General features: G+C 41.6%; 1 protein-coding gene across 4 annotated transcripts; it reads right to left on the reverse strand.

Moving 5' to 3' along the window:
• Window positions 1-8987: 8987 nt before the first annotated feature.
• On the reverse strand, window positions 8988-120076 carry LOC109889690 (PHD finger protein 21A-like). 4 transcript variants are annotated; one of them, XM_031823214.1, is made up of 18 exons: window positions 119730-120076; window positions 116037-116128; window positions 110119-110171; window positions 104425-104523; window positions 99988-100020; window positions 90738-90803; window positions 57991-58149; window positions 56929-57186; window positions 31768-32049; window positions 31457-31555; window positions 25923-25974; window positions 25733-25812; window positions 25369-25429; window positions 14201-14373; window positions 13370-13525; window positions 12885-12960; window positions 12612-12715; window positions 8988-11418 (listed from the first exon to the last, which is right to left on the reverse strand). In XM_031823214.1, exons 3-18 carry the CDS (start codon window positions 110158-110160, stop codon window positions 10663-10665), a joined length of 2496 nt encoding a protein of 831 aa, XP_031679074.1. In that variant the 5' UTR covers window positions 110161-110171; window positions 116037-116128; window positions 119730-120076; the 3' UTR covers window positions 8988-10662. The 4 variants fall into 4 exon arrangements, with proteins under 4 accessions (XP_031679074.1, XP_020336893.1, XP_031679075.1 ...); XM_020481304.2 differs by lacking the exon at window positions 116037-116128 and having other exon boundaries at window positions 119730-120073; XM_031823215.1 differs by lacking the exons at window positions 110119-110171; window positions 116037-116128.
• Between the last annotated feature and the right edge of the window lie 24103 nt (window positions 120077-144179).

Raw genomic sequence — 144179 nt, forward strand, 5'->3', positions numbered from 1 at the left:
TGGGGGAGGAGTGTAGTATCTGGGATCTACATCTGTTTATATTAGTTACTATGCTGTTACTAAGCAGTAATGTATTACGGCAGTGTTACGTTACTACAACTAACAGGAAATGCACATGCGCACTAGGGTGCCGCGAACTGTAGAGCACGAGGGGTTTTGACTAAACGAAAACTAACTGTACTCCCGTCTCCTGCCTGGTCATTTCTCCACAACACAAATATTACAAGGGCTATGGCCACAAATCCCGAATTCCAAAATATTGCGGCAGTGCTAATTTGGTCGTCAAGGCTGCCGCTTTCGGAGGACGCTCGTGTACAAATAATGATACTCAAATAACAAACTTACATTTATCGGCGAAGTTTGCTGTTCCTACACAACAAGGAAAAGCACAGCAGCATAGTCATAATATGTGATAGATTCCAGATAAGTCGTGCACTGCGCTATTTCCAGATATTTCCTAGATTCTCGTTTGCAGGCAATTGGCAATTTGCCTAACGCTTTCGGAAGCCATTTTCATTGGCTAGTAATACGACTCCCCACCATAGAATATGCAGGGCTCCAGAGGGTCTGCGTTGAGCACTTTATCTACCGACCCAAGACTCCGTGATCCCCGTCGTTGACGCACCGCCACTCTTTGATTTCACTAGTCCACGGAAATGCAAAGTTGTTCCTATTAGAAGTAATTACTATGAGCCAGCCGAATCTCTCGGCTTTGACCATCGTTTTATTCCAGGAAATGACATGAAAAACGGAAGAAAGCTACTTTAGTCCAGAGATAAAAGACGCAGTACAAAAATGTGATTTAAATTGTCACCTTTCGTCCAACGCGCATTACTAGATGTGCTGTGTGGGCGCGAGAGAAACAACCTTGAGACAGAATGCTCAGAAACGCACCTATGGAATTTTTACACGCAAAAAGTAAAAAAAGGTTTTACATTTAGGCAGGGTAGATTGAGAAACTGTCCTCAATTATGTCCTCCAAAAATATTGCTGAAATCAATTTATGGCTGAAATAATTAGAAAATGGTACACAATCAAAACAGACCTCATCAGTTATCATGGACAATGGCATTATATAAGCATGAAAGTAAATTAAAGTTATATTTAAACTATTTAAAGTAAATAGTTAAATGATAGAACAAAATTTAAATGCAATTCTAAAGAAAATATTATTTTGACTACTCCCCCTCCCACCAAACTTAAACACACACTTCAATGACAAGGCAGGTTGCTTTAGACAATTTATTAACAAAATGATAAAATAAATAAATGCAAATTGATCAAATTTTCCTAATATCAACTTCTTCCCATATTCCTTACAGTATTTTCTAAACAATGCATACAAATAACTAATCACAGAAGAGGCTCAATACAGGAGAGAGGTAAGAAACACACCGGATCACTCACAATGTCAGGTGAACAAACAAATGAGAGATCTGTAACAGAAGAGATGTCAAAAAAATAAACACTCCTTTTAAAATTATGAAAAATACAAACATTTTACAAATATTTTGTTTTGTGTAATTAACAATTTACACAATTCAGCACACCAGGTGAACCTTTTATTCGTATCGCTACAATGCATCATCTTTCACCAAATGTCATTTTTTTAATTATAAGAAGAAGAAACTCCTCCAAATGAATTTACAGTGGATGAGGTAAGACTCTCAAGGTGTTACAACAATAGGGAAGTCACAACATATGAATTATAAGTATTATGGATGATGAAATGCATCAACAATACTAGAAGGCCACAATCATGACTTGGTATACCATAAGAACAAAAAATCTAGACTATATTAAAAAGCCATTGACAGAATATATAATGCACTGGTGAGAATGTATAAGTGAGCTACTCTAGATTCACTCTGGAATTAACTGGAAATGCCATTGTTATGCATAAAATATACTACTTCCACTGTAAAACCCACAAGCCCAATAACATACATCTGAGTGAGTCTCAGCTGCCAACTGCTTTTTCTTTCACACCTGTGAACTTATACATTGTACTGAAGCAGAAATTAACAGTTTTTGAGGCAGATATTTATTAAATGCATAAGGGCTTCCAAATATAAATGCACATTTGCTTTTGGTATATTGGTTTTTAGAGCTTAGTACTTTAAATTAATGTGTTAATTATTATTTATATATTTTTTTACAGGACAATGTACTGAATTTTGCACTCACTGTCCCAAAGTAACAATAACATTAGGCATGGTGCATTAGGGAAGGCAGAAATTGAATCAAAAGAATGGTCCAATTGCACAGAGACTTCGTAGTTCACGGCATTAAAATCCTCTGCCATTAGATAATTCCAATTATGAACTGGGTGGTTTGAGCCCTGAATGCTGATTGTCTGAAAGCCGTAGTATATCAGACTGTATACCACAGGTATGACAAAACATGTATTTTTTACTGTTCTAATTACGTTGGTTACTAGTTTATACAGTTGAAGTAGGAAGTTTACATACACCTTAGCCAAATACATTTCAACTCAGTTTCACAATTCCTGTCATTCATCAGACTCCATTGTGAGACGCCTCACAGAGGATATTCAACCATAATTGCAAATCCAAGATCTCAATATCTTTACAGTAGAAGCTAACAAAACACACAACCTGACAAGGTGCACACTGATCAGTAAAGAGAAGAGAGGCTACCATTCTAGAATGCTCCCTTCTTTCTGCAAGGTTCTCACAGTGACAAACAATAGGATTACAAGAGTGTTCTACACTTTCTTCATTTGATCCAATTCAAAGTTGCCAATTATTTTATGGGATGAGAATTAAGTGGAGTGACTAATCTTAGCTGGTCTGAGAAAACTGATGAGACTTATCTCCTTTATGTATACATTGGGCCATTTAAAAAGACACCAATCTGTAGAATATCTGATGAATGATTTATTTAAACTTTTATCACATTCCCAGTGGGTCAGAAGTGTACATACACACAATTAGTTTTTGGTAGCATTGCCTTTAAATTGTTTAGCTTGGGTCAAATGTTTTGGGTTGCCTTCCACAAGCTTCCCACAATAAATTGGGTGAATTTTGCCTCATTCCTCCTGACAGAGCTGGTGTAACTGAGTCAGGTTTGTAGGCCACCTTGCTCACACACACTTTTTCAGTTCTGCCCACAAAACTTCTATGGATTAGGGTCAGGGCTTTGTTGTCCTTAAGCCATTTTACCACAACTTTGGAAGTATGCTTGGGGTCATTGTCCATTTGGAAGACCCATTTGTGACCAAGCTTGAACTTCCTGACTAATGTCTTAAGATGTTGCTTCAATATATCCACATCATTTTCCTACCTCTTGATTCCATCTATTTTGTGAAGTCCACCAGTCCCTCCTGCAACAAAAGCACCCCCACAACATGGTGCTGCCACCCCAGTGCTTCACGGTTGGAATGGTGTTCTTTGGCTTGTAAGCCACCCTCCTTTTCCCTCCAAACATAATGATGGTCATTATGGCCAAACAGTTCTATTTTTGTTTCATCAGACCAGAGGACATTTCTCCAAAAAGTACAATCCTTGTCCCCATGTGCAGTTGCAAACTGTAGTCTGGCTTTTTCATGGCAGTTTTGGAGCAGTGGCTTCTTCCTTGCTGAGCAGCCTTTCAGGTTCTGTCGATATAGGACTCGTTTTACTGTGGCTATAGATACTTTTGCACCCGTTTCCCCCAGCATGTTCACAAGGTCCTTTGCTGTTGTTCTGGGATTAATTTGCACTTTTCGTACACCAAAGTATGTTCATCTCTAGGGGACAGAACACATCTCCTTCCAGAGCGGTGTGATGGCTGCATGGTCCCATGGTGTTTATACTTGCATTCTATTGTTTGTACAGATGAACATGGTACCTCCAGGCGTTTGGAAATTCTCCCAAGGATGAACCAGACTTGTGGAGGTCTACAATTTTTTTCTGAGGTCTTGGCTGATTTCTTTTGATTTTCCCATAATGTCAAGCAGAGAGGCACTAAGTTGAAAGGTAGGCCATGAAATACATCCATCAGAAGCTTCTAAAGCCATGACATCATTTTCTAGAATTTTCCAAGCTGTTTAAAGTCACAGTCAACTTAGTGTATGTAAACTTCTGACCCACTGGAATTGTGATACAGTGAATGATACGTGAAATAATCTGTCTGTAAACAATTGTTGGAAAAATTGTTAGGACAAAGTAATGTCCTAACCGACTTGCCAAAACTATATTTTGTAAACAAGAAATTTGTGGAGTGGTTGAAAAACGAGTTTGAATGACTCCAACCTAAGTGTATGTAAACTTCAGACTTCAACTGTTATAGCAATAAGTTACCTCAGGGGTTTATGGTATATGGCCAATATACCATGGCTAAGGGCTGTATATCCAGGCACTCTGCGTTGTGTCATGAACAAGAACAGTCCTTAGACGTGGTATATTGCCCATATAGCACACCCCCCTGGGCCTTATATTTAAGCAATAACATTATTGCCAGAGATGCCATACAAAATGGTGTTTATTTGTAAGAAAAGCTTCAATTTTCTTATACTGAGACATCCATCCACTGTATACTATAGTTATGGAATCATGTTGCCAGAATGGAAAAAGAAAAGTGACTAATTTCACATAAAAACCGAAGGTAATGTGTATTAAAAAAGTTTGACAAACATTTGTATAAAAAAACTTGCATAAGATGGCATAATTTCTGTTGGAATGATTGGAAAGCTGCTGCTAAGGGGGTTTAAATGGGCAATCAGAAGTTGCTACATCCATTTTTGGACTTATAAATTAATGATATGTACCCGTTGATTCTTGAAGAATATAACTTAGAAAGTAAATGCCTCATGAGCTTATTAGTTCAACTGTCGTTCTCCATCAGAACCCAAAATAAACTTGTTTTACTCCAATGTTTGTAAACAAAGTAAAATAAACACTGTAAAGCCTCAAAACATTAAAACTACAATTTTGATATGGATGGTCAGTCCTGGCATCCATAGCTCTGTCTATTCATTTTAGAGTGGTTACTTTTTCCAGCTCCATCCCTCTGCTTTTTACCAAAACAGTGGCTGGAAAACGCTTTGTTATTGTTTCAACTGCTGATTTGCCCTTAAAAAAAAAAATCCAATGCAGCAGTTGTCTCAATATCAAACCATTTCAAGGTAACAATTAAGTACCTTACTGTGATTGTTTTCAATTAAAATGCTCAGCAATAAATAAAATAGTTTCTTAGCAAAGAGCAATTTCTTATGCAAGACTTTTGGTAGGACTGTCTGGGAGTGGTCTGAGTCGGACAGGGAAAACTAGCTATTATTGGCAGAGGTTTGAAACTTCCTTATTGTCTATTAACTTTACCGACTAGTGATGTCACCAGGCAGGATGACATTTCAGGCTGTCTTTTCAAACAGCTCTTACACTAAAATGTCACTATCATTTTCATAGTATTATTCCAACATCATAATGGAAATATTTATAAAACACAGGAAAATCACATTTTTGACTGCACTAGGCCTTCAAGAAGTCTATCCAATCAGGGTATGTTTGATTTGTTCAAACGCACACAGGCCAAGGCTCAATTCATATGACCTGATATTATCAAGCTTATGGCAAGACAGAGACAAAAGAATGGGTGAGAAAATAAAAAAAGGTGCACAAGTAGGGGACAAATAATGATCACTGGCGCTGTCCTGACTGAGTTTTAATGCTGAGGAGACTAGACTACCACAACATGCCTATGTAGAATCTCAACAATAGAGAGGTAAATTCAGGGTAAAAGGATATAATCCAGATTTCTATTTCATATTATATACACACATCACATATTTTAGTCTGGGAATTCAACCAAAAGTGCATCACAAAAAAAACATTCTAAAAGTCACACCTGTTTAAGAGTTTTTGAATAATCCTTCACAAATATCGTACCAGTTCCTGTGACATTTGAACAAACTACTGAGTGGTGTACATCTATGAAGAAACCACAGAGATTTGCCCATTCATTTTACAGGTGTTCCCCAATACAGATCATTCAAAATAAATTGAATTCACCTTTTAAGGACAAAAAATACATTACAAAAATACATTTAAGGCAGCTGCTATACAGACTACTTGTAGAAAAAACAAACATATCCAATAGCCTGAAACAAAGTTAACTCCACGTACTTAACTTAAAGCCCAAAGTTATTTTCCATATGCTGATTCAATTGTGCTCTATATTTCAGATACATATATTTGCTGAAGATTCTTGAGTTTTGTGGGTGGATATAAAATCACATGGGAATAACATAGGACAAGAAATAGACCAGTGTGTTTGTGTAGTAAGGTAATAATACAAGTCACAGTGCAAGTCAAGAGACAAAATATGCTGTTGGAAGAAAGGCACTCGAGGTACCTAAAAAGGGGAATGATCAAGTTGCTCTGTAACATACGTTCAGGCTTTACAGACAATGTCTGAATATTTTGTTGTATTCAAGGGACACAGTATGAAAAACATGGGACACCCAGGAAATCAATTCTGTACGGTCTTGATGTAGATATGTCCTTACGAGTAACGTGTAAGACTCACAAGGCAAAGAACCCCTTTCATTCAATCTATGAGGAAGTACAAGACAGTATAGCCATTGCAGTTGATTGCATATCTTTGTCAAACTATCCCTTTTCCTTGGACGTTAAGATGGGTTAAAAGAAATAGAAAAAATGAATCTCTATAACAACTTAGAGAGGAGAAAATATAGATGCTATTTATTATATAGCTAACTATAAAAAAAACATTGCAATGTTAAGATGTTGTCCCTTGAATGTCATATATTTGTTAAATTATTTCAAGTCCCTGTTATTTAAACAGCAAACATTCTCCAAAGATATGTCGATTGGTCATGGATTGAAGTAAACATGATGAACAGTGGGGTCTGAAATGATTGACACCCTTGATAAAGATGAGCAAAAATGACTGTATAAAATAAATAATTCAAATACTGAGCTATATTGTATGCTCAAAAAATTAAGGAAATTACATTATTTCATACGAATACAAATTGCTCAGTGACAGAGATTTTGTTTAACAAGTAATATTTTTTTCACTCAAAGGTAGGGATCAAAATTATTGACACCCCTGCTTTCAATACCTCATCTTGTTAGGATAACGGCACTGAGCCTTTTTTCTACAATGTTATATTAGTTGGAGAACACATTGGGAGGGATATTAGACCATTCTCCCATACAGTATCCTTCCAGATCCTTGATATCCTTTGACTGCGCTTATGGACTGCTCTCTTCAATTCATATAAAGGTTTTCAATGGGTTTCAAGTCCGGAAACTGAGATGGCCATTTCAAAATGTTGATTTTGTGGTCAATAAATTCGAGTGTGCTTGGGGTTATTGTCTTGCTGAAAGATCCACTTGCGGCCAAGTTTCAACCTCCTGGCAGAGGCAACCAGGTTTTGGCTAAAATGTCCTGGTACTGGGTAAAGACATGAAAATATAACTCTTTGGCTGCACACAGTGGTGGGTTTGGTGTTGAAATTAGAATGCATGAGCAGAAAAGACTATTATAAAATATGGTAGGGAATATTTTATGTTATGCAGCTATTTTGCTTCCACAGGTCCTGGGGCGCTTGTTAAGGTCAACGGCATCATGAACTTTACCCAGTATCAGGACATTTGAGCCAAAACCTGGTTTCCTCTGCCAGGAGGATTTGGAAGGACTCTGAATGGACGAATGGTTTTAGATCCCTCCAAGTGTGTTCTCCAACTCATAAAACATTTTATAAAAAGGCTCAGTGACATTATCCTCACAAGTTGACGTATTAAAATGCTATTGACAATAGGGGTGTCAATAATTTTGACCCCTACCTTTGAGAAAAAAAGATTACTTGCTAAAACAAAATCTTTCTGAGCAATTGTATTAGCAATTGTATAAAATAATATAATTTCCCCATTTTGTTGAGTGTACAATATAGCTAAGTATTTTAATTATTTATTTTACAGTCATTTTTGCTAATCTTTATCAAGGGTGTAAATAATTTAAGACCTAACTCCATGTTGCCCTCTTTGCACTTTATATAATGCAACAGTATAGCATAAACATTATTATTTTTTTTTTTCAATTGAGAAGACCTGAGGCTCGCTCAAAAAAGATCCTTCACAGATCTTCTGAATGGTCCCAACCCCAAAGGTTTATGAACAGTCTGGTGAAATTCATGATCGACTTGGTCAAAAAATGTTAAAAACCTGGGTATTGGCCCAACAAATTATAAAACAGACAAATAAACTCAGCAAAAAAACAAACGTCCCTTTTTCAGGACCCTGTCTTTCAAAGACAATTAGTAAAAATCCAGGGTCCCTGCTCATCTGCGTGAACGTGCCTTAGGCATGCTGCAAGGAGGCATGAGGACTGCAGATGTGGCCAGGGCAATACATTGCAATGTCCGTACTGTGAGACGCCTAAATTTGGAGGTGGAGGGTCCATCATGATCTGGGGCGGTGTGTCACAGCATCATCAGACTGAGCTTGTTGTCATTGCAGGCAATCTCAACGCATTACAGGGAAGACAACCTCCTCCTTCATGTGGTACCCTTCCTGCAGGCTCATCCTGACATAACCCTCCAGCATGACAATGCCACCAGCCATACTGCTCGTTCTGTGCGTGATTTCCTGCAAGACAGGAATGTCAGTGTTCTGCCATGGCCAGCAAAGAGCCCTGATCTCAATCCGATTGAGCATGTCTGGGACCTGTTGGATCGGAGGGTGAGGGCTAGGGCCATTCCCTCCAGAATTGTCTGGGAACTTGCAGGTGCCTTGGTGGGGTAACATCTCACAGCAAGAACGGGCAAATCTGGTGCAGTCCATGAGGAGGAGATGCACTGTAGTACTGAATGCAGCTGGTACTGACTGTTACTTTTGATTTTGACCCCCCCTTTGTTCAGGGACACATTATGTAGGTGGAACTTGTGCAGTTTATGTCTCAGTTGTTGAATCTTGTTATGTTCATACAAATATTTACACATGTTAAGTTTGCTAAAAATAAACGCAGTTGACAGTGAGAGGATGTTTCTTTTTTTGCTGACTATGTTGATGGAGCATTACAAAAGAAAATACCAGAGGAAGCGCAAATCTATTGAGTTTTTGGGGATAGGGTTGTTGGTCAATTCTCTTATCCAAGCATGTTCCAGCGGTAGGAGAGAGGGAACATTTCTCCTGGACAAGGCCTAAGACTCACTCTCAAAGATCAGTTGGGTCATACAAAAATATTTTGTTGGGACTAAATTACATGACAACAAACAAAATGCATAATCTGTTTTGTTCCATACGTAACATACAAAAAAGCTTTTCAGCACTTATTTGTTATACAGCAAGCTTGTGCTTTAATCACCAAAATGGACTGAAACAACAAACCCTCCAGTTTCCAGAAAAGAAAGATATTTTGATGAGATTGTTGAATAAGCACTTATTTACCAGGGATTGCCAATTCCCAAGATGGTATTGAATAATACATTTAGTTCTTTATCTTTCCATACAGTTAGTGGACATGTCCCTGCTATATTTGGATACAACAGCATTTTGGCAGTTCAGAATTAAACAAAAACGTACATTTCATAATATGCAAAGGTCACCTCTTTTAAAAGATAATTAAATGCATAAACTATGCCAGTTAAAAACATTTATTAACAAACAACTGTTTTATGCAACAGAAATGCACTTACTTTTGAAGACTAGGAAGACCTGAATGAATATCTTATCCTATAAAAGAAACACACACAGATATATTTTTGCGTGTTTGTTTTTGACAATGCAATATTATTGCAATTTCACATTTAGTGCTCACAGTTGACACTGACTCACAAATTTAACTCAATTACTGCACTGGATCTACATCATTTTAAAACATTAAGATACCATGATACCGTGATCTGACTCCACTCTATCTTGAGATGACCGTCTTTGTTACCTGGGTCTTCCTCAGCAAGGCCCTAACCAGCCAGCTCTATAAGCAGTTTGCCTCATACTTCCAAAGCACGTGGATGCTGCTTTACTTTCTTCTTTTTTTGCCTGAGGTTTTGTGTAAATGGGTCCATAGTTATCGGTCATATAAGAGTGAGAATGGGGAAAGGGGAGGAAGGTATTGGGATAACTGAAGGCTCTCCTGTTTTACCTATTTGATTTTCAATGACGATCAAACACCTCAATGTTTCCCCACTGTTAACAAATACTGACACTTTTTCAAAGCTCTGTCCCTCAGCTGTTTCGCTTATCTTTTGGTTTTATTTTGTTCTCAGTTAATGCCGTAGAAACATGGTCTCTGTTCAGCACGCAGTCTTTAGACATCTCTAACCTGCATCCCCAGGAACAGAAGATAACCTAAGATACAACCCCTATGAGCGTTCTGAGGGGAACTGTTGCAGGCACACACTGGTGTGATGTTATAAATTATCTTACTTTTACCATTACTACTGTTCTTTTCTATCCTTAAATTGGCATGACACTGGTACACAAGCCACCCTTTCACCCATGTTTGCGGTATAATAACCTACAGCATCCAATAGCAATCTCAGACTTGGGCTGTAGATCTACTATTTACACAGTCTGAATATACATTGGAATCAAGTATGTATATAGATTGGCAATTTCAGTTACCTTTCAAAAGTGAAAGCTAAAGTCTTCTTTTTTTATGTTGGGGGTTTTCAATCCAAGAGATGGAGTGTTAGTCTTTATTGTCCAAACTGTCGAGAAGAGCTTGCAAAGATTGCTGGGAAGGTTCTGAGGTTTTGCTGTTGTTGGTGCTGCTGTTGTCAATGTTTGTGTTCTCTTCCTGTTCCTCTTCTATCACCTCCTCTGTGCTGCTCGTGGTGGTGACCTTGTTCTCAGTTATGGTGTTAGTGTTGTTAGTACAGCTCTCATCCATGCTCATGCCAGTACACACAAGGTCAGTGGTAGCATTGTTTGTGGCCACTGTAAAGTTCACTGCACCGACTACTGCAGTGGCTTCCGTCACTTCCTCAGCGTTATTAAACTCAGCCACAGGTTCAACACTGCTGCCCACTGCAGTCTCAGTGTAGACCTCGGCAGCAGGCTCAACGCAGATGTCTACAGCAGCCTCAGCACTGACTCCTGCTACCTTGTCTGTGGCAACATGAGCTACAACAACCCTCGTCCCGGCTTCAACATTGGTGCTGTTCAGTGCTGTGACCTCGGCCTTTACCCCATCCACAGACTGGATATGGACTTCTGCTACAGCATGGGTGTTGATGGCGTCTACTGCATTTTCAGCTGGGACAATTGCATCCTTGGCCCTGATGTCTTCTGTGATGTCTTCTGTGAAGGCACCTGTACCCTCGGTCTCCACAGTTTGACTGAAATGGAAAGCCTGAATGAGGCGGACCAAGTGTTTGACCTTCTCCAACGAAACTTGCATTTCGTTCTGTCGAGACATGATGGTGTTTTTGGTCTCCATGCATTCCTATTTAGAGGGGAGGAAACAGGGTTGGGCATTTCAGAATAATGGACATAATAAATTAAGTCACTTAAATTAATCCAATAAATTAAGTGACTTAAAGGTAGACTCAGTGATATGACAGATGCAGAAAGTAATTTTGGGTAAATTGGGTAAATTTTCGCAACAACTAAGAGCGTTGAAGCGCGAGGTTCAACTTCTCCACTGTTTTGGTCCCGTGGCTACCACGCAGTAACAGCGTGAAGCGAACCTGTGCACATGCACAGATACTGTGACTGTGTGAGAGCAAAGTCTTGCATCTCGCTTATCGAAATATCTGCGGTACTGCTCATGGCAACGTTATTTCGCAGAGTATAGAACAGTTTCAAAATACAATAATGGCTTGTGGAGTCCCACAAGGCTCTATTTTTAAACTGTTATTTTTAATATTTTACATCACTGCACCTCATCTGGTGTCAAATGTCTCCATTTGGTTTCAGTCAGGTTAAGACTCCCAGGAACTAGTCTAAGCTATATGTTCGATTCCCAGTGAACCCACGTAAAATGTATGCACGCATGACTAAGTCGCTTTGGATAAAAGAGTCTGCTAAACTACATTTATTATGTTGGTTCCTGACAGATCCACATTTGCTTCCTAACAGGCCAGATAGCAAGCTAGATGTCTCCATCTCTGGCAATTTTTTGAACTCTCTCTAATTATAGCACTACCAGTGATATTTGTATAAATGTATCGTTTTTATAAATGAGCTAAAGTATTAGTATAACAAGGTAACCGCAAACTAAGACTTTATCCGATTAGCAAGCATTTTGCTATGTAACTAGATTTGTTATCAGTGTGCAAATGTATCTTTGGATGTGTTTCTATGACATTTAAAAATTTTATTTAGCCTTTATTTCACTAGGCAAGTCAGTTAAGAACAAATTCTTATTTACAATGACAGTCTACACCGGCCAAACCCAGACGACGCTGGGCCAATTGTGTGCCTCCCTATGGGACTCCCAATCACAGCCGGTTGTGATAAAAGCCTGGATATAACATGACATAAGCTAAGAGTAAGCCTGGTAAGCAATAGGGGTAGTTGCGTAAATTACCTAAGCCACACTATTATTCAAGATCTCAAATACTTCCATCTATTTCAGTACATCCATCTGAAAACAACTCGCTTATGAAGGTGGTTTGCGGTTACTATGGAGCTTACCGTTATGGAGTTACTGAGTTGGTTGACCCCTTGTTCCATCTGTTCTCGCTCCAGTTTCAGCTCAGCACTCCACTTCATTAGTTTTTGTTTCTCCTCTTCTTTAGCTTTTAGGAAACAGAAACAACACACAGACAACGGTGAGACTTAAAATAAAATCTGGTTGTTTGAGATTCCAGTGAAGGAACTCTCATCTACCACCGCTTCAGCTGACTGAAACGGAGCCACACATTTGATGTTTGTCAAGGCACAAGGTCTTTAGTGTGCTATTCCTACCTTCTTTATAGGCGATATAGGAATGAACAATAGCCAATGTTCCTGGCCATTGAATTGAATCTTCTTTTTTCAAAATCTGGAGAGAAGAGCACAGCTTTGTTGTAATTGTGATTGCAAAGTCACGACATTACCTAGACGTGGAAGAGAACAATGCTGTGGTCATCCTTTGGAGATGTCACAAAGAACAAACAAAATGAATCAGATGGGAGTGTAAGATGCCATCCTCCACTAACAAAATGAATGGGAAAGAATTACTTAAAACAATACTGAATCATGTTGAAGCTTTCAAAGGAAGGAACAGTCATATCGTTGTAATGTTTTCGCCTAGAAATAAGGATTAGCTGATGAAAGCCTGAGGGGAAAACTATGTCTCTGCCAATGTCAATAGATTATCCACTTTGAAAGAGTAGCCAAATTCTCAGATCTATACTACTGAACCACTGGACTGCTGGGCCAAGCCCCTCGATTGTGGGTGCTGCGTTTACCTGCTCTTGACATTTGGGACAGATCCACATGCCTTTAGGAATGGTTTTCAGGGGTGGGTCCAGGCAGTCCAGGTGATAGACACGTGAGCATGTGTCACACATGAGCAACTGGCCACTGCGTCTGCACACAGTGCAGAAATCCTCATGGATGTCTCCCTGTCAGGATGAATTGCACCAATCAGTTTCTCTGCCTGTCTAGGCCTGACCAATCACGTGTGCAGAGGCAGGGCAGAGGGGCCGTGTGTTGATTTGAGGATCATCCAATCATATTACGGTTTCTGTGTTGTTTTAAAAGGTAACACTTAAATAAATAATGTGTGTAATTCCAACACTGAAATGGAAAAGCTCATTCTAAAAGCCATTGTGAATACCATTCTGCATTTCCTATTTGAAAAATATAGTTTAAAGTATGTAATAAACTACTTTAATACTGCAGTATGATTTTAATGGCATTTAAAAGATCTAATCTAACTGATCCTACTTAAAAATAATATAGGTAAAGTAACAATTTCACTCAGGCTGTATCACTTGTTCCTTTTTGAGATTCGGGGGAGTACTGAATTTGAGGCGAGGAGAACTGTTCACTTTGTAAGATTGCATCAAAAATGAAGGTTCAGACAGTAGGGTGTAAATCCATAAAAACATGTCTGTACTTGTCTAGGTCTTTAGACGTGAGGTACTGGGACATTTCAACTCCACTAAAGTATTTGTAACAGCCTGTGGACAATACCACCAATATAAAAAGGGAGGGACAAGAGTAGGTGAAGTCAGTATGTTAGGATAGAGCCCCAGAAAGTCCAGACTGCTGTGCTCTCTCCAGCTGCAACTTACATCCCCAGAGCTGGGGCTGGGCAGGGGGAGAGTGTGGTGGGGATGGACATGGAAGGGGAAGCTCCCCCCTGTGTTGGGCCACTCGGGTGCCGGGGAGGCAGTGAGACAGCTGGAGGGGGAGGTCGGGGTGTGGCTGCCCAGCTTCGGATCGCTGCTGTATTTGGGAGGGCGACCTGGGTGAAATGAGACAGACGAAAAACAAAAAGTGGGAAGGAAACAAACAAATAAACCGTCTGTCCGACATACCTTTGACAGGGGGTCCTCGTTGGCTTATGTGAAAAGGGGAGGGTGTTGAGTTGAGGGTGGAAGAGTAGGAGAAGCACAGAGAGCGGAGTTAGTGCACTAAAATGTACTACAAGCTCTACGCAGACGAAAGATTCTGAGTGTTGCCATGTCCTTTTTCGTCACAAAAGGGGCGGCTCCTTGTAATATGCTCCGGCATTCAACAATATTTTTTACTACATGGAAATTGAGACACTCCATATCATTCCTTTCGCAATCGTAGGGGCAGTGTTCTCGCTTGGTTCATTGATCTTATCTATAGGCTATTCATCAAAGGATACTATTTTTCATTGATAACCAAATATAATTTCAGCGACTGTTCAAACAGTAAACAAAAAAATAATCCACTCAAAAAGGTATTTTGTTTAGAAGCAATAACTAGTGATTACAGGCTATTGTGAAATAGTAGAACCTGCTGTAGCTAACTAGCTAGCCATGTGCTTTTTCTCCCAGAACAAAACCTGATGACGTTCTATTTTTAAATGATAAGGGAATGAATACACAAGTAGCATGTCAAACTGGGACAATGTTTAGGTTACACCAAGTACGAATATTTGCCAGGGCATATTTTTATATTATAAATCGGATTATTTCACATGGGGATGTGGGAAGCTAAAAAAGTTAGCTAGCCTGCTATGTTTTTAGCCAGCTAGACATGCTGCCAGCTAACTTACTCTAGCAAGGTATACATTCCTTGCGTTCAGAACATTTAAAGACAAAAGGCTAAAACTTTGCTATAGCCCCCTTGAATGGAAGTGAGACCGGCAAGGATTTTATTTTACCAAAAGCTGTCCTCTACTCCAAAAATCCCATTCCACTAAGGCTGTTGCTGTGACTGTATTACTGCCCTTATGAAAAAAGATTGCAATCAGAGTGCAGTATAACTGCAGTACAATAACTGCAGTATGTTGCAAATACTGCATCCAAAATAACACTTTTTTTTTTTTACTACAGTAATTTTGCAGTGTAATTGCAGTTACAGTGCAGTACACTGCAGTTATTCTGCAATTACTGCCTCCAAAATACCAGTCGACTGGAGTTAATGTACTTTAAAAACTGCAATCTTTTTTTGTAAGGGTGCCACACTGGCAGTCATGAGTCATGACCGCAGTAAAATTCCACGTGATCGTTGAGTCACGGAAATCTCCTCTTATGCACTCTGGACATGCTTGGTAGTGCCCAACTTGCTAATGACCATCAGGTCGCTAATGGCCTGATATTCAGAGCTCTATTATCCCTTTAACCCAACTCACTGTGATTGATCAATTTGAAGAAAGAAGTTCAACAGCAGGTTGAAACTTAGTGGAAAATATGGTCGTCATGGATGTTGTTTTAAAGCCCAAGCACGAAAAATAAAACCTGAATTAAAATAATGGGGGGGGTTTCCAGCAGGTCAATCACGAGCTACCAGTAGTTCGCAGCCCACCTATGAGTAGCTCGTCAAAAACAAATCTCACAAGTCTCAGACACCGCAAGCTCCCAGCTAATCAACGCAACATTATCCCACCCCTGGTTAGCCACTATTGGTAAAAAAAGAAAAGAAAATTAAGACAATATCTGCCAATTATTTTCAGGCAAAATTGCTTGTGTCGGGTCTGTGTGGTGCGCCCGTTTGTCTATCACTCCGTGTATAGCCAGTTGATGTTTTAACCGTCTTGTGGGTTGACAGAAATACTTTCCCCAAAACCTTCTCAAATAAATATTAACCGCAAAGTAGGCTTACCTGGCAGAAGTATATCATGAGTAAGCATAATTTGTATCTATTATTTGCTATTTGCAAACTTTACCATGAAATGAGAAGCAGCTGTACAGAACCATCGCTAGACCAGCACAATAGATGGGCATGTAGCGAGTGAGGAAATGTGCCAATTAAAGGGCCAGATGAGCAATTAAAGGGGAATAACACTCATCAAAAATGTGTCTTCAAATCAAAGTTTATTTGTCACGTGCGCCGAATACAACAGGTGTAGGTAGACCTTACAGTGAAATGCATACTTACAGGCACGAAGCTGTTTACTTTTTAAGTAAAAAAATAGTTATTAGGTGAACAATAGATAAGGAAATAAAAAACAACAGTAAAAAGACAGTGAATAATAACAGTAGTGAGGCAATATACAGTAGCAAGGCTATAACAGTAGCGAGGCTATATACAGGCACCGGTTATCAAGGCGAGACCCAGATGCAGACACAGGAGGCAGATGGTTGGAGTCTTACTGTTAAATAATCCAAAGGGGTAAGCAAGAGAATTGTCGAGGACAGGCAAAAAGGGACAGGCTCGTGGTCAAGGCAGGCAGAAATGGTCAGGCAGGCGGGTACAGAGTCCAGAAACAGGCAAGGGTCAAAACCGGGAGGACTAGAAAAAGGAGAATAGGAAAAGGAGTACGGGAAAAACACGCTGGTTGATTTGACTAAACATACAAGCCGAACTGGCACAGAGAGATCGGAAACACAGGGATAAATACACTGGGAAAAATAAGCAACACCTGGAGGGGGTGGAGACAATAACAGGAACAGGTGAAAAAGATCAGGGCGTGACACCAGTTAGTCCGGCTAATTGAGGTAGTATGTACATGTGGGTATGGTTAAAGTGACTGCATATATGGTAAACATAGAGTAGCAGCAGTGTAAAGAGGGGTTGGGACACACACACACACACACACACAGCAAATAGTCTGGGTAGCCATTTGATTACCTGTTCAGGAGTCTTATGGCTTGGGGGTAAAAGCTGTTGAGGAGCCTTTTGGTCCTAGACTTGGCGCTCCAGTACCACTTGCCACTTGCCATGTAGTAGAGAGAACAGTCTGACTGGGGAGGGTGGGATCTTTGACAATTTTTAAGGCTTTCCTCTGAGGTCCTGGATGGAAGGTAGCTTAGCCCCAGTGATGTACTGGGCTGTACGCACTACCCTCTGTAGTGCCTTGCGGTCGGAGGCCGAGCAGTTGCAGTACCAGGCAGATGTTACATCTGTAAAACATTTTGAGGATCTGAGCACCCATGCCAAATCTTTATAGTTTCCTGAGGGGGAATAGGCTTTGTTGTGCCCTCTTTATGACTATCCTGGTGTGTTTGGACCATTCTAGTTTGTTGGTGATATGGACACCAAGGAACTTGAAGCTCTCAACCTGCTCCACTACAGCCCCGTTGATGAGAATGAGGGCATGCTCATTCCTCCTTTTCCTGTAGTCCACAATCATCTCCTTAGTCTTGGTTATGTTGCGGGATAGGTTGTTCTTCTGGCACAACCCGGCCAGGTCTCTGACCTCCTCCGTATAGGCTGGCCCTGAGGGGACCACGTGTTGAGGATCAGCGTGGCAGATGTGTTGCCACCTACCCCCACCACCTGGGGGCGGCCCGTCAGGAAGTCCAGGATCCAGTTGCAGAGGGAGGTGTTTAGTAACAGGATCCTTAGCTTAATGATGAGCTTTGAGGGTACTATGGTCTTGAACGCTGAGTTGTAGTCAATGAATAGCATTCTCAAGTAGGTGTTCCTTTTGTCCAGGTGGGAAAGGGCAGTGTGGAGTGCAATAGAGATTGCATCATCTGTGGATCTGTTTGGGTGGTATGCAAATTGGAGTGGGTCTAGGTTTTCTGGGATAATGGTGTTGATGTGAGCCATTACCAGCCTTTCAAGGCACTTCATGGCTACGGACTTGAGTGCTACGGGTCTGTAGTCATTTAGGCAGGTTGTCTTTGTGTTCTTGGGCACAGCGACTATGGTGGTCTGCTTGAAACGTGTTGATATTACAGACTCATTCAGGGACAAGTTGAAAATGTCAGTGAAGACACCTGCCAGTTGGTCAGCACATGCCCTGAGACAAGACTTGGTAATCCGCCTGGCCCCGCGGCCTTGTGAATGTTGACCTGTTTAAAGGTCTTACTCATGTCGGCTACGGAGAGCGTGATCACACAGTCGTCCGCAACAGCTGATTCTCTCATGCATGCCTCGGTGTTGCTTGCCTCGAAGAGAGCATAAAAGTGATTTAGCTGGTCTGGTAGGCTCGTGTTACTGGGCAGCTCACGGCTGTGCTTCCCTTTGTAGTCTGTAATAGTTTGCAAGCCCTGCCACATAAGACGAGCATTGGAGCCGGTGTAGTACGATTCAATCTTAGCCCTGTATTGGAGCTTTGCCTGTTTGATGGTTCGTCAGAGGGCATAGCAGGATTTCTTATAAGCTTCTGGGTTAGAGTCCCGCACCTTGAAAGCGGCAGCTCTACCTTTTAGCTCAGTGCGAATGTTGCCTGTAATCCATGGCTTCTGGTTGCGGTATGTACGCACAATCACTTTGGGGATGACGTCCTCGATGCACTTATTGATAAAGCCAGTGAAGAATCCCGGAACATATTCCAGTCTGTGATAGCAAAACAGTCCTGTAGTTTAGCATCTGCTTCATTTGACCACTTTTTTATAGACAGAGTCACTGGTGCTTCTTGCTTTAATGTTTGCTTGTAAGCAGGAATCAGGAGAATAGAATTGTGGTCAGATTTACCAAATGGAGGGTGAGGAGGGTTTGTATGCGTCTCTGTGTGTGGAGTATAGGTGATCTAGATTTCTTTCCCCTATGTTGATAGAAATGAGGTAAAATGGATTTAAGTTTCCCTGCATTAAAGTTCCCGGACACTAGGAGCGCCACCTCTGGGTGAGTGGTTTCCTGTTTGCTTATTACCTTATACAGCTGACTGAGTGCGGTCTTAGTGCCAGTGTCCATCTGCGATGGTAAATAAACAGCTACGAAAAGTATAGATGAAAACTCTCTTTGCAAATAGTGTGGTCTACAGTTTATCGTAAGAAACTCTACTTCAGGCGAGCAAAATCTAGACACTTCCTTAGATTTTGTGCACCAGCTGTTGTTTACAAATATGCACAGACCATATGCCCCTCCCTCGTCTTACCGGAGAGTGCTGTTCTATCTAGCCGGTGCAGCGTATATCCTTCTAGCTGAATGTCCATGTCATCATTCAGCCACGATTCCATGTGACATAAGATGCTACAGTTTTTGATGTCCCGTTGGTAGGATATTCGTGATCGTACCTCGTCTAATGAATTTTCCAATGATTGTACTTTGGCGAGTAATATTGACGGTAACGGAAGCTTTCCCACTCGCCTTCTCCGGATCCTTACAAGGCACCCCACTCTGTTTCCTTTGTACCTGCGTCTCTCTTTCCAATAACGGGGATGACGGCCTTGTTGGGTGTTCGCAGTATATCCTGTGCTTCCTGCTTGTTGAAGAAAAAAATCTAATCCGAGGAGTGATCGCTGTCCTAATATCCAGAAATATTTTTTTTTTGCCGTAAAATATGGTGGCAGAAACATTATGTACAAAATAAGTTACAAATAAAGCAAAAAAAAGCTGGGCAATTCCAGTCTGAGTGCCTGATTGGTGTCACAGTTTTGCCCCAGTTCCAGCTAACACACCCGACTCCAATAATTACCTAATCATGATCTTCAGTTTAGAATTCAATTTGATTAATCAGCTGTGTTTGCTAGGGATGGAGAAAAAGTGACACCAATCAGGCCCTCAAGGACTGGAGTTGCCCACCCATGGTCTAGAATTAAAAATACAAATGATAGTATCGCCTTTAAGTGTGGACTGTATTATTATACCAGTCCACCGTAACTTCTTGCGAATTATTTCGACACCTTCCGGTGAAATTGCAGAGCGCCAAATTCAAATAAATTACTATAAATATTAAACTTTCATCAAATCACAAGTGCAATACATCAAAATAAAGCTTAACTTGTTGTTAACCTGTTGAGTGTAGGGGGCAGTATTTTGATGTTTGGATGAAAAATGTACCCAAATGAAACTGCCTATTTCTCAGGCCCAGAAGCTAGAATATGCATAGAAAACACTCTAAAGTTTCCAAAACTGTCAAAATATTGTCTATGAGTATAACAGAACTGATATTGCAGGCGAAAACCTGAGGAAAATCCAACCCGGAAGTGCCTCTTATTTTGAAAACTCCCTGTTCCATTGCATGCCTTCCCTCCATTTAAAGGGATATCAACCAGATTCCTTTCCCTATGGCTTCCACATGGTGTGAACAGTCTTTAGATATAGTTTCAGACTTTTATTCTGAAAAATGAGCGCGAACGATCACATCGCGTCAGTGGATGGCTTGGTGTCACCAGAGTTTTGCATGCGCAACAGCTTGGAGCAGACATTTTCTCTCTCTCTCCTATTGAAAAAGCTACGGTCCAGTTGAAATATTATCGTAAAAACAACCTGAGGATTGATTATAAAAAAACGTTTGACATGTTTCTACGAACTTTACGGATACTATTTGGAATTTTCGTCTGCCCGTCATGACCTGCACGAGCCTGTGGATTACTAAACAATACGCGCCAACCAAATGGAGGTTTTTGGATATAAAAATAATCTTTATCGAACAAACGGAAGATTTATTGTGTAACTGGGAGTGTAACTGAGTGCAAACATCCGAAGATCCTCAAAGGTAAGCGATTCATTTGATTGGTCACGAAAGTCAGAAAAGCAATCTACTTTGCTGCTAGCTGTTGGTAATGGTTTGTCTGCTGAGAGAGATGTCCTCACATAAACACTTTTTTATGAGACATTGTAAGGTTTGTATCATTCCCAACTAAAGTTGCCAAAAAACTCAAAATCTAGCATATAGGACCCGTTTCAAAAGCTCACGTTTACGCTCAACTTAGACATTTCATATGCTTACTCGCTCCTTAATGGGGATAATATATTTTATTTTATTCAGCTAAGTTCAATTACATTATTTTTAATAGGGATGCACAATATATCGGTGAACATATTGGAATCGGCCGATATTAGCTAAAAATGCCAACATCAGTATCGGCCCGATGTCTAGTGTAACGCTAATGTGCAAAATCGATGTCAAAGCTGACGTGCATACCTATATAACGTAATGACGCCACATAAAATTTTGCGCTAAAAGTGCAACACAGAATTCCTAACCTATGACAATGTCTGACAATTTCTGCTGTGTGGATCGAACAGTCAACAAATCGAGCAGTCATTTGAAAGAGTAAGAACATTTCAGCGAGACAGCTCAAAGGCAAAATCCATTAAGGCCAAGATAATGGAATACAATGTCCTTGACAATCAACCGTTCTCGACCGACTGGTTGAGCACCGGTACACACTACCAAGTGCGGTATTTTTCAGATGTTGCCCTACCGGAGTTACACAGATAGCGTCACTGTTATTAGCTTCACGACATACTATGGAACGCCGTTTGGGTCTTTGCATGTCAAAAAAGATACACGTAAAATAACACTATTTGACAATAACACTATTTAACGTGTTAAATAAGCTTTTGACACGTCAAATAACACAGTTCTTTTTATAGAATGTTGTGTGTTCTGAATTTGCACATGCAAGCCAAGCGCCACCACTACTATCAGTAGCACTGTCAAAGCAGTAGCAATGTCTGCAAACAAGCAAACACCGGCCTCGAATGATGTATTACAATACCACGTTGGTAATAAAGCATTATATGTTTGAACACAACCTCTGGGGTAGCTAACTAGCTTTAGCTTGGTACCTAGCTAGCACCAATACAACCAGCCTGAAAACAATGACCAGTAGAAACTGCAGTCATTTTCATTATTCTTAGCAATGATTAAGGGATCCTTGTGATTAAGTATTAGCTAGGTAGCCACTTGTTGTTCTCCTATTGAAATTAAACTTCAGATCATGAAAATAAATAGCTAGCCAGCTACTTAACCCTGTTGCCCAAAGTTAACGTAATAAACTGCCTGCTAGCTTCATCTGACTAGTGAGGCTCGACCGGACTGGGTTATGTGTTGTGAAGCTAGCCACAATGAGGATCAGGCAACTTTTTTTTAATTCAACTTTTTCACTCCCGACGCTTTATCTGGACATGGTTCGTCAGGACCTCCAACAGCCGAAGCTAAGTAGTAACATTAACATGATGCCTTCTAATTGCAGTCGCTATACTCATAATATACAGGAGAACGATCGCCTTACGGCGAGGATAGCTGTGCTGCAAGCCCAGCTTCAGACACAATCATTAGGCAAGGGTAATTTCAGTGTAGGAAAGGATGAAACAGCGTCTGTGCCACCAGTAAGTACAGATAGTAACGTTAGTATAAATCCCCTCGCACGGTCCCCGCAGCCGGACAACTTTCTCACGGTTTCTGGAGGGAAATGCTGTAAGAATACTCAACCGGTGTCGCTCATTCAGCCTGACAGAAACTTTCAACCGGTTTTCCCCATTAAGCAACGAGTCGGAGTCAGAGGCCGAGCCTTCTCTTGTCTCTACTCCTCCCGTTACGGGGTCTGAGACGCCGAAGCTTCCCATCATTAGCTCTGACAAATTGAAAACTCTAGTCATTGGTGACTCCATTACCCGCAGTATTAGACTTAAAACGAATCATCCAGCGATCATACACTGTTTACCAGGGGGCAGGGCTACCAACGTTAAGGCTAATCTGAAGATGGTGCTGGCTAAAGCTAAAACTGGTGAGTGTAGAGAGTATAGAGATATTGTTATCCACATCGGCACCAACGATGTTAGGATGAAACAGTCAGAGATCACCAAGCGCAACATAGCTTCAGGGTGTAAATCAGCTAGTAAGATGTGTCGGCTTCGAGAAATTGTCTCTGGCCCCCTCCCAGTTAGGGGGAGTGATGAGCTCTACAGCAGAGTCTCACAACTCAATCGCTGGTTGAAAACTGTTTTCTGCCCCTCCCAAAAGATAGAATTTGTAGATAATTGGCCCTCTTTCTGGGACTCACCCACAAACAGGACCAAGCCTGACCTGCTGAGGAGTGACGGACTCCACCCTAGCTGGAGGGGTGATCTCATCTTATCTACCAACATAGACAGGGCTCTAACTCCTCTTGCTCCACAATGGCTCCACAATGAAATAGGGTGCAGGCCAGGCAGCAGGCTGTTAGCCAGCCTGCCAGCATAGTGGAGTCTGCCACTAGCATAGTCAGTGTAGTCAGCTCAGCTATCCCCATTGAGACCTTGTCTGTGCCTTGACCTAGGTTGGGCAAAACTAAACATGGCGGTGTTCGCCTTAGCAATCTCACTAGGATAAAGACCTCCTCCATTCCTGTCATTATTGAAAGAGATCACGATACCTCACATCTCAAAATAGGACTACTTAATGTTAGATCCCTTACTTCAAAGGCAATTATAGTCAATTAACTAATCGCTGATCATAATCTGGCCTATGGACGACCTCATTACTTGGTTTTTGCTCTGACATGCACTGTCAACTGTGGGACCTTACTTAGATCAACAGAATTTACCGGAGATCAATGGAAACAGGATGCACCTGAACTCAATTTCGAGTCTCATAGCAAAGGGTCTGAATACTTATGTAAATAAGGTATTTATGTTTTTAAAATTTTTGAAACATTTCTAAAAACCTGTTTTCGTTTTGTCATTATGGGGTATTGTGTGCAGATCGCAGAAGACCTATTTCTTATTTAATACATTTAGAATGTTTCGCTCAAAGTCAAGTTGTTGGCCACTGCTGAGAATTGCAATTCTACAAGTAGAAAAGGCATGTTTGTAGATAACAGGACGGCACGCAGCTCGTACCAGTTTTGTTCTAGCAAGAGAAGGAATGGCCTCTCACTGTGATACGTACCTATTGGCAGTCTATCGACAGTGAGATTCTTGTGTGTTTCATGCTTAAGTGTCCCTGTGCAGGATTCAGCCAGTAAGCAAGGAGGTATCAGCAGAAAAGTTGTGTGGTGTGTGAGAGATAAACTCACAGCATTTCGTACCATTTACATTGAATAGTAGTGAGGTGACAACAGTTGGTGCGATTATTTGCAAATGGAAGAAACTGTCAATCTCCCTTGGCCTGGGGCTCCATGCAAGATCTCACCTCGTGGAGTTGCAATGATCATGAGAACGTTGAGGAATCAGCCCAGAACTACACGGGAGGATGTTGTCAATGATCTCACGGCAGCTGGGACCATAGTCACCAAGAAAACAATTGGTAACACACTACGCCGTGAAGGACTGAAATCCTGCAGCGCCCGCAAGGTCCCCCTGCTCAAGAAAGCACATATACATGCCCGTCTGAAGTTTGCCAATGAACATCTGAATGATTCAGAGGCCAACTGGGTGAAAGTGTTTTGGTCAGATGAGACCAAAATGGAGCTCTTTGGCATCATTCAACTCGCCGTGTTTGGAGGAGGAGGAATGCTGCCTATGACCCCAAGAACACCATCCCCACCGTCAAACATCAAATAAAATAACATTTATTTATATAGCCCTTCGTACATCAGCTGATATCTCAAAGTGCTGTACAGACCCAAATATAGGCCAGCTCAGGAATCTATATTAACATGTACAGGGAACTGCCAAAATAAAGGAAACACTTGAACAAATGAGGGATACAAAGTAAGCAGATGCTTCCACACAGGTGTGGTTCCTGAGTTAATTAAGCAATTAACATCCCACCATGCTTAGGGTCAAGTATAAAAATGTTGGGCAGGCTCACTTGCCCATTACTTTGGCTACCATGGCTAGAAGAAGAGATTTCAGTGACATTGAAAGAGAGTTGATTGTTGGGGCATGTTTGGCAGGAGCTTCAGTGATGAAGACTGCTCAACTTGCTGTGTTTCAAGAGGAACAGTGGTACTGATTGAACCCAATTGAACACAATTTTCCACTACCAGCAACAAAACAACAAACTATGGAGGAACTGTGGAAGAATGATGTTGCATCCCACCAATAGAGCTCCAGACACTTGTAGAATCTATGCCAATGTGCTTTGAAGCTGTTCTGGCGGCTCGTGGTGGCCCTATTGAGACACGTTATGTTGGTGATTCCATTATTTTGTCAGTGACCTGTATATGTCCTGGGCATTGGAGAAGGTGTATGTGCAGTTGTTGAGTGGATTACTGACCTCTTTTCCTGGTGCCCTGGTGGAGCGGAGTGTTTAGGTAGGTCACTGCACTCTTCTTCCTCTGCACAGCGTGGATAGGAACACGTATGTGGGAGAAGAAATACAGCTGTGATCTGACTGCAAGTTTATCATGTCACTCACTCTAAAAGAAAACCTATTTGCTATTCATATGCTACACAGATCCTACCTTCAGTAATTCAGATATGCACATTGAAAACAGTGCGTATTATGCTCACATTTTAAAAAGCATGTGCACTGGCATCCAATTGAATAAGAAACACATTGTGTATCGGCTGTTGTAATAATGTGTGTTACACTATCAAAAATGTTTGATAAGTAGAAGAACAGCAGTGTAAGTCCATACCTCAGGCTCAAACACGGCTCCACTGTACACCGGATTGGCCGTTGTTCTTCGCTTACGCTCCTGCCTCCTCCTCTGAATTTCTATAACCACAGAGTAGTATATTAATACAGGCATTGCAGTATACACTCCTAGGGAATGCGGGTGAATGTAGGAACTGGAATTTACTTCAGGCGAAACTGGCTGTGCTTACCTTCCAAACGGTCATGGGTAACAAGTCCGAGGGACACCATGAAGGCAAGTTTCTGGGGGGAAACAATAAAAGAGTATTAGGACAACCCCCTCCATAAATTGTGCCTTCTGTGAGGAGAATTCCTAACATGAACATATACACTATATATATAAAAAAAGTATGTGGACATCCCTTCAAATTAGTGGATTCGGCTATTTCAGCCACACACTTGCTGACAAGATAATAAAAAAATTGAGCACACAGCCATGCCTTACTGAAGAGTACAATGACTTTCAAAGTGTAACTGTCATAGGATGCCACCTCTCTAGTTCGTCAAATTTCTGCCCTGCTAGAGCTGCCCCGGTCAACTGTAAGTGCTGTTATTGTGAAGTGGAAACGTCTATGAGCAACAACGGCTTAGCAACGAAATGGTAGGCCACACAAAGTCACAGAACTGGACCGCCAAGTGCTGAAGCGTGTAAAAAATATAGTCTGTCCTCGGTTGCAACACCCACTACCGAGTTCCAAACTGCAAATGGAAGCAATGTCAGCACAATAACGTTGGGAGCTTCATGAAATGGGTTTCAATGGCTGAGCAGCCACACGCAAGCCTAAGATCACCATGCACAATGCCAAGCATTGGCTGCAGTGGTGTAAAGCTTGCCGCCATTGGACTCTAGAGCAGTAGAAACGCGTTCTCTGGAGTGATGAATCACGCTTCACCATCTGGCAGTCCGACGGACTGGCTTTGGTGGATGCCAGGAGAAAGCTACTAATCACCTAACATCAGTACCCAACCTCACTAATGCTCTCGTGGCGGGGCCACAGTGTCTCCTTACCCCTCCTGTCTCAGCCTCCAGTATTTATGCTGCAGTAGTTTATGTGTCGGGTGGCTAGGGTCAGTCTGTTATATCTGGAGTATTTCTCCTGTCTTATCCAGTGTCCTGTGTGAATTTAAGTATGCTCTCTCTAATTCACTCTTTCTTTCTCTCTCTCTCTCAGAGGACCTGAGCCCTGGGACCATGCCTCAGGACTACCTAGCATGATGACTCCTTGTTGTCCCCAGTCCACCTGGCTGTGCTGCTGCTCCAGATTCAACTGTTCTGCCTGCGGCTATGGAACCCTGACCTGTACACTGTGATTACTAGTATTTGACCATGCTGGTCATTTATGAACATTTGAACATCTTGGCCATGTTCTGTTATAATCTCCACCCGGCACAGCCAGAAGAGGACTGGCCACCCCTCACAGCCTGGTTCCCCTCTAGGTTTCTTCCTAGGTTTTTGCCTTTCTAGGGAGTTTTTCCTAGCCACTGTGCTTCTACACCTGTTTGGGGTTTTAGGCTGGGTTTCTGTACAGCACTTTGATATATCAGCTGATGTAGGGCTATATAAATAAATACATTTGAATTTGGCTGAATGGAAGCAAGTCCCCGCAGCAATGTTCCAACATCTAGTGGAAAGCCTTCCCAGAAGAGTAGATGCTGTTATAGCATCAAAGGGGGGGCCAACTCCATATTAATGCCCATGATTTTGGAATGAGATGTTCGATGAGTAGATATCTATAACAGTGGCAAGAAAAATATGTGAACCCTTTGGAATTACCTGGATTTCTGCATGAATTGGCCATCAAATTTGGTCTGATCTTAATCTAAGTCACAACAATAGACAAACATAGTGTGATTAAACTAATAACAGACACATTCTTGTATTTTTCTTGTCTATATTGAATACATTATTTAAACATTCACAGTGTAGGTTGGAAAATATATGTAGTTTGGAAAATGTAACCCCTCGGCTAATCTCACGCTCGTCCTAATGACTGGACCAGGGCGCAGCATGCGTAGAGTTCCACATATTTTTAATAAATAGAAACTCAATAAACAAAACAATAAAGCACAAATGAAAGGTGAAGCTACTGGTGTGCACACAGGCAACTAACTGTAGACAAGATCCCACAAATCACAAATGAGGAAATGGCTACCTAAATATGATCCCCAATCAGAGACAACAATAAACAGCTGTCTCTGATTGGGAACCATACCAGGCCAACATAAACCATTAATCACCTAGATGACCCACCCTAGTCACTATCACGCCCCAACCAACATAGAGATTAAACAGCTCTCTATGGTTAGGGCCTGACAGTACCACCCCCCAAAGGTGCGGACTTCGACCGCAAAACCTGACTCAATAGGGGGGGGTCCGGGTGGGCATCTACAAAGGATGACACAGGGCGTAAGGGGTGGCTCCGGTGCGGGGCGAAGTACCCACTCCACTCACAAATACATCATTCTCCATGGTGGCTCTGGTGCGGGGATCTTCGCCGGAAGCTCCGGACCGTGGGTCGTTGCTGGAGACACCGGACCGAGTGTCGGCGCCAGAATCTAGATCATTGCCGGAGGAACAGGACCGTAGATCGTCGCAGGAGACTCTGGACTGCAGACCGTCGCTGGAGGCTCTGGACTGCTGACCGTCTCAGGAGGTTCCGGACCGTAGACCGTCTCAGGAAGTTCCGCACTATAGAACGTCTCAGGAGGTTCCGGACTGTGGACCGTCGTTGGAGGTTCCGGACTGGGAACTGTCGCCAGAGGTTCTGGACTGGGAACTGTCGCCGGAAGCTCTGGACTGGGAACTGTCGCAGGAAGCTCTGGACTGGGAACTGTCGCAGGAAGCTCTGGACTGGGAACTGTCGCAGGAAGCTCTGGACTGGGAACTGTCGCAGGAAGCTCTGGACTGGGAACTGTCGCAGGAAGCTCTGGACTGGGAACTGTCGCAAGAAGCTCTGGACTGTGGAGGCGCACTGGAGGCCTGATGCCGGTACAGGTGGCACCGGGCTGATGACACGCACATCAGGGCGAGTGCGGGGAAGAGGCACAGGACGTATGGACTGTGGAGGCGCACTGGAGGCCTGATGCGTGAGACCGGTACAGGTGGCACCGGGCTGATGACACGCACCTCAGGGCGAGTGCGGGGAGCAGGAACAGGACGGACTTGACTGGGGAAACACACTTGAGGGAGAGTGCAAGGAGCAGGAACAGGACGCACCTGACTGGGAAAGCGCACTTGAGGGAGAGTGCGAGGAGCAGGCACAGGACAAACTGGGCTGTGGAGGCGCACTGGAGGTCTGGAGCGTAGAGCTGGCACAACGTGTCCTGGACAGATAACAACCATCGCACGGCAAGTGAGGGGAGCTAGCACATGATGCCGGCGCAGGATGTACTGGACCCTGGAGGCGCACTGGAGACCAGGAGCGCTGAGCCGGCACAACCCGCCCTGGACAGATACCCACTTTAGCACGACAAGTGCGAGGAGCGGCGACAGGGTCTTACTAGGCTGTGAAAGCGCACTGGAAACCTGGTGCGTATAGCTGGCATCAATTGTACCGGAACTTTAACACACTTCTCAGGACAAGTGCGAGGAACTGTCACAGATGGCATCTGACAGCTATCACGCTCCTCAGGGCGAATGCCTACCTCCCCGACTTCGTCACTGTCCCTCTTTCGCTGCTTCCGCCTGCCTCCATGGCGGGCTCTTCTCTCCTGCTATTATGTCGTCCCAAGTCCAGGATGTTCTCTCCCTAATCCCCTCCAGAGACCAGGATGCCATTATCTCCCAGGCTCATCGTAATGATTGGAACAAGAGTAGAGTTCCACATATATTAACTGAAACTTACCAAACAAAACAAACAAGTACAAACAAAACGTGAAGCTACTGGTGTGCACACAGGCAACTAACTGTAGAAAAGATCCCACAAACACAATGGGTAAAATGGCTACCTAAATATGATCCCCAATCAGAGACAACGATAAACAGCTGCCTCTGATTGGGAACCATATCAGGCTACCATAGACATACAATTCACCTAGATGACCCACCCTAGTCACTATCACGCCCCAACCAACATAGATAATAAACAGCTTTCTATGGTCAGGGCGTGAATGATTCTCCAAAAGCTAATTGGAGTCAGGAGTCAGCTAACCTGGATTCCAATCAATGAGACAGATTGGAGATGTTGGTTGGAGCTGCCTTGCCCTATAAAAAAATACTCACAAAATCTGAGTTTGCTATTCACAAGAAGCATTGCTTGATGTGAATCATGCCTCGAAAAAAAGAGACCTCAGAAGGCCTAAGATTAAGAATTGTTGACTTGCATAAAGCTGGAAAGGGTAACAAAAGTATCTCTAAAAGCCTTGATGTTCATCAGTCCACGGTAAGACAAAATGTCTATGAATGGAGAAAGTTCAGCACTGTTGCTCCTCTCCCTAGGCCATCCTGCAAAGATGACTGCAAGAACAGCGCAGAATGCTCAATGAGGTTAAGAAGAATCCTAGAGTGTCAGCTAAAGACTTACAGAAATCTCTGGAACATGCTAACATCTCTGTTGACTAGTCAACGATATGTAAAACACTAAACAAGAATGGTGTTCATGGGAGGACACCACGGAAGAAGCCACTGCTGTCCAACAAAACATTGCTACATGTCTGAAGTTTGCAAAAGTACACCTGGATGTTCCACAGCACTACTGGCAAAATAGTCTGTGGACAGAGTAAACTACAGTTGAGTTGTTTGGAAGGAATACACAACACTATGTGTGGAGAAAAAAGGGCACAGCATACCTACATCAAAACCTCATCCCAACTGTAAAGTATGGTGGAGGGAGCATCGAGGTTTGGGGCTGCTTTGCTGCCTCAGGGCCTGGACAGCTTGCTATCATCGACGGAAAAATGAATTCCAAAGTTCATTAAAACATTTTGCAGGAGAATGTTAGACTACCTGTCTGCCAATTGAAGCTCAACATAAGTTGGGTGATGCAACAGGACAGCGACCCAAAACACAGATGTAAATTAACAACAGAATGGCTTCAACAGAAGAATATACACATTCTGGAGTGGCCCAGTCAGAGTCCTGACCTCAACCCTATTGAGATGCTGTGGCATGACCTCAGGAGAGCAGTTCACACCCGACATCCCAAGAATATTGCTGAACCGAAACAATTTTGTGAAGAGGAATGGTCCAAAACTCCTCCTGACCGTTTTGCAGGTCTGATCCGCAACTACAGAAAACGTTTGGTTGAGGTTATTGCTGCCAAAGGAGGGTCAACCAGTTATTAAATCCAAGGATTCACATACTTTTTCCCACCCTGCACTGTGAATGTTTACACAGTGTGTTCAATAAAGACATGAAAACGTATAATTGTTTGTGTGTTATTAGTTTAAGCAAACTGTGTTTGTACATTGTTGTGACTTAGATGAAGATCAGATCAAATTGTATGACCATTGTATGACCGATTTATGCAGAAATCCAGGTATTTCCAAAGGGTTCACATACTTTTTCGTGCCACTCTACTTTGTCATGTAGTGTATACTGTATCTATAAATTACTTTATATGTTTACACTACATCTTTGGCAAAGCCTGCCTCCTGTTACAGAGTCATCTGTGAAGAACTTTAAGGTTCTATCAGTAGGCTGACATTCAAAAAAGTATGGTATGTATTTGTTATGCAGGTTTGACCCCAAGTTCAGAATGAAGCATAAGCTCCTTCTCCAATGTACCTGAGGATTGTCCTCTCTCTTTAGTCTCGGTGCTGGAGACAGAGGAGGGGTCCTGCTCACCAACATCTTCTGCCCCAATCCCCCCCGTGCTTTAACAGTCTGGAAACAGAGGGAGGAAAACAACGCTCTTAAAACATGAACAATGAAAGTAACAGAGTTATATCCATGTAGAATTACTTCAATTATGAAAAGGGAACAAGTCACTCTCCCATCCAAACTGTCCTGCTGACCTCACAAAATGTATTAAATTCCCTGAAAATGGACGATACAATTATAGTATCGTAACTTCCCACCCAAACCGTGGTGCTGACCTTGGTGTCGGAGGTTAGGCCGCTGATTTGCAGTGTCTGCACCGATGCCGGGGCCGTGATGACAATGCCCGTCAACATGCCTGTGGGCTGGCCGCTCTTGGCGGCGCAGGGCTGGCCATTGATGATGCGCACCTGGTGGATGAGCCCGGCGCTGGAGGGCAGCGAGGAGGGGCTCAGCTTGTTGGTCAGCATCACCGGGCCCCGATGGAGCAACTGGAGCGCCGTCATCATGGGCCGAAGGGGCGCTGGGGCAATGGGCACGCTGTTGGGCTTCGCCCGGACCTGAGTTGGGAGGATAGGGGTCAGAGGTTAGCCAATCATTCATCAGGTGTCATATTGGAGCTTAGGGGTCTTCAGAAATGTGTGTAAAAGAGACCGACCAGGGAAAGGTAATTCCAATGTGGTGCTCTGAGATATCACTGTAGATGGAGGCATACAGTGGGGCAAAAAAGTATTTGTGCAATTGTGCAAGTTCTCTCACTTAACAAGATGAGAGAGGCCTGTAATTTTCATCACAGGTACACTTCAACTATGACAGACAAAATGAGAAAAAAAATCCCAAAATCACATTGTAGGATTTTTTATTAATTAATTTGCAAATTATGGTGGAAATAAGTATTTGGTCAATAACAAACAAGCAAGATGTCTGGCTCTCACAGACCTGTAAGAGGCTCCTCTGTTACCTGTATTAATGGCACCTGTTTGAACTTGTTATCAGTGTACCCTCCGACACATTGGTTGGGTTGGATGCGCGCTGTGTTAAGAAGCAGTACGGCTGGCTGGGTTGTGTATCGGAGGACGCATGACTTTCAACCTTCGTCTCTCCCGAGCCCGTACGGGAGTTGTAGCGATGAGACAAGATAGTAGCTACTACAACAATTGGATACCACGAAATTGGGTATCCATTGAAAAAAACCTCCTTCCATCAGCAAGGGCATTGAAGATGAAACATGGCTGGGTCTTTCAGCATGACAATGATCCCAAACACACCGCCCGGGCAACGAAGGAGTGGCTTCGTAAGAAGCATTTCAAGGTCCTGGAATGGCCTAGCCAGTCTCCAGATCTCAACCCCATAGAAAATCTTTGGAGGGAGTTGAAAGTCTGTGTTGCCCAGCAATGCTAACAGCCCCAAAACATCACCACTCTAGAGGAGAACTGCATGGAGGAATGGGCCAAAATACCAGCAACAGTGTGTGAAAACCTTGTGAAGACTTACAGAAAACGTTTGACCTCTGTCATTGCCAACAAAGGGTATATAACAAAGTATTGAGATAAACTTTTGTTATTGACCAAATACTTATTTTCCACCATAATTTGCAAATAAATTCATTAAAAATCCTACAATGTGATTTTCTGGATTTTTTTCTAATTTTGTCTGTCATAGTTGAAGTGTACATATGATGAAAATTACAGGCCTCTCTCGTCTTTTTAAGTGGGAGAACTTGCACAATTGGTGGCTGACTAAATACTTTTTTGCCCCACTGTACTATATAATCACAGTCTCTACTTAACTATGAACACTTAGGTAAGGAAGGTGTCAGGAAAAGTGACAACCCAAAAATTTAGCTGTTAAATGAACCTGCGATAGGTTGTAAAATGTAAGCCGTCATTCATTTCACCATCAAAACCAGAAAAAAATTGTGACCTCTGTGGTTTTGCTGATGTTCCTTTTGGCTTTGCTGGTGTTCCTAACCCTTACAAGCAGGACGTCACTTGTGCTCTTGACGAGGATGGCTGTGTAGTTGAGTAGCTCCGTGGAACTTAAATTATTTTGGCAATGCTATTTACCCATTTTGGGGCATAGTTATACAAGTGAAAGGCAGATTTTTGTTACAACGAAAATTAACAGCCGCAAATCACAGCGTACAAAGGATTCACTGCAGACACAACTGTCCAAGCTTAGCAAGGAAATTGAGGCTGCCTACAGGCCAGATATGCCAGACACTGCAACTTGCGAGCCCACTCTGACCTTTCTTGCCTCTGAAATCAGAGCAATTTGTTTGTCCACCCAAAATATTGAACAAGACACATCATTAATTAAGACCACAATGTAGTGTTGGGTTCTGAGAATACGAAAATATACTTATGTCACTGATGGAGTGCTGAGGTTTAGAGGCTCTATACCAGCGGAACCCCTCGACAACATTCCGCTGAAAAGGCAGCAGGCGAAATTCAAAAATATTTTTTTGAAATATGTAACTTTCAAACATTAACAAGTGCAATACAGCAAATGAAAGATAAACATCTTGTTAATCTACCCATCGTGTCCGATTAAAAAAATTCTTTACAGAGAAAACACAACATATGATTGTGTTAGGTCATTGCCCAAGTAAAAAAAAACACTGCCATTTTTCCAGCCAAAGATAGGAGTCACAAAGAGCAGAAATATAGATTAAATTAATCACTAACCGTTGATGATCTTCATCAGATGACACTCATAGGACATCATGTTACACAATACATGTATGTTTTGTTCGATAATGTGCATATTTATATCCAACAATCTCAGTTTACATTGGCGCGTTATGTGCAGTAATGTTTTGATTCCAAAACATCCGGTGATTTTGCAGAAATAGTCATAATAAACATTGATAAAAGATACAAGTGTTATTCACAGAATTAAAGATAAACTTCTCCTTAATGCAACCGCTGTGTCAGATTTCAAAAATTATTTACGGAAAAAGCATAATTTGAGAACGACGCTCAGAACCCAAAACAGCCAGAGAAATATCAGCCATTTTGGAGTCAACAAAATTAGAAATAACACCATAAATATTCACTTACCTTTGATGAATCCCAGTTCGACAATAAATGACTGATTTGTTCCATAAAGTCCATCATTTATGTCCAAATAGCCACTTGTTGTTAGTGTTTTCAGCCCAGTTGTCACACCCTGACCATAGTTTGCTTTGTATGTTTCTATGTTTTGTTTGGTCAAGGTGTGATCTGAGTGGGCATTCTATGTTGTGTGTCTAGTTTGTCTGTTTCTGTGTTTGGCCTGATATGGTTCTCAATCAGAGGCATGTGTTAGTCATTGTCTCTGATTAGGAACCATATTTAGGTAGCCTGTTTGGTGTTGGGTTTTGGGGGTGATTGTCTCCTGTGTCAGTGTTTGTTCCACACGGGACTGTTTCGGGTTTACACGTTTGTTGTTTTTGGAGTTTATTCATGTATAGTTTTCTTATTAAAAACAAACATGAATTTCAACCACGCTGCATTTTGGTCCTCCTCTCCTTCCCAGGAAGAATCCCGTTACACCAGTAATCCATCTTCATGAGGCGCAGGCACTATGTCCAGACAAAAACTCGAAAAGTTCCGTTACAGTCCTTTAGAAACATGTCAAACGATATATGGAATCAAATCTTTAGGATGTCTTTAACATAAAACATCAATAATGTTCCAACCGGAGAATTCCTTTGTCTGAAGAAAAGCACTGGAACGCGAGGTAACTCTGTCGGGAGCGGGCGTCATGAGACCAAGGCACTCTGCAGACCACTGACTCAAAGAGGTCTCATGAGCCCCTCCTTTATAGTAGGATCCTTATTCAAGTTTCTAAAGACGGTTGACATCTAGTGGAAGCCCTAGGAAGTGCAACTTTATCCACATCTCAATGTGTATTCGGTAGGCCAAGCTTTTTTTTTTACCTTTATTTTACTAGGCAAGTCAGTTAAGAACAAATTCTTATTTTCAATGACGGCCTAGGAACAGTGGGTTAACTGCCTGTTCAGGGGCAGAACGACAGATTTGTACCTTGTCAGCTCGGGGATTTGAACTTGCAACCTTTCGGTTACTAGTCCAACACTCTAACCACTAGGCTACCCTGCCGCCGCTTTGAAAAACTACTAACCTCAGATATCCCACTTCCTGGTTCGATTTTTCTCAGGTTTTTCGCCTGCCATATGAGTTCTGTTATACTCACAGACATCATTCAACCAGTTTTAGAGTGTTTTCTATCCAATACTAATAATAATATGCATATATTAGCATCTGGGACAGAGTAGGAGGCAGTTCATGCTGGGCATGCTATTCATCCAAAAGTGAAAATGCTGCCCCCTATCCCAAAAAGGTTAAGGGTTATAAGAGGAAGGTTTATAGTGTGTGCAACTAAGCTTGGAATGTGTTGAGTGCAGGGAAGCGATTACATGTGGCAGGCATTGATAAGGGGAGAGAGCCATGGATTGGTGATGGAGGGGGATGAGGTCAGGTCAGCTTAAGGGATAAATAAAAGTTTATGGCTGGTACCACTAGTGTCCTGCCTAGCAGTAAAGAACGATGTTTGTACAGAAGGGTAGGAGGAGACTCTCACAAGTAATCTAACAATAACACAACAACTCCCTTATACACACAAGTGTAAAGGGATGAATAAGAATATGTACATATAAATATATGGACGATCAATGGTCGTGCGGAATAGGCAAGATGCAGTAGATGGTATAGAGTACAGTATATACATATGAGATGAGTAATAGGGTATGTAAACATTTTTTAATGTGGCATTGTTTAAAGTGACTAGTGATACATTTATTACATCCAATTATTAATTATTAAAGTGGCTAGAGATTTGAGCCTGTATGTTGGCAGCAGCATTTTTGGCCTTCCTGTGACATCGGGTGATGTAGGTGTCCTGGAGGGCAGGTAGTTTGCCCCCAGTGATGCGTTGGGCAGCCCGCACTACCCTCTGGAGAGCCTTACGGTTGTTGTGATATAGCCCGGTGTAGGGTAGGTTCCATAAGGATAGGTCCCGAGTGGAGGTTTTCCTCTGCGATATCCAGGTAAAAAAACAGGTCTAGGGTGGGATCCTTCAAGGATAGGTCCTGAGTGGAGGTTTTCCTCTGCGAGATCCAGGAGTGACAATACAGTGTATGGTAGGTTCCAAATTAGGATAGGTCCCTAGTGGGGGTATTCCCCTGTGAGATCTGTAAAAGGGACAAAAGTCCCAGCTGCAGTGAGTTTTTGTAAGACTAGAGTTCTAAAAGCTAGTGAGTTTTAGGAAGACGAGAGTTCTAGAATCTAGTGAGTAAAAAAGAAAAGAAAAATGAAGATATTCGAACACTGTTTGAGTTACGTGTAGTAGCAGTAGCAATACGGAGAGAGGTTGGTTTATGCCCTATGGGGAGGGGGAACCATGAAAGATTATGTGGAAATAGGAAAACAAAGTGTGAATAATTTTGGTAATGTGGGTTATCAACAACAGTGATATTTGGGGCGCATTACTGGAATAAAACATTAAGTCATCCGTATTCTCCAGTAATACATTTGCAGACGCTATAGTATAGGTTCTAATACAAGGTACTAAGTGCCGTGACCAAATAATTATTATCCGGGGAAGTGGGCAGCGCTACCTTGGAAAATGAAGAAAATCTAAAACACCCTAGACACAGTCGAGAGAGGTTTGGGAATAACTATTCATATTAGAGGTCGACCGAATAATCGGCATGGCTGATTAATTAGGGCTGATTTCAAGTTTTCATAACAATCGGTAATCAGCCTTTTTGGACGCCGATTATGACCAATTACATTGCAATCCACGAGGAGACTGCGTGGCAGGCTGACCAGCTGTTACCCGAGTGCAGCATCAAAAGGACCTTAAGTTGCTGGATAGTATTAAACTTATCTTATAAAAAACAATCAATCTTCACATAATCACTAGTTAACCACACATGGTTGATGATATTACTAGGTTATCTAGCTTGTTCTGTGTTGCATATAATCAATGTGGTGCCTGTTAATTTGTCATCGAATCAGCCTACTTCAACTTCGCCAAACGGGTGATGATTTATCAAAAGCGCATTCGTGAAAAACGCACAATCGTCACACAAATGTACCTAACCATAAACATCAATGCCTTTCTTAAAATCAATACACAAGTATATATTTTTTAAACCTGCATATGTAGTTAACTTCTTGACGCTGCCTATCCCGTTAGCGGGATAATTGTCATCAACAACCACTGAATTGCAGAGCGCCATTTTCAAATTATATTACTAAAAATATTTATATTCATGAAATCACAAGTGCAATATTGCAAAACACATCTTAGTATTTTGTTAATCCACCTATCGTGTCAGATTTTGAAAATATGCTTTACAGCGAAAGCAATCCAAGCGTTTGTGTAAGTTTACCGACCGCCCGACAAAACATTATGAACACCTAGCATCAAAGTAGCTTGGTCACGAAAATCAGAAAAGCAATCGAATTAATCGTTTACCTTTGATGATCTTCGGATGTTTTCACTCACGAGACTCCCAGTTACATAAATGTTTCTTTTGTTCCATAAAGATAATTTTTATATCCAAAATACCTCTGATTGTTTGGCGTGTTATGTTCAGAAATCCACAGGAAACAGCGGTCACAACAACGCAGACAAAAATTCCAAATAGTATCCATAATGTCCACAGGAACATGTCAAACGTTTTTTATAATCAATCCTCAGGTTGTTTTAAAAATATATCATCGATAATGTATCAACCGCAACTGTCTTTTTCAGTAGGAGAGGGAAAGGCAATGGCTGCCCAAACTCTGTTATGCATACAAAACGCTGCTGGCACTCGGCCATACAATGATGCGATGTTATCTTTCTCGCTCATTTTTCAAAATAAAAGCCTGAAACTATGTCTAAAGACTGTTGACACCATGAGGAAGCGATAGGAAAAGGAATCTGGTTGATATCCCTTTAAATGGAGCAAAGGCAGGCTATGGAACATGGAGTTTTCAAAATAGAAGCCACTTCCTGGTTTGATTTTCCTCAGGGTTTCGGCTGCAATATCAGTTCTATTATACTCACAGACAATATTTTCACAGTTTTGGAAACTTTAGAGTGTTTTCTATCCTAATCTGTCAATTATATGCACATTCTAGCATATGGGCCTGAGAAATAGGCCGTTTACATTGGGAATGTAATTTTCCAAACATAAAAATAGTGCCCTCCAGCTGAATGAGGTTAAAAGAAATTCATGTTAGCAGGTTATTGTGTCACTTCTCTTGCGTTCAGTGCAAGCAGAGTCAGGGTATATGCAGCAGTTTGGGCAGCCTGGCTCGTTGCGAACTGTGTTAAGACCATTTCTTCCTAACAAACACAGTAATTAATTTGCCAAAACATAATTATGACATAACATTGAAGGTTGTGCAAGATAACAGCAATATTTAGACTTAGGGTTGCCACCCGTTCGATAAAATACACAACGGTTCCGTATTCCACTGAAATAATAATTAATTTGCCAGAACATAATTATGAATAACATTGAAGGTTGTGCAAGATAACAGCAATATTTAGACTTAGGGTTGCCACCCGTTCGATAAAATACGCAACGGTTCCGTATTCCACTGAAAGAATATATTCCACTGAAAGAATTTTTAAAAATTAACCTGCTTGTCGTCATTGCTTATGTGTGCCATCGTGCTTATGCACGATGGCACACGCACGCAGACGGTTTGGGTTCCATGTTAGCAATGCTTGAGGCACAGCACTGTTTATGACTTCAAGCCTATCAACTCCCGAGATTAGGCTGGCAATACTAAAGTGCCTATAAGAACATCCAATAGTCTATGAAATACAAATGGTCTATGAAATACAAATGGTATAGAGAGAAATAGTCTTATAATTCCTATAATAACTACAACCTAAAACTTCTTAATTGGGAATATTGAAGACTCATGTTAAAAGGAACCACCAGCCTTCATATGTTCTCATGTTCTGAGCAAGGTACTTAAACGTAAGCTTTTTTACATGGCACATATTGCACTTTTACTTTCTTCTCCAACACGGTGTTTTTGCATTATTTAAACCAAATTGAACATGTTTCATTACTTATTTGAGACTAAATTGATTTTATTTCTGTATTATATCAAGTTAAAATAAAAGTGATCATTGTTCATTCAGTATTGTTGTAATTGTCATATAACAAATATATATATATATGAAAATCGGCTGATTAATTGGTATCGGCCTTTTTGGTCCTCCAATAATCGGTATCGGCAATGAAAAATCATAATCGGTCGACCTCTAATTCATATGGCGACAGACGGCCCCGATTCTCCAAGCGGAGCTAGAGGATTTTAGTAAAGCCATGGAGTCGCTGAAAGAAGCGCACGAGCATTCTACCAATTCGGCTCGAATATGAGGAATTAATAGATGTACTTAGCTACCAAAAGGCTGGGTACATGAGTACATTGATAGAATTTGTACTTCGGCGTTGATGGCAGGTTTGAAACCTGTGATCAAAACGACAGTTGTGGGGGTTGTGGATATAATAGAGGAAGATGTTTTGAGAGTGGAATATAATGCCGCTCACTTCGCAATAACAGTGGTTTCAATGGCCAAGGTAAGACAAAGAAACTTAGAAAAAAAACATCAAAGCGTAAGGAGATAGCTCCCTGTTTTAGATGTGGGACTATCGGACATTGTAAGAATAAGGTGATACTGGAACCTGCTGCAGTCGAAGGAAATGCCGCTATACAAGTGTTTGCATCTTTTACAAAAGAGCAACAACAAATCCTTTTGAGAGTAGCAGGAGAGGAAATGTCACAGGTTCAATCGATAGTGGTTCATAGAGATTACAGTTTCTTGTTTTTATGTGAAGGAAGACGTATGAGATCACATCTTACCCAACTTTTTAGTAGAGGCCAGGGATCAAATATCGCAGATTCCCTATGATGAGAAAATGGCTAAATCTGCCAGAGGAAAACGTTCTTTGGGTTGAAGAATCTAGGCAAAATGCCAGGGGAATGGATTCCAGAGGTAACACATTTTAATTATCTGGCCAAACACTCCTTGCAAACTCAGAAAGCCTTGTTTCTCATGAGACATTTTATGTGGTTTTATTCTGAAATAGATGTACATTTTATATTGTCTTATTCTGAAATAGATTTCTAGAATGTACGAAAGGGTAGAGGGGTAACGAGGAATTAGCAAAGGGGATACTAAACCTAAAATTTACTTTTTTTATAGTTAGTTCATAAACATTGTGGTGCAGTGGTTATGGAGAATAGTACATGCTAAAGATACATAAACGATACATAAACACCAAGGGTGGTGTGAAATTATTAAGTCAATATGTTTTTAGGTTTCATGGAACATATTAGTGATCATTGTTCCAGAGTCGGGACTGATGTATATTGACAAAATTATTTGAGAATGTTTTAGGATGTTTATAACTGTAGAAGTGCATTAGGAGTAGTGACTAGTGTGTTATGGGTTCGATGGACTGATATATGTGCAAATGTATCTGTAGCAGGAGGTGAGGTGTTTGAGACAGAATGTTTACATAGGGCTGTTAAGTGGGATGGAACGTGACTGCAGTGGAAATCTGTGGGGGCTCATAAATTAAGGTCATGGTGGTAGAGGGCTATCATTCCCAGAGACTATGTATATTGTTACAGGAGATAGCTGTCCTCCCTCCTATGAGCTAACTGTTAAGTTAAATTGAACATTACACATACCCAGGTCATGGTGAGAGTAGAAAAGATAGTGGTAATGGTAAACTTTCAAGAAACCTGTAACTCAGTGTTTTGTTAGATTGGATATTCTTCCAACTCATTAATCTCGTTCCCAATTTCTAACAGCCGGAAAACACTTGACAGATTACATGCAATAGTTATTCTCACGGCAGTCGCTGTAGGGACTGTAATTGAAGGAGGCTTTAGTCATGGGCCATGTTAGTAGTTGCAGGGGTTACTTTAGTAGCATTGTTGGGATATCAGTTAATGAAGACTCGTGCCACATGGATTGGTAACTGGTAACTGACAGACCGATGGGAGTACAGGGGAGGCTATTACTTAAATGTCACAAATTAGTGATCTTGCCATAACAGGAGAGTTTACGTTGTCAGGAAATGACCCATGTGTTGCAGTGTCTATGTCCTCAGGTGAAAGCAGCACATAAGGAGCCAGAGATAACTAAGGGCATGGGCTGAATTCTGGAGATTTGAGTGTACATCAAGATACACCAGGCAGGTGTGTTGGGACAGCGTTGGTCTGATCCACACACAGTACTCCATACAGCACCTGCAGCGGTAAAGATCATCATGTTTCTCCTTGGTGGGTGCATAGTTCTCACGTGAAGTTAGGTCCAGCTGCATAATGGGTGAGCTTGAAGACACCATGACAGAGGAAGCGGGCTAAAGAGAGAGAGATAGAGAGACTAGATTCCACTGTAAGACCTGCAGATGGGTTGGGTCTGGGAGCTGCTACCTTAACATCATAGTTGGGATAGCTGCTTTATTGGTTAATTCATCATATGTGGCACACACATCACCTGTGGCACACGCTCCAGCAGGTTTATCTCTCTAGTCACCCCCAGAACCTATTCTTTCTTTGGCCGCCTCTCCTTCCAGTTCTCTGCTGCCAATGACTGGAACGAACTACAAAAATCTCTGAAACTGGAAACACTTATCTCCCTCCCTAGCTTTAAGCACCAACTGTCCGAGCAGCTCACAGATTACTGCACCTGTACATAGCCCACCTATAATTTAGCCCAAACAACTACCTCGTTCCCAACTGTATTTAATTTTATTTATTTATTTATTTTGCTCCTTTGCACCCCATTATTTTTATTTCTATTTTGCACATTCTTCCATTGCAAAACTACCATTCCAGTGTTTTACTTGCTATATTGTATTTACTTTGCCACCATGGCCTTTTTGCCTTTACCTTTTTGCCTTTTTGCCTTTGCCTTTATAGACTTGTTTATACTGTATTATTGACTGTATGTCTGTTTTACTCCATGTGTAACTCTGTGTCGTTGTATCTGTCGAACTGCTTTGCTTTATCTTGGCCAGGTCGCAATTGTAAATGAGAACTTGTTCTCAACTTGCCTACCTGGTTAAATAAAGGTAAAATAAAATAAATAAAATATGAAAGAGGATAGATGTTGGGGTAATTGTACTCTAAACAACATTTTGAAGGCATTCTTGTGAAAGCATATACAGTGCTGAGTTACCTCAAGAGGATGTAGTGTTGATTAGGGATACGCACTTGCCTATCAGGTGACGTGTCTATCAGGTGACAATGGAGGAGATGGGGAACAAAGTGAAAATGACATGGCTTGGGAACACCTCTCGGAACCTGGGGCCGGAAAGGGGAAGACTGAGCGAAAGCATGAGGAAGCTTTTTAGGGCATTCATTTTTGTGGAATCCAGCAGTAAAGTATCCTGAAGGCATGGAGTCAGGTGAAGAGAGAGTGGGAATTGTCATGGTCTCAAACTTTGGTTTTCATGCATATATAATTATGCACAGCTTACCACATCGTTAACCTCACTAGGGTAGGGGGCACTATTTTCACCACCGGATGAAAAGCGTGTCCAGAGTAAACTGCCTGTTACTGAGGCCCAGAAGCTAGGATATGCATATAATTTGGATAGAAAACACTCTAAAGTTTCCAAAACGGTTAAAATAATGTCTGTGAGTACAGTGATATGTGATATGGCAGGTGAAAACCTGAGAAAAATGTAGTTGTAGTTTTATATTGAATGCCTATACAGTATCCAATGACTTAGGACTCAAATTGCACTTTCTATGGCTTCCACTAGATGTCAACAGTCTTTAGAAATGGTTTCAGGCTTGTATTCTGAAACATGAGGGAGAAAGACCACTCCGAGTGAGTGGACCCTGGGAAGTCCCCAGACCTGTTTGCTGCGCGCGACCGAGAGCACACCTTTCTTGTTATACTGTCCGGTTGAAATATTATTGATTATTATGACTAAAAACAACCTGAGGATTGATTATAAACATCATTGACATGTTTCTACGAACTTTACTGATACTATTTGGATTTTCCGTCTGCCTGTTGTGACTGCCTTTGAGCCATACTGAACGAAACGCTCCAACAAAACATTTTTGGAAATAAAGAGGGACTTTATTGAACAAAACTAACATTTATTGAGAATCCAATGTAACTCCAATACTTGGCTGGTTACTTGGCTGGTAACTGTTTGTAATGTTTTGTGAGCTGGGTGCTGTCCTCAGATAATCGCATGGTATACTTTCACCGTAAAGCCTTTTTGAAATCTGACACCGCGGTTGGATTAACAAGAAGCTAATCTTTAAGCCGATGTATAACACTTGTATGTTTTGTGAATTATTATTATGAGTATTTCCATTTTTGAATTTGATACTCTGCAATTTCACCAGATGTTGGCCAGGTGGGACAGTAGCATCCCACATACCCATAAGAAGTTAATACTGTTATGTTTTATGTGTCTTTTTGTTGCTTTCCAAGTCTTATGCTATCACTCTCTTAGGACCCAGAAGGAGAAAGTGGAGAAACTAAAAGCAGCTCCAGCTGAAGTGGAGGAAGTCACCAGCTTCAGCTGTGATGAGAAATGGAAATACGATTGGGTATGGTGTGATCATAGACCATAAGTCTCTGAGTTTGTGAACCTCACTGTGAATGTTTGTTATCACTGTTTGTTCATTTATAATCATGTTTTATTTATTTTTTGCTAATGTTCTGTTATCATTGTTTGTTTATTTATAAGTAATTTCCAAGTGTATGTAAGTTGAACAGTAGGAAGCTATTGTTCAACAAGGGGGACTGTTGGATTCTGAGAATATAAAAATATACTTATGTCACTGATGGAGTGCTGAGGTTCAGAGGGTCTACACCAGAAGTGAATGATTATAGGAGGACGGTATATAGTGTGTGCAACGAAGCTTGGAATGTGTTGAGTGCAGGTAAGCGATTACATGTGGCAGGCATTGATAAGGAGAGAGAACCATGGATTGGTGATGGAGGGGGGTTGAGGTCAGGTCCAGGTCACCTTAAAGGAGAAATAAAAGTTTATGGCCCGTATCACTAGTGTCCTGCCTAGCAGTAAAGAACGATGTTTGTACAGATGGGTAGGAGACTCAGACTATGAGGAAGGGTTAAATATCAGTGCTTGTGTAAAAATGTATTTGTCTAATGCAGCTGTATTGATCCTATGGGCAGAAAAAAATAGTTTAACTTCTTCCGGATTAGTGAGCGGTGAAATTGCAGAGCGCCAAATTCAAATGAAATTACTATAAATATTAAACTTTCATGAAATCACAAGTGAAATACATTAAAATAAAGATTAAAATCCAGCCGCCATGTCAGATTTCAAAAAGGCTTTACAGCGGAAGCAAACCATGCGATTATCTGAGGACAGCGCCCAGCACACAAATGCATAACAAATCATTTTCAACACGAAAGTCAGAAATAGCGATATAATATTACCTAATTACCTTTGAAGATCTTCCTCTGTTGGCAGTCCAAAAGGTCCCAGTTACATTACAAATGGTCCTTTTGTTTGACAATGTCCTTCTTTATATCCATAAAAACTCAGTTTAGCTGGCGTGCTTCATTCAATAATCCACTCGGTTTCCCTCCTTCAAAATGCATACAAAATGAATCCCAAAAGTTGCCAATAAACGTATCCAAACAAGTCAATCAATGTTTATAATCAAACAATAGGTACCCTAATACGCAAATAAACGATAAAATTTAAGACAGAGAATCAAATCAAATCAAATTTTATTTGTCACATACACATGGTTAGCAGATGTTAATGCGAGTGTAGCGAAATGCTTGTGCTTCTAGTTCCGACAATGCAGTAATAACCAACAAGTAATCTAACTAACAATTCCAAAACTACTGTCTTATACACAGTGTAAGGGGATAAAGAATATGTACATAAGGATATATGAATGAGTGATGGTACAGAGCGGCATAGGCAAGATACAGTAGATGGTATCGAGTACAGTAAGTATATACATATGAGATGAGTATGTAAACAAAGTGGCATAGTTAAAGTGGCTAGTGATGCATGTATTACATAAGGATGCAGTCGATGATATAGAGTACAGTATATACGTATGCATATGAGATTAATAATGTAGGGTAAGTAACATTATATAAGGTAGCATTGTTTAAAGTGGCTAGTGATATATTTACATCATTTCCCATCAATTCCCATTATTAAAGTGGCTGTAGTTGAGTCAGTGTCAGTGTCAGTGTGTTGGCAGCAGCCACTCAATGTTAGTGGTGGCTGTTTAACAGTCTGATGGCCTTGAGATAGAAGCTGTTTTTCAGTCTCTCGGTCCCAGCTTTGATGCACCTGTACTGACCTCGCCTTCTGGATGATAGCGGGGTGAACAGGCAGTGGCTCGGGTGGTTGATGTCCTTGATGATCTTTATGGCCTTCCTGTAACATTGGGTGGTGTAGGTGTCCTGGAGGGCAGGTAGTTTGCCCCCGGTGATGCGTTGTGCAGACCTCACTACCCTCTGGAGAGCCTTACGGTTGTGGGCAGAGCAGTTGCCGTACCAGGCGGTGATACAGCCCGACAGGATGCTCTCGATTGTGCATCTGTAGAAGTTTGTGAGTGCTTTTGGTGACAAGCCGAATTTCTTCAGCCTCCTGAGGTTGAAGAGGCGCTGCTGCGCCTTCTTCACGATGCTGTCTGTGTGAGTGGACCAATTCAGTTTGTCTGTGATGTGTATGCCGAGGAACTTAAAACTTGCTACCCTCTCCACTACTGTTCCATCGATGTGGATAGGGGGGTGTTCCCTCTGCTGTTTCCTGAAGTCCACAATCATCTCCTTAGTTTTGTTGACGTTGAGTGTGAGGTTATTTTCCTGACACCACACTCCGAGGGCCCTCACCTCCTCCCTGTAGGCCGTCTCGTCGTTGTTGGTAATCAAGCCTACCACTGTTGTGTCGTCCGCAAACTTGATGATTGAGTTGGAGGCGTGCGTGGCCACGCAGTCGTGGGTGAACAGGGAGTACAGGAGAGGGCTCAGAACGCACCCTTGTGGGGCCCCAGTGTTGAGGATCAGCGGGGAGGAGATGTTGTTGCCTACCCTCACCACCTGGGGGCGGCCCGTCAGGAAGTCCAGTACCAGTTGCACAGGGCGGGGTCGAGACCCAGGGTCTCGAGCTTGATGACGAGCTTGGAGGGTACTATGGTGTTGAATGCCGAGCTGTAGTCGATGAACAGCATTCTCACATAGGTATTCCTCTTGTCCAGATGGGTTAGGGCAATGTGCAGTGTGGTTGAGATTGCATCATCTGTGGACCTATTTGGGCGGTAAGCAAATTGGAGTGGGTCTCGGATGTCAGGTAGGGTGGAGGTGATATGGTCCTTGACTAGTCTCTCAAAGCACTTCATGATGACGGAAGTGAGTGCTACGGGACGGTAGTCGTTTAGCTCAGTTACCTTAGCTTCCTTGGGAACAGGAACAATGGTGGCCCTCTTGAAGCATGTGGGAACAGCAGACTGGTATAGGGATTGATTGAATATGTCCGTAAACACACCGGCCAGCTGGTCTGCGCATGCTCTGAGGACGCGGCTGGGGATGCCGTCTGGGCCTGCAGCCTTGCGAGGGTTAACACGTTTAAATGTCTTACTCATCTCGGCTGCAGTGAAGGAGAGACCGCATGTTTTCGTTGCAGGCCGTGTCAGTGGCACTGTATTGTCCTCAAAGCGGGCAAAAAAGTTATTTAGTCTGCCTGGGAGCAAGACATCCTGGTCCGTGACTGGGCTGGATTTCTTCCTGTAGTCCGTGATTGACTGTAGACCCTGCCACATGCCTCTTGTGTCTGAGCCGTTGAATTGAGATTCTACTTTGTCTCTGTACTGACGCTTAGCTTGTTTGATAGCCTTGCGGAGGGAATAGCTGCACTGTTTGTATTCGGTCATGTTACCAGACACCTTGCCCTGATTAAAAGCAGTGGTTCGCGCTTTCAGTTTCACGCGAATGCTGCCATCAATCCACGGTTTCTGGTTAGGGAATGTTTTAATCATTGCTATGGGAACGACATCTTCAACGCACGTTCTAATGAACTCGCACACCGAATCAGCGTATTCGTCAATATTGTTATCTGACGCAATACGAAACATATCCCAGTCCACGTGATGGAAGCAGTCTTGGAGTGTGGAGTCAGCTTGGTCGGACCAGCGTTGGACAGACCTCAGCGTGGGAGCCTCTTGTTTTAGTTTCTGTCTGTAGGCAGGGATCAACAAAATGGGGTCGTGGTCAGCTTTTCCGAAAGGGGGGCGGGGCAGGGCCTTATATGCGTCGCGGAAGTTAGAGTAACAACGGTCCAAGGTCTTTCCACCCCTGGTTGCGCAATCGATATGCTGATAAAATTTAGGGAGTCTTGTTTTCAGATTAGCCTTGTTAAAATCCCCAGCTACAATGAATGCAGCCTCCGGATAAATGGTTTCCAGTTTGCAAAGAGTTAAATAAAGTTCGTTCAGAGCCATCGATGTGTTTGCTTGGGGGGGATATATACGGCTGTGATTATAATCTAAGAGAATTCTCTTGGTAGATAATGCGGTCTACATTTGATTGTGAGGAATTCTAAATCAGGTGAACAGAAGGATTTGAGTTCCTGTATGTTTCTTTCATCACACCATGTCTCGTTAGCCATAAGGCATACGCCCCCGCCCCTCTTCTTACCAGAAAGATGTTTGTTTCTGTCGGCGCGATGCGTGGAGAAACCCGTTGGCTGCACCGCCTCGGATAGCGTCTCTCCAGTGAGCCATGTTTCCGTGAAGCAAAGAACGTTACAGTCTCTGATGTCCCTCTGGAATGCTACCCTTGCTCGGATTTCATCAACCTTGTTGTCAAGAGACTGGACATTGGCAAGAAGAATGCTAGGGAGTGGTGCACAGTGTGCCCGTCTCCGGAGTCTGACCAGAAGACCGCCTCGTTTCACTCTTTTTCGGAGTCGTTTTTTTGGGTCGCTGCATGGGATCCACTCCGTTGTCCTGTTTGTAAGGCAGAACACAGGATCCGCGTCACGAAAAACATATTCTTGGTCGTACTGATGGTGAGTTGACGCTGATCTTATATTCAGTAGCTCTTCTCGACTGTATGTAATGAAACCTAAGATGACCTGGGGTACTAATGTAAGAAATAACACGTAAAAAAACAAAAAACTGCATAGTTTCCTAGGAACGCGAAGCGAGGCGGCCATCTCTGTCTCTGGAAGTTCCGGCGCCGACAGAGACAATCGTTACTGTCTTTACCGGAGAAAAATACCAAAGAACGCGCTCTCATTCACGCGCTTGGAAACACTACAGCCAAAATGGGAGCCACCTAGAAAAACTACAATTTCTGGCAAATTTTCCAAAAACCAGCCTGAAACTCTTTCTAAAGACTGTTGACATCTAGTGGAAGCCATAGGAACTGCAATCAGGCACGATTTCGCCCTATTATAAAAGTGCCAGCCATTGAAATCAGTGGTAGGATTACATTTTTCTTTGGAGGAGGGGGGGGTTTGTCCTCAGGGTTTCACCTGCCATTTCAGTTCTGTTATGCTCACATAAATTATGTTAACAGAAACTTTAGAGTGATTTCTATCCAAATCGACCAATTATATGCATATCCTAGCTTCTGGGCCTGAGTAGCAGGCAGTTTACTTTGGGCACACTTTTCATCCGGACGTCAAAATACCGCCCCCTATCCCAAAGAAGTTAAGCTTTCATAGTATTTGTAGAGTTTTTTTCTCTGAGAATTAGAACCTAAAAGTAGGAAATAGAAGGAACATTTATTCGCTGACCACCCGCTTTAGAGAAGCAGAGGACCATGTTGCAACATAGGAGAATGGTGCCGTTTCAACGAAAGGTCAGCTAGATTAAATCCATAAAGAATTTAAAAAATGACAGGACCATGTTGATAACTTGGATAACAGAGGGCATCGCTGTAATATTAAAATCCTGGGTGTTCCCGAGATGGTAGAAATCAAAGACATGATACAGTTCCTACAGAGGAAAATCCCAAATGTGCTGGAATGCCAGTTTGAGAGGTCACTTGAGGGACAGAGGGCACATAGATTCCCCCCCGGCCCGCCGAGGAGAGACCCGAAAGAGGGATGCCGGCCACAGCCCATTATGTTCGACATGCTATGTTACCAGGTGAAGGAAGAAATTCTCAGAACAGCAAGAGAGAAGACAGGTGACATGGCAGGGATCTACAATTATGTTCTTCCCAGACTATTCTAAACGAGTTAACGACCGGAGGATGGCATTCAAACATGTCAAAATCGATCTAAAATCGCGGAAGATCGAGTTCATGCGTTTTCTGCATTTTCCTGCTACACTGGAGACCAAACTCAATGGAGCCAAGATCACACGTTTGACTGACAAGACGAAGCATCAGCCTTCATCCAGAGAAGATCTGCCAGGGAGGACTGCTGAATCCAGAATTATATTGGATGTAGGACTATCAACGTCTGTCTGATAAGTGCCTTTGACTTTGCATTGCTATGATTAGACTCAGCCCTAGAGCTGGATTTGACTGGACTGTTTCTTACCAGTAGGTTATTTTTTATTTTTGTTGGTTTGTTCAACATCACACTAGCTAGCTGGCTAATGTTGGCTAGTCAGATAACTTGCGAAAATAGAGATTTTCGTAAATTAACTTTACGACAAAAATTATTCTCTAACGTTTGTCTCTACATTAACTAACATATTCCTCTCAATTGTAAATGTTTTGCTTGACTCATTATGACGTTATAAGAACTTACATCTGGTTCCACCATAATGTTTTGTCCGCCATATTTGTTGAAGAACGCCACAAAGGCAAGGGTCGCTCGCTTCAAAATTCATCATTGGAACCACTCGATATGATTGGTCATATAAAAACCTTGTGACCCAAATGCATAAAGAGTTTTCTAACTCCCCCTTGTGGTGGTCTGGAGTAACGAAGCTGTGACTCAGTCCCGCGGTTCAAGTTCGCAACTTTTAAAGGAGGAACCACTGTACATCTTAGGGTATACTGGACAAACAAAAGTTGGATAGATTTTTTGCAGACTTGAATTTACCCCAACTCTCAGATAAGGATAGAGATTATTTAGATGCACTACTTAGGGTTGAGGAGTAAGTTTGAAGACAACGAAATCCTTTTCTACCCAAGCTACGGATGAGTAGCTGTGTCTAAGCGGGTGAATTCAAGCCGGAGCCCCTTAGCATCCAATCCCAGCGAATCATGGTATCTAAAAGGTTTCATTCCTATGCTGTGAGCTCTGAGCTACAGAGCTGTCTGTCCTCAGGGAACAGACTCCTAAGCCAAAAGGACACTGACATCGGGAGGACGATCAGAGAGGTGCGCCGGAGAGGTGCGTCATCGAGCAACCTGAACGTTCCCCTGAACGGTCCACGCAGAGAATCCTCGGAGATCATCCCCACGTAATTACATCATTATATTCTGACCCATAAGAGCGGCAGTTTGGGGCAAGGCTAGGGTTAGAATAAGCATAGCTGACAAATTCACCCAAATGTATATTTTTCTTGTGTACTTTCTTTTTTCTCTCTCTCTTTGAAATCCCCATTTTGGGTAACACGCGCCATAGTGTGTTGGCCCGTTATACTAAGTTCTAATCAATAGCCTATAATGTGTTTTGTCTATATGTATCTTTTATCATCATGTATCTTTTATTATCATCAAATATTCAACTAAGATTGGTGTGGTACGAACTCATTGGTGAGACCAGGGTCCGTGCAGATTCACAGGTATATACGACGTTCAGAACGAGATTGGTAGAGGTAACTGGTTAATTAGCGGCTGTTGTAAAATCGATATTCTGATATTCTTTGAGTTAATTTGGGAAATAGAAACTCAATAAAGTTTTCCCATGGTGCCCCAGGTTAATGAGTTAATAATTTTTTGATTATGTTAATCATGCAATTAGAAACTTGTAATCATTCGATGAGCAACTGTCGTCACATTAACTATTACAACAGTAGTATCATTAACCTGTAAAGGCTGGCTTTATCCCCCACCGTTACAGCTCAGATAACCTTACAGCACATAAATACAGTGTGCTGTCCAGGACTCAAGCACTCCAACAATTGCTTTGTCATTAGATGCTGCCAAAGCCTTTTATTGTATGGAATGGGGCTATATTTTTACATCTCTTACAACAGTTGGCTTTGGGGAGAACTTTGTGAATCGGATAAACCAAATGGTCTCATACCCAACCCTTTCCAGTTACATAGAAGTACAAAACAAGGATGCCCTTCAAGCCCCAGTTTATTTGTGCTAGCTTTGGAACCCCTGGCCCAGAAACAGAGGTAACCCACTTATTCATGGAGTTAAGGTGGGCAACATTCAGCATAAGCTCATGCTTTTATACAGATGACAAGTTACTTTTCTTGTCTCAACCTGAGATATCTGTCCCTGATTTACGACACTGCTGAGGAATTTACATCATCTAGTTATCATATTAACTGGCATAAATCTGAGGCTCATCTTTTATCTGGCTTAAGCCCATCCAATCTCTTCAACCAATAGAAATGTACATGGTCCCCTTAGGGTATCAAATACCTTGGCATACTAATAACACTCAGCCACAGGGATATTGTTGGAATATAAAATATAAAAACCCTTAATTTTTAAAATGAAGAATGGCTATGCTAAATGGTCAAAAATATATATTTAATTATGGGGTCAAATTAATTATATTAAAATGTTGCTGGCACCTGTAATATATTATCTTCTAGCTCATCTTCCTCTATATATTCCAGATTCTTACTTTAAAGATATTGACAGGCATGTCCTAGATTTTCTTTGGGGTAACTCACAGATCCATTTAGGTATAAAAAAAGACATTCCCCCCCACACCCAAAAGGTGGATTTGGTATCCATAACTTCAGGGGGTACTACTGGGCTATCAATGTCAAACATATCAGTATGTGGTTGCCATATTGGAAGGGAGGGGCTAAACCAGGCTGGTACCAGATAGAGTCTGAGGCCTGTGGGGGAGTCTCGCCCTGGCTTAGACCACAACTGATGGATCACTCCAATGATGCAAACACCCGAACCTTGTGGGGTAAGATACATAGAGCTGGACACTGGGACCTTCATACGTCGCCTCAGGCCCCTCTGTGGCAAAATAAGAGTATCCTAATTGGAAGTAAAACCATTTTTGGGGTACAGTGGCAACAACTAGGAATCAATTATCTGTTGGATCTATTTGATGAGCATTCTAAGCAATTCTTAAGCTTTTCCCAAATTTCCAAGAAATATAAGTTGCCACAGAATACATTTTGGAGACACCTCCAGCTACGAAGTTTAGTCAATATGGTCGGGAAGCTCCCTTACTTGTCTCACTGCCAGCCCTATTGAAGAGATAATAAACAAGCAATTAACCTGTGAGGGTTGGTTCCAATAATGTATCATCTGCTACAGGAGCAATTGTATATCCCTATAAATAAGGTTAAAGTACATATATAGATACAGTACCAGTCAAAAGTGTGGACACAAGTACTCACTGCAGGGTTTTTCTTAATTTTTACAATTTTCTACAGTACCAGTCAAAAGTTTGGACGCACTTACTCATTCCAGGGTTTCTTTTTTTTGTGTAACTGTCAGAATGAGCCCAGTGTTGAGGGACTCTGATATCCCAGGGGCATTACACACCTCAATAGCAGGGCATTAAATCACACATTCACACCCAGGGTTAAAAACAGGTCATCACACTGACAGCCAAAACAACGAGTTTTCACCATAAAGACACAACAGCCTGCAAAGGAAGGTATTAACACAGATCAAAGCAACAACATGAGCACACATCATTCTGAAAGCTGAAGAAGACTAGAGGAACAAAGCAGCACAATGCAAACAGTAGCTTGGAGCCATGGAGCCAAGACTGTGACTGCACTGTGTTTGTGTCCTCGGATACACTGTCGCCCTCTAGTGACGTCTGAGTTAAATGCCTCATGTGTCCACTCACACATTGGAAAGTATTGGTGGGGATTAGGGTTAGGGGGCAGGTCTTACTAGGATGCACTGTGGTTGAAAGGTGGGATGAGGCGTCATTTTAGGAGAGACAAACTGAGGAACTTTGACTGGCTGTGCTGAGGTGGGGGTGGTGGTGGCCTGCACCGGAGCAAATACGGTATTCTCTACTGGAGCGTATGCCTTATGGCCAATGTGACATGGTGTGATGAAAGAAACATACAGGAACTCAAATCCTTCTGTTCACCTGATTTAGAATTCCTCACAATCAAATGTAGACCGCATTATCTACCAAGAGAATTCTCTTCGATTATAATCACAGCCGTATATATCCCCCCCCAAGCAGACACATCGATGGCTCTGAACGAACTTTATTTAACTCTCTGCAAACTGGAAACGATTTATCCGGAGGCTGCATTCATTGTAGCTGGGGATTTTAACAAGGCTAATCTGAAAACAAGACTCCCTAAATTTTATCAGCATATCGATTGCGCAACCAGGGGTGGAAAGACCCTGGATCATTGTTACTCTAACTTCCGCGACGCATATAAGGCCCTGCCCCGCCCCCCTTTCGGAAAAGCTGACCACGACTCCATTTTGTTGATCCCTGCCTACAGACAGAAACTAAAACAAGAAGCTCCCACGCTGAGGCCTGTCCAACGCTGGTCCGACCAAGCTGACTCCACACTCCAAGACTGCTTCCATCACGTGGACTGGGAGATGTTTCGTATTGCGTCAGCTAACAACATTGACGAATACGCTGATTCGGTGTGCGAGTTCATTAGAACGTGCGTTGAAGATGTCGTTCCCATAGCAACGATTAAAACATTCCCCAACCAGAAACCGTGGATTGATGGCAGCATTCGTGTGGAACTGAAGGCGCGAACCACTGCTTTTAATCAGGGCAAGGTGTCTGGTAACATGACTGAATACAAACAGCGCAGCTATTCCCTCCGCAAGGCTATCAAACAAGCTAAGCGCCAGTACAGAGACAAAGTAGAATCTCAATTCAACGGCTCAGACACAAGAGGCATGTGGCAGGGTCTACAGTCAATCACGGACTACAAGAAGAAACCCAGCCCAGTCACGGACCAGGATGTCTTGCTCCCAGGCAGACTAAACAACTTTTTTGCCCGCTTTGAGGACAATACAGTGCCACTGACACGGCCTGCAACGAAAACATGCGGTCTCTCCTTCACTGCAGCCGAAGTGAGTAAGACATTTAAACGTGTTAACCCTCGCAAGGCTGCAGGCCCAGACGGCATCCCCAGCCGCGCCCTCAGAGCATGCGCAGACCAGCTGGCCGGTGTGTTTACGGACATATTCAACCAATCCCTATACCAGTCTGCTGTTCCCACATGCTTCAAGAGGGCCACCATTGTTCCTGTTCCCAAGAAAGCTAAGGTAACTGAGCTAAACGACTACCGCCCCGTAGCACTCACATCCGTCATCATGAAGTGCTTTGAGAGACTAGTCAAGGACCATATCACCTCCACCCTACCTGACACCCTTGACCCACTCCAATTTGCTTACCGCCCAAATAGGTCCACAGACGATGCAATCTCAACCACACTGCACACTGCCCTAACCCATCTGGACAAGAGGAATACCTATGTGAGAATGCTGTTCATCGACTACAGCTCGGCATTCAACACCATAGTACCCTCCAAGCTCGTCATCAAGCTCGAGACCCTGGGTCTCGACCCCGCCCTGTGCAACTGGGTACTGGACTTCCTGACGGGCCGCCCCCAGGTGGTGAGGGTAGGCAACAACATCTCCTCCCCGCTGATCCTCAACACTGGGGCCCCACAAGGGTGCGTTCTGAGCCCTCTCCTGTACTCCCTGTTCACCCACGACTGCGTGGCCACGCACGCCTCCAACTCAATCATCAAGTTTGCGGACGACACAACAGTGGTAGGCTTGATTACCAACAACGACGAGACGGCCTACAGGGAGGAGGTGAGGGCCCTCGGAGTGTGGTGTCAGGAAAATAACCTCACACTCAACGTCAACAAAACTAAGGAGATGATTGTGGACTTCAGGAAACAGCAGAGGGAACACCCCCCCATCCACATCGATGGAACAGTAGTGGAGAGGGTAGCAAGTTTTAAGTTCCTCGGCATACACATCACAGACAAACTGAATTGGTCCACTCACACAGACAGCATCGTGAAGAAGGCACAGCAGCGCCTCTTCAACCTCAGGAGGCTGAAGAAATTCGGCTTGTCACCAAAAGCACTCACAAACTTCTACAGATGCACAATCGAGAGCATCCTGGCGGGCTGTATCACCGCCTGGTATGGCAACTGCACCGCCCTCAACCGTAAGGCTCTCCAGAGGGTAGTGAGGTCTGCACAACGCATCACCGGGGGCAAACTACCTGCCCTCCAGGACACCTACACCACCCGATGCTACAGGAAGGCCATAAAGATCATCAAGGACATCAACCACCCGAGCCACTGCCTGTTCACCCCGCTGTCATCCAGAAGGCGAGGTCAGTACAGGTGCATCAAAGCTGGGACCGAGAGACTGAAAAACAGCTTCTATCTCAAGGCCATCAGACTGTTAAACAGCCACCACTAACATTGAGTGGCTACTGCCAACACACTGTCAATGCCACTGACTCTACTCCAGCCACTTTAATCATGGGAATTGATGGGAAATGATGTAAATATATCACTAGCCACTTTAAACAATGCTACCTTATATAATGTTACTTACCCTACATTATTCATCTCATATGCATACGTAGATACTGTACTCTATATCATCGACTGCATCCTTATGTAATACATGTATCACTAGCCACTTTAACTATGCCACTTGGTTTACATACTCATCTCATATGTATATACTGTACTCGATATCATCTACTGTATCTTGCCTATGCTGCTCTGTACCATCACTCATTCATATATCCTTATGTACATATTCTTTATCCCCTTACACTGTGTATAAGACAGTAGTTTTTTTTGGAATTGTTAGTTAGATCACTTGTTCGTTATTACTGCATTGTCGGAACTAGAAGCACAAGCATTTCGCTACACTCGCATTAACATCTGCTAACCATGTGTATGTGACAAATAAATTTGATTTGATTTGATTTGATTTGAGCTGCAGACAACAGTTAGATCTGAAAAAATATTTGGATTCCGCAGGTAGTTTTACAGAGAGAAAGATGACTTTGTGCCAAGTGCCATCACTGCCTCAAAGCACCTCCTCATTAAGAGACATTCTCAATTTTGACCATGCATATTTCCATACAAAGATGTTCAACCCACCTTGCTCTAAGAGACTTTGTACAACAGAAAAAAAGTGGTTGAATATTTACTGCTTAATTTGAACACACTCTGTGGATTCCAAACTGCCACCAATTACAAGAGAAAGAGTTTGAAAGAGTTGAACTACAAAGGATAACAATGATAGTACTGTAGAATGTACAGGAAGTGAATGCCCCTTACCACAACTGAATTCTTTGACACCAGACGCACGGACTCTGAACCCTGATTGGTCAACTTGCTGGCCACCTGGAGGTTGACTGGTGTGTTTCGGAAGTTGGAGTTGTCAGAGATGATGGCACTGGGCTTGGAGGTGTGGCTGATGGCAGTGACCGTGGAGGGGGGCTGCACCATGACAGAGGCAGGCATGGTGGGAGTGGCAGCTTTCAGCACTAGAGGTAGAGTCTTAGTGGTGATGACTGGGGTGACTGCCAGCATCTTCTGACAGCGAGAGGAGAGAAAAAATACAAATAAATAAAAAGTTGATAAATCGGAGACAGAAGACAGAGAAATTAGATGAGATGGGGTCAAAAAAGGGAGAGGAAAAGTGAGCATAATAATGCTAAATCCAAGAAATATGAACTAATGTGAAGCCTAGTGACACTACTACGGCTACCTTTATTAAACCATTCTCTGGAGGAGTGAATCTTTCCTCCCGGTTATATCAAACGCCACAGACAATCTGCCAGCCGAGCACGTACATCTCACTAAGAGCTGGAGATAAATCTACAGAGTCATGAATGATGGAGGGTTTACAACATGGCTGTGTCTGTCTAGAGGGGAACGTGGTCCGCGAGGTCATAGGAACGAAGAAGTACTACCTGAAAGAACTGGCATGGCTGAAGGACATCTGATAACGGAGCTAATGCCAGTACAGAGAACCATCCAGAGTATCAGGGACTTTTTCTTAGCATGATTCTTCACTCTCTATCTTTATAGTAGTAAACAATTATGAACACACAGGTTTGGGGATTTTCAGGGCAGGCTAGTGTTGCAAACTTTCCCAAACTGCCTAGGTTTTCCAGAAATCCTGGTTGGAGGATTCCTTGGATCAGGAGGGAATAAGCAGGAGTGAATAAGTTATCCAACAAGGAATCAATCCAAATGGTATTTCTGAAAAACCTGGGAAAGTTTCAGGAATGTTTCTAGGCTACTGCAAAGTTATGACACAACAAGCCTTTGTGCAACATAACAAGCAGCTGAGTTGAGCTAAGGTTGACAGTGTCTGTGGACTTGTGTGGCTACCTGCTGCAGGGCCTGGGTGTGTGTGGTCTGCTGTAGGGCCAGCAGAGTGGCAGAGGAGGGGATCTGGAGGACGTGTTTGTCTGCAGCCGGCACCTGCACCATCACCTCTGGCTCCTGTTTCACCTGCAGGTCCTTCCTCAGCTGCTCCACAACGCTTTTCTGGAGGACAGAAGTGAGAGGGGTAGAGAAAGAGGGGGAGTCGAAGAGGGGTGAAGGATGGTGAGAGAAGAGTGGGAAAAGAGTGGTGAAGAGCATGGCGAGTGAGAAGAGGGCGAGAGAGGGAGTGGTGTAGAGGATGGGGAGAGAAGAGGGGATGTAGGGAGAAGAAACAAGATGAAGGAAAGCGGATTGAATAAAACTCCAATTGAGTTTAGTGTCACACCCCAACCGGTGATTAACAATGTATTATGGTACCTACTCAAAAGTCTCTTATTTCAACATTTGCTAACAATTGGTCGTCAAATCAAATCACTTTCATTGTTCCACGTTGACAGAGTTGATTAATTCATGTTGAGAATACTTGGCTTTAAGACCAAACCAACTTTTGTGACTTAAATTTGAGGCCGGGGGCTCTGACCTTTCCCTTTGGCAACAACTGCAGTTCTCACAAGAGCAGAATACCAAATTAGTATATGCAGCAATGCCAAGTCATTTCAATAGCTAATTCCGCTACTACGCTAACTCGAAACGATTTTCCCGACAGGGAATTAGACCTGCTCTGAGGAGGGGTAGAGACTGGGGAGTAGAGGAACAGGCAAGTATGAAATAAGTACAGTTGCAGTGCACTCTCATTCTCTCTAGTAAATATTAACGCATGGAACAGGGCTTAGGCCATTGAATATGCATTCACTGTGTCAAACCAATAACTATGCGTACTTCCAGAAATGCATACTTCCAGCTGCTTCTCTTTGTTTTGCTCATCATATTAGCTGCAGTATGCATAGAGCTGCCTTTCACACATTGTCATAACCTGTCATAATATGGTAATAACACTGTCATGACACATTTAAACCTGTTGTGACATATGGCATTATTTTATGCCTGGTTACAATCCCTACATAAGTGACAAAACACACAAAACCAACCACACCATAGCTTACTTATCAACAGTATGTTTATGTTATATAACATTTTCTGAAACTGACCATATTAAATTATCATTGTTATTGCGCACAAATTGATGTCAGACATCCCTACCCTATGCTCTGTTGCTGATGACAGATGAATACAGGAGCAGATTTCAGGAGCAGGACGAGACACCCTCTTTTTGACTGATGACTGACATAAGGGCATGTACGTGAGAGGCCTATCTGGCTTATATGATCATGATGGTTATAATGCTTCTTGACAGTGTCATAAAGTGTATTTTCTTTGTCCAAGTAAAGTGACCGAGGATGGTCATAACCAGTGATAAACTAGATTCAGCCACAGGCCAATTTCTTTTTTAGCGGATGGTCAGGGGGCCAGAACATAATCAGACAAATAGATTGCAAATTGACTTCAAGAAGCCTAAACAGATATAATATTTGACCAAACCTTGATTACATTTGGGGACATTCCCCTAAGTAGGGTGCCGTCTTTTGGATGGGATGTTAAAATGGGTGTCCGGACGAGAGGTCGACCGATTAATCGGAATGGCCGATTAATTAGGGCCGATTTCGGGATTTCATAACAACCAGAAATCTGTATTTTTGGCCACCGATTTGCCGCAAAAAAATAATATAATAATGTATACCTTTATTTAACTAGGCAAGTCAGTTAAGAACACTTTCTTATTTTCAATGACGGCCTAGGAACGGTCGGTTAACTGCCTCATTGAGGGGCAGAACGACAGATGTTCACCTTGTCAGCTCGGGAGATCTAATCTTGCAACCTTACAGTTAACTCGTCCAACGCAATAACGACCTGCCTCTCTCTCGCTGCCTGTTACGGGAATGCATTAAGCGAAGGTAAGTTGCTAGCTAGCATTAAACTTATTTTATAAAAAACAATCAATCATAATCACTAGTTAACTACACATGGTTAACTAGATATTATCTAGCGTACCCTGCGTAGCATTTAATCTGACTGAGCATGCAAGCATACAAGTATCTAAGTATCTGCCTGAGCAGTGGTAGAAGCAGGCGCGTAAACATTCATTCAAACAGCACTTTCGTGCGTTTTGCCAGCAGCTCTTCGTTGTGCGTCAAGCATTGCACTGTTTATGACTTTAAGCCTATCAACTCCCGTGATGAGGCTGGTGTAACCGAAATGAAATGGCTAGCTAGTTAGCGCGCGCTAATAGCGTTTCAAATGTCACTCGCTCTGAGCCTGTGGTTGTTTCCCTTGCTCTGCATGGGTAACACTGCTTCGAGTGTGGCTGCTGTCGATGTGTTCCTGGTTCGAGCCCAGGTAAGAGCGAGGAGAGGGACAGAAGCTATACTGTTACACTGGCAATACTAAAGTGCCTATGAGAACATACAATAGTCAAAGGTTAATGAAATACAAATGGTAGAGGAGGGAAATAGTCCTATAATTCCTATAATAACTACAACCTAAAACTTCTTACCTGGGAATAACTCATGAAGACTCATGTTAAAAGGAACCACAATCTTTCATATGTTCTCATGTTCTGAGCAAGGAAGTGCGGGTATGCACTACCCTCTGTAAGAACTGCTAATATGGTCAGTTTCAGAAAATATTATAGAACATAAACATACTGTTGATAAGTAAGCTATGATGTGGTAGGTTTTGTGGGTTGTCACTTATGTAGGGATTGTGAAACGTTAGCTTTCTTACATAGCACATATTGCACTTTTACTTTCTTCTCCAACACTTTGTTTTTGCATTACTTAAACCAAATTGAACATGTTTCATTATTTACTTGAGGCTAAATTGATTTTATTGATGTATTATATTAAGTTAAAATAAGTGTTCATTCAGTATTGTTGTAATTGTCATGATTACAAATAAATAAATAAATCAAATCGCCCGATTAATCGGTATCGGCTTTTTTGGTCCTCCAATAAATTGGTATCGGCGTTGAAAAATCATAATCGGTCGACCTCTAGTGCGGACTCTCAGTGGTGTCATAACTGTCCAAGAAAATCCCAAAAGATCAGATTTGCAATGAATAACTTCAATCAGACCCCCTCTCACCCGTAGAGGGGGATGGATATAACTAGTGGGGTTTAACAACTCACGTCCTGTTGTAAATCAAGGGAGAAGATCCAGGCCTCCAAATTCACCAAAGGATTGTGCTTTGTCTCAACAGACCTATTTCCCGCTGAAACTCTAACACATTCAAAAACAAATACTGGAACAATATTTCTAGTATATAATGTAGGGAATGGTCAGAGGCGATCTATAGAACACAAATGTCATTTTGTTTGTTCTTTTGTGATGCCATTGCAAATGTTATAAAGGAAATACTGTAACTTAGAAAGTATACCCACTACATATTTGACGTTTCCATACTGTGCGTTGTGCATGTAATATTAAAAATGATGTGTTTTTGTTAAGGAAGGGATGTGATTTAAGAAGTTATAAGAGATAATTGTTTTCCATAATTGAGTAATGCATTGAGTAATCACCGCCCTGGAGTGAGGTCAGGGAGCGTGCCAGCCTGCCGGACCGCCCCTTTCGAGCAAAAGGTATAAATTACGAGATAAGAAAAAAACACATTGAACCAGGAAAAACGTGAAGCTGCAGCTGCGCATTTAAATGGCTTGAACATTGAATCTCAACATGAGGTAGAAACAAACTCACCTCCCTAAATCAGCCATCACAGGTATGGCTGATTAGCTATCCTAAGTAAGATATCTTCAAAAGTGAATTTAAGTAGGATCATCCTGTTACTCTGCTCAACCATCAATACAGCTGGCTAATCGTATCTTCAAAGAAGCATCGTTAGGGAATGGAAGAAAAATCAACTCATAAGATCTGTTCAGGACTACACGACAAGTCACCGGATACCGGACAACTACGAAGAAGGACAACAGGAGAAGAGTTGTTGGAACCATTTCGGACATTCAAATCAAACTTTATTTTCCACGTGTCCCGAATACAACAGGTGTCGACCTTACAATGAAATGCTTACTTACAAGCCCATAACCAACAATGCGGTTCAAGAAAGAGTTAAGAAAATATTTACAAAATAAACTAAAGTAAAAAAGTATATAAAATGTAACAAGAAAATAACAAGGCTATATAAAGGGGGTACCGGTACTGAGTCAATGTGCGGGGGTACAGGTTAGTCGAGGTAATTTGTACATGTAGGTAGGGGTAAAGTGACTATGCATAGATAATAAACAGTGAGTAGCTGCAGTGTAAAAACAAATGGAGGGGGTCAATGTAAATAGTCCGGATGGCCATTTGATGAATTGTTCAGTGGCAGGTAGCCTAGTGGTGTTGGGACAGTAACCGAAAGGTTGCTGGATTGAATCCTCGAGCTGACAAGGTCAAAATCTGTCGTTCTGCCCTTGAACAAGGCAGTTAACACACTGTTCCCTGGTAGGCCGTCATTGCAAAAAATAATTTGTTCTTAAATGACTTGCCTAGCTAAATAAAGGTTAAATAAATAAAAGTCTTATGGTTTGGGGGTAGAAGCTGTTAAGGAGCCTTTTGGTCCTATACTTGGCATTCCGGTATCGCTTGCCGTGCGGTAGCAGAGAGAACTGTCTATGACTTGGGTGACTGGAGTCTTGGACAATTTTTGTGACTTTCCTCTGACACCGCCTAATATATAGATCCTGGATGGCAAGAAGCTTGGCCCCAGTGATGTACTGAGCCGTATGTACTACCCTCTGTAGCACCTTACGGTCAGATGCAGAAGAGTTGCCACAGTGATGCAACCGGTCAGGATGCTCTCAATGGTGCAGCTATAGACTTGTCTCCTGAGGTGAAAAAGGTGTTGTCGTGCCCTCTTTACGACTGTCTTGGTGTATTTGGACCATGATACAGTGGTTCCTCCTTTAAAAGTTGCGAGCTTACACCGCAGGACTTAGAGGTACCTAGCATCACGGCTTCATTGCTCCAGACCACTGCAAGGGGAGTTAGAGCACTCATTATGCATTTGGGTCCCAAGGTTTTTATATGACCAATCATATCGCGTAGTTCCAATGACGAATTTGACACAAGACCCCCGTCGCTGGTGACTTTCTTCAGCAAAGATTGCTGACAAAACATTACAGTGGAAGCAAATGAAAGTAATTATAACATCATAACGAGTCAAGCAAAAAACATACAATTGAGAGGAATATGTTAATGTAGAGACAAACATTTCTTTTTACGAAAATCGCTATTTTGTAAGTTAGCTGACTAGCTAATATTAGCCAGCTAACTAGCTCGTGTTATGACATGAGTATGAAATTGTAATTCATGTTGTTTAATATTTTAGGGACTCCTGAGAAAACCTGAAACAGTGGATGTAAAGAATCTAGCTAGCTAAAGCATTTACTGCAAATTGAATGTATAATTGTGTAAGCTTGCCTTGCTTATACTTTCCATGCAATGCTGCTGAAGTAACATAGCTAGCTAACTATTTACTTGCTTATTGTGTAGTGGAGGATAAAAATAAATGGATGCATATGGATGTGTAGCTAGCTACAGAATGTAGCCGATCTGCGTATGGACCCTAAAACGTTTGGTATGAATATTAGTTCAGAACCTATGAACCTCAGCTATCATAGTTGTTGTATTGACTTCAAGACTGAATGGCATTAATGAAGCCTATGGATTGAGTAGAATATAATAACTTTATTGTGCCAAGGATGCAAGTCCTATATACATGCAGTTATTACCAGGCATTAGATCCCCACATTGTAGCCTGTACATTGAATATACAGTGGGGCAAAAAAGTATTTAGTCAGCCACCAAAAGTACAATTTTCCACCATAATTTGCAAATAAATTAATTTAAAATCCTACAATGTGATTTTCTGGATTTGTTTTTCTCATTTTGTCTGTCATAGTTGAAGTGTACCTATGATGAAAATTACAGGCCTCTCTCATCTTTTTAAGTGGGAGAACTTGCAGAATTGGTGGCTGACTAAATACTTTTTTGCCCCACTGTATTCACTGATTATGTACTCTTCCTTGGCAAATAAATGTGAGTTTCTGGTATGAATCTCTGTGAGACATTCTTTTTCAGTCATATCCAATACCAGGTGTATCAAACAAATTCTTTGAATTATGGTGCGTCTGCAAGTATGTATTACATTTATACACTTCAGTGTTTACCACTCCTGCTCCTGGGTCATCAATGAATACACATTGTAACTATGCAATAGACTAGAGACATGATTTAAGTAAAGGCTGATTTGTAATTCATATATACAGATAAAAAAACAGTACACTATACTTCCTATGCATATCTAACTCCCTTCATCTGCATTAATCTGAGGACACAGGATAGTATTTCAAAGAGATACTTAATTTCAACCAGTGGAGAATGTGAAACACTTTACTGAAAGTTCATTATCCAGGTGTTAGAAATATATAATACATGCATTATAAATATTATTATTGTAAAATCATATTCTAAAATACAAGTTCAATCTGTACACTTCAAAGCACATATGGTGTGCATTATTTCAAAAAAAGAGGAAGAAAAATGAGATGGAAGGAGAGGTGTAGAAGACCGACAGGGAAAGAGGTAAGAGCAGAGGAGCTGGGAAGACAGCATATGATTAATGAATTACAGTGCTACAGTGCTAGTGTCTCTAGCGGTGTCTCCTAACCAGCCTCTGGCCCCCAGTTGGCCCGAAGGTTATCCTAAGAGTGGGTGAGGTGGCGATGATGGAACTGGCTTCCTCTCTCACATCAAAACATACCTGCAGACGAGAGACAGATGGATAGAGAGAGCATTATTAAGCTTTGTTTGTTTTTTTCCTAACACGGTCAGTCATCATAAAATACAAATATATCAAGATAGCTAGCTAATATGAAGTTTCGTAGCTGGTCAAATGTAATTAACTTAGCTAGCTATCTATACAGTGTGTAAACTAGATAGCTATGTTAGCAGCTCAATTGGGTTAAAATGCACTGTAGCTAGTTACTGTAGCTAATAATGCATTGTTTCTACAACCTTGAATAGGTTCTCCCAGCCATGTGGATGATTGAAAACAGGGCAGCAAAGTATGTCTGTTACCAGAACGGTTTAGAGCATATTACTATTGCCTGTGAATAACCAGACCTTCATACAAACTTGCTATGCTGTATTCTTGACGCACAACTGAATGTGCTGCCATATCCTGCCAGCAAGCCCACAAGCGAGCCACTCAGGCAGACAATGAAACGTGGAAGAGGGCGAGGAATGAAATGGGAGTAACAATCCAGGCTATTTAACAAGTGGAAAGGGGGAAAAGTATCATTATTATTATTAACATTAACCCTGCATTATAATTATATAAAAGCCCCTTAGATATTTAGTGTTTCGACAGCTAGAGGCATTTTGTTTTCCCCAAGCGTACTGTAGCAGGCTGTGAATTGCAAACAATGTTTCTAGGCTATTCAACCTTTACTAAAGAATTGTCTAATGTCATGAGTAATGTGAGTAATGTGCTAATGTCATGAGTAATGTGCTGTTATTTAAAGAGCATATTGCATTTAGAAGCAATAGGATTTGAAGCAAAAGCATACAACTATTTTAGCACCATTTCGAGCTGCTCTGAGACAAGCATGGGGACTGGTCTTGATAAATCAATGTGATTTTTATTTTCACTGAATCTCCGTTTGGGTATTGGTTAGACTGGAATTAAAAAATTAGGGTGCCGAAATGCTCTTAGTGTAACCTTTATTTGACTAGACAAGTAAGTTAAGAACAAATTCTTATTTACAAGGACAGCATACTCCTTCCTCCCCGTCGGGGAATTGAACCTCAGTCTCCCACGTATCCGCATTCTTTAGAACAGCCATTATTGAAGGTACATGAGGTCACCGAGAGAGTCTGGACATGGACTGCTCTCCTTTATGTAAGGAATTAGACACTTTCCCCATGTTTATTACAGTATGTATTGTAGGCTATGTTTTCTTGTCAGACTGCACAGTCCACTAATAAACAAATGCAGGTGGCTTATATCTTCAAAATGCTTGAAATGCTTTATTATCCAAATGTAAAAGCATATACTGTACAGTAATGTATTTCTTCATCAGCTTCTGTTAATAAAAGAATGATAAAAAAATACTCTTTAAAACTGCAGATGTTGATTTAGTTATGGATCCATAACGAATTACTATGGGAATAAATATCACTGAATTACAGAATTATTGGAACAAAATTGTCTAATGAATGCAAACACATTGTTGCTTACTGGAAAACTATTTCAAACACACGTAGGCACATTGTACAGCATCATTATGGCTATTAGCAGGGCTATATTTTGGCCCTTAATTCAGATTACAATTGCTCACTGTCGTTTTTTTGGAAACAAAATAATCTCCAAAATATATACGTGTATAGCCTTCCCGCTGTGGGCGTCTATTTCAGCACCGTTTCTCGCTGCTCTGAGACAAGCATGGAGAAACTAAAATGTTGACTGAATATAAGAAAGTGATCTCTGCTAAATAATCAAGTTAGGTTTCTCTAGAAATAAATAATTCTAAATAACAAACTGGCTTTATTTACAAATTAGTGAGAATGTCTCACCACATGTTCAAGAATTGCCTCTCGTTCCCTCTAGGTTAAATACAATTTAAATCTCCAAAATATCATTTTTCAACAAAGCAATTATTATTATTATTAATTTAGAATTAGATAAAAGCCCCTTAGATATACTCAGATGTTCTCACAGATCCTAAAGGAAATTACCCCTTAGATATAAATTTATTATTGGCAGAGAATCACATCACTGCATTTTTTTTTTTTAGATACTCATTTCGCCTATGGTAGGCCTACAGGGTAACACTACAATTAGGGTGAGGAAATGTTATGCCGCTTAGAAATTAATTTAGAATCCTCCAATCCTCTTATGTTGTCGCCTACTCCCGAGCGCAATATTTTCCAATCCATCCTAATGGAAACCCTGAGGGTTTCGTTTAAAAAAATTCTCGGAATACAAACGCCATAATATTAATCAAATTAATTAAGCCAAATTTCTTAAAATCAATCCCATGTACTATGTTATTACAAAAAAGGTTTTAAATTCCCTAGCAATGCCAATATGGCAGACTATCAAATGCTTCTCAAAGATGCCCTCTGGTGGTCAACCTAGCACTAAATTGCATTCATGTAAAAAACATCTGACAATTAAATAATGTGCCATAGAAACACAACTTTTAAAGGAGGAACCACTGTAGTTCGCTCCACTACACCCCGTTGATGATAATGGGTGCCTGTTAGGCCCACCTTCCCCTGTAGTCCACGATCAGCTCCTTTGTCTTACTCACATTGAGGGAGAGGTTGTAGTCCTGGCACCACAATGCCAGGTCTCTGACCTCCTCCCTATAGGCTGTCTCATCGTTGTCGGTAATCAGGCCTACTACTGTTGTGTCATCAGCAAACTTAATGAATCCCCACACCCCATTGGAGTTGTGTTTGGCCATGCAGTCGTGGGTGAACAGGGAGTACAGGAGGGGACTAAGCATGCACCCCTGAGGGGACCCAGTGTTAAGGATCAACGTGGCAGATGTGTTGTAGTCTACCCTTGTCAGGAAGTCCAGGATCCAGTTGCAGAAGGAGGTGTTTAGTCCAAGGGTCCTGAGCTTAGTGATGAGCTTTGTGGGTACTATGGTGATGAATGCTGAGCTGAAGTCAATGAACATGGGGCGGCAGGTAGCCTAGTGGTTAGAGCGTTGGACTAGCAACCGAAAGGTTGCAAGATCAAATCCCCCAGCTGACAAGGTAAAAGTATGTCGTTCTGCCACTGAGAAAGGCAGTTAACCCACTGTTCCTAGGCCGTCATTGAACATAAGAGTTTGTTCTTAACTGACTTGCCTAGGTAAATAAATAAAAAACAGCATCCTCCCATAGGTGTTTTGTCCAGGTGGAAAAGGGCAGTGTGGAGTGCGATTGCGACACCTGTGGAGGTCTAGGGTGTCCGGGATGATGCTGTTGATGTGAGTCATTACCAGCACTTCATGGCTACCGATGTGAGTGCTACGGGGAGGTAATCATTTCAGCAGGTTACCTTCGCTTCCTTGGGCACAGGGACTATGGTGGTCTGCTTGAAACAAGCATGCTGCGAAAGGGCCCAAACCCATTTCCATGGCTGTCCCATTCACTGAGACATGCCAGGGGAACCCAGGTATTTCACATAAATACATTCACGATTTCTTGCTCAAAACGGGCGGCGATTCATGTGCAAAGTATATGTTAACTGCTGTGGTATGATGTGCGTTTTTGATGTTTGGAAAAGTGTGGTGCTAAGTGAGTGACAAAGGAAATCGGTGCATATCCCAGAACCAATGTGTGTCTGTGAGCAAGGTTTGTGAGAGAGAGCTTTCAATTTTGTGCAGATGAGGGATATACATTTTAAAATGAACTATACATCTAATTTATTTATTGTCCCTATGATGAGGGAATGTTCCACAACCCTATACCCTAGACACGCACTGTACAGCCAAAACAGAAAGATAAATGCGGTCAGAGACCTACTGAGCCTGCCTGGCAAGGTTGGTCCTACAAAGCCAAAGCCCCTTGATGGGAGAGCATAATATACAAGGAAATTCTCAAAGCTGCTAATGAGAACCTTGACGACCTTGTACCAAGCCGGTGGGGATGCGGATGGGGTGCCTCCACCAAGGAAGTGGCGGTGCTGGCAACACTAGCTGGGAGTGGTCATACTATTGTGGCCCTGGTGGCACCAAATAATCAAAGGTCTGACTGCACAGAGATGTTTGGGGAAATGGTCACAAACGGGGGACCAGCGTCTGTGTTTCAGGGGAGCGGGGGTGGATCTGATCTCCATCACCTTGGACTTGACCATGGCAAATTTTTTCACATTTTTGCTCAATCTTGCATGCTTTCTCAAACAGCTGTAACTGTATATTCATTCATAAAGCAGGTCCTTTCCTGAGTTAGGCTCTGGGATGTAACAACCTTTGAGCATCTGAGTTTATGGTTGAAAATGGGGGAAAGGGGTTGAGTGTGTGTGTATTGTGGGTTGATTTGTGATGTACAACAACATCTCTGAATGTGCATATTTCCCAGTGATCAGATTCACATCCAAATGTTGGGGAACTTATATGATTGAATATGAAACTATTTGTGAAAAGATTAAATGTGATTTTAGCCTTATAAATGAGAAAATTGTTTTTCATGTAAAGTCTTAACTAGCCATCGACCACACCTGCGTGAGCACAGACATTATGTCGGTGTCATGGAACGCCCGCTTTTCGCAAAAAAAAACAAGGTCCTGGAGTGCATTAGACCAGACAGCGTGAAGGGTTGGCTACATGGCTGAGAAATGGTTTAACACTAGAGACCAAGCAGGCAGACAATGTCATGAATGGTTAAGAAATCTACAAAACTAAAGTACAGAGAACGTGGGTCCCCACAATGAAATGGCTACCACTCTATAGGCCAGCGAGACCAACAGGGTGAGCTGAAAGGTATGGAATGGCTAGACACTCTGAAACTTTCTTGAGTGAAGAAAATTAAGACTACACAGGAACATTCAGTCTGCAGCTGTTTAAGTACAATGCTCAAAAAAATTAAGGGAACACTAAAATAACACATCCTAGATCTGAATGAATGAAATATTCTTATTAAATACTTATTTCTTTACATAGTTGAATGTGCTGACAACAAAATCACACAAAAATTAATCAATGGAAATCAAATTTATCAACCCATGGAGGTCTGGATTTGGAGTTAAAGTTAAATTAAAGTGGAAAACCACACTACAGGCTGATCCAACTTTGATGTAATGTCCTTAAAACAAGTCAAAATGAGGCTCGGTAGTGTGTGTGGCCTCCACGTGCCTGTATGACCTCCCTACAACGCCTGGGCATGCTCCTGATGAGGTGGCGGATGGTCTCATGAGGGATCTCCTCCCAGACCTGGACTAAAGCATCTGCCAACTCCTGGACAGTCTGTGGTGCAACGTGGCGTTGGTGGATGGAGCGAGACATAATGTCCCAGATGTGTTCAATTGGATTCAGGTCTGGGGAACGGGCGGGCCAGTCCATAGCATCAATGCCTTCCTCTTGTAGGAACTGCTGACACACTCCAGCCACATGAGATCTAGCATTGTCTTGCATTAGGAGGAACCCAGGGCCAACCGCACCAGCATATGGTCTCACAAGGGGTCTGAGGATCTCATCTCGGTACCTAATGGTAGTCAGGCTACCTCTGGCGAGCACATGGAGGGCTGTGCGGCCCCCCAAAGAAATGCCACCCCACACCATGACTGACCCACCGCCAAACCAGTCATGCTGGATGTTGCAGGCAGCAGAACGTTCTCCACGGCGTCTCCAGACTCTGTCACGTCTGTTACGTGCTCAGTGTGAACCTGCTTTCATCTGTGAAGAGCACAGGGCGCCAGTGGCGAATTTCCCAATCTTGGTGTTCTCTGGCAAATGCCAAACGTCCTGCACGGTGTTGGGCTGTTAAGCACAACCCCCACCTGTGGACATCGGGCCCTCATACCACCCTCATGGAATCTGTTTCTGCCCGTTTGAGCAGACACATGCACATTTGTGGCCTGCTGGAGGTCATTTTGCAGGGCTCTGGCAGTGCTCCTCCTTGCACAAAGGCGGAGGTAGCAGTCCTGCTGCTGGGTTGTTGCCCTCCTACGGCCTCCTCCACGTCTCCTGATGTACTGGCCTGTCTCCTGGTAGCGCCTCCATGCTCTGGACACTACGCTGACAGACACAGCAAACCTTCTTGCCACAGCTCGCATTGATGTCCCATCCTGGATGAGCTGCACTACCTGAGCCACTTGTGTGGGTTGTAGACTCCGTCTCATGCTACCACTAGAGTGAAAGCACCGCTAGCATTCAAAAGTGACCAAAACATCAGCCAGGAAGCGTAGGAACTGAGAAGTGGTCTGTGGTCACCACCTGCAGAACCACTCTTTTATTGGGGGTGTCTTGCTAATTGCCTATAATTTCCACCTGTTGTCTATTCCATTTGCACAACAGCATGTGAAATTTATTGTCAATTAGTGTAATTAGCTTCCTAAGTGGACAGTTTGATTTCACAGAAGTGTGATTGACTTGGAGTTATTGTGTTGTTTAAGTGTTCCCTTTATTTTTTTGAGCAGTGTATAACAAATGATCAATCCTACAAGCAATACAAGACTATTATTATGGTGGGAGATTATAATACTGTTTTAAATTCCTCAATGGACAGCAAAGGAAATCATGAATGTCATGGATATATTGGAACTAATAGATATATGGAGGCTTAAATATCCTGACCTAGTGAGACATACATGGCGGAGGCTCAATCAAGCTAGTCATCTTGACTTCTTTCTTATGTCATTCTCGTTGGCACCAAAAGTTTTTTTTTAAGTGTTGAAAGTAGGGCTGGACAATATGGACTAAAAGTAATATCTACATTTATTTTCAAAGGTTTGGACGATTCATGATATATATCTCGATTAGAGGTTGACCGATTATGGTTGATTAATTAGGGCCGATTTCAAGTTTTCATAACAATCGGTAATTTACAACCATTTTGGATGCTGATTATGGCCAATTACATTGCAATCCATGAGGAAACTGCATGGCAGGCTGACCACCTGTTACACGGGTGCAGCGTCATAAGGACCGTGGCTCCTTGCAGCCATGGTAAGTTGCTAGCTAGCATTAAACTTATCTTATAAAAATAAAAAAAAATCAACCTTCACATAATCAATAGTTAACCTAGTAATATCATCAACCATGTGTAACTAGCTTGTTCTGTGTTGCATATAATCAATGCGGTGCCTGTTAATTTATCAACGAGTCACAGCCTACTTAAACTTCGCCAAACGGGTGATTTAAACAAAAGCACATTCACGAAAACAATCACATTCGTTGCACAAATGTACCTAACCATAAACATCAATGCCTTTCTTAAAATCAATACACAGAAGTATTTTTTTTTTTTTACCTGCTAATTTTGTTCAAATAAATGCATGTTAGCAGGCAATATTAACTAGGGAAATTGTGTCACTTCTCAGTGCAAGCAGAGTCAGGGTATATGCAACAGTTTGGGCCGCCTGGCTCGTTGCGAACTGTGTTTCTTCCTGACAAAGACCGTAATTAATTTGCCAGAATTTTACATAATTATGACATAACATTGAAGGTTGTGCAATGTAACAGCAATATTTAGACTTAGGGTTGCCACCAGTTCGATAAAATACGGAACAATTCTGTATTTCAGTGAAAGAATAAACATTTTGTTTTCGAAATGATCGTTTCTGAATTTGACCATATTAATGACCAAAGGCTCGTATTTGTGTGTGTTTATTACAATTAAGTCTATGATTTGACATTTGATAGAGCAGTCTGACTGAGCGGTGTGGGGCAACAGCAGGCTCGTAAGCATTCATTCAAACAGCACTTTACCGCGTTTGCGAGCCGGTCTTAGCGATGCTTGATGCACAGCGCTGTTTATGACTTCAAGCAAACCGAGATATGGCTGGCAATACTAAAGTGCCTTTAAGAACATACAATAGTCGAAGGTATATGAAATACAAATGGTAGAGAGAAATAGTCGACGCGTCATAATTCCTATAATAACTACAACCTAAAACTTCTTAACTGGGAATATTGAAGAACTGGAAGTATTGAACCACCAGCTTTCATATGTTCTCATGTTCTGAGCAAGGAACTTAAACGTTAGCTTTTTTGCATGGCACATATTGAACTTTTACTTTCTTTTCAACACTGTTTTTGTATTATTTAAACCAAATTGAACATGTTTCATTATTTATTTGAGACTAAATAGATTTTATTGATGTATTATATTAAGTTAAAATAAAAGGGTTCATTGTTCATTCAGGTTAGTTGTAATTGTCATTATTACAAATATATATACATAGAAATCGGCCGATAAATCTGTATTGGCTTTTTATGGTCCTCCAATAATAGGTATCGATATTGAAAAATCATAATCGGTCGACCTCTAATGTCGATTTCTTGTTTTTCTCTAAACAAATTTTTAAAAGGCCAAGACATAATTCTTAATTTAATTTTCTTGATTAAAATGTAAAAAAATACAAGGCCTCAAAGCCTATTTGTGCAACACAAATGAACAACACACCCCCACACATCTATTCTATTGCTTAGCAATGTTTGACCACTAGCTATTTGAATATGTAATTTATATAATAATTTAGATTTAAAATGTATTAGTTAATTTGTTATTATTAAAACAGCCTGTGGTTGTTTGCTATTCGATTGGCAGAATGACACAACTACTAACACATTAGCCTACAGCTGGCCTGAACATAACTTTTTTGAATGCACTTTAATTATCCAATGTCACACTTACCGATGGCGAGGTGAAGCCTGTGCCCAAAGCACTCCAGGCGGGTCCAGTTGTTCAAGCACAATGCTTTTATCATGTTGCCTCTGATGTCAGTTGTCATGCACACCTGTCAGTATTCGCTCATCTTCCACGATGCCAGAGAGTCTTTGAGACCCTGGGCTATTACTTCACCCGTATGATCATCGGGGAAGTAAGATGTTTGGAGGCAGACATTTTGCAATTTCTAGTCTTCATTTATGTAGTGGACTGTCAAACTTAGTTATGGCTCTGACGTTCTGCTCAACCATAGATTGGATGTGGTGGAAAAATAAGAAACACTAGCCAGCTTCTGGCTTTTGAAAAGGATACGGCTATGGTAGTATGTCTTTTAGCAGACGTTTTGGGAATCGGGTGACTGGAATCGGCATTGCCGTAGTCTCACGCATTCCTCCCATTCCACCGCGTGTTTCAGTTGCATGTGATGGAAGGGGTTGGTTGTGCTGTTGCTTTTCGTAGCAATTGTCTTTAGACACATTTTGCACAGGACATTCGTTTGCTGAACAGCAGACCTCTTAAACCTGAACCACTTCCATATCACTAAAAAACATTGCTGCCCTTTTTGGGGTTGATTTCATCCTCACGAGAGGCTGAGTTGGCTTCCTCGCTTTCCACTTTGGTAGAACTCTTACTACCGCTACACTTCTCCTGCGTGGTTACGATTTGTGAAAGGCTGTCTATAGGGTTGTGATTGGTGGGTAACCTCTGTGCATGTGTTGTCAAGCAATTGGGACATGATTGGACATTGGGCTGACAGAAAAGACAGTGAGATGCTGCATTTGTAAATCGTCACAACCTTATAACAGAACCTCAATTCTTGCAATACAGGCATTTTCCATATCGCGCAAAACATATACTCGATTATATAAAAAAAAACTCAATATATCGCCCAGCTCTAATTGAAAGGGGATAGAAAGTGGTCGGACCATCAGATAATTGGCATATACATTACTCTTACTGAATTTCACGTGGGTGAGGATATTGGAAATTTAATAAAAGCCTATGTTAAGTTTCCGACTTAACATAGGTACAGCAAATCCGCTTATTGTATGGGACACTTATAAATGTGCATTTAGAGGTCATGGAATTCAGTACTCATCTCAAAAACAAAAGCAAGTTAGGTCAAAGGAGTCCATACTTACAAAGGAAGATCTAACAGAACAGATTGATAGCAATAAAAACTGTACCATAGAGGCTCAGAGTAAGTTAGAAGAAAAACAAAAAGAAATGGAGGGACTCAGTCAACAAAGATCAAGTGTAATATATTATAATAATAAAGCAAACTGGATGGAATATGTGGAAAATGCAACAAACAATTATTTTCTCTTCAACATAGAAATGTACCAAAAATAATTGACTGAAACTTGTTAAATGACGGGGTCACCTATGATTCACCAAATTATATTTTGAAAGAGGAAGTAAAAGTACTTTAAGCATATGTTTTCAGTCTCCTCAATCTCCTCTAAACAAAGCTAAATGTACGGATTTTTTTCATATTAATAATGTACAATTAACAGCCTTATAGAAAGACTCATGTGAAGGTGAAATTACAGAGGAGGAACTTCTTGATGCAATTAAAGCCTTTACATCTGGGAAAACTGGATGGCATACCAGACCAAACCTTTTATGATATACTTAGATGACCGTTATTAGCATGTTTTAACCACTCCTATGTAAAATGGTAGATTAGACACTCAACAAGAAGGTCTGATTTCATTATTACTGAAACAGGATACAAGTGGGAAATATAAAGACCCAGTCCATAAAGAAAATGGAGGCCCCTTACACTTTAGTGTTGTGATGCAAAAATTCTAGCAAAATGTATAGCACATAGAAATTAAAAAGTATTGTCAGACATTATTCATTCTAATCAGACAGGTTTTTTACATGGACGATGCCATCGAGATTATATAAGGCAAGTACAGGAAACAATTGAACACTATGAAAAATCTGGGAAACCAGGCCTGCTATTCATAGCGGATTTAAAAAGGCGTTTGATAAAGTACGACTGGAGTTCATATGTAAATGCCCGGAACATTTCAATTTTGGAGAATCTATTAAAAAATGGGTTCAAATAAAGTATAGTAACCCTAGGTGTAAAATAGTAAAAACAAGGATGTCCACTATTGACAGATCTATTTATTATGGCCCCTGAAATGTTAACTATTAAAATCAGATCCAACAATAATATCAAGGGATTAGAAATACAAGGCTTAAGAACAAAGGTGTCATTGTACGCTGATGACTCATGTTTTCTTTTAAATCCACAACTTAGATCCCTCCACAGCCTCATAGAGGATCTAGATCATTTTCTAACCTCTCTGGATTACAACCAAATGATAATAAGTGTACTATATTAAGTATTGGATCACAAAAAAAAAATACTACTTTGACTTTACCGTGTAGTTTACCAATGAAATTGTCTGATGGTGATGTGGTATACATATCCCGAAATAAATAAATGATCTCACTCCAATACAATTAACTCTTTAGTCATATCCCAGTTAACCTATTTGCTTATGGTCTTGCCTACACCTAGCGAGCTGTTTTTTAATTATATGAGAAAAAAAATATTAAATTTTTTTTGGAACGGGCAAGCAAGACAAAATTAAACAGGCCTATTTATATAATTAATATGAATTTGGAGGGCAGAAATGATTTAAAAAATGAAAGCATTAAGACCTCTCACTAAAGGCTTCAGTCAAACAAAAGTTATACTTAAATCCAAATGGGTTCTCTAGTAAATTTGTAAAAATATCTCACCCTATGTTCAAGAAAGGCCTTTTTCACTTTCTTCAGATTACAACCTCTCACCTTCAGTTATTTGAAAAGGAAACCATCTCTCAAATATCGCTATTTTAAAACAAGCCATAGAAAGTTGGTTGCAATTTCAATTTAATTCACCAGAAAAAAACAGAACAAATATGGTTAAACTCAAATATATGAATTGAAAATTAATAAAAAATGTAAAACAGGTATAATCTTAAATGATACAACATGACTGGTGGAGTTATGACATACATGCAGCTAACTAAAACATATGGAAATGTCTGCTCTACCCAAAATAACAAATAAACTAATTGCGGCATTACCGCAAAAATGGAAGAGGAAAGTGGAAGGGGCAAAAAGTAAGGAACTTGTCTGTCGGCCCTAGATTTTTGACGTACCGATGTCATGGTACATGGTTTAAGAACTGATACGCAAGACGACCCCGGACACAAAACTTATATACAAAACTCAATTAAAATACGGAATTCTTGCAAACAACAGAAGATTTTGCTGCGAAGAGGCACAAACATTATATCATTTGTTTCGGTATTGTCCATATGTAGCTTGTTTTTGGTCACAGGTTCAGGTATGGCTGAAGAATTGCAATATTTACCTGGAGCTAACCCTGCAGATAGCACTAATGGGTGATCTGAAAAGTCATAGTCAATAGATAAATAATATAATACTTTTAGCAAAGAAAAATATTTTCAATTTACAATCTGCAGAAACAATGAGAATGGAAAGGTTCAGAGCTTCTGTGAAACATCACAGCACAGTTGAAAAAAATGGCAAATAGAAATCCAATATGGACGGTGTTAAGAGATAGATGGGAGGGGTTGAATGAACCTGAAGGTTGGGACTAATAACAACAAGATAACTAATGTGTGGATAGAGGAAGGACAAGAGTTAAAAACAAACAAAATAAAACTATTGTAAAATAGACTGTCCATAAAACGCATATAGTATATATAAGCTGGAAATAAAGGCCTAAGCGTTGTTGTTCACTAGTTTGCTCCAATTGGGGGAGGGTAGGTAGGGTAATAAGGGAAATATATATATATAAAGAAATGTCCTCTCACTGTCACCTGTGTTAATTTTCAGCTAATTTTAAACATAAGTTTCAACAACCTGAACAAGTTCCACAGATATTTGACTAACATAAATAGAATGATGTGTCCCTGAACATGATATGTCACCCCCCGATCCAACCGGTCCCAGACGTGCTTAATGGGATTGAGATCCGGGCTCTTCACTGGCCATGGCAACACTAACATTCCTGTCTTGCAGGAAATCATGAACAGAACGAGCAGTATGGCTGGTGATATTGTCATGCTGGAGGGTCATGTCAGGATGAGCCTGCAGGAAGGGTACCACATGAAGGAGGAGGATGTCTTCCCTGTAACGCACAGTGTTGAGATTGCCTGAAATGACAACAAGTTCAGTCCAATGATGCTGTGACACACCACCCCAGACCATGACGGACCCTCCACCTCCAAATCGATCCCGCTCCAGAGTACAGGCCTCGGTGTAACACTCATTCCTTTGACGACAAACGCAAATCCGACTATCACCCCTGGTGAGACAAAACGGCGACTCGTCAGTGAAGTCCAATTTTTGCCAGTCCTGTCTGGTCTAGCAACGGTGGGTTTGTGCCAATAGGCAACATTATTGCCGATGATGTCTGGTGAGGACCTGCCCTACAACAGGCCTACAAGCCCTCAGTCCAGCCTCTGTCAGCCTATTGCGGACAGTCTGAGCACTGATGGAGGGATTGTGCATTCCTGGTGTAACTCGGGCACTTGTTGTTGCAATCCTGTACCTGTCCAGCAGATGTGATGTTCGGATGTACCGATCCTGTGCAAGTGTTGTTACACGTGGTCTGCCACTGTGAGGAGGATCAGCTGTCCGTCCTGTCTCCCTGTCTTAGGCATCTCACAGTACAAACATTGCAATTTATTGCCTTGGTCACATCTGCAGTCCTCATGCCTCCTCGCAGCATGCCTCAGGCACGTTCACACAGATGGGCATCTTTCTTTTGGTATTTTTCAGAGTCAGTAGAAAGGCCTCTTTTAGCGTCCTAAGTTTTCATAACTGTGACCTTAATTGCCTACCATCTGTAAGCGGTTAGTGTCTTAACGACTGTTCCACAGGTGCATGTTCGTTAATTGTGTATGTTTCATTGAACAAGCATGAGAAACGTTTTTTAAACTCTTTACAATGAAGTTCTGTGAAGTTATTTTGATTTTTACAAATTATCTTTTAAAAACAGGGTCCTGAAAAAGGGTTTATACACACACATGTACAGTTGAAGTCATAAGTTTCCATACACAGCCAAATACATTTAAACTCAGTTTTCCACAATTCCTGACATTTAATCCTATTAAAAATGTTGGCTTAGGTCAGGTAGGATGCCCACATTACTTTATTATTCTGACAATGAAATGTCAGAATAATAGTAGAGAGAATGATTTATTTCAGTTTGTATATCTTTCATCACATTCCCAGTGGGGTCAAAAGTTTACATACACTCAATTAGTATTTGGTAGCATTGCCTTTAAATAATTTACTTGGGTCAAACATTTCAGGTAGGCTTCCACAAGCTTCCCACAATAAGTTGGGTGAATTTTGGCCCATTCCTCTTCACAGAGCAGGTGTAACTGACTCAGGTTTGTAGGCCTCCTTGCTCGCAAACTTTTTCAGGTCTGTACACAAATGTTCTATAGGATTGAGGTCAGGGCTTTGTGATGGCCACTCCAATACCTTGACTTTGTTGTCCTTAAGCCATTTTGCCACAACTTTGGAAGTATGCTTAGTGTCATTGTCCATTTGGAAGACCCATTTGCAACCAACTTTAGCTTCCTGGCTAATGTTTTGAGACGTTGCTTCAATATATCCACAACATTTTCCTCCCTCACGATGCCATTTATTTTGTGAAGTGCACAAGTCCCTCCTGCAGCAAAGCACCCCCGTGCTTCGCAGTTGGGATGGTGTCTTCGGCTTGCAAGCATCCCCCTTTTTCCTCCAAACATAACGATGGTCATTATGGCCAAACAGTTCTATTTTTCTTCCATCAGACCAGAGGACATTTCTCCAAAAAGTATGATCTTTGTCCCCGTTTGCAGTTGCAAATCGTAGTCTGGCATTCTTATGGCGGTTTTGGAGCAGTGGCTTCTTCCTTGCTGAGCGGCCTTTCAGGTTATGTCGATATAGGACTCGTTTTACTGTGGATATAGATAATTTTGTACCGGTTTCCTCCAACATCTTCACATGGTCCTTTGCTGTTGTTCTGGGATTGATTTGCACTTTTCACATCAAAGTACATTAATCTCTGATTTCCTGGTGTTTTTACAGTTATGTCCAACAATGAAAATTCAACAATAACATTTGTATTATTATTTTTTGCTCAGAAAACTGGCAGGCCACCAGTTGGGGAACCCTGGTCATAATGCTTGATGGAAATTACTGGAAAGAATTCATTACAACAACAGACTAATCTATAAGTCTTTGCTAGGTAAAGCTCCACCTCATCTCAGCTCACTGATCACGCTCCAGCAGATATATCTCACTGGTCATCCCCAAAGCAACACCTCCTTTGGCCACCTTTCCTTCCAGTTCTCTGCTGCCAATGACTGGAACGAATTGCTTATATGTCCCTCACTAAATTTGAACATCAGCTAACTGAGCAGCTAACCGATCGCTGCAGCTGTACATAGCCCATCTGTAAATAGCCCATCCAATCTACCTACCTCATCCCCATATTGTTTTTATTTACTTTTCTGCTCTTTTGCACACCTATCACTCCAGTGTTAATTCTCAATTGAATGTGCCAGTTCGTGCAAGACTGCGCAAATGTCCGCATACGTGCAGAAAAAAAAAATGGGGAAAGGCTCTCCCCGAAAAGGGGTATTTGACCGGCTCAGTAAAGCCTCAAACATAAATTGTCCGCAACACTGAAATGGGCTACTTCAATGTGAATTATTGAGGAGGCAGAACACACCTCAATTCAAACGGTTAGAAAATACAACTTATTAGAACATTTTAAACTGATAAATTGAAACATAGCCTACAGATAATTAGCACGCAGCGAGTGTTAACAGTGAGTGCATTCTGACATGACGTGCATAAAACAACTCACGCTGGGGCGACCGTTAAGAGATATTTGGAACTCGCGTATGAAAAAGTTAAGAAAAATTAAATGAAACGTCTTGGCAAGGAAAAAATTATTTAGCATAAAATGTGGGTTGAGACACTTCTGTAGCTGTCACAACTAGCCTTAAAATAATGCAATATGTCACAAAAGGTGTAAATATGTGTTATGAAGGTGTTATGACCATATTATGACAAGTTAGGTCAGCTGTTAGTACATGGCCATGACCATGTCATAACGTGTTATGACGCTAGATGTCAAGTAAAATGTTACTGAAAAGTGGAATGCTCCTTGTGGTTTAGCAGGGCACATCTGAAAAAAGGGGAAATTCAGCAAATCCCTCTTCTGCCTTTCATGCTTCAAGTCTATTGGCAGTTCTTTATGAGACCGTTTCAGAGAGACATGGCTAGGTGTTCTTGCCAAAAAAGCCAATTTTCATGTTAATCAAGATTGCTTTTTTTCCTTGGCCACTGTTTAAATCAGACGGTTTACTGTGTTCGTCCTTTTAACAGGACCTGGCATGGGGCAGCCCTAAATACTGTTAATCAACAACTGCAAACAAGACAGCCCTTCTAGGGAAATCTGGGGGAAGAGAATCTCTGGTTGGATGAGTGATTACAGGACGAGCCCATTTCAGACACTTGAGCTCCTAGTAACCTTTGTTAGACCCATCCAGGGGAGGGAGCCGGCCAGGAGGGCTCAGCTGGATGCAGAGGGAGGGAAGCTCTTATCTGCAGGGATAAAATCCAGCACATAGTCCATATAGCACAAATAGGCCTACTACAGCCTGGCTACTTCAAGACATCGCCCATCTCCGACACCAAAATACCCAATATACAGAGTCATAACCAGCCCATAGCCAGCTAAGTCATTATACATGCTTCCTGTCTTGGAGTCAAATTGTTTATTCTAAGCAAATCAAGTCTATAAGTAACAGTTAAAGTTTCATATAACGTTTGTTCTTCCATTATGCTCTAGAGGTAAAAACCTGAAACGCACACTAGCCCTGTTGGACTGGACTCCGCCAAGTGTCCAAGTGTGTGTGTGCGAGTGTGAGTGTGGGCTCATTGCCTGAGAGGTGACGGGAATATCAGTGGGACGCCTATCGACCGCAATAAATCAAAATACACCTGAGTGCTCTAGTAACACAACAGGTCAGCATGCGCAGACACAAACATGCAGACTCCGTTCCAGAGACATGTGTCTGTTGCTTAGCAACACTGCAGCACAGGTGTAAACTGTAAAGTCTTTCCTCAGTGAGACAGAAGAAGAGTTGTGCTGGTGAGGTATGCCTACTAAATTTGTAAGCTGAGATAATTATCACCTACCACCCACAAGCGGAGAAAATGGCCACAGCCATCTATAAGAATACCAAAGACACCGACATCTACAACGTGTAACAGACATGTCACCGGTTGGCTGTTCTAGCATGACTTAAATGTTAAATGCAGCTGTTTTGATCTCAATATCAAATCATTTCTGGGTAACAATTAAGCACCTTACTGTGAAATGGTCAAAAATAAATACAAATAGCTTCTTAGCAAAGAGCCATTTCTAAAACAAGAATTTAGCTAGGACTGTCTGGGAGTGGTCTGAGTTTGGAGGTGGAAACTAGCCGTTATTGGAAGAGAGGTTTGAAACTCTGTTTCTTATTGGTCTATTAACTAATTGACCGCCTGGTGATGTCACCGGACAGGCCAAAACACCATCCCAGCAAAACAGGTTGAAATTTCAGGTGATCTATTCAAACAGCTTTTACTCTAAAATTGCATTATCATTTTCACAATATCACAGTATTATTCCAACCTCAGTGTGGAAATATATATAACACACAGGATTTCACATTTGACTGCACTGGGCCTTTTAAGACTTGTAGAATGTGCAGGGCTCTTCCTTCACTGAATGGCCACTCCCACGTCCTAGAAAATAAACAGTGTCCTGAAGCCACTCCTGCTATGTCTTGGCTGTGTGCTTCGGTTTGTTGTCCTGTTGAAAGGGGATTCTTTCGCTCTAGTCTGAGGTCCTGAGCGCTCTAGATTAGGTTTTCATCAAGGAGCTCTATGTACTTTCCGCCATTCATCTTTCCCTCGATCCTGACGAGTCTCCCAGTCCCTGTTGTTAAAATACAAACTAACAGCATGACGCTGCCACCACCGTGCTTCACCGTAGGCCTGGTGCCAGGTTTCCTCCAGACATGATGTTTGGCATTCATAGAGTTCAATATTGGTTTTATCAGACCAGAGAATCTTGTTTATCATGGTCTAAGAGTCCTTTAGATGCCTTTCGTCAAACTCGAAGCAGGCTGTCATGCCTTTTACTGAGGCGTGGCTTCCTTCTGACCACTCTACCATAAAGTTCTGCAGAGATGGATGTCCTTCTCCCATCTCCACAGGGGAGCTCTGTCAGAGTGACCATAGGATTCTTGGTCACCTCCCTGACCAAGGCCATTCTCCCCCGATTGCTTAGTTTGCCCGGGTGGCCTGGAAGATTCTTGGTGATTCCAAACTATTTCCATTTAAGAATGGAGGCCGCTGTGTTGTTGGGGACCTTCAATGCTGCGGACATTTTTGGCATCCTGGCACAGATCTGTGCCTCGACACAATCCTTTCTCGGAGCTCTACAGACAATTCCTTCGACTTCATAGCTTGGTTTTTGCTCTGACATGCACTGTCAACTGTGGGTCCTTATATAGACAGGTGTGTGTCTTTCTAAATCATGTCCAATCAACTGAATTGACCCAAGGTGGAATCCAATCAAGTTGTTGAAACATCTCAAGATTGATCAATGGAAAACAGGATGCACCTGGCCTTTATTACGAGTCTCATAGCAAAGGGTCTGAATAATTATGTAAATTGTTTTGACATTTGCAAACTGTCTAAAAACCTGTTTTCACTTTGTCATTATGGGGTATCTTGTGTAGATTGCTGAGGAATTTTATTTATCTAAAAACATATTTTTTTTTAAAGGTGGGAATGTTACAAAATCTGGAAAGTCAAGGCATCTGAATATCCCGAAAGCACTGTCTATATAAAGAACCAGCCAAAAGTTTGTTAACACCTACTCATTCAAGAGTTATTTGTTAAAAAAATTTCTACAGTGTAGAAAAATAGTGAATACATCAAAACTATGAAATAACACATATGGAATCATGTAGTTACCAAAAAAAAGTGTTACACAAATCTAAGTGGCCACCCTTTGCCTTGATGATAGCTTTGCACACTTGGCATTCTCTCAATCAGCTTCACCTGGAATGCCTGAAGGAGTTCCCTTGAAGGAGTACCCACATAAGCTGAGCACTTGTTAGCTGCTTTCCTTCACTCTAAGGTCCAACTCATCTCTATTGGATTGATGATGATTGTGGAGGCCAGGTCATCTGATGCAGGACTCATCACTCTCCTTCTTGGTCAAATAGGCCTTACACAGCATGGAGGTGTGTTGGGTTATTGTCCTGTTGAAAAGCAAATGATAGTGGGACTAAGCACAAACCAGATGGGATGGCGTGTCGCTGCAGAATGATGTGGTAGCGAAGCTGGTTAATTGTGCCTTGAATTCTAAATAAATCAGTGTCACCAGCAAAACACCCCACACCATCACACCTCCTCCTCCATGCTTCACGGTGGGAAGCACACATGCGGAGATCATCCATTCATCTACTCTGCGTCTCACAAAGACACGGGAGATGGAACCAAAAACCTCAAATTTGGACTCAGACCAAAAGGACAGATATCCACCCGTCTAATGTCAATTGCTCGTGTTTCTTGGCCCAAGCAAGTCTCTTCTTATTGGTTTTCTTTAGTAGTGGTTTCTTTGCTGCAATTCAAACATGAAGGCCTAATTCACACAGTCTCCTCTGAACAGTTGATGTTGAGATGTGTCGGTTACTTGAACTCTGTGAAGCATTTATTTGGGCTGAAACTTTGTGGCTGGAAACGAATGAACTTATCCTCTGCCGCAGAGGTAACTCTGGGTCTTCCTTTCCGGTGGCGGTCCTCAAGAGAGCCAGTTTCATTATAGCGCCTGATGGATTATGTGACTGAAAATGTTCTTTATGTCTTAAAGAAATGGTGGACTGTCGTTTCTCTTTGCTTATTTGAGCTGTTCTTGCCATAATGTGGACTTGATTTTTCACCAAATAGGGCCATCTTCTACCACCCCTACCTTGTCACAACACAACTGATTGGCTAACGCGCATTAAGGAAGGAAATTACACAAATAAACTTTTAACAAGGCACACATATCAATTGAAGTGCATTCCAGGTGACTACCTCATGAAGCAGGTTGAGAGAATGCCAAGAGTGTGCAAAGCTGTCATCAAGGCAAAGGGTGGCTACTTTGAAGAATCTCAAATATATTTATTTGTCACTTTTTTGGTAACTACATCATTCTATATCTGTTATCTATTTCATAGTTTGATGTCTACATGGTATAAAATAGTAAAAAAATAAAGAAAACCCTTGAATGATGATTAGGTGTGTCCAAACTTTTGACTGGTACAGAAATACACACTGCTCAAAAAAATATAGGGAACACTTAAAACAACACAATGTAACTCCAAGTCAATCACACTTCTGTGAAATCAAACTGTCCACTTAGGAAGCAACACTGATTGACAATACATTTCACATGCTGTTGTGCAAATGGAATAGACAACAGGTGGAAATTCTAGGCAATTACCAAGACACCACCAAAAAAGGGGTGGTTCTGCTGGTGGTGACCACAGAACACTTCTCAGTTCCTATGCTTCCTGGCTGATGTTTTGGTCACTTTTGAATTCTGCCGGTGCTTTCACTCTAGTGGTAGCATGAGACTGAGTCTACAACCCACACAAGTGGCTCAGGTAGTGCAGTTCATCCAGGATGGCACATCAATGCGAGCTGTGGCAAGAAGGTTTGCTGTGTCTGTCAGCGTAGTGTCCAGAGCATGGAGGCGCTACCAGGAGACAGGCCAGTACATCAGGAGACGTGGAGGAGGCCGTAGGAGGGCAACAACCCAGCAGCAGGACCGCTACCTCCGCCTTTGTGCAAGGAGGAGCAGGAGGAGCACTGCCAGAGCCCTGCAAAATGACCTCCAGCAGGCCACAAATGTGCATGTGTCTGCTCAAACGGTCAGAAACAGACTCCATGAGGGTGGTATGAGGGCCCGACGTCCACAGGTGGGGGTTGTGCTTACAGCCCAACACCGTGCAGGAAGTTTGGCATTTGCCAGAGAACACCAAGACTGGCAAATTCGCCATTGGCTCCCTGTGCTCTTCACAGATGAAAGCAGGTTCACACTGAGCACGTGACAGACGTGACAGAGTCTGGAGACGCCGTGGAGAACGTTCTGCTGCCTGCAACATCCGGCATGACCGGTTTGGCGGTGGGTCAGTCATGGTGTGGGGTGGCATTTCTTTGGGGGGCCGCACAGCCCTCCATGTGCTCGCCAGAGGTAGCCTGACTTTCATTAGGTACCGAGATGAGATCCTCAGACCCCTTGTGAGACCATATGCTGGTGCGGTTGGCCCTGGGTTCCTCCTAATGCAAGACAATGCTAGACCTCATGTGGCTGGAGTGTGTCAGCAGTTCCTGCAAGAGGAAGGCATTGATGCTATGGACTGGCTAGCCCGTTCCCCAGATCTGAATCCAATTGAGCACATCTGGGACATCATGTCTCGCTCCATCCACCAATGCCACGTTGCACCACAGACTGTTCAGGAGTTGGCGGATGCTTTAGTCCAGGTCTGGGAGGAGATGCCTCAGGAGACCATCCGCCACCTCATCAGGAGCATGCCCAGGCGTTGTAGGGAGGTCATACAGGCACGTGGAGGCCACACACACTACCGAGCCTCATTTTGACTTGTTTTAAGGACATTACATCAAAGTTGGATCTGCCTGTAGTGTGGTTTTCCACTTTAATTTAACTTTAACTCCAAATCCAGACCTCCATGGGTTGATAAATTTGATTTCCATTTATCCTTTTTGTGTGAATTTGTTGTCAGCACATTCAACTATGTAAAGAAATAAGTATTTAATAAGAATATTTCATTCATTCAGATATAGGATGTGTTATTTTAGTGTTCTCTTTATTTTTCTGAGCAGTGTATATACAGTTGAGGTTTGAAGTTTATACATACACTTAGATTGGAGTCATTGAAACTCGTTTTTCAACAACTCCACAAATTTCTTGACAACGAACTTTAGTTTTGACAAGTCGGTTAGGACATCTACTTTGTGCATGACAAGTAATTTTTCCAACAATTGCTTACAGAGTATTTCACTTATAATTCACTGATCACTATTCCAGTGGGTCAGAAGTTTACATACACTAAGTTGACAGCTTGGAAAATTTCTGAAAATGTCATGAAGCTTCTGATATGCTAATTGTCTTCATTTGAGTCAATTGGAGGTGTACCTGTGGATTCATTTCAAGGCTTACCTTCAAACTCAGTGCCTCTTTGCTTGAAGTCATGGGAAAAATCAAAAGAAATCAGCCAAGCACTCAAAAAAAAAAAAAAAAAAAAAAACTTGTAGACCTCCACAAGTCTGGTTCATCCTTGGGAGCAATTTCCAAACGCCTGAAGGTACCACGTTCATCTGTACAAACAATAGTACGCAAGTATAAACACCATGGGACCACGTAGCCATCATACTGCTCAGGAAGGAGACTCATTCTGTCTCCTAGAGATGAACGTACTTTGGTGCGAAAAGTGCAAATCAATCCCAGAAAAACAGCAAAGGACCATGTGATGATGCTGGAGGAAACAGGTACAAAATGATCTATATCCACAGTAAAACGAGTCCTTTAAATCAACAGAACCTGAAAGGCCACTCCGCAAGGAAGAAGCCACTGCTCCAAAACCGCCATGAAAAAGCCAGACTACGGTTTGCAACTGCACATGGGGACAAAGATTGTACTTTTTGGAGAAATGTCTGCTGGTCTGATGAAAGAAAAATGGAACTGTTTGGCCATAATGACCAGCATTATGTTTGGAGGAACAAGGGGGATTCTTGCAAGCCGAAGAACACCATCCCAACCGTGAAGCACGAGGTTGGCAGCATCATGTTGTGGGGGTGTTTTGCTGCAGGAGGGACTGGTGCACGTCACAGAATAAATGACATCATGAGAAAGGAAAATGTGGATATATTGAAGCAACATCACAAGACATCAGTCAGGAAGTTGAAGCTTGGTCGCAAATGGTCTTCCAAATGGACAATGACCCCAAGCATACTTCCAAAGTTGTGGCAAAATGGCTTAAGGACAACAAAGTCAAGGTATTGGAGTGGCCATCACAAAGCCCTGACCTCAATCCATTAGAACATTTGTGGGCAGAACATTTGTGGGCAGAACTGAAAAAGCATGTGCAAGCAAGGAGGCCTACAAACCTGACTCAGTTACACCAGCTCTGTCAGGAGGAATGGGCCAAAATTCACCCAACTTATTGTGGGAAGCTTGTGGAAGGCTACCCGAAACGTTTGACCTAAGTTAAACAATTTAAAGGCAATAGACTCAATTAGTATTTGATAGCATGTAAACTTTTGACACATTGGGAATGTGATGAAAGATAACTTAAATAAATCGTTCTCTCTATTAAAAATCAGGATATTTTCTGCCTGCAGGTTGTAATGTTTTTATTTGTTGGCTTTAAATGTAAGCTTATTTTTTTTTATAGATGGCAATAAGTTATTTTAGGTTTGAATAATTTTCATTTAGATTTGGATCTAATTTTGATTAAACACGACAATGATTTTGAGATACGAAGACGTCATTACAAATTAAACTGTTCCATGAAAATGTGCATATGAAAACCATAACTTTCACGCAGATCAGTGGAAATGGTAAGATAAATTGGCATTCCACATGAGAAAAAGTTGCAGACTACTCGTGTAGCTTATTACCAGCAACTTCAGGAGTGTAACGTTAGAAAGCCAGCAGGAGAAGGATGATTGGGTCAGGTTAAGGATTTTTTTCTTCTAGTTATCTTGATCTCTGGCTCCCTCTTTTGAGTCATGTGCGTCTTATTTCATCACACAGTGCGCTTAAACCCTCAGACAAGCTCAATGCATATAGTTGATTTTTTAAAAAGGTGTGTCAGTGTAACGGATGTGAAATGGTTAGCTAGTTAGCGGTGGTGCGCGCTAATAGCGTTTCAATCGGTGACGTCACTTGCTCTGAGACCTTGAAGTAGTGGTTCCCCTTGCTCTGCAAGAGCAGCGGCTTTTGTGGAGTGATGGGTAACGATGCTTCGAGGGTGACTGTTGACGTGTGCAGAGCGTCCCTGGTTCGCGCCCAGGTCAGGGCGAGGGGACACACGTAAAGTCTATACTGTTACATATACATAAGGAAAAATACATCTTAGACTAGTCAAAAGAACAGACAACTTTCGGTCGACCAAGATCCAATTTTTTGGACAGCCCAACACTAAACACATTTTTTTCACCTTTATTTAACTAGGCAAGTCAGTTGAAGAACAAATTCTTATTTAAAATGATGGCCTACCCCAGCAAAACCTGGACGACGCTGGGCCAATTGTGCGCCACCCTATGGGACACGGCCGGATGTGATACAGCCTGGATCGTAAAAGCGATACTTTGTGATTTTGGCAATTAGGCCATTTACAGTGGCAAGAAAAAGTATGTAAACCCTTTGGTCATAAAATTTGATCTTCATCTAGGTCACAACAATAGACAGTCTGCTTAAACTAACAACACAAACAATTATACGCTTTCATGTCTTTATTAATCACACCGTGTAAACACTTCCAGTGCAGGGTAGGAAAAGTATATGTGAACTCTTGGATATAATAACTGGTTGATCCTCCTTTGGCAGCAATAACCTCAAGCAAACGTTTTCTGTAGTTGCAGATCAGACCTGCACAACAGTCAGGAGGAATTTTTTGACCATTCCTCTTTACAAAACTGTTTCAGTTCAGCAATATTCTTAGGATGTCTGGGGTGAACGGCTCTCGAGGTCATGCCACAGCATTTCCTCCACACATAGTATTGTGTGTTCCTTCCAAAAAAGTCAACTTTAGTTTAATCCGTCCACAGAATATTTTGCCAGTAGGGCTGTGGAAAATTCAGGTGGACTTTTGAAAACTTCAGAATTTGGGAGAGCAGTGGCTTCTTCTGTGGTGTCTTCCCATGAACACCATTCTTGTTTAGTGTTTTACGAATCGTAAACGTTAGCATGTTCCAGATATTTCTTTAAGTCTTTAGCTGACACTCTGCTTAACCTCATTGAGCTTTGTCATACTTTTGTAACCCTTCCAAGCTTTATGCAAGTCAACAATTCTTAATCTTAGGTCTTCCGAGATCTCCTTTGTTTGAGGCATGGTAGCAAACTCAGATGTGTTTTTTAATAGGGCAAGGCAGCTCTAACCAACACCTCCAATCTCATTGATTAGACTCCAGGTTAGCTGATGCCAATTAGCTTTTGGAGAACTCCTTAGCCTAGGGATTCACATACTTTTTCCAACTTACACTGTGAATGTTTAAATGTCTATATTGAATACAATAAATGTGTCCCATTATAAGCACACTAGGTTAGAACAAATTTGATGACCAATTTATGCAGAAATCCAAGTAATTCCAAAGGGTTCATACAGTGGCAAGAAAAAGTATCTACTACCCCAGTCAGAACTCATGGATACCATGTTTATGTCTCTGTGTCCAGTATGAAGGACATTATAGGTAATATTGCAAGCCAATGCTAACTAGTGCAATGGCTGGAAGTCTATGGGTATCGGATCCTTCATACTGGACAGAGAGACATAAAACTGGGATCTACAAGTTCATCTGACTCTGGGGAAGTAGATCCCAAAGTATACCTTTAACTAAAAGAGCCACCACTCTATATATTGAATATATTCCATGTTCTTTGAATTGTTCCAGAGATCAGTCAGTGTGTCACAAACCACATTGATTAGTCAGCTCCCTTGACAGAATGGAGAAAGCAGCAGGAAAACAAGTCGATGTGGAAGTCACACTAGGTGAGCCTCACAGTGGGCAGAATACTGCTAACAGAGACAGAGTACATTGGGAAGAGAACACACATTCCAAATAATAATGTGCTTTCATTTCTGCCTCAGAGCATCCATCACAAGACATTAGCTGTGTAAACAGTATGTTTGTGTGCGTGTCTATTCCGTGTTCACTTGCCCATGCACACAGCTCTGCACAGAGGGAGTGACAAATCACTCATTGGGATTTATAAAGCCTTAAACTAAATAAACATACATGATTAATTTGTGCGTATCTTCGAATATGATGTTTAAAGAAACAAATTAGTCTGTCTAAAAGGACCAACTGGTTACACATTTTAATTTGTAAAAATCATGTGTTTCAAACGCATATCAATATTGGTGTGTAGGGCAACCTGGGACAGCCTTGTGTTGTGTCAGCATCATCTCCTGAAATACCTGCTTCTCGCTAAGCGCTGTGATCTTAGCCTGAAGTTCGTGGAGCTGCTTCTTCAGATCAGCATTCTGCAAAGGAAGGCAAAGCTCTTTTTAGGGCACTTTCATACCAAGTTCCAAAACTGTACATCCAGGCTCACTTGAAAAGGCAGTTTGGTTCATTTCAACCAAAACTACTTTATTTCAAATTGGAATATTTATGTCTCCACACTGATGTTTCACATGCACACACATCTACAAATGAACAGAAATCAGTACAAACATTTATTTAATCAAACTATCCAAATGTCAAAACACCATTTGGAGCTAGTCACAATTTTGTGGAAACATTTCAAATCAAATCTAATTTTATTGGTCGCATACACATTTACCAGATGCTATTGCCGGTGTGGGAATAAATACACATATATATATATATATATATATAACACACACATACAGTACCAGTCAAGTTTGGACACCCATTTTCTACATTGAGAATAATAGTAAAGACATCAAAACTATGAAATAATACATTTGGCATCATGTGATTACCAAAAAAAAGTGTTAACAAATGAAAATATATTTTATATTGGAGATTCTTCAAAGTAGCCACCCTTTGCCTTGACAGCTTTGCACACTCTTGGCATTCTCTCAACCAGCTTTTTATTTATTTCACCTTTATTTAACCAGGTAGGCAAGTTGAGAACAAGTTCTCATTTACAATTGCGACCTGGCCAAGATAAAGCAAAGCAGTTTGACACCTACAACAACAGAGTTACACATGGAGTAAAACAAACATACAGTCAATAATACAGTATAAACAAGTCTATATATGATGTGAGCAAATGAGGTGAGATAAGGGAGGTAAAGGCAAAAAAAAAAGGCCATGGTGGCAAAGTAAATACAATATAGCAAGTAAAACACTGGAATGGTAGATTTGCAGTGGAAGAATGTGCAAAGTAGAAATAAAAATAATGGGGTGCAAATGAGCAAAATAAATAAATACAGTAGGGAAAGAGGTAGTTGTTTGGGCTAAATTATAGGTGGGCTATGTACAGGTGCAGTAATCTGTGAGCTGCTCTGACAGTTGGTGCTTCATGAGGTAGTCACCTGGAATGCATTTCAATTAACAGGTGTGCCTGGTTAAAAGTTCATTTGTGGAATGTCTTTCCTTCTTAATGCGTTTGAGCCTATCAGCTATGTTATGAAAAGGTATGGTTGGTACACAAAATATAGTCCTATTTGGTAAAAGACCAAGTCCATATTATGGCAAGAACAGCTGAAATAATCAGAGCGAAATAACAGTCCACCATTACTTTAAGCCATGAAGGTCAGTCAATGTGTAAAATTAAGAACATCAAAAATATGCAGTCGCAAAAACCATCAAGCGCTATGATGAAACTGCCTCTCATGAGGACCACCACAGAAAAGAGCCATAGTTACCGCTGATACAGAGGATAAGTTCATTAGTTAATTGCACCTCAGATTGCAGCCCAAATAAATTCTTCACAGAGTTCAGGTAACAGACACGTCTCAACATCAACTGTTCAGATGAGACTGACTACAGGAATCAGGCCTTCATGGTCAAATTGCTGCAAAGAAACCACTATTAAAGGACACCAATAAGAACAGACTTGCATGGGCCAAGAAACACCAGAAATGGACATTAGACCGGTAGAAATCTGTCCCTTTGTCTGATGACCCAACACACCTCCAGGCTGTGTAAGGGCTATTTGAACAAGGAGTAGAGTGATGGAGTGCTGCATCAGATTACCTGGCCTCCACAATCACACGACCTCAACCCAACAGATGGTTTGGGATGAGTTGGACCGCAGAGTGAAAGAAAAGGGAATATCTAGTCATTATTGTAGAACTGAATGCATTCAACTGGAAAGCAGCCAACAAGTGCTCAGCATGTGTGAACTCCTTCAAGAATGTTGGAAAGGCATTCCTCATGAAGCTGGTGGAGAGAATGCCAAGCGTGTGTAAAGCTGTCATCAAGGCAAAGGGTGACTACTTTGAAGAATCTCAAATATATTTTGATTTGTTTAACACTTTTTTGGTTACTACATGATTCCATGTGTGTTATTTCATAGTTATGTCTTCACTAATATTCTACTGTATATACAGTGCATTCAGGAAAGTATTCAGACCCCTTCACTTTTTCAACATTGTTACGTTACAGCCTTATTCTAAAATTGATAAAATTGTTTTTACTCATCAATCTACTCACAATAGCCCATAATGACAAAGTAAAAACAGTTTGTTTGTGCAAATGTATACAAAAATACAAACTGAAATATGACATTTATATAAGTATTCAGACCCTTTATGCACTGCTTTGTTGTAGAACCTTTGTCAGCGATTACAGCCTCAAATCTTCTTGGGTATGACACTACAAGCTTGGCACACCTGTATTTGGGGAGTTTCTCCCAAACACAGCAGATCATGGTAGACTGAAGATTGGGTAGGACAAATATTCCATTCAAAATTCAATGCTAAGGCAAGGGGAACAGCAACACTTATTTATAAGAAAGTACTGCTGACAGTCTCAGATCCACAGAGGGTTATTTCTTTCACACCTCTGTTTAAATTGTAAATGTTTATGCTCCCAATTGGGATAATGTTGATTGCATTAACCAACTTGTTTCTTTGCTGCCCAATCTCAACCCGCACTATTAGATTTTTGGAGGCGACTTGAATTGTGTAATCAACCCAGTCTTGGACCACTCAAACCCTAGATCATCATCTCCCTCAAAATGTCCAGCGCTATGTCTGCATTTATAAGCTAGGCAGGATTTGTAGATCCATGGGAGATTACCTTTTCCTAGTAACAAAGAATTCTCTTTTGTTTCACATGTGCACCACTCCTATTCTAGAATAGACTACTTCTTCGTAGAGAAAGCTCTTCTCCCCTCTGTGAAGTAGAATACTCTGCCATTGTTATTAGTGACCATGCTACTCTGTCGCTCGACCTCTCATTCTCATTGAACTATACAGACCCCCACATGGAGACTTAACCTACTTTCAAACAATTTATTCTGCACCATTCTATCAAATGCAATTGCTGTCTTTATTGAAACAAATAAAACCGATCTCTCGATCTACACTTTGGGACACACTTAAAGTTGTTCTTAGAAGCAAAATAATTTCCTATTCCTCTCTTCTCAATAAACGGAAAATAAAAACAGCTGATCAATGCAATTCTGGAATTAGACCAACAATATTCCGCCTCTCCATCACCAGAACTTTACATAGGCTGAGTCTTCAAACTCAGTACAATTTACTATCCACAGATAAGGCTGAGCTGCAGCTACTTGTTCTGTTTAAGAATATAGAGAAAAGGCTGGTCGACTTCTAGCTCATCAACTCAAGTGCAAATCTGCCTCACAGCTGATCCCTCAAATTCACAACACCTCAGGTGTCTTAAGTAGTCCTTCTGAAATCAATACTACTAGCAAATGTTTATTATGATCTATACACATCAGAAGGACCTGAAGACAATTCAATTATGAATGACTGACAATTTGGAAACTCCTACCCTTAATACAGAGAAGAGAGGGAATGGATCTAGCTTTGCAGTTAGAGGAGATTATTAATTCAATAATAGCAATGCAAAGTGGAAAATCGCTAACCCAGATGGCTACCCAATTGAATTCTACAATGTTTGATGCCAAACTCCACCACCACCTGCTTGAAATGTTTGAAACCGATACAGACTGATCTCACTTTTAAATGCAAAAGTATTAGCGAAATTGTTTGCCTCTCGATTAGAATCCACTATGACAGACATAACAGATCAGACAGGGTTTATTAAGGGTTGACACTCCTTTTCTAACATTCGATGTCTGCCTAATGTCATACTCTCCTGCATCTTCGGACGTTCCTGAAGTAGTTCTCTTTAGATGCGGAGAAGGCATTTGACAGGGTAGAATGGGAATATTTATTCTCTGTAATGGGAAAATTTTGCATTGGTGCGAACTTAATTTCCTGGGTCGGACGGTTGTACTCATTACCCAAGGCATCAGTACTTAGAAAAAAAACTTTGTTCACAGTATTTCCCATTATCAAGGGCAACATGCCGTGGATATCCAATGTCCCCTCTGTTATTTGCCCTGGCGATAGAACCCCTTTTCCATCATGCTAAAGGCCACACCCTCAATACGTGGTATCTACAGATGGGGACTGGAACACAAAGTTTCCTTGTATGCAGAATACTTGCTTTTATATATATATATATATATATAAATAAGACTGCGCGTAACCAGGAACTGGCATTCTGCCAGACCAGTGACTCATTCCCCTCCCATCCGGCCGGCCCCACATCACACTAGAGGCTTCATTCCATGTTCTACTGACTGTTGACATCTAGTGGAAGGCGTAGGAAGTGCGAACAGATCTATATCTTATTGGGATGTGAATAGGCGATGAGTTGAAAATCAACCAGACCCAGACTTTGAAGTGTACCTATGATAACAATTACAGACCTCTACATGCTTTGTAAGTAGGAAAATCTGCAAAATCGTCAGTGTATCAAATACTTGTTCTCCCCACTGTATATCAACCAATTGCCTGTAGTACTCACGCTTTAAACTCTCGACCATTGTTACTCTTACTTCCAGGATGGCTACAAGGCCCACCCCACCGTCCCTTCGGCATATCAGATCATGACTTCCATTCTGATCCTTCCTATAGGCAGATACTCAAACAGGAAGTACCCATGCTGGGGTCTATTCAACAATGGTCTGACCAATCAGAATCCATGCTTCAAGATTGTTTTGATCATGTGGACTGGGATATGTTCTGGCTTGCCTCAGAGAATAACATTGATGTATACACTGACCGAGTTCATAAGGAAGTGTATAGGTGATGTTGTTCCCACTGACGATTTAAAACCTACCCAAACCAAAAATCGTGGATAGATGGCACTATTCGCAAAACTGAAAGCTCGAACCACCACATTTAACCACAGCCAGGTGACTGGGAATATGGTCGAATACAAACAGTCCAGTTATGCTCTCCATAAAAACATAAAATCAAACAGGAAAAACGTCAGTACAGAGAGTTGGAGTCGCAATTCAGTATGTAGCAAGGACTCCAGACAATTATGGATTACGAGGGGAAAACCAGCCATGTCGCGGAGACTGACGTCTTGCTCCCGGACAAGCTAAAACACCTTTGCTCGCTTTGAGGACCATCGACGCGGCCTGCTCCCAAAGGACTGGGGGCTTTCCTCCTCCGTGGCTGATGGGCGTAACACATTTTAGAGTGTTAACCCTCGCAAGACTGCCGGGCCCAGATGGCATACCTAGCCACGTCATGCGCAGACCGGCTGGCTGGAATGTTTACGGACATATTCAATCTCTCCCTATCCCAGTCTGCTGTCCCCACCATTGGTTACCTGCACTTTCTTGGGTACAGAAACAAACTAAATGACTATCGCCCAATAACTCACTTCCGTCATCATGAAGTGCTTTGTGAGGCTAGGTAAGGATCATCTTCACCTTACCTTTTTAGACCCACTGCAATTTGCATTCCGCCCCAATCAATCCACAGATGAAGCAATCACAATTGCACTGCACTCTGCCCTATCCCATCTAGAAAAGAGCAATACCTTTGTAAAAATGATGTTCATTGACTACAGCTCCAAGCTCATCATTAAGCTCGGGCCCTGGGTCTGAATCCAGCTCTATGCAACTGGATCCTGGACTTCCTGACGGGTGGTGAAGGTAGGAAACAACACCTCCACTACGCTGATCCTCTTCACAGTGGCCCAACAAAGGTGCATGCTCAGCCCCCTCGTGTACTCCCTGTTCACCCGTGACTGCATGGCCATGCACACCTCCAACTCAACCATCAAGTTTGACGACACGCCTCCCGAGTGGCGCAGTGGTCTAAGGCACTGCATCGCAGTGCTAGCTGCGCCACTGGAGATTCAGGGTTCGAGTCCAGGCTCTGTCACAACCGGCCGCGACCAGGAGACCCATGGGGATGTGCACAATTTGGCCCAGCGTCGTCTGGGTTAGGGGAGGGTTTGTCCGGCAGGGATGTTCTTGTCCCATAGCGCACTAGCGACTCCTGTGGCGGGCCAGGCTCAGTGCATGCTGACACGGTCGCCAGGTGTACAGTGTTTCCTCCGATACATTGGTGCGGCTGGCTTACGGGGTTAAGTGGGCATTGTGTCAAGAAGCAGTGCGGCTTGGTGGGTTGTGTTTCGGAGGAAGCACGGCTCTCGACCTTCGCCTCTCCCGAGTCCATACGGGAGTTGCAACGATGAGATGAACTACCAATTGGATACCATGAAAAAGTGGTAAAAAAAAATCAATCAACTTTTGCAGACAACAGTAGTAGGCCTGATTTACTAATAATGACGAGACAGCCTAAAGGGAGGAGGTGAGGGCCCTTGCAGAGTGGTGCCAGGAAAATAACTTCTCCCTCAACATCAAGACGAAGAAGCTGATTGTGGACTCCAGGAGACAGCAGCGGGCGCACGCCCCGATCCACAGCGACGCGGCCACAGTGGAGAAGGTGGAAATCTTCAAGTCTTCAGTGTACACACAGGTAGTCTTGTGAGGAATGCTCAACCGTGCCTCCTCAACCTCCGCAGGTTGAAGAAATTTGGCTTGGCCCCTAAGACCCTCACAAACTTTGACAGATGCACCATTGGGAGCATCCGGTCAGGCTGTATCACCCCTTTTGTATGGCAACTGCACCGTCCGAAACCGCAGGGCTATCCAGAGGGTGGGGCAGTCTGCCCAACGCATCCCTGGGGGCACACTGCCTGCCTTCCAGGATATTTACATCACCCAATGTCACAGGAAGGTCAAAAATATTAATCAAGGACATTAACCACCCGAACCACGGCCTGTTCAACCCGCTATCATCCAGAAGGCGAGGTCAGTACAGGTGCATCAAAGCTGGGACCAAGAGTTTACAGTACTAGTGAAAAATGTGGACATTACTCATTCAAGGGTTTTTCTTTATTTGTACTATTTTCTACATTGTAGAATAATAGGGAAGACGTCAAAACTATGAAATAACACACATATATTTTATATTTGAGATTCTTCAAAGTAGCCACCCTTGCCTTGATGACCGCTTTGCACATCCTTGGTATTCTCTCAACCAACTTGATGAGGTCGTCACCTGGAATGTTTAAATTAACAGGTGTGCCTTGTTAAAGGTTCATTTGTGGAATTTCTTTCCTTGTCAATGCGTTTGAGCCAATCTGTTGTGTTGTGGCAAGGTAGTTTTTTGTTGTTGTAAAAGACCAAGTCCATATTAAGGCAAGAACAGCTCATAAGCAAAGAGAAAGGACAGTCTATTACTTTAAGACATGAATGTCTGTCAATTGGGAAAATTTCAAGAACTTTGAAAATTTCTTCAAGTTGAGTCACAAAAACCATCAAGCGCTATGAAACTGCCTCTCATGAGGACTGCCACAAGACACAGTTCTCTGCTGCAGAGGATAAGGTCATTTAGAGTTACCATCCTCAGAAATTGCAGCCCAAATAAATGCGTCGCAGAGCTCAAGCAAGACGCATCTCAACATCAACTGTTCAGACGAGACTGCGTGAATCAGGCCTTCATGGTCGAATTGCTGCAACTAAAGGACCACTACTAAAAGGACACCAAGAAGGCCAGCATCCCGGAGTCGCCTCTTCACTGTTGACGTTGAGACTGGTGTTTTACGGGTACTATTTAATGAAGCTGCCAGTTGAGGACTTGTGAGGTGTCTGTTTCTCAAACTAGACACTCTCTAATGTACTTGTCCTCTTGCTCAGTTGTGCACCAGGGCCTCCCACTCTTTCTATTCTGGTTAGAGCCAGTTTGCTCTGTTCTGTGAAGGTGGTAGTAGTACACGGCACTGTACGAGATCTTCAGTTTCTTGGCAATATCTCGCATGAAATAGTCTATTCTTGTTCTGAGAAATGAAGGCTGACGAGTTTCAGAAGAAAGTTTTGTTTCTGGCCATGTTGAGCCTGTAATCAAACCCACAAATGCTGATGCTCCAGATACTCAACTAGTCTAAAGAAGGCTTGTTTTATTGCTTCTTTAACTTCTTATGGCTAGGGGTGGCTAACTTTTATACATTAAAAAGCATTCTGAATTTTTGTTCTAGATTCCATCTCACAGTTGAAGTGTACCTATGATAAAAAATTACAGACCTCTACATGCTTTGTAAGTAGGAAAACCTGCCAAATCGTCAGTGTATCAAATACTTGTTCTCCCCACTGTAAATGCTACCTGAATTTTCTTAGATATACTTTGTATATGCGGTTTCCAGTTTGCACAAAGTCCAGTTTAGTTCCTTGAGGGCCGTCGTGGTATCAGCTTGTGGAAGAATATACACGGCTGTGGCGATAAACAAAGACAATTCTTTGGGAGCTAATGTGATCGGCATTTGATTGTGAGGTACTCTAGGTCAGGTGAACAAAGGGGCTTGTGTTCCTGTATCTTACCACAATCACACCATGCATAGTTAACCTTTTGTGGGTTCCAAATATCTCTAACGGTCACCCCAGCATGAGTCGTTTTATGCACGTGATGTCAGAATGCACTCACTATTCCAAAATGTGACTGTTACGCAACAGGACAGTTAACACACGCTGCCTGCTTGTGATCTATAGACTATTTTTCAACTTGTCAATTTCAAATTATTTTCCAACAAGTTGTATTTTCTAACAAAAATTTGAATGGAGAGGTGTTCCGCTTCCTCATTAACTCACAAAGAAGTAGCCCATTTAAGCTGCTGTACGGATGAGGACAGTATATCCGGAGAGAGCCATGATTACATGAAACAGAGTATGTTAGAGTCCCTGATGTCTCTCTGGAAGGAGCTCCTCGCCCTGAGCTTGTCTACTTTATTTTCCATGGACTGAACATTAACAAGTAATACACTTGGAAGCGGTGGATGGTGTGCACGCCTTGAGTCAGACGACAAGTCCATTCCGAATACCTCTTCTCTACCGGTGGCGTCTTGGAGCAGCCTCGGGGATAAGTTAAATTGCCTTGGGGATACCAATTCGGATCCAATTCGGGAAAGTCGTATTCCTGGTCGGACCGCTGGTGAGTTACCGCCGCTCTGATATCCAAAAGTTATTTCCGGCTGTATGTAATAATGCAAAAAACGTTCTGGGCAAATAATGTAAGAAATAACTACTAAATAAATTCTGCAAAGTTGCTTAGGAGGTAGAAACAGAGCTGCAATTCCTATCGGCACCATCAGTCTACTGAAAACAAACCAATTATTAACTGAAATTGTATTTACCTGTGGGTCCTGTTTCATCTGGGTGACCAGTTTCTGTAGAAGAAAGAGATACATGTGGGTAGGATAACAAATGCATTCAGGGACATTCCGTAAGACTACTACAGCCTGTGGACAGTGAAACCTATAGGCAAAAACATTCAACTGTGTCCCATACCCAAATTGTGACATTGGCCATCATTCAGTCTGAACAAACATAAAATTGAATAACACATACAACACTTTGTATTTTCATCATTATAGTAATTTGAATATTTGATTAGGTTATGACTTTATAAAATACTGAAATGTGACTTTTTACATGTAAATTACATACTCATACATTTTACATACAGTATTTACATTCAACTTTATAAAGACATACTATAGGCCTACAGTAGGCAGAGTTAAAAATTGCCTACTCATCCTGAAGATAACTAAAACAAATTGATAAATGAGTGTGTAATCGTCAACAAAGTATAAAAATAACCCTAACACGCTAAAGAACCACATACCTTCATTAACTGGGTGCTAAACATCTGGTTCCTATTGCTATGGAGGTGACATGGGACATGACTAGGCAGAGGACTTACTAAGCTGGCCTTTCAAAGCGCTGATGCCAGGTCTACTCTATGTGGCTGACCACTCCTCTGGGAGAGTCCTGTTCAATGTGCTGGGAGTGTGGTTATGGGACATTAGGGACTGAGCTCAATTGAAGATACTGGCCTGACCCCACTGGTGCTCAACAGCAAGGAGGCTGAAGACCTGGCCTGCGTAGTGAATAGGGTGTCATTTGGGATGCATCCATTATCTAGCACACTCATGCTTACTCACTAACAAACATGTAATGAAAATGGATGCTTGAAGTTGCCACAAATAGTTCATTTGGAAAGGATTCAGACTATTTCCACATTTTATTACGTTACAGCCTTATTATGAAATTGATTAAATTGTTTCTTTTTTCCCCCTCTATCTTGGTGGTTCATCATTCTTAAATGGAATAAGTTTGGGAGGCCACTGTGTTCTTAGGAACCTTCAACGCTGCAGAAATGTTTTGGTACCCTTCCCCAGATCTGTGTCTTGACACAATCCTGTCTTGGAGCTCTACAGACAATTCTGTCGACCTCATGGCTTGGTTTTTGCTCTGACATGCACTGTCAACTGTGGGGCGTTATATAGACAGCTGTGTGCCTTTCCAAATCATGTCCAATCAACTGAATTTACCACAGGTGGCCTCCAATCAAGTTGTAGAAACAGCAACGATGATCATTGGAAATATGATGCACATGAGCTCAATTTCAAATATCATAGCAAAGGGTCTGAATACTTATGTAAATAAGATATGTTATTTTTAATACATTTGCTAAAAATGCAAAAAAAATCTCACTTTGTCATTATGGGGTATTGTGGATTTTATTAAATACATTTTTGAATAAGGCTGTTACGTAACAAAATCGGGAAAAAGTAAAGGAGTCTTTACTTTACAAATGCACTGTAAATGGAAGTTAAGATTCGCCGCTAATTCTAATATGTACCTAGTTGTGCATTGACGTCAAATCGGAGTAAAAATTCTACTTAAGTGGAAGTATGGATTCACCCCATAATGCAATGGTCTTCAGTGGATCTTCTCAAACATACATTGACTTGGTGACTGGGTTCATCAGAAGCGCATAGGTTACGTTGTTCCTACTGTGATGAAAACGTATCCATTTCAGAAACCAGGGAGACATGGCAGCATTCTCGCAAAACAGAAAATGCAAACTACCGTAAGGTGCCTGAGAACATTGACTATTACAAACAGACCAACTACGACCACCGAAAGGCAATCGGAGGCAAAAAGTCAGTACAGAGAAAGTGGAGTCACAATTCAACAGCTCAGACGAGACGCATGTGTCAGAGACTCCAGACAACCCTTGATTATAACGGGAAAGCCAGCCACTGCGCCTCACTTCTAGACAAGCTAAACACCTGTTTTGAGGAAAACAACACAGAGCCACCGATGTGGACCCCCACCGCTCACAAGGACTGTGTATTCCTGATCTCCCTAGCCGAAGCAAGTAAGACATTTAAACAAGTTAACCCTAGCAAGGCTGCCGGCCCAGACTGCATCCAAAGCAGTGTCCTCAGGGCATGCCCAGACCAGCTGGCTGGAGTTATGGACAAATTAAATTTCTCACTATCCCAGTAGATGGTCCCCACTTGCTTCAAGACGTCCACCATCATTCCTGTAACCAAGAAAGCAAAGTTAACCGAACTAAATGACTTCGCCCCATAGCACTCCTGTAATCACGAAGTGCTTTGAGAGAATAATTAAGGATCATATCACCTCCATCTTACCTGACACCATAGACCCACTACAATTTGCATACAGCCCCAACAGATACACAGACGCAATTGCCATTGCATTGCACACTGCCCTTTTCCACCTAGACAAGACATATGTAAGATTTGCTGTTCATTGCTGTTCAAGAATTGCTGTTCCACCTAGACAATACCTATGTAAGAATTGCTGTTCATTGACGACAGCTCAAACTTCAGCACCATAGTGCCTCCAAGCTCATTACTCAGGGCCCCGGGTCTGAACCCCTCCCTGTGCAACTGGGTCCTGGACTTCCTGACAGGCCAACCCCAGTTGGTGAAGGTAGACAATACCATCGCCAAGCTGATCCTCACACAGGGGTGAGTGCCCTTCTGTAATCCCTGTTCACTTATGACTGAGCACGTCTCCAACTCAATCATCAAGTTTGCTGACGCCGCAACAGTGGTAGGCCTGATTAAAAACAATGACGAGACAGCCTACAGGTTTCTCGTCGGTTTCTCAAATGACTGCCTCGCCTGGATCACTAACTACTTCTCATATAGAGTGCAGTGTGTCAAATCGGAGGGCCTGTTGTCCGGACCTCTGAAAGTCTCTATTGGGTGCCACAGGGTTAAATGCAGTTGTAAATGAGAACTTGTTCTCAACTGGCCTACCTGGTTAAATAAAAGGTGAAATAAAAAATAAATTAAATCACTTAAAAAAACAGGGATGAGGTGAGTGCCTTGGCAGAGTGGTGCCAGGAAAATAACCTCAGCATCAACAAAACAAAGGAGCTGATCGTGGACTACAGGACACAGCAGAGAGAGCACGCCCCCATCCACATCAACGGGCCGCAGTGAAGAGGGTAAAACACTTCAAATTCCTCTGCGTGCACGTCACTGAAGACCTGAAATTCATACCAACAGCGTGGTGAAGAGGGCGCAACAGCGCCTCTAACCTAAGGAGGCCGAAGAAATTTGGCTTGGCCCATAATACTCTCACAAACTTCTAAAGATACACCATAATGTAGCTGTTCTTGTCTATTGATGTTCTGTATTGTGTCATGTTTCATGTGGACCCCAGGAAGAGTAGCTGCTGCTTTTGCAACAGCTAATTGGGATCCTAATAAAATACCAAAATAATTGAGCATCCTGTCAGGCTGTATCACCACCTGGTACAGCAATTGTACGGTCCGCAACTGCAGGGTTCTCCAGGGGGTGGTGCCGTCAGCCCAACGCATCATCGGGGGCACACTGCCTGCCTTCCAGGACATCTACAGCACCCGGTGTCACAGGAAGGTCAAGAAGCTCATCAAGGACTGTTCCCCCACTATCATCTACAAGGCGAAGACATTACATAAACAGCTTCTATCCCTAGGCCATCAGACAATTAAACAGCCAAAACTAGACGGCCTCCTCCCAGTAAATCAAATTAAATGTATTTATATAACCCTTCGTACATCAGCTGATATCTCAAAGTGCTGTACAGAAACCCAGCCTAAAACCCCAAACAGCAAGCAATGCAGGTGTAGAAGCACGGTGGCTAGGAAAAACTCCCTAGAAAGACCAAAACCTAGGAAGAAACCTAGAGAGGAACCAGGCTATGTGGGGTGGTCAGTCCTCTTCTGGCTGTGCCGGGTGGAGATTATAACAGAACATGGCCAAGATGTTCAAATGTTCATAAATGACCAGCATGGTCAAATAATAATAATCACAGGCAGAACAGTTGAAACTGGAGCAGCAGCACAGCCAGGTGGACTGGGGACCCAACTCTGTCCCTTAGTCACTGTCACTAGCAAGCTACTCAGGGACGGTTGCCCTACGTACATAGTCATTGAACACTGGTCACTTTAATAATGATTACATACTATTTACATATCTACTGCTGTACAAGATTTAACACTTAAAAAATTTTCATTATTGTGTGCTTGTTGGACATTTACTGCATTGATTGATAGGAACATACACATTTCTCTGCACCCGCCATACCATCTGCTAAACTGTGTATTACATTTTTACTTTATTTGACTCTTAATAATAGCGGTGATTCAACTTGACAGTTAGCCCAGTTGATTCAAGTACTATGTCATCATTTGCAGGCCTAACAAAGAGCCTGAACACTGAGCTGATGAACAAGAGAACACCTATTTTTCCCCCTCCTACCTGATGGACTTGTATTTCCACTTTCAAGGCCTCCTGTAATGTTTGTAATTCCATCATTGAGCCAGTCAGTGTGCCAGTCAGTCCGGGGGAACGTTCAGCCTGTGTACAGAGGCAGAAGGAGAATGGTAAAAACATCAGACAACAACACCTTTAATTCTCACAGTTGAATCAGTGGTTTCAAGCTTGCAGTCATCGCAACCAGAGAAGATTCTTCATTTCCAAAGCTTTGTCACACAATCCATGATGGAAACCATTTTAAATGTCAATATGCGGAGTTCAAACAATTACACTGTCCCCATCCGATTCGTAACGAAATACTCTGGAGGTGATAATCATGGCTTGGGTTTAATAGTCTATTCTGCATGTTAAAGAATCATGTCCATTGAATACAGTACATTACATAAGTCCTGAAGAGAATACAGTGCATTCGGAAAGTATTCAGACCACTTCCCTTTTTCCACGTTGTTACATTACAGCCTTATTATCAAATTAATTATTTTTTTCCTCAATCAACAGACATAATCCCATAATGACAAAGAAAAAACGTGTTTCAAATTTTTGTAAATGTATTAAAAATGTTTTTAAAAAGAGACCTTATTTACGTACCTATTCAGACCCTTTGCTATGAGACTCGAAATTGAGGTCAGGTGCATCCTGTTTCCAATGATCATTGTTGAGATGTTTCTACAACTCGATTGGCGTCCACCTGGGTAAATTCAATTAATTGGACATGATTTGAAAAGACACACACCTGATTATATAAAGGTCCCACAATTGACAGTGCATGTCAGAGCAAAAACCAAGCCATGAGGTTGAAGGAATTGTCCATAGAGCTCTGAGACAGGATTGTGTCGAGGCACAGATCTGGGTAAGGGTACCCAAACATCTCTGCAGTAATGAAGGTTCCCAAGAACACAGTGGCCACCATTCTTAAATGGAAGAAGTTTTGAACCATCAAGACTAGTCCTAGAGCTGGCCACCTGGCCAAACTGAGCTATCTGGGGAGAAGGGCCTTGGACAGGGAGGTGACTAAGAACCCGATGGCCACTTTCACAGAGCTCCAGAGTTCCTCTGTGGAGATGGGAGAACCTTCCAGAAGGACAACGATCTCTGCAGCACTCCACCAATCAGGCCTTTAAGGTAGAGCGGCCAGACTGAAGCCACTCCTCAGTAAAAGGCACGACATCCCGCTTGGAGTTTGCCAAAAGGCACCTAAAGGACTCTGACCATGAGAAACAAGAAAAAGGTTTTATGAAACCAAGATTGATCTCTTTGGCATGAATGCCAAGAGTCATGTCTAGAGAAAACCTGGCACCATACCTACGGTGAAGCATGGTGACATTATCATGCTGTGGGGATGTTCTTCAGCAGCAGGGATTGGAAGACTAGTCAAGATTGAGGCAAATATGAAAGGAGCAAAGTACAGTGTCATGACTCTCCTGGTCAAGGATTAAAGGCCTCAGATCAGCTTGGTAAATAGCTTATAACAACCAGACCCTCTTAACCACAGAAGAGGTTTTGACACCTTAACAATCGTCGTAAATTAGACAGGAGAGGAATCTCTTTGCTCCTCAGTATTGGGAAAGGAATGTCTTTGTTACAGAGACATTTTGCAGCCCAAAACTATAAAAACACCCAAAGAGTGAACTTTGGAACAATATTTATAAGATAGGAATGTTAAGAATGGTCCTTGGGGATCTAAAGAATGTTGTCATATTATTTATTACTTTGTGATGTTAATAAAAACTGTATTGACCAAATACTGTAACTTAGGAAGGAAAATCATTCTAGCTTTCAAGTTTCCATCCAATATGATGTTAATAGAATATGAAGAACGATGAAACTCAACCTTTTTGGGATAGGGGGCAGCATTTTCACTTTTGGATGAATAGCATGCCCAGAGTGAACTGCCTCCTACTCTGTCCCAGATGCTAATATATGCATATTATTATTGGATAGAAAACACTGAAGTTTCTAAAACTGTTTGAATGATGTCTGTGAGTATAACAGAACTCATATAGCAGGCGAAAACCTGAGAAAAATCCAACCAGGAAGTGGGATATCTGAGGTTTGTAGTTTTTCAAAGCTTGGCCTACCGAATGAATACAGTGTCTATGGGGTCAAGTTGCACTTCCTACGGCTTCCACTAGATGTCAACCGTCTTTAGAAACTGGTTTGAGGATTCTACAATAAAAGGAGGGGCATGAGACCTGTCATGAGACCTGTTTGAGTCAGTGGTCTGGCAGAGTGTCTCAGGCTCGTGACGCGCTCTCCCGGCAGTTAGCTCCTTCCAGTGCTTTTCTTCAGACATAGGAATTCTCCGGTTGGAAGCGTATTGATGTTTTATGTTAAAAGCATCTTAAAGATTGATTCCATACATCATTTGACTTGTTTCTATGACCTGTAACGGAACTTTGAGTTTTTGTCTGGACGAAGTGCTCGCGCCTCATAAAGATGGATTACTGTGCTGCACACACTAACAAGTGGCTATTTGGACATAAATTATGGACTTTATGGAACAAATCAGTCATTTATTGTCAAAGTGGGATTCCTGGGAGTGCATTCTGATGAAGATCATCAAATTTAAGTGAATATTTATAAATGTCATTTCTAACTTCTGTTGACTCAAAAATGGCAGATATTCCTCTGGCTGTTTTGGGTTCTGAGTGCCGTTCTCAGATTACGCTTTTCCCGTAAAAGTTTTTTTGAAATCTGACACAGCCGTTGCATTAAGGAGAAGTCTCTCTTTAATTATGTGAATAATAGTTCTCTTTTGTCAATGTTTATTATGAGTATATGGGATTTGATGTGGCTATCTGCAAAATCCCCGGATGTTTTGGAATCAAAACATTACTGAACGTAACACGCCAATGTAAACTGAGATTTTTGGATATAAATATGCACTTTATCGAACAAAACATACATGTATTGTGTAACAAGATGTCCTATGAGTGTCATCTGATGAAGATCAAAGGTATCTATATTTCTGCTTGTTGTGACTCCTATCTTTGGCTGGGAAAATGGCTGTGTTTTTTTGACTTGGCTCTGACCTAACATAATCACATGTTGTGCTTAGGCTGTAAAGCATTTTTGAAATCGGACACGATGGGTAGATTAACAAGATGTTTATCTTTCATTTGCTGTATTGGACTTGTTAACTTCTTATGGTATATAGGGGACGCTTGCGTCCCACTTGGCCAAAAGCCAGGGAAAATGCAGCGCGGCAAATTAAAATAAAATGATATAAAAATCTAACTCATTAAATCACACATGTAAGATACTAAATTAAACCTACACTCGTTGTGAATCCAGCCAACATGTCAGATTTTAAAAAGGCTTTTCGGCGAAAGCACAAGAAGCTATTATCTGATGATCGAAGCTTTTATCTGATTACTGTTTACAACAGTAAAGAAAGAGAGTAGCATATTTCAAACCTGCAGGCACTACACAAATAGCAGAATTAAAATATAAAACATGCCTTACCTTTGACGAGCTTCTTTTGTTGGCACTCCATTATGTCCCATAAACATCACAATTGGTCCTTTTGTTCGATTAATTCCGTCCATATATATTCAAAATGTAAATTTATTTGGTGCGTTTGATCCAGAAAAAAACTGCTTCCAAATTGCGCAACGTCACTGCAAAATATTTCAAAAGTTGCTGTCAACTTTGCCAAAACATTTCAAACTATTTTTGTAATACAACTTTAGGTATTTTTAAACGGTAATAATCGATCAAATTGAAGACGGGTCTATCTGTGTTCAATACAGGAAGACAACAAACCAAGCTACTTTAAGTCTTGCGCAACTCTCAACAGTGTTACGCAGTTCCTAGATGGCCGTACTTCATTGCACAAAGGAATAACCTCAACCAAATTCAAAAGACTGGTGACATCCAGTGGAAGCGGTAGGAACTGAAAACAAGTTCCTAAGAAATATTGTTTCCCAATGAGAACTCACTGAACAGACAAAAATAAATCTGAATGGTTAGTACTCTGGGTTTTGTCTGCTACATAAGTTCCGTTATACTCACAGACGTGATTCAAACAGTTTAAGAAACTTCAGGGTTTTCTATCCAAATCTACTAATAATATGCATATCTTATATTCTTGACATGAGTAGCAGGAAGTTTAAATTGGGCACGCTATTTATCCAAAAGTGAAAATGCTGCCCCCTATACCTAAAGAAGTTAATGTGTGAAAATGACATTTCTAAAAAATATTTTTGAATTTCATGCACTGCCTTTTCAGCAGAATGTTGTCGAGAGGTTCCGCTAGCGGAACGTCTGCGCTAGAAAGGTTAAGATAGGAATATGCTTTTGGTTTTGACCTCTGGTGGACAACAAGAGCCTTACATCCATCGAGCCACTTCCCATAGAAGGATCGATTGGTTTCAGAGAGACGAAGGACAAAAACATCTACACGTAAATACATTACATTCCTTACCCCAAACAGGCAGTGGTTTGTGAGCAAAGTATTATTATTATTTATTTTGAGGGTAGTTTCCAAATGTATGATACATTTGACTCTCCATCTCTTATCTACCCCTCCCTCTCCATATGTGTAACAAGCCATCATAACTTTTTAGTCCACTAGGGACTTTTATATCATGTAAGTGTGTATGTGTATTCTGAGTTATTATTTAGTTAGTAAATAAATAATTAAATCAAATTGGTGTAGTACTGAATGATCCGAAAAGGCTGGGGTTCTTGTGGATTCAAGAGGTCTGCGACATTCAAAATGAGACCGATATGAGGTAATGATTAATAAGCGACTGTTGGCGATGAGAGTTTAGAGTTTAATTCAGGAGATGGTAACTTTTTTTGTTTTACTTTCCTGTGGTGCGGCAAAATTCACAATGAGTTAATTGTTACATGATTCATTTAAATTGAGTAACAAATAAACATAGTTGATTTGATAACAGTCATCATGTTAATGATGGCCACGACAACAGAGATCCTTGATGGAAACTTGCTCCAGAGTGCTCAGGACCTCAGACTGAGGCGAAGGTTCACCTTCCAACAGGACAACAACCCTAAGCGCACACAGCCAAGACAACACAGGAGTGGCTTCGAGACAAGTCTCTGAATATCCTTGAGGTGCCCAGCCAGAGCCCAGACTTGAACACGATCGAATATGTCTGGAAAGACCTGAAAATAGCTTTGCAGCGACGGCCCCATCCAACCTGAGAGAGCTTGAGAGGATCTGCAGAAAAGGGAGAAACTCCCCAAATACAGGTGTGGAAAGCTTGTAGCGTCATACCCAAGAAGACTCGAGGCTGTAATCGCTGCTGAAGGTGCTTCAACAAAGTACTGAGTAAAGGGTCTGAATACTTACGTAAACGTGATACTTTTTTTATACATTTGCAAAAATATCTAAAAACCTGTTTTTGGGGTATTGTGTTTGTAGATTGATGGGGGGGGGGGGGAATGGTAATCCATTTTAGAATAAGGCTGTAACATAACAAAATGTGGAAAAAGTCAAGGGTTCTGAATACTTTCCGAATGCATTGTACATCCTGGCAAAAAGAAGCAAGGTTATGAGTCAAACGGCCTGGGAAAAAAACAGCTATTCACTTTTTGTTTGAGTATTTTAGGATATTTATCAACATAGCCTTGGACGTACAAAAGGCTGAATGTTGTAACCTTGTGAATAGTAAAAATAGTGAAGGAATGTGACAATTAACTCCCACTTACCTTCACACCGTCTCTAGGTTGAATACCATCCAATTGAAGCATTAAAAGAGCCGCTGTACGCAAAACAGAAAACACAGTAACTGATCTTTGCGCCAATAGCAAATAAACCATTCACCTTTCAGTAACAAAACTAAAAATAAGTTGTTTCTATTAGGGCACACATCTTCAAAGGTTTCGGAACAGAAAACAAAAATTAGCCTTAAGTCCAAGAAGTCCCTCCCATGTTGCAGTCCATTTCCCTCCGTTTAGTACCTAATGAACATGCCCTGATAAAGAGGGTCGCCTATGGGCTTCTCAAAAGACCGTCCTCCGTCCCCTCTTCTCTGTGACCCGGAAACTGATAAGCGATCGAGAAGGAGCATGTACAGTGCCTTGCGAAAGTATTCAGCCCCCTTAAGTTAATACTTTGTAGCGCCACCTTTTGCTGCGATTACAGCTGTAAGTCGCTTGGGGTATGTCTATCAGTTTTGCACATCGAGAGACTGAAATTTTTTCCCATTCCTCCTTGTAAAACAGCTCGAGCTCAGTGAGGTTGGATGGAGAGCATTTATGAACAGCAGTTTTCAGTTCTTTCCACAGATTCTCGATTGGATTCAGGTCTGGACTTTGACTTGGCCATTCTAACACCTGGATATGTTTATTTTTTAACCATTCCATTGTAGATTTTGCTTTATGTTTTGGATCATTGTCTTGTTGGAAGACAAATCTCCGTCTCAGGTCTTTTGCAGACTCCATCAGGTTCTCTTCCAGAATGGTCCTGTATTTGGCTCCATCCATTTTAACCATCTTCCCTGTCCCTGCTGAAGAAAAGCAGGCCCAAACCATGATGCTGCCACCACCATGTTTGACAGTGGGGATGGTGTGTTCAGGGTGATGAGCTGTGTTGCTTTTACGTCAAACATAACGTTTTGCATTGTTGCCAAAAAGTTCAATTTTGGTTTCATCTGACCAGAGCACCTTCTTCCACATGTTTGGTGTGTCTCCCAGGTGGCTTGTGGCAAACTTTAAACAACACTTTTTATGGATATCTTTAAGAAATGGCTTTCTTCTTGCCACTCTTCCATAAAGGCCAGATTTGTGCAATATACGACTGATTGTTGTCCTATGGACAGTCTCCCACCTCAGCTGTAGATCCCTGCAGTTCATCCAGAGTGATCATGGGCCTCTTGGCTGCATCTCTGATCAGTCTTCTCCTTGTATGAGCTGAAAGTTTAGAGGGACGGCCAGGTCTTGGTAGATTTGCAGTGGTCTGATACTTCCATTTCAATATTATCGCTTGCACAGTGCTCCTTGGGATGTTTAAAGCTTGGGAAATCTTTTTGTATCCAAATCCGGCTTTAAACTTCTTCACAACAGTATCTCGGACCTGCCTGGTGTGTTCCTTGTTCTTCATGATGCTCTCTGCGCTTTTAACGGACCTCTGAGACTATCACAGTGCAGGTGCATTTATACGGAGACTTGATTACACACAGGTGGATTGTATTTATCATCATTAGTCATTTAGGTCAACATTGGATCATTCAGAGATCCTCACTGAACTTCTGGAGAGAGTTTGCTGCACTGAAAGTAAAAGGGGCTGAATAATTTAGCACGCCCAATTTTTCAGTTTTTGATTTGTTAAAAAAGTTTGAAATATCCAATAAATGTCGTTCCACTTCATGATTGTGTCCCACTTGTTGTTGATTCTTCACAAAAAAATACAGTTTTATATCTTTATGTTTGAAGCCTGAAATGTGGCAAAAGGTCAAAGTTCAAGGGGGCCGAATACTTTCGCAAGGCACTGTAAATTCGTTAGAAGGCAAATGTAAGTGTCCTCCCCTCCTTGATCGCCACCTTTCATCAAGGATACTCACGTGTATCCTATCGTGGAAGAGTTTTGATATCTGCCACACCCCCTTGAGTCAGCTTTTGTTTTGTCAGAGGATAAAAACATACACACGTTTAAAAACAATATGCTATTTATTGTTTTAAATCGATAAAATGTCTTGCACAACTAACTTAAAAACAAATTATCACTTTACACTTTTATTTTGGGATCCACCCCTGTAAAACGTAATTTACCTAACGACGCGTGAAGGGAGAAGGACCGCCTCATTTCAAGCAAGCGCATTTCCATCCACGTTCACTTTCCTCGATTCAATAGGAGGCGCGAGAGGACGAAGGAGAGAGGATGCAGGAGGTGAGAAAATCTGATAAATGGCATATGACTTGTGTTCACTGCTACTCTGACCCTAATTCCAACTCACCTGACAGATCTAAAAGGGACTGCAATCAGGCTTGGGCGGTATCCAGATTGTCAGACATTCATAACGACCTTGTGCCATCCTGGGATTTTTGGTAATACCGGAAGATGCTGATTTCGGGAAGACGCTAACCAGCTAGATAACTACTAAGTTAGCATACCAAAAGTATGTGGACATCTGCTCGTCAAACATCTCATTCCAAAATCATGGGAATTACTATGGAGTTGTTCCCACCCTCCTTTGGTGCAATAACACCCTCCACTCATCTGGGAAGGTTCCAATGTTGGAACATTGCTGCGGGGACTTGCTTCCATTCAGCCACAAGAGCATTAGTGATGTCGGGCACTGATGTTGGGCGATAAGGCCTGGCTCACAGTCGCCGTTCCAATTCATCCCAAATGTGTTGGATGGGATGGTCAAGGCTCTATCCAGGCCAGTGAAGTTCTTCCACACCGATCTCATCAAACCATTTCTGTTGTGCACAGGAGCGTTGTCATGCTGAAACAGGAAAGGGCCTTCCCCAAAATGTTGCCACAAAGTTGGAAGCACAGAATCGTCTAGACTGTCATTGTATGCTTTAGCGTTAAGATTTCCCTTCATTGGAACTAAGGGGCATAGCCCAAACCATGAAAAACAGCCCAAGACTTTACAGGTAGCGTTTTCCTGGCCTCAGTCAAACCAAGATTTGTCCGTCGAACTGCCAGATGGTGAAGCGTGATTCATCACTCCAGTGAACGCATCTCCACTGCTCCAGAGTCCAATGGCGGCAAGCTTTACAACACTCCAGCGGTATTATGCATGGTGTTCTTAGGCTTGTGTGCAGCTGCTTGGCCATGGAAACGCATTTTATGAAGTTCCCGAAGAACAGTTCTTGTGATGACGTTTCCAGAGGCAATTTGGAACTCGGTAGTGAGTGTTGCAACCAAGGAAAATCTTTAAGCATTTCAACACTCGGCGGTACCGTTCTGCGAGCTTGTGTGTCCTACCACTTTGCGGCTGAGCCGTTGTTTCCCCTGGACGTTTCCACTTCACAATAACAGCACTTATAGTTGACCGGGGCAGCTCCAGCAGGGCATACATTTCACAAACGGACTTTTTGTAAAGGTGGCATCTTATGACGGTGCCAAGTTAAAAGTCACTGAGCTCTTCAGTAAGGCCATTCTACTGCCAATGTTTGTCTGTGGAGATTGCATGGCTGTGTGGCTGAAACAGGTGTGGCAGTGCGACAAAAACAACAGGTGTGGCTGTATTCAGCAACAGGTGTTGCTGAAAAAGCCAAATCCACTCATTTGAAGGAGTGAAAAAACACACTACCTATACAAAGTATCTAACTGGCAAATATTAAGTTGCGCATTCCATACTGTAATTAGAGTGCCTGGCGAATGCAGCACAACAGTCAGTGACTCACAAGGCTCCAGTCTCTCCTTGTTTGTGTACTTGTAAACAAACACCATGTTACTGGGGAATGCTGGTAAGTTTAATAATGAAAAATAATGTGAGGGATGAAATAATGAACGTGATCTGCTTTATCTCCTAACATATTGCACATGTTTAACTGCAGGTATTTACTTAAAGTAGCTACCAATAATAAAAACATCAAAGAAATAGTTATCAGAATTCTGTGTTAATGCAACCCGATACCGTTAACTGGGTTATTTGGAAATAGCCACAAGATGGTTTATTAATACCGTTGGAACTATTGCTTTGAAGTTTTTATTTGATAAACTTTGAATATATGTAGCTACTTTCTAAGTGAATACTTGCAGTCAACTTGTGCAATACATTAAGAGATAAAGCAGATTGTGTACTTCATTTCACCGGTCACATAGACAAAAAAGGTATAAAAATATCTTGCTGCTTTTTAGAAACGCAGATCTAAAATGTAACTCATTGTATTTTCTGCTTGGCTTCAGACTAATTTAAGCACTTCTCCACTCAGATGAAAAATGTTTGCTCGTCATTCATCAGTCAGACAGCACTCTGACTGACGTGTAGCTACTGTTCGCCAGTAAAATACAACATTACCTTCAAGCAAAACATTACAAAATGTAGCTGGCTTCATTCTTTCTATGATAAACAGAAATACGATGGCCATGCATCGTCTTTTTTATTGTAAGCTAATAGTTGCATGCCCCCGATCACTCTACTGAAGAAAAAAAAAGGTAAAAGTTCAATATAAAATGTAAGTGAAATGGTTTAAAAACACAGATTGTATGATGGTCTGTGTTTTGAAAATGCTGATTTCTGAAAGCTAATGTGACCCCTGGGTATATACACGGTATACCGCCCAAGCCGAACTGTAATGATGACATGAATCTGCGTAAAGCTCATTGTTTCAAAGGCCCATAGTATTACTTTCAAAGGGACGACACTTTGAATCCTGCACAACCACCTTGGATTATGGATCAACTTGCAATGTCAAAGAAAGCCAATAATTATGTCTTCTACTGAATTAGAATTTTTGTTCTTAGCATGCACAAGAGTAAATAAAACAACTTGGAAATTACATTCGCAGGGCAATGACGTGAAGCTCACAAAAGCATACATTTGCCTGGTTCCGTGGGACAACAATAAACAAACAGTGAGAACCGGGAAACCAGCGAGTCCGCCCGAGGCAATGTCACAGCCGTCCAGTTTGATTGATTTTCGGGCCAAAGCTGCCAGCCAAGAGAACAATTACAACAGGTGCTGTTGCATGACTCACACCTGGCAGTGTAACTGGTCTCCACTCTCTCAGACTCCCTGCAAGACAGTTGATGCAGAGCCCACTAGGCCTACATAAGACTCCCACCACCACAAATTGGACTTTCAGGATGGCTAAGTCACCCCAACATTGAAAAACTACCAGAGCAACCGAGCAAAGTTCACCTGTAAAGTCAGTCATGTTAAACATGGGTGGACAACGTGCAGGATAATTTGCAACTAAACGTGGTTTGACCAAACATGAATTTTCATGCATGGTTCTGATCGTAACAGACAGTAATTGTATATAGGTAGCAGTGGGTGGCAATATCCCTTGGCCACTTTCAGTTTTCCTACTTCTGAACTAAACCACCCGTACAATCCATAATTCCTAATGACACAGACTGGTTTGAAACCTACTAGTGTGAAACGTAAATCAGGAACATGAAACAATTAACGATTTTACTGAGTTGTCAGTTCATAAGGAAATCAGTCAATTGAAATAAATTCATTAGGCCATAATCTATGGATATCACATGACTGGGCAGGGGCGCAGCCATCAGAATGTTTTTCCCTCACAAAAGGGCTTCATTACATTCATATACGCCTCAGTTTCATCAGCTGTCTGGGTGGCTGGTCTCAGACGATCCCGCAGGTGAAGAAGCCGGATGTGAAGGTCCTGGGCTGGCGTGGTTACACGTGATCTGTGGTTGTGAGGCTGGTAGGACCTACTGACAAATTATCTAAATGCAATCGACTTCGGCGATGTCATTTATAAAATAGACAGTAAATTGGATGCAGTCTATCACAGTGCCATCCGTTTTGTCACCAAAGCCCTATATACACTACCCACCACTGCGACCTTTATGCCCACGTTGTCTGGTCCTCGCTACATATTTGTCGCCAAACCCACTGGCTCCAGGTCATTTTTAAGTCTTTGCTAGGTAAAGCTCCACCTAATGTCAGCTCACTGGTCACCATAGCAACACCCACCCGAAGCACGCGCTCCAGCACTGGTCACTGGTCATCCCCAAAGCCAACACCTCCTTTGGCCGCCTTTCCTTCCAGTTCTCTGCTGCCAATGACTGGAACAAAAAAAAAAAATAATAAAATAAAAAAAAAAATTCACTGAAGTTGGAGACATATCTCCCTCACTAACTTCAAGCATCGGCTGTCAGAGCAGCTTACAGATCGCTGCAGCTGTTCACAGCCCATCTGTAAATGGTTCATCCAACCAACTACCTACCTCATCCCCATATATATATATATATATATATATATATATATTTATATATAAAAAATATATTTTTTTTTAAATATATTTATATATATAAATAAATAAATATATATTTATATATATTTTTTTTTTTTGATATATATATTTTTTTATATATATAAATATATATATATATATCTTTTTTTCTTTCTTTTTTTTCTTCTGCTCATATATATATATATATATATATATATATATATATATATATATATATAAAAAAATATATATATATTTATATATATATAAATATATATATATTTTTTTATATATAAATATATATATATTTTTTTTATATATAAATATATATATATATGAGCAGAAGAAAAAAAAGAAAGAAAAAAAGATATATATATATATTTATATATAAAAAATATATATATATAAAAAAAAATATATATATATATATATATAAATATATATTTATTTATTTATATATATAAATATATTTAAAAAAAAAAAAATATATATATATATATATATATATATATATATATAGATCTTTTTTTCTTTCTTTTTTTTCTTTTGCTCATATATATATTTATATATATATAAATATATAAATAAATATATATATATTTATATATATATATAAAAAAAGGAAAAAAAAAATATATATATATATTTATATATATAAATAAATAAATATATATTTATATATATATAAATATATTTATATATATATAAATATATAAATAAATATATATATATTTATATATATATATAAATATATATTTATTTATTTATATATATAAATATATTTATATATATATAAATATATATTTATTTATTTATATATATAAATATATATATATATATTTTTTTTCCTTTCTTTTTTTTCTTCTGCTCATTTGCACACCAGCATTTCTACTTGCACATCTTCATCTGCACATCTTCATCTGCACATCTATCACGGCTAAATTGTAATTACTTCACCACTACGGCCTATTTATTGACTTACCGCCTTACTTCATTTGCACACACTGTATACAGATTTTCTATTGTGTTATTGACTGTACGTCTGTTTATCCTATGTGAGAGACTGTTGTTTTTGTCGCACTACTTTGCTTTATCTTGACCATGTCGCAGTTGTAAATGAGAACTTGTTCTCAACTGGCCTACCTGGTTAAATAAAGTTAAAAATATTTTAAAAACTGTCTCTGAAGCAGCATGTGTACACGCTGTCTGTGTGGAGTCTGGAGTTGTGCCTGCCTGCTCTGCTTGGAAAACAATGGGGGAGGAGCAAATGGGCCAAGACTACAGTAAACCAAGCACACCCCCACTCTCATCGACGGGGCTGTAGTGGAGCAGGTTGAGAACTTCAAGTTCCTTGGTGTCCACTTCACAAAACTAACATGGTCCAAGCACACCAAAACAGTAGTGAAGAGGGCACAACACCTATTCCCCTTCAGGAGACTGAAAAGATTTGGCATGGGACCTCAGATCCTCAAAAGGTTCTACAGCTGCACCATCGAGAACATCCTGACTGGTTTCATCACTGCCTGGTATGGCAACTGCTCGGCATCCGAACGCAAGGTACTACAGAGGGTAGTGCGTACGGCCCAGTACATCACTGGGGCCAAGCTTCCTGCCATCCAGGACCTCTATACCAGGCGGTGTCTGAGGAAGGCCCTAAAGCCACCCTAATCAGACTGTTCTCTCTGTTACTGTACGGCAAGCGGTACCAGAGCGCCAAGTCTAGGTCCAAGTGACTTATATACACCCCCCCCCCCATATTATACACTGCTGCTACTCTGTTATCATCTATGCATAAGTCACTTTAATAACTCTACCCACATGTATATATTACCTCAATTACCTTGACTAACCAGTGCACATTGGCTCTGTACCAGTACCCCCTGTATATAGCGTCGATATTGTTATTTTACTGCTGCTCTTTAATTATGTTACTTTATGTATTTATTTTAACTGCATTGTTGGTTAAGGGCTTGTAAGTAAGCATTTTACTGTAAGGTCTATGTAACCGATGTGAAATGGCTAGCTAGTCAGCGGTGGTGCGCACTAATAGCGTTTCAATCGGTGACGTCACTCGCTTTGAGAACTTGAAGTCGTGGTTCCCCTTGCTCTGCAAAGGCCGCAACTTTTGTGGAGCGATGGTTAACAGTTGTTGATGTGTGCAGAGGGTCCCTGGTTCGAGCCCGGGTATGGGCGAGGGGACGGACTAAAGTTATACTGTTAAATCTACACCTACTGTATTCGGCACGTGACAACTAAAATTTGAATTGAACCGGCTCCTCTGCTGTCTGACCCTAGTGCAGCTGTAAGCAACCCGGTTGGATCTGCTGGCTAGCGTGCAGTCTATAAAATGACTCCATGAGCATAAATATTGATTCGTTTTCCGAACATAAGGGCCTCAACTCATATTTAGCACTATTTGGACCTCCTTTGCACAATGCCATGCTATCAGATGCATTGTCTTTGTCTGAAAATGCATATTATTTCAGCATGAACGAGTGTTTTATAACTTTCATTTACAAGAGCACAAATCGCCATGTTGCGCAGTGCAGCCGCGCGCACACGTTCAATTCGCGTTCGTTAGCCAGGTAGCTAGTAAATTGTTGTTACATATTTGGTGCAAGCTAATAAAAAATATCAGATTATTTGCTAGCTAATGGCAAGGAGTCGACTTCAGTTCCATTTCACAGATTAAAACTCCTTTTAAAATAAGATATCACTACAGTTGATATACCTTGACATCCTCGTCAACTATAACTAACGACGTTAGCCGGTTATTTCAGCTTGCGAGGCTAGCTAACACAGGGAGAGTTTTAACAGCATTCAGTCACTAGAGAGCAAGCTAGCTCTAAACTAGTTAGCGATAGCTAACTACATATGGCAAAAAACTGTAGCAAACAAGCTAGCTGTCAATATAGATAAGTAACTTAGAAAATAAAACAGTAGCATAACATAATAATATTTTGGGGATGGCTTCAAATAAATAACTAAATCCTCACAAATAGGCACGCTTTGGTGGTTACAAGTTAGAATCGGCCCCTTTCTAGCCAGCTATGTTCACTGCCCTCCAATAGCAGTGCACTTCGCTAGCTAGACTAGTGTTCCCAACCAGGAGTACTAGGACCCCCGGGGGTACTTGAAGACTCATGAGACCATAGGCCTACTGGTAAAAATGCACATGAGAGTATTCCAGGGGTACTCCTTCCAGAGCAAAATTCAGTTGGTGGTATAGTAACCGAAAAGGGTTGGGAACCACTGAGCTAGAGAATATCATCCAACTCTTATAAGAAATAGCTATGAACAAACCGTCCTGCCTATCCTAACACACGATTAATTACGGGTATAGGGATCAAACGCATGTGAAAACAACCAAAGTTTCTAAACAATGAAAATGAAACTTATAATAATATTTTTTTTAAATCCCTATGTGTACTTACCCTTCACTCACATGAACAGCAGCAGTCCTCTCCACAGATATTAATGAAATATTTACAAACAACCCAATACTCTCTACCGATACAATTGATGTGAATATTCAAATATCCTCCCTTGATTAGTCTGAGATCTCCGTAGTATTTGTTTAAATTCAATTTGTGCAAAAAGAGAGAAACTGGGATACAAAACAAGAACTCTTCTTCAATCTCATTCACCACAGCCTGAGCACAACAGTTATCCATGCGCTCATGAGGAGCGAGAAGAAAGGGGTAGGAAAACTATTTCTAAAAGGTGACAATTGTAGCCGTTGTATCCCAGATTGATTAATTAATTAATAGTATATGGTTAGTTATACATTTTGTGTCGAGGGTCGTCGCAAGGTGAAACGAAAATGTGTTTGAAAAGCGAACTATTTTTTGTCATGGTGCGGCGAATTTATTTCACTTTGCCTAAGGAACAGGGGTACTACGCCTTCCATTGCCTAGGGAAAAACCCCGGATGTAAACTCGGTGAAACTCATCTGGAGAGAAGTAGCACTCGGGTCGTCACTAGTTACCACAGTCACAAAGTCATAAACTCCGCCTATAGATGATATGACACATAACTACAAGTTATCTTCTTAAGATGTGATTTTAAACTTAACCATGCACGGTGCCTAACCCTGACCTTAAATTACGACCAAAAGCAGCAATGCATGTTTTCATAAATTGTTACGATACAGCCAATTTTTACTTTGTGACTGTGCTATCTAATGCAAACCTAGCACTCGATGCAAAGAAATACGCGGAGCAATTTGTTGCTGCTTAGACTTGCCACGGCCCATATCCTGCGCCTCACTGTCGATGGGTGAAAAAGCAGCCCTTACTTTCATATATTTTACTAGCCAGCCATTCTGAATTCAGTTTTAGTATTGAAGGGGCGCTCGACATAATAAAACGGTCATGCCAAGTATCAAACGTTTATGCAGAACCGCTGCACTGTACATGCTTTCTGGTGATGGCTGGCTGTTGATGTGAGGCGTGGGCAAGCGACACTTTACAAGTGCGCCATGATTTTAATATAATTAGAAAATAGTTGTTTTTGATATGTCATATCATCTATATTTATTAAGTATTGTAGAACGACATACTATTATTATTATTATAGATAACTAGTGTAAATTGTCAAAAATAATACTGATGTTACAAAAACTGATGGATTCCATAATTGGCCTATACAATACACAGGTTTATGATACAAGACAGTGGATAACAGGCTAACAATGGGGTAAAGTACTACTCCATACATTTTACCTGACACCCAAAAGTACTCTTACATTTTGAATGCTTAGCAGGACAGGAAAATGGTCAAATTCAAGTACTTATCAAGAGAACAACCCTGGTAATCCCTACGGCCTCTGATCTAGAGGACTCACTAAACACAAATGCTTGGTTTTTAAATTATGTGAGTGTTGCAGTGTCCCCCTGGCTATCTGTAAATAAATGAACAAACATTGCGTCTGGTTTGCTTAGTATAAGTAATTTCAAATTATTTATACTTTTACTTTTGATAGTTACATATATTTTAGCAATTACATTTACTTTTGATATTTAAGTATATTTAAAGCCAAATACTTTTAGACTTTTACTCAAATAGTATTTTACTGGGTGACTTTTCCTTGAGCCATTTTATATTAAGGTATCTTTACTTTTACTCAAGTATGACATTTGGGTACTTTTTCCACCACTGCAGGCTAAGCACGCTACCAGGCTAAACATACTACCCTGTACTTACAAGTTACAGTAAAAACAAACTGATATAACATACATCTCTCTTATATCCTCTCATGCATGTAATTTGATTTGTTTGTCCCTGCATGAGTTAAAATATCTATACAACTGTAATATTGCAAAAGGTTTGAACCGCTTGGTGTAATGGCTAATGTAGTGGGCTGACAGCCGTGAGGACTCAGGTTCGAGGCCTGTTCGGGCTACCCCCTGGCCTGAATGCTTTAGACTACAATAATTAAACTTTAAAACATGCTATAGCAAGCGTCTTGTCCCTTTGGCCATTATTGTCTCTGGAATGTAAAATAATTCTGTGCGCACTGAAACCTAATTTATCATTAGCCTAAAATGAAAATCTCGGGGCCACAATCCAACAAAATTGGACTGCTGCATTTACTTGACCACACCAATGGGAAATTAGAGTATTATGGAGAGTAAAACACAAGACATTCTCTTTCAATAGACTAATATATAGACTTAGTGTCACCTGTTTTGTAAATAAAAACATTGAATGATAAATTAATGAGGCTACAAGTTGCTAGTCAAGTGTTCAAATTATTTTCACCATCATGGGCAATGTGGTTGTAGGAATAATACTGTGTCATATTGATTGGTTTGAATTGGGCAAATAATGACACACCATTGCTAATTTACTTTTTAAACACGCCCAAAAGATTCCAAGAGCAGGTGATGACCTTTGAATAAAAGCAAGCGGTACCTCATTCAGGAAACACATTTCCATTTGTTACAATGCATGCATTAAGGCTCTCCAAAATAATACAGTTGTAATTGAATGCACACTAGTAACTTTTTAAAATTATTGTAAAACTACATATAAAGTACATTTGCTAATGTGCATTTTGTGTTCTAAACAATGAAATCACTTAACTAATAACAATATATGCCATTTAGCAGACGCTTCTGTTCTATCCAAAGTGACTTGTGCATGCATACAGTGCCTTGCAAAAGTATTCATCCCCCTTGGCATTTTTCCAATATTGTTAAATTACAACCTGTAATTTATTTGGATTTCATGTAATGGACATACATAAAATAGTCCAAATAGGTGAAGTGAAATTCAAAAAATTCAAAAAAATAAAAAACTGAAAAAAGTGGTGCGTGCATATGTATTCACCCCCTTTACTATGAAGCCCCTAACTAAGATCTGGTGCAACCAGTTACCTTCAGAAGTCACATAATTAGTTAAATAAAGTCCACCTGTGTGCAATCTAAGTGTCACATGATCTGTCACATGATCTCAGTATATATACACCTGTTCTGAATTGCCCCAGAGTCTGTAACACCACTAAGCAAGCAACCAACCAACCAACCAAGCGGCCCAACCAACCAACCAACCAACCAACCAACCAAGCGGCCCAACCAACCAACCAAGCAAGCGGCCCAACCAACCAACCAAGCAAGCGGCCCAACCAACCAACCAAGCAAGCGGCCCAACCAACCAACCAAGCAAGCGGCCCAACCAACCAAGCAAGCAAGCGGCCCAACCAACCAACCAAGCAAGCGGCCCAACCAACCAACCAAGCAAGCGGCCCAACCAACCAACCAAGCAAGCGGCCCAACCAAGCAAGCAAGCGGCCCAACCAAGCAAGCAAGCAAGCGGCCCAACCAAGCAAGCAAGCAAGCGGCCCAACCAAGCAAGCAAGCAAGCGGCCCAACCAAGCAAGCAAGCAAGCGGCCCAACCAAGCAAGCAAGCAAGCGGCCCAACCAGTCAAGCAAGCAAGCGGCCCAACCAAGCAAGCAAGCAAGTGGCCCAACCAAGCAAGCAAGCAAGCGGCCCAACCAAGCAAGCAAGCGGCACAAGCAAGCGGCACAACCAAGCAAGCAAGCAAGCGGCACAACCAAGCAAGCAAGCAAGCGGCACAACCAAGCAAGCAAGCGGCACAACCAAGCAAGCAAGCAAGCAAGCGGCACAACCAAGCAAGCAAGCAAGCGGCCCAACCAAGCAAGCAAGCAAGCGGCCCAACCAAGCAAGCAAGCAAGCGGCCCAACCAAGCAAGCAAGCAAGCGGCCCAACCAAGCAAGCAAGCAAGCGGCACAACCAAGCAAGCAAGCAAGCGGCACAACCAAGCAAGCAAGCGGCACAACCAAGCAAGCAAGCAAGCGGCACAACCAAGCAAGCAAGCAAGCGGCACAACCAAGCAAGCAAGCAAGCGGCACAAGCAAGCAAGCAAGCGGCACAACCAAGCAAGCAAGCGGCACAACCAAGCAAGCGGCACAACCAAGCAAGCAAGCGGCACAACCAAGCAAGCAAGCAAGCAAGCGGCCCAACCAAGCAAGCAAGCGGCACAAGCAAGCGGCACAACCAAGCAAGCAAGCAAGCGGCACAACCAAGCAAGCAAGCAAGCGGCACAACCAAGCAAGCAAGCGGCACAACCAAGCAAGCAAGCGGCACAACCAAGCAAGCAAGCAAGCAAGCGGCACAACCAAGCAAGCAAGCAAGCGGCCCAACCAAGCAAGCAAGCAAGCGGCCCAACCAAGCAAGCAAGCAAGCGGCCCAACCAAGCAAGCAAGCAAGCGGCCCAACCAAGCAAGCAAGCAAGCGGCCCAACCAAGCAAGCAAGCAAGCGGCCCAACCAAGCAAGCAAGCAAGCAAGCAAGCAAGCGGCACAACCAAGCAAGCAAGCAAGCAAGCGGCACAACCAAGCAAGCAAGCAAGCGGCACAACCAAGCAAGCAAGCAAGCGGCACAACCAAGCAAGCAAGCGGCACAACCAAGCAAGCAAGCGGCACAACCAAGCAAGCAAGCAAGCAAGCGGCACAACCAAGCAAGCAAGCAAGCAAGCGGCACAATGAAGACCAAGGAGCTTTCCAAACAGGTCAGGGACAAACTTGTGGAGAAGTACAGATCAGGGTTTGGTTTAACTTTTTTTTTTAATTTATTTTTTACTTTGAACATCCCACAGAGCACCATTAAATCCATTATAAAAAAAATGGAAAGAATATAGCACCACAACAAACCTGTTACTAGTACAATTACTAGTCCACGCTCTAAGCACCTGCCTTACACTCCACGAGGAGCCTTACACTCCACGATTGCACTCCACGAGGAGCCTGTGTGGCAGGCTTACTACCTGTTACGCGAGGGCAGCAAGAAGCCAAGGTAAGTTGCTAGCTAGCATTAAACTTATCTTATAAAAAATAATCAATCGTAATGTAGCGTGGTTCGTTCTGCGTTGTGTACTTTTAATTAGGACGCTGCCACAACTGAAGGTCTGCTAGTGAAATTATTTTGATTTGCCCTGCACACGAAGAGACAACACTGGACACTCCTCAGGAACTGGCTGTCATCACACTGACCAGAAGGACCTGGCGTACCCACCACCCGCCAGTAGCTGTCATTTGATTTGAACTCTCTAATCAGAGACTTCAACACGTTAGTGCCTACAATGAGTTCATCAACCTGCCCATCTACAATAAGCACTGGGACTACATAACTGAAGCCATAAAGCTGTATTTTTAAGTAACACATGCCCACTGGGCTAGTTTGCGTCCCACCACAACCCACCAGGATGATGTCTGAAGGAGCTAGAAAGTTCCCCTCTACCACTCCTGCCTCCCTCAACCGAGGTACAATATCTGCTTGCAGAGTAGTAGCCATGGACCCACAATCTAACATTCCCTTCAGCTCAACTTTATACTGTACCAGCACAGTGGTGTAAAACAAACTGTCATTCTGAGTAATTCTCATTGTGTTCTGAAAAATGACTGTGTTCTTGGGTACTAACTCAGAAAAATAAGAATAAACAGATTGGATATCATCATCAGTGGCGGAAAAATTAGACTGCCCCACATTGCCCTCCTCAGAATGGAGACTTTCTAGTTTTCCTGAGACCTGCCAATCTGTCCACATCCAGGGCTCTTTCGCTTCCCAGTCTCACTACAGTCAAAGCTCATGTGGCCAGGAGAGAAGCACTTGAAACACAGCTGGTGCATCTGACAGTGAGCTTTGTTCCAGTGATTAGTGCTTCCACAGACAGCGCGCTCACGTTTGGGGAACTGTTTACAGGGTCCTCTGTTCAGACTGAGTATTGCTGAGAAGAGCATTCTCTAACATACTCAACTTTCTCTAATGTCCCACCCTCAGATACAGATGGGGCCTGTTCTGGTTCACGGCCACATCGAGAAAAAGATGACACATTAGGTCTGCTCTCTGGATCCACTTCCTCCTGGGGGGAGTCAAAGACAGCAGCCACCTGCTGTGAAAGTTGTTCTACATGCTTTATGTTCCTGTCATGTCTTTGGCTATGCCGTATTAAGTGATATGACATGCTATTCTATAAAATAATTTCTCCGTAATTAATATTACCTGATTGAGCTAATCATGTAAATGTAATTAACCAGAGTCAGGGCACCACAAAATAATATTTCTAGAGCTGTTATCTTCCGAATAAACTCTTAAAGACTTAGTCATATTTTACATCAATAGCAGTCAATATTAATAGTCAACTTAATTCAGTCTCATCTGAAAGTTGTAAATTCTTGGTTATCTGCACAAACCCTGGCTAACAAGTTGAATCAGCAATACAAAATTGGGTTTAATCATTTATTTACTAAATACCTAACTAATCACAGAATTACACATAATTAAATCATAACTTGATTACAAATTATATCATAAAGGAAAACGTCCCTAGCGGGCGGAACAGATATGACCGCTTGTTACACAAAAGAAAAGGGTCTGGGTTTGAGTGAAGGAGTGGGAAGACTGAGGAACAAAGGCCGAAGCTGTGCTATCGTAAATACAGTATCTTATGCACTCTAAATTACCGCCCATTTGGAAAAGGAAAATGCAATTAATATTTACTCTGAGCTGCGCTTCGGTAGGTTGGTGGAAGATGGAAGGCGGTGTTGCACAACCGAGTCCTTTTGAAGAATGTCTCTGGTTGTCAATTGGATACGTTGTAGTAACGTTGTTGTGTGGTAGACGGGATATTCTGTCTGTTCCTTCCTAACCTGCGTTTGCAGCTGCTGTTGCTAACTCAACGGCGAGGAGGTATCACTTCTGTAGTTAATAAGAGTTCAAAGTTCATACCATTCGCAACCAAAGCTCACGCTGATGTTGGCTTCATTCTGTAGTTATTATCTGAACCATTCTGACATCGGACCGTCGTCCTACATCCTCGGAATAGGAGGTTACATTGTCGTCAAGGGCTTATATAGGAAGGGAAAAGTTTTATAGCCCATGTCCCTTCACAGGTGCGGGCCACTGATTGAGCAGAGCCCTATCTTATGAAAACCCAAATCTCACATTTTAGAAGCTAAAATCACATTTAATCTCATCACGAATAATTTCATACTCAAACATTTAAATTAAACAACAATTCCATGTGAATCCGATAACTCTGTGTAGACTTTACACTGTAGAGTTTGTCATCTTATCATTGATGAGAATGTCTCAGATGATAACCGAACTGACATCATATTCATTAAGTACCACCGCATATGTTCAATTGGTCAGATTACCAGAATATAGTTCATTTCCCCCTACCTTCTGATGTTCCCAGAATCTCTGTTAACCAAGGGTTTTGCAAATGTAACATCAGTAGGGTAGAGAGAAGAAAAGGGGGGAAAGAGGTATTTATGACTGTCATAAACCTACCCCCCTACACTCCCTTAACAGTTCATCCAAACGATCCTGTACCGCACTGGCTGTCCAGTCACGAAGGGGTTTGCATTTTAACACTTGGGCCAACTCTTTATCAGGACAGTTATGTACAAACATGACTGCCAACTCTGAGCACTGATTGGGCAAGGTTCTACCCTCACTTACAAGGTACTATTCAGCTGTCTCTGCAGCTTTGTTAAGCCTAATCCAGAAATCTAGTGGACCCTCATTAGCATATGGTTTCATTGAATAGAAATCAGCTAATGGCATACCTGAACACAGTATCCCTAAAGTGTTGCTTGAGAACACTGCACACTGCCTTAACATCTGTGACAATGGGGTTGTTACGCATCCAGACTTTGGTCACATCCCGTGCCCTCCCCATGAGCCGAGACATCACCTTCCCAACATTCTCAGACCCAGTGTAACCCCTTCTCTAGGTAGACTCTCATTAGCTCCTCCCACTCCAGGACAGAGTACTTATCTGTGCCATCACCCCTAAAGAGAGGTGGAGCACTAACCTCTGACTTCACAACCAGATTCAGCTTGGACGCATCAATAAAAGTTGACCCACATTGTTCAGGCAGGGGAAACTGCTGGGATTGGTGAGGGGAATGGGCAGGAGACAGACTTGAAGCAGTAAACTCGCTCTGATTGGTTCAGAGATAGATTCTGCTATCTGCTTAATAAGGTCACTCAGCTGACTTGGAGTTGTCCCATTATTACTGAGGACTGGGGATGATGGTACATCAAGAGACAGTGGTGGGATACCCTGGTCAGGTGGAGTAAACATCCTACCCCTCCCAGGACTAGCAAACACTACTCTCAGGAGCTGACTGTACAAATGGTGTAAATGCAAGGACACCCCTCCCTCTACCCACCTCCCTCTACCCACACTAAAATCCTCAGCATAATTCATCTTATGGATTTGAGAGTCTTCCATGGCTCAATAGAGCACTAAAATGCATTGTAATTTACTGCAGACAAATACAAAAAACATGCAATAAACAAATTCCCTCAAAACATGCAAATAAACACCAATTCCCTTATCTAGTGAATATGCTACATTCACCTTCACTATTTACAGTATACAGTGCCTTGCGAAAGTATTCAGCCCCCTTGAACTTTGCAACCTTTTGCCACATTTCAGGCTTCAAACATAAAGATATAAAACTGTATTTTTTTGTGAAGAATCAACAACAAGTGGGACACAATCATGAAGTGGAACGACATTTATTGGATATTTAAAACTTTATTAACAAATCAAAAACTGAAAAATTGGGCGTGCAAAATTATTCAGCCCCTTTACTTTCATGATGATGATGATTTAACAAGCGCATATGTGAAAAAAGTACTGTCGTTGCACCAATTTGTACCTAACCATGAACATCAATGCCTTTCTTTAAAATCTATACACAAGTATATATTTTTAAACCAGCATATTTAGTTAATATTGCCTGCTAACATGAATTTCTTAAAACGAGGGAAATTTTGTCACTTCTCTTGTTCCGAGCAAACAGTCAGGTCAGACAGTATATGCAGCAGTTTGGGCCGCCTGGCTCGTTGCGAACTGTGTGAAGTACATTTATTCCTAACAAAGACCGTAATTAATTTGCCAGAATTGTACATAATTATGACAAAACATTGAAGGTTGTACAATGTAAGAGCAATATTTAGACTTAGGGATGCCACCCTTAGGGATGCCAAAAACCAGAACGGTTCCGTATTTCACTGAAAGAATAAACGTTTTGTTTTTGAAATGATAGTTTCCGGATTCAACCATATTAATGACCAAAGGCTCGTATTGCTGTGTGTTATTATGTTATAATTTAGTCTACGATTTGATAGAGAAGCCTGACTGAGCGACGGTAGGCAGCAGCAGGCGTGTACGCATTCAAACGGCACTGTCGAGCCAGCAGCTCTTCGCTGTGCTTCAAGCATTGAGCTGTTTATGACTTCAAGCCTAACTCCCGAGATTTGAAATGTGAAATGGCTAGCTAGTTAGCTAATAGTGTTTCAATTGGTGACATCACTCGCTCTGAGACTTGGAGTAGTTGTTCCCCTTGCTCTGCAAGGGCCGCGGATTTTGTGGAGCGATGAGTAACGATGCTTCGAGGGTGACTGTTGTCGATGTGTTCCTGGTTCGAGCCCAGGTAGGGGCGAGGAGATGGACGGAAGCTATACTGTTACACTGGCAATACTACAGTGCCTATAAGAACATGCAATAGTCAAAGGTATATGAAATACAAATGGTATAGAGAAATAGTCCTATAATTCCTTTAATAACTACAACCTAAACTTCTTACCTGGGAATATTGAAGACTCATGTTCAAAGGAACCACCAGCTTTCATATGTTCTGAGCAAGGAACTTAGCTTTTTTTACATGGCACATATTGCACTTTTACTTTCTTCTCCAACACTTTTTGTTTTTGCATCATTTAAACCAAATTGAACATTTTATTATTTATTTGAGACTAAATTGATTTTATTGATGTATTATATTAAGTTAAAATAAATGTTAATTCAGTATTGTTGTAATTGTCATTTTTACAACCAAAAAAATGGTCCTATTTAATCGGTATCAGCTTTTTTTGGTCCTCCAATAATCGCTATCGGTGTTGAAAAATTATAATCGGTCGACCTCTAGTGCCAAGCTTATAGAGACGTACCCCAAGAGACTTGCAGCTGTAATTGCTGCAAAAGGTGGCTCTACAAAGTGTTGACTTTGGGGGAATGAATAGTTATGTTCTGTTTTGTTGTCTTGTTTGTCTCACAATAAAAAAAATATTGCATCTACCAAAGTGGTAGGCATGTTGTTTAAATCAAAGGATTACAACCCCCCCCCCCCAACATCTATGTTAATTCCAGGTTGTAAGAAAACAAAATAGGAAAAATGCCACGGGGGGTGAATACTTTCACAAGGCACTGTATATTTTGGTATGGGTGGCCCCAGCAGGAATCAAACCTATAATCCTGGCATTGTAAGCAAAATGCTTTACCAACTGAGCCACAGAGGACCAAAACTGACTTGGAGCTATAATCCGCAGGTGAAACAATAACAAAGCGGGACCCACCTCTTTAAAAAAATAAAATAAAAATAAAAACCTGGGAGAAATGTAACCACTCTCAAATTCATAGACAGAGCTATTGACGCAAGGACTGACCATCGATGATATAAAAATGATGCAGTGTTTACATTTACTTTGTTTACAAACATTGTTGTAAAACACACTTACTTTGGGTTCTGATGGTGTACAACAGTTTAACTAAGCTCATGAGGCATTCATTAGTTTATAAGTTATGTCCAAAAATCGATGTAGCCATTCAATTTGGTTCAGTTTACAGTTTGGTTCAACTTTGAATTGTTCATACGATGAAGTCAAATTATAACTTTTGAGTTCAATATTACACTTTACATAAAGCCTTCAGGTATAGTGCTTTCAGAAAGTATTCATACCTCAACTAATAAAAAAAAATGGTGTTACAGCCTGAATTTAAAATGGATTAAATATACACTAACGTTCAAAAGTTTGGGGTCACTTAGAAATGTCCTAGTTTTTTAAAAGAAAATAAAGGTTTTTGTCCATTAAAATAATAAAATTGATCAGAAATACAGTGTAGACATGTAATGTTGTAAATGACAATTGTAGCTGGAAACGGCAGATTTGTAATGGAATATCTACATGGGCTTACAGAAGCCCATTATCTGCAACCATCACTCCTGTGTTCCAATGGCATGTTAGCTAATCCAAGAGGACAAGTACATTAGTGTCTAGTTTGAGAAACAGACACCTCACAAGTCCTCAACTGGCAGCTTCATTAAACAGTACCTGCAAAACACCAGTCTCAATGTCAACAGTGAAGAGGCGACTCCGGGATGCTGGCCTTCCAGGCAGACCCTAGCCTGAGGAAGTATTAATCCTAAACTGGGACGGTTGTTGCTCAATATGCCATAATGACTAGATAACGTTGCATACAACACCAACTTTCTGGGACATGTCTTATATGGGCAGAAAGATTAACAAGAATTTAAGCTAACTGCAGTGTCCAATTTACAGTAGCTAATACAGAAAGAAAATACCATGCTATTGTTTGAGGATAGTGCACAACAACAAAACACTTATCACGGCAACTGGTTTGCTACATTCACCTCTGAAGGTAAATAATGTACTTACATTCAGTAATCTTGCTATGATTTGTCACCCTGGGGGATCCAGAGATAAAATGTGACCGATTCAGGAAACTAGGCGTAGGGTCCTTTTTTCTCAATTTCCGCCTGACTGACGTGCCCAAGGATATGCATATAATTGCTATCATTGGATAGAAAACACTTTGAATTTTGTAGAAATGTTAAAATAATGTATTAGACTATAACACAATTGATATGGTAGCAAAAAATCCAAAGAAAATAAATCAGTCTGTGGGCGAGCGACGGAGAGGACGAAGAGGAAATTAGCACTTGCTAATTTTACTTTTCCATTGAACATATTACCTTCTGTATGAAATATTATAGTGTATTTACATTTTAGGGTACCTGAGGATTTAATAGAAATGTAGTTTGACTTGTTTTAACAAACTTTATCTGTAGCTTTTTGGATTCCTTTGTCTGCATGTTCCACTCCATTAATCTGCAAATACATTTGATTCATACACTGGCTTGTCTGGCTGGCATGGTTTCATTTTAAGCTGGCCTTTCCTTATCTACACTGAAATAATATTATTTCAATAAGTCCACTATTATGATTATTAAAAAATATATATATATTTAGAGAGAGCATACTTAAGAGCATACTTAAATTCACACAGGACACTGGATAAGACAGGAGAAACACTCCAGAAAAAACAGACTGACCCTAGCCCCCCGACACAAACTACTGCAGCATAAATACTGGAGGCTGAGACAGGAGGGGTCAGAAGACACTGTGGCCCCTTCCGATGATACCCCCAGACAGGGCCAAACAGGCAGGATATAACCCCACACACTTTGCCAAAGCACAGCCCCCACACCACTAGAGGGATATCTTCAACCACCAACTTACCATCCTGAGACAAGGCCGAGTATTGCACACAAAGATCTCCCCCACGGCACAACCCAATGGGGGGGCACCAACCCCCAATCACGTCAGTGACTCAACCCACTCAAGTGATGCACCCCTCCTAGGGATGGCATGGAAGAGCACCAGTAAGCCAGTGACTCAGCCCCTGTAATAGGGTTTGAGGCAGAGAATCCCAGTGGAGAGGTGGGAACCGGCCAGGCAGAGACAGGAAGGGTGGTTCGTTGCTCCAGTGCCTTTTTTGTTCACCTTCACACTACTGGGCCAGACTACACTCAATCATAGGACTAACTGAATAGTTGAGTCTTCAATAAAGACTTAAAAGTTGAGATAAAGCACTAAATAAACTTAAATTAGTGCTAAACACGGCTGCTAGAATCTTGACTAAAAACAAAAAAATGTGATCATATTACTCCAGTGCTAGCCTCTCTACACCGGCTTCCTGTTAAGGCAAGGGCTGATTTCAAGGTTATAATGCTAACATACAAAGCATTACATGGGCTTGCTCCTACCTATCTTTCCAATTTGGTCCTGCCGTACATACCTACACGTACGCTACGGTCACAAGACACAGGCCTCTTTACTGTCCCTAGAATTTCTAAGCAAACAGCTGTAGGCAGGGCTTTCTCCTATAGAGCTCCATTTTTATGGAATGGTCTGCCTACCCATGTGAAATACGCAGACTCAGCTCTTTCTGTAGTTTAGTTGGAATAGGGTCCAGTATGCAAGAAGTTCATGAATTTATCACTGCTGAAATTAAAACCATCCTCTTTTGGGGAATGCTGCTTTTTTGTTTGCTTTGCGACAGAATCAAAAATATATTTTGGATTGTTCTTATTTTCCTCAAATAAGTTGGGAAATAGGATGATCGAGCAGCAGTGAGGGCTCTTCGATACTGCACGGTACTGTCTTTCCAAGCTAGTCGGAAGACTTCCAGTTTGGTGTAGCGCCATTTCCGTTCCAATTTTCTGGAAGCTTGCTTCAGAGCTCGGATATTTTCTGTGTACCAGGGAGCTAGTTTCTTATGACAAATGTTTTTAGGGGTGCGGCTGCATCTAGGGTATTGCGCAAGGTTAAATTTAGTTCCTCAGTTAGGTGGTTAACTGATTTTTGTACTCTGACTTCCTCGGGTAGGTGGAGGGAGTCTGGAAGGGCATCTAGGAATCTTTGGGTTGTCCGAGAATTTATAGCACAGCTTTTGATGATCCTTGTTTGGGGTCTGAGCAGATTATTTGTTGCGATTGCAAACGTAATAAAATTGTGGTCCGATAGTCCAGGATTATGAGGAAAAACATTAAGATCCACAACATTTATTCCACGGCACAAAACTAGGTCCAGAGTATGACTGTGACAGTGAGTAGGTCCAGAGACATGTTGGACAAAACCCACTGAGTCGATGATGACTCCGAAAGCCTTTTAGAGTGCGTCTGTGGACTTTCCCATGTGAATATTAAAGTCACCAAAAATTTGAATATTTTCTGCCATGACTACAAGGTCCGATAGGAATTCAGGGAACTCCTTGAGGAACGCAAAAAAAAGTGATTGAGTAGGTTGCATAGATTTCATGACTAGAAGCTCAAAAGACAAACATTTTTTTTTTCTTTTTGCAAATTGAAATTAGCTATCATAAATGTGAGCAACACATCCACCTTCGCGGGATGCACGGGCGATATGGTAACTAGTGTAACCAGGAGGTGAGGCCTCATTGTAACACAGTAAATTCATCAGGCTTAAGTCATGTTTCAGTCAGGCCAATCACATCCAGATTATGATCAGTGATTAGTTCATTGACTGTAACTGCCTTGGAATTGAGATGTAAGGTGTCACAATCTCTTTCAATAATGGCAGGAATGGAGGAGGTCTTGACTCCAGTGAGATTGCTAAGGCAACCACCGCCATGTTTACTTTTGCCCAACCTAGATCGAGGCACAGACACGGTCTCAATGGGGATTGCTGAGCTGACTACACTGACTGTGCTAGTGGCAGGCTCCACTAAGCTGGCAGGCTGGCTATATCATTGTGGAGCTAGGGGAGTTAGAGCCCTGTCTATGATCGTAGATAAGATGAGAGCACCCCTCCAGCTAGGATGGAGTCAGTCACTCCTCAGCAGGTCAGACTTGGTCCTGTTTGTGGGTGAGTCCCAGAAAGAGGACCAATTATCTACAAATTCTATCTTTTGGTAGGGGCAGAAACAGTTTTCAACCAGTGATTGACTTCTGCTGTAGAGCTCATCACTCCCCCTAACTGGGAGGGGGTCAGAGACAATTACTTGATGCCGACACATCTTTCTAGCTGATTTACACAATGTCTGTACTGAAGAGACGCTTAAGACAGCACTACAGGGAGACAGGACGGACGGCTGATTATCCTCACAGTGGCAGAACACGTGTAACAACACCTGCACAGGATCGGTTCATCCGAACATCACACCTGCGGGACAGGTACAGGACGGCAACAACAACTGCCCAAGTTACACCAGGAACGCACAATCCCCCCATCAGTGCTCAGACTGTCCGCAATAGGCTGAGAGAGGCGGGACTGAGGGCTCACCAGACATGCCCGGCAACAATGTTGACTATGGGCACAAACCCACTGTCGCTAGACCAGACAGGACTGGCTAAAAGTGCTCTTCACTGACGAGTCGCGGTTTTGTCTCACCAGGGGTGATAGTCGGATTCCAGTTTATCGTTGAAGGAATGAGCTTTACACCGAGGCCTGTACTCTGGGAGCAATTTGGAGGTGGAGGGTCCATCATGGTCTGGGGTGGTGTGTCACAGCATCATCGGACTGAGCTTGTTGTCATTGCAGGCAATCTCAACGCTGTGCGTTACAAGGAAGACATCCTCCTTCCTCATGTGGTACCCTTCCTGCAGGCTCATCCTGACAAGACCCTCCAGCATGACAATGACACCATACTGCTCGTTCTGTGCGCGATTTCCTGCAAGATAGGAATGTCAGTGTTCTACCATGGCCAGCGGAGAGCCCGAATCTCAATCCCATTGAGCACGTCTGAGACCTGTTGGATCGGAGGGTGAAGGCTAGGGCCATTCCTTCCAGAATTGTCTGGGAACCCTCCAGGTACCTTGGTGGAAGAGTGGGGTAAAATCTCACAGCAAGAACTCGCAAATCTGGTGGAGTCCATGAGGAGGAGATGCACTGCAGTAATTAATGCAGCTGGTGGCCACACCAGATACTGACTGTTACTTTTGATTTTGACCTCCCCTTTGTTCAGGGACACATTGTTCCAGTTTTATTAGTCACATGTCTGTGGAACTTGTTCAGTTTACGTCTAAGTTGTTGAATCTTGTTATGTTCATACAAATATTTACACATGTTAAGTTTGCTGAAAATAAGTTGAGTGAGAGGACGTTTCTTTTTTTTCTGAGTTTGTATAGCTCATTAGTACACCCTTGTAGTTGAATATATATCTATTGTGGGTCCTATGATACAACTATGAATAATGTTGAACTAACAAATACCAGGGATACATTACAATGAACAAGCTCTGAAAACCAACCTGGCAATATTTACGATTTTATATATTTAAAACTTCTATTTTTTTGTCCTCACATGGCAATCATAGACTGAAATACTGACTTCTGGTGTGTGGAATAGAGAGGAGGTGGGTGCTATGTGGGTGGGAGGTTCTGTCTGTCACTTGTTCCCAACAAACAGTCAGTCTCGGAAGAGGGAGACTGAAGTCCATGCACTGCTGCTCTCTTTGTTCTGAGTGCTAGTGTTTTTAGATCCTCTGTGTATCTCACTATGTTCCCAGTATGAAGGTGTTCTTGCTCTTTCTTAGCAGATAATGACAATAACAGTAGCTGTAGATGATGTAATGAAAAGTTGGAGGGTGGTTGGTAATGGAGGACATCAGGTGGATCCACATCTGGGTGTTGGGCAGAACCCCTAGGTCCTGGAGAACCGGAGCAGAGTAAAGGGAACAGGGTAGGAGACAGAGACGTAAACAAGCAAACACACAGGTTACAGGTTGATCAGGTATGTAAAAATACAGTTATTGAATTATTTAACATGTTTGATTAGACATGCAATAATGTTAACGACAGACAGAAAAAAGGATACCTTTCTGTATTTTCTTTGTCAGTGGGGTTGATGAGGGAGGTGAGGGATGGTCCCTGGAAAAGATAAGAGGTGAGTTGTGAGAGAAACTCCAGGGTGGTGTTATGACCACTGGAGTCATACACCTTAACAGCACCTACCTGGAAGCAGAGGTTACTTAACGTGACCCAGTGGTTAGCTTTGAGATTTACTATTTGGAGAAACTCTTGGGCCAGTGTTGGTACTCCTGACAACATGGCGATGCCACCCACAAACAAGGAGGCAAATGCGAATAGTTATCATCTGAGATTGTTTATATACACCTGAACGGATAGTGACCCCAGCTAGGAGCGAAAGAGCAGCAAGGTCTCGCCTTCCTTTCATCCTTCTTCCAAGCCAAGTAATTTGACCGGATGTCGAAGCACTTGGTCCCCTTCTTGATTCTCCTCTGGTGGTTTTCCTTCGGTTTCTCCTGCACCTTGTCCATGTTCAGGCTCACCTTAATTGACAATATAAATAAATACAATTATATTTAATCTGATTACAAATACATCTCTTACATATCTCTTGGAGGGCCTGAAAATAAATTGACAGCGGATAATAATTTTTCCTGTTCAAATTCCTTCAAATCCTTCTCAGCCCGTGCCTGAAGGTGGTCCTATATACATATACATACATACATACACACACACACAAAATGGTATTGTTTACCTCAGTAAACAGCTGCGGCTCCCGTTCCTACAGAAGGCGATAGAGTGGGTACTCTGGAGGCCTGGATGCTGCTGTTGTGTGCAAAGAGATCTAACTTTGCAAAGCATCAACCTAGCGAAATGTTAAATGCAATTTTTATACAAATATTAACACTAACACATTTTATCAAGACATCCAATATTTACATAACTACCTGAACTAAACTGAGCCTTTGATCATAGAAAATAAAACAAATAGGATTTAGAACGTTGTTTAAATAAATTACAGAATGTTTGGACACCATCTTAAACCCTTCTCTTACATGTAAACTGTTAGTAACCTAGCCAACCTCCATTACTTACAATGGGGAAAATACCAACCAGTTTTTCACTCGGTTAAAACTCCCTTCAATTGTCTTCAAACATCACCAAACTCATGGACTATGTAGTTTACCATGCTACCTTAATATTTTGAAAGTCATATTACACTTTTGCACATTACATACCTGAATTAATAAGGTAAAATGATGAGACAGATACTTTCGTTTTCAGTAGAAGGTGTTCTCCAAGATTTAAGAAGAAACCTCCAAGAACTCACAAATGCTCCCCATTGACATCACAGCTCCACCTAGCGGCAGTAATCATACACATTACTTTAAAAGCAAATACCTGGGAGGCGTAGAAAATTATACAAGGGATGGCTCCTTAAAATAACAAACAAAATAAAACATACAAAAATATGACCATACATATGTGTCACATATACACATGACATATTCTTGGGTACCACCTTGACATCTCTGATCTGCTTGACTCAATAAATTAATGCTACAACATTGGTAGCCAGGATGAACTATTTGTATCTAGCCTCTTAATAATTGCATAACGGTGCAAGTTAGACACGTTATCTTTTGTTTGCATGTGAGCATGACTTTTGTCAGTCCTGTGAATGTTGAGTGATCTCACATGCCTCAGCACGCATATATACAGTGCCTTGCGAAAGTATTCGGCCCCCTTGAACTTTTCGACCTTTTGCCACATTTCAGGCTTCAAACATAAAGATATAAAACTGTATTTTTTGTGAAGAATCAACAAGTGGGACACAATCATGAAGTGGAACGACATTTATTGGATATTTCAAACCTTTTTAACAAATCAAAAACTGAAAAATTGGGCGTGCAAAATTATTCAGCCCCCTTAAGTTAATACTTTGTAGCGCCACCTTTTGCTGCGATTACAGCTGTAAGTCGCTTGGGGTATGTCTCTATCAGTTTTGCACATCGAGAGACTGAATTTTTTTCCCATTCCTCCTTGCAAAACAGCTCGAGCTCAGTGAGGTTGGATGTAGAGCATTTGTGAACAGCAGTTTTCAGTTCTTTCCACAGATTCTCGATTGGATCCAGGTCTGGACTTTGACTTGGCCATTCTAACACCTGGATATGTTTATTTTTGAACCATTCCATTGTAGATTTTGCTTTATGTTTTGGATCATTGTCTTGTTGGAAGACAAATCTCCGTCCCAGTCTCAGGTCTTTTGCAGACTCCATCAGGTTTTCTTCCAGAATGGTCCTGTATTTGTCTCCATCCATCTTCCCATCAATTTTAACCATCTTCCCTGTCCCTGCAGAAGAAAAGCAGGCCCAAACCATGATGCTGCCACCACCATGTTTGACAGTGGGGATGGTGTGTTCAGGGTGATGAGCTGTGTTGCTTTTACGCCAAACATAACGTTTTGCATTGTTGCCAAAAAGTTCAATTTTGGTTTCATCTGACCAGAGCACCTTCTTCCACACTTGGTGTGTCTCGTGCCAAACTTTAAACGACACTTTTTATGGATATCTTTAAGAAATGGCTTTCTTCTTGCCACTCTTCCATAAAGGCCAGATTTGTGCAATATACAACTGATTGTTGTCCTATGGACAGAGTCTCCCACCTCAGCTGTAGATCTCTGCAGTTCATCCAGAGTGATCATGGGCCTCTTGGCTGCATCTCTGATCAGTCTTCTCCTTGTATGAGCTGAAAGTGTAGAGGGACAGCCAGGTCTTGGTAGATTTGCAGTGGTCTGATACTCCTTCCATTTCAATATTATCGCTTGCACAGTGCTCCTTGGGATGTTTAAAGCTTGGGAAATCTTTTTGTATCCAAATCCGGCTTTAAACTTCTTCACAACAGTATCTCGGACCTGCCTGGTGTGTTCCTTGTTCTTCATGATGCTCTCTGCGCTTTTAACGGACCTCTGAGACTATCACAGTGCAGGTGCATTTATACGGAGACTTGATTACACACAGGTGGATTGTATTCATCATCATTAGTCATTTAGGTCAACATTGGATCATTCAGAGATCCTCACTGAACTTCTGGAGAGAGTTTGCTGCACTGAAAGTAAAGGGGCTGAATAATTTTGCACGTCCAATTTTTCAGTTTTTGATTTGTTAAAAAAGTTTGAAATATCCAATAAATGTCGTTCCACTTCATGATTGTGTCCCACTTGTTGTTGATTCTTCACAAAAAATACAGTTTTATATCTTTATGTTTGAAGCCTGAAATGTGGCAAAAGGTCGCAAAGTTCGAGGGGGCCGAATACTTTCGCAAGGCACTGTAAGGTTACTTTGCATGCTTGCAAATGTGTGCTAAAAGTGGGGATGTTTCATAGTATTTTTGATGATCTTAACTTCCCACCAACAAGGAACCCAATTGTTTGTTTTTTCTTCAGAAAACCACAGAACCACCTCTGCAATATAGGCCTACACTCAGGAAAAAAAGGTGCATCTACAACCTAAAAGGATTCTTCATGCTCCCCATAGGAGAACCCCTTCCGTGCATAGGTAGAAACTATTTTGGGCCACAGAGTGGCACACTTATTAATAAGGGAGCAGGTCAATACATCACACACATATAAAGTGAATTGATTGAGTGCTCTACGATAATGATGGCTGGTTGACGAATCACCCTCAGATGATTTGTTGAGAACCCGGAGACAAAAGTACAAAGGTCTTTTATAGCCAAGATGCACCCCTTTCAGTCTACATGATGAACAGATGTATGGAATGGGTCACAAGGTTAAGATTTGTATGAAAGATACTTATAATTCACAGCAGACAGTATCTGCTGTAAAAACAGTACTATTTGTGTACAGACCAGGGTCTGGCCCTGGTGTCATCTCTCCCTGGTACCTTATATAAAACAGAAAAATTAACTTATGCTCTGGAATGCGGTCTCTTTTTAGGTTTTATCACCCAAAAGTCATCATAAATCTCCTGTCAGTGTTATCTCCAAGAGGCCCACTTTCAGTTCACACAGACACAATAGAGTTGTAAGAACCCTCAATTCTGTTGCATAAAACAACCATTGAAGCAATTAAAGTATTATAACATAATCTTGTAATTCCCTACATACGCCGCTGAGCTCTCAAATACCGTGCCCATTCTCTCATGGCCACTGCTATCCAGATTCCTTGGGACGTCCCTACCCTGAACCCTAAACTAGAACCCTTACCTAACCTAAACTTAATGAAGTAGAAATGTCAAATGGTGTACGTAGGGATATCCCAAAGATCCCGAATAGCATTGACCCTCTGGGAAAGCCTAAAATCCTCTTTTCGCTGAAAGCTGTGGACACAACTCTTATTGGTTATCTGATGTAGGCTACTGGGAACAACAGTCTGATTGGCTAACAACATTTAGATCTGTATATAGTACCAGTCAAAACACACCTACTTATTCCAGGGTTTTTCTTTATTTTTTACTAATTTCTACATTGTAGAATAATAGTGAAGACATCAAAACTATGAAATAACACATGTGGAATCACGTAGTAAACAAAAGTGTTAAACAAATCAAAATATATTTTGTTTGAGATTATTCAAAGCAGCCACCCTTTGCCTTGATGACAGCTTTGCACTCTCTTGGCATTCTCTCAACCAGCTTCATGAGGTAGTCATCTGGAATGCATTTCAATTAACAGTTGTGACGTAAGTTCATTTTTGGAATATTTGTCCTTCCTTATGTGTTTGAACCAATCAGTTGTGTTGTGACAAGGTAGGGGAGGTATACAGAAGATAGCCCTATTTGGTAAAAGATCAAGTCCATATTATGGCAAGAACAGCTCAAATAAGAAAAGAGAAACAACAGTCCATTACATTAAGACACGAAGATCAGTTGCAAAAATCCTCAACCTCTATGATGAAACTGGCTCTCATGAGGACCGCCACAGGAAAGGAAGACATAGTCATTGCAGTCCAAATAAATGCTTCAGAGTTCAAGTAACAGACACATCTCAACATAAACTGTTCAGAGGAGACTGCGTGAATCAGGCTTTCATGGTCGAATTGCTGCAAAGAAACCACGACTAAAGGACACCAAGAAACACCAGCAATGGATATTAGACTGGTGGAAATCTGTCCTTTGGTCTGATGAGTCTCCTGAATATTTGACCCTGACTATTTGCATTGTGTGTGTCCCCCCCCCCAACCCCTCTTTTACGCTGCTGCTACTCTGTTTATCTTATATGCGTAGTCACTTTAACTATACATTCATTTTTTTGTTTTTACATACTACCTAAATTGGCCAAACCAACCAGTGCTCCCGCACATTGGCTTACTGGGCTATCTGCATTGTGTCCCACCACCCTCCAACCCCTCTTTTTACGCTTCTGCTACTCTCTGTTCATCATATATGCATAGTCACTTTAACGATACCTACATGTACATACTACTTCAATAAGCCTGACTAACAGGTGTCTGGTATATAGCTTTGCTACTCTTTTTTTCAAATGCCTTTTTACTGTTTTATTTCTTTACTTACACACACACACACACACACACACACACACACACACACATACCTTATTTTTTTCCACCATTGGTTAGAGCCTGTAAGTAAGCATTTCATTGTAAGGTAATTCGGCGCACGTGACAAATAAACTTTGATTTGATGAGTCCACATTTTAGATGTTTGGTTCCAACCGTTGTGTCTTTGTGAGACAGAGTAGGTTAACGGATGATCTCCGCATGTGTGGTTCCCACCGTGAAGCATGGAGGAGGAGGTGTGATTCTGTCAGGGTGCTTAGCTGGTGACACTGATTTATTTAGAATTCAATGCACAATTAACCAGTATGGCTACCACAGCATTCTGAAGTGATACGCCATCCCATCTGGTTTGCGTTTAGTGGGACTATCATTTGTTTTTCAACAGGACAATGACCCAACACACCTCCAGGCTGTGTAAGGGCTATTTGACCAAGAAGGAGAGGGATGAAGTGTTGCATCAGATGACCTGGCCTCCACAATCACCTGACCTCAACCAATTGAGATGGTTTGGGATGAGTTGGACCGAAGAGTGAAGGAAAGTGCTCAGCATATGTGGGAACTCCTTCAAGGCTGTTGGGAAAGCATTCCAGATGAAGCTGGTTGAGAGAATGGCAAGAGTGTGTAAAGCTGTCATCAAGGCAAATGGTGGCTACTTTGAAGAATCTAAAATCTAAAATAGATTTTGATATGTTTAACACTTTGTTTTGGTTACTACATGATTCCATACGTGTTATTTCATAATGTTTATGTCTTCACTATTATTATTTTACAATATAGAAATTAGTAAAATAAAGAAAAAACCCTGGAATGAGTAGGTGTGTCCAAACTTTTGACTGGTGCTGTACAGTGAGATAAGATAACATACCATCCCATGAGGTGTTGAGGGGATGACAAATGACCTATAGATTAGATATAATCTTTTTTTAGGCCATTAGAGATAACAGGAAATACACAAGCCGTAGGCTACACTATAGTTCAAGGTGGCTACATCGGGGAAATTTCCCCCTGCTTGCACAGGGGGAAAAAAGGTACGTTTCTAACATTATGGTTGAGATTGAATTAATATTTAATTAATATAAATATAAACTATGCACCTTATGACTTTCGTTAAAACACAGGCGTCACGCAGATGTTAGTAAGGCGCTGGTATGACGACATGTTAGTTACAAGTTCAACGGTAGGCGACAGCCACACGGTGGTACTGTTGACTAGGTTTATTAATATGCCTTTTAGGGCCAAGTCTAAATCAAGTCTCAAATGCCTTTTGGCAATGGCTTTCTGCCTGCTGTGGGTTAGGTCTATAAACCTTGTAAATGATTTGAAGAGACTCCCTTGTTCATTGTCCAATACTTGTATGAAAAAAGCACTTCAGGCACAATTTAAATCAAAATACATTTCCTTTTAAAATGTAGATAGTTTACATTAATAAAAGAAATTGTACCAGATATGAAGAAAAAAAAACATAACATTTTAAAGTGCATGTTGCAGTGCATTGTACCTACCAATCAGACTCTCCTTCAATTCAGCTTTATCTTCATGTGGTATGAGGACATCGTGATCAAGCCAGAACAGGCAGAAAGATGGGTCCAGCTGTGCAGCCATTCTGTATACATTGTCACCAAATGGAAGTTTTGTTTCCTGTTAATCTGAGTGCTCCATTCTGACATTCAAAAACACCACCTGGAATTGGCATTTCAGTGACTGCTGCAGTGCTTTACTAGACTGACTGAATGACAACTTGTGCTCAGTATACTTTGCAGATGATAGTTGAGTGACAATACACAAGGAAGGATTTCTCTCTAACTTCTGAGTATTGAACATTGTTGTATCTTTGGCTATGCCGGATTAAGTGATATGACATGCTTTTCTATAAAATAATTTCTCCGTAATTAATATTACCTGATTGAGCTAATCATGTAAATGATAATTAACTAGAGAGTCAGGGCACCACAAAATGATATTTATAGAGCTGTTATCTTCCAAATAAACTCGTAAAGACCTAGTAATATTTTACATCATTAGCAGTCAATATTAATCGTCAACTTAATTCAGTCTCATCTGAAAGTTGTAAATTCTTGGTTATCTGCACGAACCCTGGCTAACAAGTTGAATCAGCAATACAAAATTGGGGTTAATTATTTATTTACTAAATACCTAACTAATCACACAGAATTACATATACAAAGAATTAATTATACCTTGATTACAAATTATGTCATAAAGGAAAACGTCCCCAGCGGGCGGAACGGATATGACAGCTGGTTACACAAAAGAAAAGGGCTGGGTTTGAGTGAAAGAGCAGGAAGACTGAGGGACAAAGGAAGAAGCTGTGCTATTGTAAATACAGTATCTTATGCATTCTAAATTACCGCCCATTTGGAAAAGGAAAATGCAATAAATATTTACTCTGAGCTGCGCTTCGGTAGGTTGGTAGTAGATGGAAGGCCGTG

This window comes from Oncorhynchus kisutch, linkage group LG4 (assembly GCF_002021735.2).
Source record: "Oncorhynchus kisutch isolate 150728-3 linkage group LG4, Okis_V2, whole genome shotgun sequence".
NCBI lineage: Eukaryota > Metazoa > Chordata > Actinopteri > Salmoniformes > Salmonidae > Oncorhynchus > Oncorhynchus kisutch.

Coding starts and splice junctions, on each gene's coding strand:
- LOC109889690 (XM_031823214.1), bottom strand. CDS start 110,160: ATGCTTCAATTGGATGGTATTCAACCTAGAGACGGTGTGAAG. Junction 25,975..31,456: donor AGAGAGAGGACAATCCTCAG/GTACATTGGAGA, acceptor GTTTCCCCCCAG/AAACTTGCCTTCATGGTGTC. Junction 25,430..25,732: donor GAGCCGTGTTTGAGCCTGAG/GTATGGACTTAC, acceptor CACGCTGTGCAG/AGGAAGAAGAGTGCAGTGAC.